This window comes from Elgaria multicarinata, chromosome 1 (assembly GCF_023053635.1).
Source record: "Elgaria multicarinata webbii isolate HBS135686 ecotype San Diego chromosome 1, rElgMul1.1.pri, whole genome shotgun sequence".
NCBI classification, from domain to species: Eukaryota; Metazoa; Chordata; class Lepidosauria; order Squamata; family Anguidae; genus Elgaria; species Elgaria multicarinata.
The window spans coordinates 99,893,567-100,024,374 of NC_086171.1; the positions used below are offsets into that span (position 1 = coordinate 99,893,567).

The following is a 130,808-nucleotide window of genomic DNA, read 5'->3' on the forward strand; positions in this document are numbered from 1 at the left end:
ACAACAAACCATGCTGGCTCTGCTGAGGGAGAAACCAAAACTAGTGCTCAGAAAAGTTTCTGTGCTACAGGCCTCTTCAAACAGAAAGGAACAACGAGTTCAGGAAGCAAAACCATGCGCAAAAACATTTGGGGCACAAAAGTACCCAAGAACTAGGACTGCTATCAAGTCCATTTGTACTTCAGTTGTTGCAATAAGAAGAGAACTCTTGAGGCGGGCATGGAGTTATTTGAATTATGGAAATTCAAATCAATGTCTTATAGATTTAAGACTATTTCACCATCAAATTTGTCAGGTTTCTTTAGTTAGTTAAATACCCTACACAAATTGCTATTTGTTCAGAAATAGAGTGTTCACAATATACTCTGTTTGTCTGTAATGTGACAACTGTATATCTTTTTCTTAAGCCAAAACTTGCATTAGGTTGAAGAATTGCATGCATGGAGGAGAGCTGCGTGCATATTCATCTGAATCTAGAAGAAATTACAAAAGTATTACTGAAGTACATGTAACTGATGTTAATTGTTCCCATTGTGTGAATGGGGGTAGGGAATTAAACTTAAATTTAACATGTCTTTCATATCTTTGTACAATAACAGTGATGTACAATACAGTTTCCCTGTGTTGGGTGCAAACAGCATTTACTTAAGTAATATCCAGTTGTTTTTCTTCTCGATTCAGGTAGCGTATGAAAATTATAAACAAAAGGTATCCCTGGTGAGAAACTCAATATATTAACTGACTTTAAATGTTCTCTCTCTAAGGGCTGCTTCTACAAGTCCGAACAATCAGTCCAATAAAATGAATGCCATTGTCTACCAGAAGCAGTTTCAGTCGGCAGCTGTGAGAATGACCCAACCGTTTCCTCCTCAGTTCGCACCCCAGGTGGGCAGCAATAGGCTTTCTGCCGACAGGCTGGGATTTGTCATGTGTAATTGTTCCAGATCAAGACCCCTAAATGCGGGAATCTCAGTTATTTGATTAAATGTGCTTTCCGTAAATGTAAATCTATTTCATGTAAGCAAACTGGTATCTGGATGAAAATAATTTGCTTTCAATAACGTCTGTGCTCCTGAAGTTGAGGAATTGGACAGGCTTCTCCGCACAGCTCTCGCTACAATTGAGTGTTAAACATTTGAAAGGGAAAATAGTGTATGAGAGAAGGGTCCCAGTGTGCGCCTCAGGTCTCCAACTGACATTTAGGGCACAATGCACCAGGAATGTCTCCTGTCCAGGCGTCACTGGAAAGACTGGGATTTGTGCAAAGGGACAAAGGACACAGCCTCCACTTATTTCATTGAGGCTTGCACAGAAATTCCTAGTGAATTGTGTGCCCTTAGCCTCTTACCTGAAATGCAGCTATGAAACAATATTCCAAAATGACTATATATTTTTAAATCAGTACCCTTTAAAAGGGACAGTACTTCAAAAGCTCAATTGCTATAAAGCACCTCATAGGGAGAGGTCTATACTTTTGACTCTGGAATATTGCACATCATATTTGAGAGTGCTAGATTTTATTTGGAAGCAGTTCCTGCATCTTGATATATTTGAGGATACCCTTCCCTCACCCGGCCCATTTTGGTCTTTGATGTGCTAAGGCAATTTTTAAACATAGTTCACATCTTAGGATTTTTCCCCCTAGAGTTCCCCAAACATGACCATAACAGGAAAAATGCACCCACTACTTGGCAGTGATTGATAGAAGAGGCATGCTCCCTTCAGAGAAGCCACCATGTGATCAGGTTGGCAACTTGCTAACGGCTAAATGTCTCTCTTTTTGTTGTTGTTGTTTTTTCCCCCACATAGATCCTCTCTCAGCCTAACCTGGTCCCTTCATTGGTAAGAGCCCCACATACTAACACCTTCCCAGCGCCTGTTCAGAGGCCGCCAATGGCACTGGCTAGTCAGATGCCACCTCAGATGACCACAGGCCTTTTGAGCCACCCTCGTATGCCACATGTGGCCAGGGGTCCTTGTGGATCACTCTCTGGAGTCAGAGGCAATCAGGCCCAGGCTGCGATGAAGGCTGAACAAGACATGAAGGTTAGTATTTTTGGATGGCCATGCTGTGTTAACCACAGTTCAGTCTTAACAGCTCACAAGGCAAGATACTACTCTTTGCTTAAGATGCAGACGTCCCTTTCTGCAATGGCCAAATAGGAACTCAAATTCAAATTTTGCATCACAGATAGCTCCTGTAGTAGTAGTTAAGCATTAAAAGAAAGCAGGAACCCAATGAACTGCTATGCTTCCAGTACTTTGAAAAATTCACCTGCATATATTGGATGCAGTCCACTACCTGGGGATTACACTCATTCTCTATAACTTTATCTTTTTTTAATCATACAAAACTCTTAAATAACTAGAATCACCCATGCATAGCTGTATTTCACTGCATGACATCATTGAAAAGCACTTGGAGACCCTTCTGGATGAAAGAAGACACTCTTCCCCTTAGGTTAGAGTTGTGATGTGAAGTCTGTTGGGGATACCATAAGGTCAAAGGAAATCTGAAATCTCGAAGACCAATTGAATGTTAGCTAGGGTAGAACGTCCTTAAGATTTCCTATTCTTTTCACTCTCAAAAGAAAGTGTTTCCCTGAAACTAAGACCTGTACTTTTTGATGGTGGGTCTTGTATTTTGTTTTGTTTTTCTTTGATGTATAAATGTGTGTTTGTGTGTGTTTAGTCAACACAATAGCCAGCACTTCTATTAAATGGGTTCTGTTATTTGTCAAAGTCATTGTTGGAGGTCTTTACAGGGGGGGGAGGGCAGGGTAGAAGGAACGCATATACAATTTATGCCTCACCTTTCCACAAAGAAAATTGCTCAAGGGTGCTAACAGTAATAAGAATCAATTAAATAAAAATTTAGGGTGATATCCAACAGGCAATTGCCCGGTCCCATCAATTCCATTCTGCAAGCTAGACTGCAAGTGCAATAGAGATTTAGCACTTCTCGGAGCAAGCAGAAACGCTTGTTTCTGGAATAAGGCAGGTCAGCAGAGCGTCAAGTCCCATTCATTTCAGTGGGTCTACTCTAAGCAGGACTAACATTGGATATAATCCTTAGTTAAAACAAATACATTAAAAAAAACCAATTACAATATATTTAATTTTGGAACATTTGTATGCTGAACTTCAGTTTACCAAACTCCCAGGGGATAGATTAAATGTCAAATACAAATAAAATGCAGTATTCAATCAGCAGAAGCAACAAAAACAGCAGACTAACAAAATGAAGTTGTTTGAGGGTGAAACAGCTCTCAAGTAACTGTATAATAGACCATGGGTTATTTCCACTGCTCTTCAATGTATAGAGAGATAATTTAGCATGTTTATCTAAAGCTATGTTATGTCATGTTAATGTTTCATATTGTATAAATAACTGAAGAGTTTTCTTATCGTCAAAAGTAGTTGAACTGAAATGTTTGGTTAGGGGGGAAATCAGTAAATTGAAGAGTGTGTTTTATGTTACAATTGAAATTATTATCGGAATACTTGGAAATATTTCAAAGTGTGGCATGCACTTCTCTTACATTGTGTAGATTTTATGGGAGGAAAATGAAAGCACTGAAATCTGTTAAGATACTGCTGGAGCAATGCTGCGTGCCCTGACAGGGTGACTGAGGGGGAGCAATAAGTTGCAGTGGAGGCGGGCTCCCGCTCTGTGGCCGCGTTCGCATGTCAAGTTAAGCCACCCTGCGAATAAACAACACAGCCCATGGTGTGGGGGCCCTACAGATTATCGGACTCGCCGTGACTTGTTCTCCCCACTTTCCCACTCAGCCGTCTAGCTGTTCTTGGCAGCAGAACCTAACTTGTCTCTCCTTCCCGCTGCTCCGATCATTTCGTTTGCCACAGTCTTTTTTAAAAAATAAAATAAAATTGGAGCCTCAAAAATGAGCAATTGTCAGTCCAGTATTTAGAAGCGACAGAATCACATTACCAAGGGGGTGGGGGGAGATATTGTGTGTCCCCCACCTCCTTTTGGTGCACCTACCTTTGCTGCTTTCCCACACTTTTCAGTGTTTTTCAATTGACAACTTGGCAATTGGTCCCTGGCAATTTTCATATATATTACCTACTACATTTCACTGCTCCTTTTGACGACTGAAATATACACGGGAATTTACCAGGCAAGATTACACATATGGGCCTTCCATAAGATCGCACTTGCAAAAGATCAACCCCCACCCCTCCAAAATGGCAAACACATCCGTGCAATTTTCTGGGACCGTTTTTTTTAAAAAGGTGTTAGAGATAGTCACTCCAAGGCGCTGCTTGGGCATTTGTGGAGATGGCTATAACAAGCCACCCTGCAGGAGCCAGTGTGCGTTTGGACGACGCGACAACCCAGCATGGCTAGTTACCCATGATGGTTGTCATGTCACGTGAATCCAGTCAGTGGGTGGAGAACGAGGGCCACAGGCAATCCTACAACAAAACATGAGTTATTTGAGGCTTGTTCAAACAAGCCCTGCTGTCTTCGTTTAGAAGGCATGACAAACGTGGCACACACCCCACCAGGGGTTGAATATTCAAAATGGCTGCCCGCATACATCACAACCCACCATGGTTTAAATAAGACATTGTGGGCTGTGGTGATCACGCAAACAGGTCTACATCTTAATGTATTCAAAAATCAAATTCTTCTCTCCTTTATAGGATTGTTTAGAGCAGTGGTTCTCAACCTTCCTAATGCCGCGACCCTTTAATACAGTTCCTCATGTTGTGGTGACCCCCAACCATAAAATTATTTTCGTTCTTCTCTACATGATCCATTGTCATGGGATGGTTTGCTAATGAAAATAATACATAACAATAGCTTTAATAATACAAAAGATGATACATGACATAGTTCAGTCAATACAGTTTCCTAAACCATCGGAAATATGTGTTTTCCGATGGTCTTAGGCGACCCCTGTGAAAGGGTCATTCGACCCCCAAAGGGGTCCCGACCCACAGGTTGAGAACCGCTGGTTTAGAGGGTCTGATTGTGCAGAATTATTTATGGAGTTTATGTGCCCTCAACACAAGTAGAAAAACAGGGTGAGACAGTGGCTGACATTGTCTTGTTAATATAGTTGAGGGAAATGTAGAGTTGCACTAAGGCCTCAGTAGGCCTGGTGTGTATGTCTTGTGTATTAATGGTAGTTGCTACTGGTTCTCAGTGATGTTCAGCATTGTGTCCCAGCTACATGAATCTTCTTGAACTCCCAAGCAGAGCTGCTTTAGCTTCTGTGCAAAGCTTCTGTGCTAGGTAGAGAATATGCAGAAACCTATTGTGAGACTAATTCACAGAAACATTAACAATTGCTTATTCTCAACCATCCAGTTCAGTGGAAGGATTTAAGACAAGTTTTCTCTTGGCAAGCCCTATTGGTATCGTAACAAATTCTCGCAGGTCTGACTGGTAGTATCCAGGGTGGGTAATGTCTTCTGCTGCTATAGCATGTGGTTCGACTGTCTTGCTTGAGTTATTTGATGCTGCTTGATCTGGAGCTGGGGTTCAGACTAGATGGTATTCTGGCCCCAGTATTACTTCTAGTGGGATCTAGATCTAAAGGAATTCAGAATACCAAGCATCATAATGAACAATTTTGCCTGGCATTCAGGTAACTATGTACATTAAGGGAGAAATTCCAAGGTGTATAAGTTACTATAACATGTAGCACAATATTCCATTTTGGAGAATCTTGACTGGGGCTCTTTAAAAGTGTGAGCACAGGATAATTAGCTTTTATTTCTGGCCTGTGCTGTGTTTAAAACCTCTTTCTTTTTTTATTAAGGCAAAGCAAAGAGCAGAAGTCCTTCAGTCCACACAGAGATTCTTCTCTGAGCAGCAACAGAACAAACCACCTGGAAGCAAAATACAGAAAGTGGGTGACAATGGGAATAAAACCCCTGAGGCAATGGCAGACTCCTCCTCAGGAGCATGTCAGGACAAAGTGGAGGAGAAGCAGTGTGCTGCTGCAGCTACAACAGCACCCAAGCCTGTTAGAACTGGACCAATCAAACCTCAGGCCATCAAGACAGAAGAAACAAAATCATAAGTGCTGTGCCCATTTATGCCAATATGGGGAGTAAAATGACAGCAGCACAGGCCTGTAGCCCAAAGGGCAAGGCGTGTTCCTCCAAGGCTATGAGTGGCCTAAAGAGACGCAGACGTGAACGGCTACAGGCTCGAAAGGTCCAGGGATCTTGGAGCTTGTAGCTTCCATGCCACCGCATGAATGAGCGTGATCTTTCTGAATAGAAGCACCTCTCTGCTTTCCAAGGATGCAAAATGAAAAATAATGCTTCTGAGGCATCTTATTTGCCGAAGGTAAACACTCTCCTGTTTGTTTGCTGCTGTTTCGTTTGGGGAAGAGAGGCAGATGGGAGAAGGCCATGCTGGACAGAACTGTCTTTGGTTTTATGTTGCTCAGCGGCCTAAGAGAATGTTGGTCCTTAACAACGAACCCAGAAAATTTAAGACAATTGGCGAGTCACAGAGCAGTTTAATCACACATACATGCACACACCCCATTTTGTTCCGTAGATGTTCTGTGTCAGACGTCCCTAAAAGGCAGGGTGTGACTGCTGCTATGGTTTCTTATAGTGCTGAATTCAGCCGGAAAAATACCTTAATTTGACCCCTATAACACCAGAAATGCAAAATTCAAGACGCTCCCCTTCGGAGTTGCATTGCCAGTCACATTGAGCTGTAGCTCAGTAGGGCTTAGGGGGAAAGAAGTCTTTGGTCTTCAAACGGTTTTCAGCTTATGTCTGTATAGAACAACAAGCACTTGACCTTGTGCCTCAAGAGAGCATCCTCTGAAATGGCGCATTCTTATATCAGCTGCATCGCACCTCCTTCCTGCTCACTGTGTGCTGGGAAATAGAATCAAGTCAAATAATGCCTTCTTAATTGTATCCTTCTAGTAGTATAGCTGTAGGAGAGTACTGTATGATAACTTCTGTGAATGTAAAATACCCCATACCTGCTTAGGATATGTAGTTGTGATTGTGCTATAGCAGAGCTGTTTTAATGACGTTACTCTAGACTTTTCAGGCAACAGTTGGAAGATAATAAGAGCACCACATGCCACATCAGTTTCCTTTACTTCCTCTTTCCTTCCCCAACACTCTTCTGGAACAAGGAATGAACTAAAAGTCTAATATGTATAATTTTGTTCAAACGACCACAGAAGCTGGAAAGGTCTGTTGCTGCTATTGATGCCTAGTGAAATGCTATTGGTTCTTTTTTATATAAATATTATAATTTGAATTTTTTGGAAACTTAGCTGTGATGTCAGCTTTGGGGAAAAGATATCCACTTGTACTGTGAGTTGGCATTGTACAGAAATTAACAGCCATATTGGTCTAGAAATGTTTAAACTTTTTTTTCATTTGTACAGGGGTAACGCACTGTATTAAATATGTAAGGTCTTATTTACATGGGTTTGATTACAGAAACTAATAAAATATTCTCTACATAAAACACTTGGGAATGTCATACTTTGTTACCTAACTAAATTCAGATCCCATTGTAACCAGGTACACCCCTGTAGCTTTGGAAAACTACCTCTAGGAAGGGCAAGGAAGGACACAGTTGATCTGGTGTTGCTCTGTATGTCAAAAAGGACATAGTGTCAAACTAGAAACCTCAAAAGGGGGCAAACTCCTCCATGGAACCACTGTGGGTGACTATGCCAGGCCCCAAAAGTAATTTAATACTGCAGGCATGCTATCTTAATGGTGAAACGGAGGATGAAATGAGAGAGGCATCCAAAAGGGAAAGTATATTCCAGTCGTGACAGAGAGCTAAAGTGAATGCCCTAAATGACTGTGCCATAGAACCAACAGAGGGCAGGTGACCATGGAATAATCGTGGTGCCCAAGAACTAATGCAAGATGTGAGTATTGAGCTGACTGGAAACAATGACCACTGCTGTGAAATTTAATTTCATGTACGTGGGAAATTGCCAAGGAGTAAGTTGAAAAGGAAAGTCAAGCGGGTCAAGTCTTCAGAGTGCTTTGGAGTTACTCAAAACTACAGTGGTAGAAGCTCCACCTGAATGTATACTACAGGTCAGGAAAAGTGCCACCAAGTCCAAGAGGCCACCAGCACGGTTAACGAGCACTGTCAAGGGAACAGTGAGAAGACTTCATGCAGAAAATGGCAATGTTGTCCAAAGAGAGCAAAAAGGAACAGTAAGTTGCACAAAGGAGATGCAAAGAGATAAGAGATGCAAATTTTGAGTTATCACTAATAAAATTAGTGTTAACTCTACTTTCTTGTCTTCTTTTTTGTCTCTGCAAACCTTGAATTTTGTCTTCTTTCCTTTTCCAGTTTTTCTGTTCTGTGCTTTAAAAAAATAAAAAGCAAGGGAACTTTTGTTTTTCCTTCACTTGGCTTTTTCTTCTTTTGACACAAGATGGCTCCAACAAACAAGTAAAGCTGCACATCTGGAAAGGAAAAAAGAAAAGTCAGTGACGCCATTAAAGTTGCATGGACCCAAACTGCTGCGCGTAAAGCAGCTTCTCCACTTGAATCAGAAGAGTTGTGGGTTGCTGCTGCTTCAGGTCTTGAGGGTTCTATCCAGAGGGTCTGTTTCATCTAGGCAAACGCAAACACATACGTCGATAGTGGCAGACACACACACACACCCAAGAACCAGAACATGCAGGATTGTGTGTCCTCTCTCCTGTTCCTGCCTCACTTGAGACCAATTCAGACGTCAACCTAGAGGTCTTCGCCAGGGCACATAAGCAATTCTTCCTACAGTGGGAACAGACCATGTTTTACCCATCTGTTTCCTGCTGGCCAAGAACCAACCAAACCTCTTAGAAGTGATGCCTTGTTTCCAGAGCTGAAGCTACCTAACCATGAGCCCACTTTTCCTTCATCTTTTGGAAAAACTGGTTAAAGCTAAATGGAATGCCCCCACCCCCTCCAAAGAAGGAAGGCCTACAACCTGGCACAAAGGCATTCTTTACCACAGAGGGTTATGAAAGAACTTGAGGTGCTTTTGGTTGATGCTGCTGTGGCCTTACTCTTGGGAGCCATGAATCCAAAGGACAGGGCACCCCTCTTAAGGAATCTAGTGAAAAGTACACCAAAGCAGCATTAAGGCTCACGAGGCCACTGCTTTGGGCTTCCTCCGTGGCATCCTTTTTCCACTAGGGTTTCCCTTCTTTGGGTAGAGGACATTATTAACAATGAGTTGGATAGTTTCACCCTACTGTATAAGCCTTAAAGCTTTTATCTTGCATGCCATGATTTACGCAGTGGCGAGATGTTCACTCTGGTTAAAACACTGCAATGTGAATGCTTATTACTAACACTGCTCCCTTTGTAGGGCCCCACCTCTTTGGAAAAGAGCTCTTAAGGATATTGTAGTGGAAACTAAAAAAAAAGTCTATGCCCACTTCTAAAAAAGATGAAGGGACTATGTGCAAGAGCATTTTCAGACCAGGGCGGGGGGGGGGGGGGAATCATGTTTCCCTACCAACATTTTGCCTCCTGCTTCTGTCTCACAACAGGGACGAGCGGCTTCCTCTTCCTTCACACAGGGAAATGTGGTAGGGCCCCTTCTTCCTTTGATACCTTCAGGTCTCCATTCAACCCTTCATTTTGGACTTATGTTCTCAAAGCCTCTCTGGTCTTAAATCAGATTCAATCCTCTACTCATGGCAGAGCAGGTCCCTCCCAATCCTTAAAGATCCCTCACCAACAGTTCTGACTCTCTTCCTGCACATGCAGGAGGAAAGCTGGAATGCTTCCTTCACACGTGGAAGCATACAGCACCAGACACCTGGACTCTAGCACTATTGAACATGGATATTTTCTGGAGTTTCACTCCACTCCCAGAAGCAGGTTTCTTCCTTCCCCTTCTTCCAGGTTTGTCCAGAAGCACTAGATAATGCCTCCAGTAATAGTTCATCTCCAAGGGACAGAAGCCATGGAACCTGTCCCTCCTCTTGTCTGTGCAAACATCAAGGAGGCTTTACACCAGGAGGGTTTCCCTATCCTCAGTAGACCTCATGGAAGCATACCTCCATGTCCCTATAACAGTACAGCACTTCCAAGGGCATAATACATTTAGCTCCAGACAGAATTTCCAAACTTGTCAGGTAGCAATGGTCCTCCTTCAAACACACTCCGCAGACTGTGTTGAGCAAAGTGTTTGATGGAGAGATAACTTACTCGAAACTCCCAACTGTGGTGACTGACTTTGAGATGCCAGAGATCGTGGATGGGAGGGTCCTGGCAATGAGCCCCCCATCCCTCTAGGCTGGCACCTGTTGACACAATTATGCAACATGGCTCTTGAATGAGTGTGACCTTTAATATGTTTTGCGGTGCTTTCCTCCAAAGCAGGGATATTCTGACTGACGGAGCTATGGTGATGTGGCGCCTGTGAATGGTTGGTTTGAAATGGAAGGAAGAGCTACTGAAGGGGTCCAGAGTATAATCTGGCCCATGGCAGGGTCCCTAGGCAAGAAATCTTGAGATCCAAAAGCTTGTGCTGGAAACAAAAGGTCTGCTGAGTGTGTTTGAAGGAGGAACATTGCTACCTGACAAGTTTGGAAATTCTGTCTGGAGCTAAACATATTATGCCCTTGAAAGTGCCTAGAACTGCTCCCAAGTGAATTAAGGATCAGAAGGGATCAAGGTGTCTCTTTTTGAATTTGATTAAGAACATGTGGTCCTGGAGACAGGACAGCGTAATCTGCCGATCCGATCGTCTTTGTCAGTAATGGGGACCTCAGAATGAGGTCATCCAGATAATGGTAGGTTTGAATGGTTTTGAGTTGGAAATTTGCTACCACTGCCAGCATGAGCTTGGAGAAGACTCTAGGTGCTGATGCCGGACTGAAGGGCATTGTCCTGTATTGGTATTGGTACCCCATGCAAGCGACGTGAAGAGATCTCCTGTGCTGGTCAATCTTGAATGGTGCTATGAAACCCTCTGTGTAATTGTGCAATTTCACTGTACTACAGCACCATCTAGTGATTCTATAATGAAACATATAGAAAAGCAGAGAAAGAAAGAAAAAAACACAGAAAAAAGCATGTGCAAGAGCATTTTCAGAAGGGGGGATCATGTTTCCCTACCGAAACTTTGCCTCCCACTTCTGTCTCACAACAGGGACGAGCAGCTTCCTCTTTCTTCGCACAGGGAAGAAAGATGAAGCAAGGAGGGACCACGTGGCCCATTCAGTGGGCGTTTTTGTAGCACAGCTTCTCCTGCACACAGCAGGAAATTGCGCCAATTATTGTCAGCCAAGAAGAGATGGTTTTTCCAGGTCGTATTTCGTAGCAGAAAAAAGACACAGAAGGAGGATCCTGCGTTGTCAAAATCACCTGCGAAGATCAGCCAGTCACGTGTGTTCAATAGAATAAAATGCTCATCTGAAAAAGCTCTAAAGGAGCTTATCATAATCCCGTAAAGAATATGAAAGCAGAATTATTATTATTTATTTATTTATTTATATAGCACCATCAATGCCTCAGTAAAGCCTCAATAAAGGTGTGGGATGAAAGCCTCATGTAGAAATGCCCGAAAGGACAAAAACAGCACTTTGAATTGAGATCACGGACATGTTGCAGCCCAGGGTGGTTAGCAAAGCCCATAAAGCAATCATAACAATCAATCCCAGTTCACATCTTAGCGAATGGAGGATGACCTCGGTCTACTGAGATTTGGCTGGTTGGCATCTGTGGGCTGCTGCTGAGAGCCCTGAGCACTTGAGGGGGGGCACCACGAATCCCTGAACCTTCCATTGTGATTATGGGATATCTCATGCCAAAGGTCAGAGGGGTTCCTGGAGGAGGAAGTGGATGGTCATGCTCTCGTGCTCCCTTGGGCAAGGGAGAATGGCTGCTCCACCCACCCCACCCGCTGCGCCAGACTGTTTCTCAGGCAATTCTGTATTTCCTAGTGGAAGTCTCAGTGACGATGGAGGGAGCTCACCGGGGGTGTGGGGGGAGTAGAGAGCAAATCTGCACTGAGGCACAAAGCTTACTTGGTGACCTTGGGCTAACTGACCTCACAGAGTTGCTGTAAGGATAAAAGGGCACCACCCCATGCTCTCTGGAGGAAGGACAGGACAGGACCAGAACGAGCGGCACAAGAAATGGGACAAAATAGTGGCCTTAGATCTCTAGAATGTAAGGTGCAGGGCCATGGTGCAAATATTGTCCTGGGCTCCTTGCGAGGAAGTGTGGGATAAAGATATAAATAAATGGAATGTAATAGATCCCCGGTGCAGCTGCAGGGTGGGGAGCCCAGGTAGGCAAAAATGATCCTTGAACCTCCGCAGTTGCTCTTCCCTATTTTAGACTACAGCTCCCAGCATTCCTGGCCATTGACCACGCTGGCTGGGGCTAAGGGGAGTTGAAGTCCAAAATATCTGGAGGGCACCAGGTTGGGAAAGTCTGCTGTAAGGTAAGAGAACATGAAGGCTGACAAGAAACAAACCAGAATAGAGTTTCTCAATACATTGAAAATGTAAGACTAATATTCTAGTCAATCATGACAACCTGGACTGAATTAATCTGCAGTTATGCAAGAGCACCGTAAAGCAGTGGAGGCTGGTGCCTCTGACTTCAGTGGGGCTGTGAATCCATTCTGGGTTTCTGTCAGAACCAACCGGAACTCTAAAGGAGCTCTCCAAGCTGCTGAACCTATTTTGGGGATAGGGGCCAGTGGCCTCCACTGCTGTAAGATCTTAGGGAGGATCAAGGAATGGAGTTATGACAAACACTACATGGGACTACGTTTGCATGCATGCCCCCCTTTATTGCAAGAAGAGGTGGGGGCTGTTGTTCTCCTGTAGAAGTTCTCCAGTGAGCAGTTCAGGAGTTCATCTGTCCAGTAATGTTGCTCAAGCATGCAAAGCAACTGGTCCAAAGGAGCAGGATGAAGAAAGCCAAGCTCACATGATGAGACACAAAGGGAATATGAAATGATGAGACCAAGCCAGGGATCTGATGCAGCAACTGTCTGTTAATTTATGATGCTAAGAGAGGCTGTCTAAGTTCTCCACATATATTCTAGTACCCAGAGAAGGCCAAATAGCTATCTGGGATGGAGGGTGTGGGGGTCCGGTCAATTTGGGCTAGTTGTTCCACATGTGGTGGAGAACCTTGTTCCCTGGTATGCACCGCAACAAGAACTGGTGGCACATTATTAGAAAATCTGTGACCACCTTCATGTCGCAAATAGCTTAAGGAAACCGGTGATGAATAAATTGCATAGTGCATTGGCCCAGTAGGAACACAATATCCATGTTGGCTTTTGAGGTCCTGGCCCCTTGTATCAAGAGCATAAACAGTGCAGTCCCCAGGTGTTGGCTGGTGCTCAGCTAGATCAATTGCCTCTTGCATAGGGTCTCTGGAGAGGGCAGTCCAGCTGCCTAAAACAGGCTGTGTACCACTCCCATTCATCCGAGCGGAGACCCACCACGGGTGAGAATGAATACACCTTTCGAGGCAGATGGCATCCTGGCTCCTTCGGGCATGGGCTGGAGAGCTCTGGCTAAGAAGGCTGGGGTATAGGCTCTGATCATGGGTGGAAAAGGCCCGGTTCCCCGAGAAGCACTGCATGAAGTTCTGGCCAAGATGGCACGGCAGCCCATGGTGAAATCGTGCAGAGTGACAGGCACACCTGCAGGGCTGTCCCCCTGGGGACACATTCCGGACGCCACTGGGGAAAGCAGGAGAGGTATCTGAAAAGGGGGGACTCAATGGAGGCGTGCAAATACATCTCACATCCATCCCTCTGTGCTCCAGGGTGGCAGGTCATAGTCCACTGGTGGCTGGCCTGTAGGGGGGAAATGGGAGTCATTCAAATAGACGGAGCTCAGGCTTTGCCAAAACACATACGCTATTGGGGTTTGGCCAATGCCAGGGCCCCCTTCCCAGTGTGACAAACTAACAAGACAGAAACTAGCTTTCCAATAGATTTTTAGGGTGCAGCATGCTCTATAGTCATGATTTCATTTTGCACTTGCAACAGCTCTGTAAATATTATTTCTATTTGACAGATTGAGTACTAGTTAAAAATTTGGCCAGGCTGACCTGAGAATTGAGCCCCAGTTTCATCAGCCCAAGCCCATGATCCTGTCCTCCCGTATGCCACACCGCAGCGCACGAGTCCACAAATGCATTAATTGCATGTAATTCTTCACTGTCTGGGTGGCCCTGCTCCCAGATACTGTATTCTTGCACTGCAACCATTATTTCAGTGGGACTTTGACAGGGCATTTCTAATAGGTTGTGCCCATGGCTCTGACTGCCATTATGACACACTCTCCGGAGGACCCAAAAAGCACCCTTTCCCCTCCTGCACTCCAATTGGGGCCTTAAAAGCCTCGATTGGAGGAGAAAGCATGCCATTCCTAGCCCTGATTGGAGCATGGGGGTGAGGTATGATATGCCTCCAGGAACCACATCATTCCCCCTGCTATGGTAATAGCGGCCTTAAAGGGGAAAGCGTGTCATTCCAGGACAATATAGAAAATTACAGAAAATCCCTCCTGGACAGCGCAAAAACTAGGACAAATCTGGGAAAATCCTGGTAGTTGGTCACCCTAGGTTGCCATCTAGGCTGCAGTACTAGCCTGACTGAACATTATCTTCTGACTCTATAACCCAATCCTGGTTCAGCAAGATATATAAAGCCCTAGCTCCACAATTTGCTTCTCAATTCACGCAATGTATCTTGAGTGTGAGAGCCTTGCTTACTCTCCTGTTCCCTTTCTCTGCCTGCAACCTCCATCTTACCCAACTGTGGTCCTTTCACCCTAGCATTGGCTCACCTTCTACTGTACTCCTGAATCTGGACCTCTGATCCTCCTCTGCCTCCTCTGGAACCCAATCTCCTGCCCACTTAAATCTTCCTTCCCTGCCTTTGGTACCTCAGATCCTGTTCTGCCTTCTCTGGAACTTGACCCTGCCTGATTTGGACCCTGCCCCATCTCTGTCCCCCTCCCCCAGACTAATGACCAGCTTGGAGGCGACCATGTGAGACTAGAAAACTTTTGTATTTTAATTAGTGCATCATATTCCCTGAAAACAATCCATAAATTTATTTATTTCCTCCTGCATTTTTCTATAGTGTGCACAAGGCCCCAATAATTATGTGTCAGAAGAGGCCATTTTATGTTGAACCTCCAATATGGGGAACAACTATGTAAGGAGGAGAGGTTATGGTTAAAACATGTGACGGTACCATTAAGGGCACCACCCTTACCCAACTGAGGAGGTCAGGCCCAGAGAAATGGGCAACTTCTTTTGGTTGCTTCTGACATTATAATTTGAAGGTAGACCTGTGTAATGCTGTTGCCTTCCAGCCCTGCCTGTGGGCTTCCTAGAAGCAACTGGTTGGCTTCTATGGAAGACAGGATGATAGTAGACCTGTGAACTGATCCATTTGGGCTCTTCTTAAGTCCTTAACACGTTTTGCTTGTACACAGAAAAAGGTAAAGTGTGGACGTAAAATATGTATTTGCAAATACAGGTACTCTTGTCAGACAGCACATTTTGGGCACAGCTCTTTAGCAAGTGTCTCAAACCATATTTTGTGCCAGGTAATGTGTGAACGTGTCTTTAGGGAAGCTAGGAACAACATCACTTTGTCTACAGATCTGAACAACGTTCTCGTTACGGTTTAAAACTTCTTTCAGAGACAACAGAAAACCCCCAGTAACAAACCCTTCAAAAGAAACTCACTGCACAGTGTCAAAACTCTGCCCCCAGTGGACTGTGGAACTTGGTGGTTGCTTCTTTGCATTCCAAGATGCTTCTCAGTTGGTTTTTCCCTGATGCTTTTATTCACACACGCACCAGAAGACTCCGAGGCTTTCGCGGGGATTGGCAAAGAATGTTAGTGCCCCCTGGAGCCAGTCCGTCACATCACTATAGTCTGGTTGTTTAACTCCATTAACCTCAATTGCGATGCTTCAGAGATAGATCTAGCTTGATGCACACCCTGGTCAATCAGGTGTCAATATTGTCATCAGTGGTTTATTCTGATTGGCTAAGTAGGAGTCTTTGATGATGTCACACTTGTGTACCAAGTCCTCACAGTGTTTATGGAGGAGTTGCCATATGAATCCCATCAGAACAAGAGTATATGAATTGTATTCTCTTGCTCTGGCCACGCTAGGTCTGCTACAGGTATGGAAGGTAAGCTTGCCAAGTCTCCTAAGCACAGCTGGATTCTGAGATGCAGGGGCAGAGCTTGGAGCTCAGAATCCTGGAGGCACCTGGCAGATCAGAATGGAGTTTGATGAATGGGGTGGGACAGAGCAAATGGTAAAAGCTTCCACCAAGCCAAGCAGCTTCCCTTGAGAGATGGGGGGAGGGGCAGAAAGAAAAAAATGGGAAGGGGGGGAGAGAGAGAGAGAGAGAGAGAGAGAGAGAGAAGGGTGGCCCCCACCCGTCACCCGCATGCCCTCCCTGGCAGATTACCCCTCATGGGAATATGACCTGTAAAGGAAACCACACTCAGCCAAACCGGCTGCCCACTGGATTTTGCACAGATCCTGGAATAAAGCACACAGCTCTCAAATTGAAAGGGTTAAGCCCAATCCTTTATTGAAAATAGGAAGGGTAAGAGGCAAGCATTTACATCAGATTAGCTACTAAAATGGATACATAAACCCCGAACCCCACACCAGCAAACTAAAACATTTGTTACAGAATATACTTCCCCGCAGCCAAGTGTCCTTCAGCTCAGGCACTGGCCTCAGATTTGGTAGACTTTTTAAGGCCCCTGCTATTCTACTCCTCCCCCTCCCTCCAGATGGGCCAATTTCTCTTTCACAGTTGCAAATTGCCCTCAAGGTCACTTCTCTCGCCTCAATGGAGCCAGGAGATGGCTTCCTGCCTACAGCCAGGTGGAGAGATAAGCGGTACTTCTGCATTTCTATAACAGACAATGGACAAGAATAAATGACTAAAAACAGTAATTCTGAGTACACTTAACCCTTTCCTTACATGACCCTCAACAAAGAACAGGCACCTTGTGGCAGGGACTTTCATGTCTTCTTGAATTCTGTAAAGCTCTATAGAACTTCATGCTGGAAGGTCAAATCCAGCCCACCTGGGGTCCTATGCCACCCCTCCAGGTTTTCCCAGATCATGGCCATGGCCCCTTCTCCCTGGCCCCGCCCCCTTTCCCTCGACTGCTGATCATTGGGTGGCTTGCCAGCTCTCGTGTGTCTCCAAAGACTTACTTTCTGACAGTAAGGGGACATACTAAAACAAATGACAGTACTTGCCCATAGGGAGACATAGGACAGTACTTGGCCATAGAGAGGTTTAAGCTAAAATATGCTGGCATGTTTGGTATTTTGGCCCTGGCCCCTTTTGCCCCCTCCCCCCACCCCGCTGGAATGCAGCCCCCGAGGGCATCTCCAGGATTGAATTTGTCCCTCGGGTAGAGAGAGAGTGAACATCCCTGCTCTATGCGATGCGAAGGCACATTGATTCAGTGGCCCCAATGTGTGGAGTGGCAGAGTGTGAAAAGATGGCTCCCAATGACAGATGGCAGCGAGGAGAGGCAAGTGGGCTATGAGACGGGTTTACCAAACCAGATTGTTGTTGGATTTTGAAAACTCCTTTTACTGGCAAGGTTGAGGTTTTGTGTATTTTTCATAAGAGCATATTCATTTTTATGTACTTTTTGTTAATGTTGCAATCTCAAAGTTGATTTTAATCTTTAATGGCACCAAGAGATTCTTTTCCCCATCTATGCACTTATTCCCCTGCTGTTCTAAATTTTTTGGTTTTGTTTTGGAAGCTGCCATATGCAGTTAGTCAGTCAGAGTTGACATCAGGTTTGTGAGAAAAGGCAACGCCTTCTGCTTATAGGAAGGATACAACAAAGGACCAATTTGTACATAACACTAAGCTACCATAGGTTAAATAACTGCTGGGTTCCAGAGCATGCAGCAGCCACCATTTTGAATATGCAAGCCACTGGGTGCAGGTGTGTGTCGTGGCTTGTTGTGTCATGTGATCCAAGGCAGCATGGGTTATTTGAGGGATAAACAACCCTCAGATAACCCTAGAATAACTGATATTAAAAATGGTGGCTGACTGGCACACACTGTGGAGCCCCGAAGGTTATTTACCCCACAATGGCGTAGTGATAGGGGTGAACTGAGTCACTGAGGTGCAGCGAAAGTGTGCATTGAAACTGAGTCTAAAAAGCAAGGTGGAAGGTGCTCCCTCTGGGATCTTGCAAGATCCAACTCTGGACATTACCTTAATAAGGAAGAGATTTATTATTTTGCCTACTCTAGTTCTACCTTTAGAATGATTTATAGAATTTAGGGATACATCTATGGCAAACTTTATTTGTAGTTTGCTCAGTTGCTGTGAGAGTAAATACTTTTCTGAGTTATGTTTTTGGTCATTGATATTTTCAGCACAGTGTAGAGCCAGTGTCTAAAGTGTTGGGCTGGGAGTTGGGAGATCCAGGTTCTAGTCCTCACTGGGTGACTCTGGGCCAGTCACAGACTCTCAGCCTAACCCACCTCACAAGTCTTTTGGGGGACAAGAACTAGGGAAGGGGCAACGGGTCACTGGGAACTCATTAAGTCCTAAAAAAAATAATGAAGCTAAATAGCCACTTAGTCAGAATTTTCCAGGTTTGAGCCCCACCCCCCACCCCTTAGCGAAGTGCCCATGGTGCCCACCCCCACCCTGCACCTTTATTTACTGGTGGTGGGCAGTGGCAACAATGTCGTGATGTTATGATCTGCACAGAGCAACTGGGTCTGCAAGCTGCCCACCATTTCAATTACCCCCACTGCCATTGAAACAGCATCACTTCAGGGGGATGGTGGGAAATTAATAGAGTGTTGTTGCTAGAAGTCCACCATTTTCATTTCTGTCTCAGAGTGATGCTACACTGCTGCCATGACAAGTAATTAAAATGGCAAGTGGCTTGCAGACCCTGCCTCCTGATATAGGGGACTGAGGATGCCAGCAGTAGCCCTGTCAAGATGCTGGGGCCCAGTGGCTACCCAAGGATGTCAGAGGCTGATCCCAGCCCTGCCCTCTGGTGATGGTACATGTTGCATAACTATAGTGAATGAATAGGTGGGTGGGTATAGGTGGGTGGGTAGGGGTGTTCTCCTTGCTGAGGTGTAATAACTTGAGATCTCAACCTGCCCAGCCTTTCCCTCACCAGGCAGAAGCAGGAATAGACCTTCTGCCTTACCATAAACCCAGCTGCTGCCTTGGCTGGCTTCTTCTGTTCCCCAAGCTTGCAGTATCTCCAGCAATTCAGATGCTTTTTCCTAGGCTCCTCTTTGCTGCCGATGGTGCTATGATGTTTCTCTGCAGGAAACATGGTGCAAAGGAGACCACTACACCAGTAACGCTGCTTGGTGGGGGTTTATTAATGTCCACACAGACGGTTTCCGCAAGCACATTTGCAGAAAATGTCAAGGCTGTTCGAACTTTACCAGCTATACCAGTCAAGCAATTTTAGCATCTAATAATACTTAGAATTAGTTTTTGAGTGTCAAAAGCACATCATATGTGTTATTTTGTTGTAATCCTTGCTGTTACCTTGAATGGTAGGTAGTCTTATTATTCCTGTATCATAGATGTGGACTGAGTTATAATAGCTTCCCTAAGGCTATCTTGTGAGTCTGTAGCAGAAGTGAGGTTGAAGCTGGAAACTTCTGGCTCATGCTCTGAGCCACTGTCCTACACCAGCTCTTTCTAAAGATGGGCGCATTACAGTGAAGCTGGGGTCTTTGGAATAAAAGGCATCTGTTTTATTAAAAGGCAGGGGGTTGGACTTGATGGCCTTTTAGGCCCCTTCCAACTCTACTATTCTATGATTCTATGGTCTGGTGCTTTGATGTTTTGGTTGGAGCAAAGAGAGGCCATTAAAACACGGCACATCTGGTAATCCTCAGCATAATTACATGGATGTTTTAGAACGCATGAGGAGAGGCCAATGCTTTCGCCATCACTTTCCACTACTGAGTCAAGGCAATGGTGCTTGATGTTGAGCCAGGAACTTTGTTGACAAGTTGTTAAATGCTGTGTAACCGAGAAGGGGGTATGGCATGAATGGAGCTGCTTTCTGAGCTGGGGACGCAGTGCAGAATTCTGCCTTGAGAATTCTTGGGTTTGAGCGACTGCTTGCTGGGTCTCACAATTGGACGTCAGACCCAGCAGCGTGTGGAGCCTTCCTTCTTTGCCAACATGGTGCCTTCAACCCCCTTCAAAGCAAGTGCTTCATACTGGTCAAGTGGGGGTGGGGGGGGAAGAGAAAGAGGAGTGCAAGGGAGATGAGCCCAGACAGCATATTTGGAGAGGGCTACTGTTCCATAGGGTCATTGCTTAGTTTGCTGGCCATTTTTGCACTGCTGGCAGGAACAGTAAAATTGCTCATGACGGGCAATATCTCCCCTTTCTACACCTGGGGCAGATCTCTTACTTTATCCTTTGGGGAATCTGGTTCAGAATCCATATTGAAAGTCTGTAGGCTGGGTCGCTTATTTGTAACGTTTTGTATATGCTAAATGCTATAGAAATAATAAGAGGTGATTAACTTATTTCTGACAAACTCTACTTTCCTGGACCCCTATTTATCTTGGTCCTGAGATAAATAGGGTCCTGGAATCCAATGGAAGTAGGGAGGAGGCCACTTGGGAGGAGTTTGAGTGGGGAAGCAGCTGCTGGGAAAGGGTTAAGCAGCCCTTTCCCCCTCTACAAAGTGGCCCCTTGCCAGAGAGCTTTCCAAGAAGAAGAAGCCATCACCCACCAGGCTATTGTGACAAGTCCTGCAATGTAATATGTAGTTTGTCTCTATGGTAATGCCCATCATTGGGCATTTATGTAATGAATGCACCATCTTCAAGTACAAGTAACAGAGAAGATGAATTCAGCAAGTAAATGACCAAGTAAATGACCAGCCCTGAATCCTCCACTCAGGCTAAGAAGAGATCTCCACAAGCAATGGATTCAGAAGGTGAACCCAGCTGAACTTGTAAAAGAGTCATTCTGATGGTTGCATTCCTTCATGGTTCCATTTACCATTAGCAAAGACGGTAGTATACGGAGGCAAGTTACCATTTGAAACAAATGGCACTGGATGCCATTAAGGGCAGTAGAGTGGGAAACAGAGAGATGGGGTACAATCCATGGGACGTTCTCCTGCACAATCTCCATTGAAATCAATAGGAATTGGGCAAAAGCAATAGGAACTCCATAGTAGTGATCTCTACACTATTCCCCTTTACTTTCAATGGAACTTGCTCAGAAGAACGTCTGTGTGGCTTGCGCCCAATGTTGTCAATTAGGAGGAAAAGGTCAGCCATAGGGATGTTCTGGTCCAGGCCTTGGGTTAGCTCTACTGGCCTGTCATATCTTCCCACTACCAGCTTCTCCAAGCAAATCACATCTTGGAAAGCTTAATATCATAGGCAACCATGTTGAAATTGTCCCAAGCCAAGAGTTTTCTCTCTGTGGGGTTGTAGTCTACCATGCTGCTGTATCTGTAGCGGTTCTCAAAGCGGATGTTCAGCGGTGCACTGGTGCCTGTTCTAGTGTGGTAGGTGAAATTTACTGTGGCCTCAGGGGATGAGTAGCTGCTGATGGTGTACAAAGAGCCACAGATCATAAAGGAGTTGGCCACTGACTGCTTGCGGATGTTGGTTCCCCATGTCTGCTCAATCTCTAGGGTTTCTGGATCCAATTTGGAAAGCACAATAGCCCCCTTGGCATTCTCAGTGCTGTAGATCACCCACAGCCCCATCTCATCAACTGCAAGGTCAATGTCTGTATATCCACCCCATGAGTAGGGGAACTGCCCATGGTAGCCAGCATTGGGTAGCTCCTTTTGGACTGTAATGACTTCAGCGTTCAGGTCATATTTCACCAGAACTCTAGACTTGCGCCTCTGAAAATAGAGTGAACCCTGATAAACAACAGCTCCAGTGCTCTCCATGGACCTGGGCAACACATGCACTTTAGAAGGGTAGCCTTTCGTGAACTGGTCTGTATTATCATACTCAAAGACTTGGCGGACGTCTGTGCCAACGGTGTCAACTCTCCAAGTTGTCTCCTGGGTGTATGGAGGCACAGGTTGTGGGTCCCTCATCCATACACCATACTTGCCAGCAATGGTCTCTGCCCTGCGTAAGGTCACTGGTTCACCAACCCACAGCAGCGATCCACAGCCTGTGTCAGGAAATAAGCAAGCCGGTTATTCTGTCCAGTTGCAGAAAATGAACTTGGGGAAGAGAGTGTCTTTGGGGGGTGCCCATCCTACAGCACGGACAAAACTGGGTGTAACTATCCAGTATTCTAAGTATACTCAAAAGAACATATGTGAAATGTTCAGTAGCATCAGGGTTGTTGCTGAAATATGATTCTACTGAGTGAGAAGGAAGGGGAAAGGGAAAGAACCTATTCTAAGAAGGAAGGGGAAGAATGGAAGGACCAGGCTGGATCTGGTGGTAAGTGAAGGAAACCCTTAAGCAAGTTGACCAAAGGGGGACACTTGGGCCCTTCCCTCACTGCCTTTTCCCCACCAACTGCAAGGGCTGATCTGGCATATGGTCAGACCTCTCTTTCCTTGAGGTCTGATCTCAGCAGGCGATGAAACATGGAAGCCTTTCATAGGTGGCTGGGCCTGCTCTTCAGGTAACCCTGGGAACACTCACAAAGCCGTCTACCCTCTGGACTTGCATGGAGCAGGCTGTGTTGCTGGCCTCATTTTAACAGACCTTTTGAAGGCAAAACACATAATTTTTTGAATGAGTGTTCATTTAACACTCATTAAACGTGCCCCTGCAGAGTCTGAGGTGGTGCAAAGGGTCGCTGTCAGACCAAATGATGTATTTGGGTGTGTCCTCACTGCTGTCTTAATCTTGTGACAAGATGGTCCATTAAACTGACAAAAGAGAAGGAAATATTCTGTCCCATCATTATTCCGTTAATCTAGGCAGAATTCTGTGGGATCAATTCCTGCAGAAGGTGGATTTCTGTTCTGATTGACTACCACCTGCTTGGGATGTTGGTGGTCATTCATCTGGCCTAGCTGGCATTTCTGAAAGGGCAGGCTCACAAAGCAAAGGGGACTATCCTTCCACCTTTGGACAGAAATGAAATGAAAGCCAGGCTGAGGTGAGAGGGAGATTATTCCAGGCAATGTTAACTTAGCAGGGTAAGTAAGGAAAAAGTTATCTAACCAGTGTGCTAGAAAGAAGCAGGAACTCAATATAGCTTTGTACCTGACACTTCTGCTTCTGCACTAGGGCGGCTGGGGGAGGGGCTTGCCTGGAAGAGATGGGGTGCAGGAATCTCCATCAGTTCTGATTTGAGCTCTTGGTAGTCCACATTTTCTGTGACCCACGTAGAAACTGCAGAGGGAAGAAGGGACGGAAATAAAACATGTTGAAGGCCAGAAATATGGTGCCTGAAAGGTCAGAAATAGTGGTGAGCATTTATGGAACACTTTAGAATGTTCAAAGCACTTCGCATGATCAAAACAAGTCATGGTGGCTTATTTAAACTGTGGTGTGTGGCAGTTATGATTGTAATAATCACTACTCAGGCCCAACTTGTTATGCTATCCAAACCTGAGCAACATTACTTGTTGGAACAACCCTCCAATAACCAATGAGTAATTGTAGGTTTGTCAGAGGGTTCTTTCTCCCTCCATTCATGCCATGCCACCCAGGTTCGGATAACAAGCTGTGCCCAGGCGATTACTATTAAAATTGTGCCCAGCTTTCACTGTGCTTTAAGCCACAGTGGCTTATTTTGATGGTTGTTTTGATGGTTGTTTTGAATAACGGCCGGAAGGCAATGGCAAACCACCCCGCTATAAGGCCTGCCAAGAAAATGTCAACAAAAGCTGGCGTCCCTCCAAGAGTCAGCAATGACTCAGTGCTTGCACGAGAGGTTCCTTTCCTTTCCCTTTGAACCCGCCCAGCTCACACACCACCAAGATACCTGCTTGTTGCTCTCCTAACAAACCAGAATTATAAGCCAGGCTTAAAATTCTGGTTTGTTGGGAAAGCAAAGGATCTTGGTGGTGTGTGAGCTGGGCTGGCATATGATTCTGGCTTGTTAGAAGAGAGGAACAAGCCAGAATGCTAAACAAACAATGGACAGAGGCTTCCTAGTTTGTTTAACTACTTCCATTGCCTGGAGGAGCAAAGTAGCAGCAACCAAGCATCAGCGTGCTTTCCTGTTCTCAACCAGCATCAGCATTCTCAGCAATTCTGGCATGCCATGGTGTGCAGGCTGGCCGATTATTTCTGGAATCCTTACAACAGTTCTGTAAAGGTAGGCCTGTATTATGACCTGCACGTCACAGATGGGGAGAACAGAAACTCCCCCAAGTAAGAAAAACAAAAACAAAATTCCCCCCCCAAACCCCACCCCCACAACATCCTCCCTGTAAAGAGAAAGCTCCCTCCCAGTACCTTTTTCCTTTTGTGTCATGACTTTTAGACTAAGCCTGCAGAAAGTAAGGAACTGTCTTATTTCTCATCAATGCAAGCCACTTAGGAAGACATTTCAGTTGAAGAGCGGAGTAAGAATGCTTTAAATATCAAACACACAAACTGTCCTGGAAATGGCAATCAACCCAGCCAGGCCCTTCTCCCTTTCAGTCAAGTGGTCTTGTTCTGCCATCAAAGAATTGATCAGGATACAAACGCTGTTCACCCGGCAACCCCGCATGGATGGTTGCTCCAGTTTTCCAGTTTGGCAGCTGACGTGCCCCCAAAGCAGAGTGATGCTCTTGCACTGCTGCCAAGGCATCACGCTCCAAAAATACACCAGATCCCAACTTCGGTATTCCATTACCCCCTATTTTTGCCCTCTGGTAAGAGGGTGATAATGCGATGGCTTAAAAAAGGCCATCCCTGGAGCCAGTGGGTCTGTATTCAGCAAGCAAGACGGCCTTGGTTCAGATTCCTTATGTTCAGTCATTGCCGCTGACCCTAATGCTGGGCAAACATAGCTTAATGGGACACAGGCTTTTCTAGATATATAAAAAGAAAACCCAGCATGGGCGGGGCTTTGCCCTTGCTAGCAGCACAACAAGCTGCACTTGCCAGCAGCCTTTTAAGGATGCCTTCTGCTGGGGCCCACTTCTGCTCCATTCATGAGATGCATTGACATTCTTGCAATCTGGCCCGCTGAATAAAATGCTGACAAGGGGTAGGAAAAGGATCGATGCAGGGGAAGTAGAGAAGAATCCCTTCACGTCCTGGGTATTCCCTTCCCTGGCCCCCCGCATTTTGTACATCGGAAATGGCCAGATGCCCTCATTGCTGCAGAGCAGCAACCCACGACCGGATGCCCTCCAGATGTGTGGGGCTCCAGCATGCCCAGGGAGCTGCTCACGGAGCTGGAAAGAGGCAATTCACAGGAGAGGGTTTGAAGCAGCTACCCTCCGAGGAAAGAAAGGTCAGAGGATGGGTGGCTTTTCAGGGTAGAAAAAAGGATGACTAAAGGAGGGGCATGATAGAAGAATGTACATGTTTTAATCTTGTAAACTGCCTTGAGTTCCAATACTGGGGAAAAGGTGAGATTCATCATCATCAAATGATCAGCAATGTGGAGAGAAGGGTTAGAGATCAAATACTGTTAGTTTTACCCTACCCTGTGCCTGTTTGGTGCATTCTCTTCCCCTCCTTATTGTTTTATTATGATTTTATTAGAATGTAAGCCTATGCGGCAGGGTCTTGCTATTTTATTGTTTTACTCTGTACAGCACCATGTACATTGATGGCGCTATATAAATAAATAAATAAATAAATAAATAATAATAATAAAATTTCTTCTCCCTCTCTCATAATATGTGAATTGCCTGAAACAGACTTCTAGTAATGAATTTCTTATTATGTGAACCTGTGCCATGAGAGCAAGTAAATGAATAGCTTAAAAAAAACAACCCACCAACGTAAATTCTTGGAGGATAAATCTCTTAGCAAGAATTTGCTGTGGTGGCTAAATACAAAATACTCTGAACAGCAGGCGCTGGCACTGTTTCCCCACGTTCAAGCCTACCTTTACAGCTCCAAGGACCAGAAACATGCTCCCTCTTGACTCTTTCTTGAATGTGAGACTCTCAGGAAGTGCCCCTTACCCAAGGACCTGCTTGCCTGCCACTGCCATCACTTTTGGAGCCTCTTCTGCCTCCAAAGAGAGAATAGGACAACATCCTGATCCCGGGGGGAGGGTGTGAAAAAGAGGACTTACAAGAGAGCCCCTAACAAAAGCGCTTTAGGTCCAAACACCCCATTCGCTAGCGGGTTTCTAAGGATGCCACTTCTTATCTGGATGCCCTCTAATATTACCTTCTGGAGATCCTTGGCGGGTGTCCCTGCTGGGTGCCTCTCCAGCCTGGGGGTGTTGGCTTGCTCTCAGCTGAGCCACCTCCTGAAGGCTGTCCTCCAGCCTCTTGGCCAGCTCATTCTTCTCTTCCTCCAGCCACTTCTTGTCTTCCTCTAAAGCAGACTTGTCTTGGAGGAGGTTGCCGATGGTGGATTCCAGCCGGCTGACCTGAGTGTCCCTCTTGGCTTGTTCCCTCTTGAGGCTCTCCACTTCCCACTGGAGCAGCCCCACCATGGAAAGAGAGGGGCTCCTTGCCGCATGGCTTCCTTGCAGCTGGTTGACCAGGTTCTCCAGGAGGCTCAGCCTTGCTCTGGCAGACTCCAGTTCCAGGCGCTGGGCGTTGCTCGCCTGCTGGAGACCCTGGATCGCTGTCATGGCTTCTCCTGGGTCAGCACAGCTGGCCTCAGTCCCACTGGGGACGGAGAAGGAATAAATGCACCTGCCGCCCTGGTCATTGGCTTTGTGGAGATGGACAGTGCTGCCCAAAGTTCCCCACACCACCCAGGAGGAAAGCAGCCAAGCCTTCAGCACCTCCATGACTGCCCTGCTGCTGTCCTGGTCCCTTTAAACCCACCCGGGCTTCCTGAGGAGCACAGCCGGCGAGTGGCAGTCACGGCTCTCTCTGAAGCCGAGCTCTGAGACCTCAACTTTATAGGCTGGGAGTCAGTCAGGGAGGTGCAGAAGAGGGTCGCTTTGCCAGAAGCAGCAGCAGCAGCACAGAACAACAGGAATCTTCCTGAGCTTTTTGGCCTCTCTTAAAGGGATAGCATTCAATTGATACGAATAGGATGTTGAACCCAGGCTCCATTCTTGGGATCTGTATCCTCAGTTTACACAGCTTCCTTGACAGGCGTGCGAGATAGGGTGTGTGACAAACATGGGCAGGGAGGGAGGGGAATTCTGAGGACCAAATACTTGTACGCAGTTCGCCACGTAGAACCAGCGCTGATGGTGGCCAAGCAATGCCTGAGCAGCACGAACGGGCCCTGGTGTGGAAATAACCACGGTGTCCGCAGTTGCACCTCAAACAGATTAGCAAGCATGAAAGAAAACCAGAAAGGAATCTTATATTAACAGGCTATTTACACAAAAGTTGAGAGCAAATATATGTCAAAGGCACCTGATTTTTAAGTGTCTAAACCAACCTAACAGAAATATAAAATACAGTGGAGGCTGGTGGCTCAGATGTCAATGGGGCAGTGAATCCACTCTGCTTTACAGAGCTCCACCACACCTACTTTTCCCCCTGCTTTGAGCCCACGGTTTCCCCCTCCGTTTCCTTAGCGAGTCTAGTGCTGGGCGCTTTCACGTCGGTGTGTTGTTGTGCTATTTCTACTGTGCTGGTAAAATCTCCTGCCCCACCCCCTACATTCTCCTCCCCCCTGCAATTAATTTTAAATATATATATTAATATATATAAAATATTTATATATTTTTATTTCTGCGCAAATACAATAATACGGCAGCCTGAAATTGCACAATTACAGTAAAACAACACACTATGCTTTCCCCTAAGAACATATTATACAATATAAATGAAGAGAAAGTATTGCAATTAGTTTTGGGGGAAGTTTGTGGTCAATGTTGGCATGGCAACGGAAGCGGACATTGTTCTGTTCAGGAAACCTAGACATGCCTACTCAGGAGTAAGAACCATAGCATTGAATGGGGCAGCCTCGCTCACCTTCTCTCTGGAGTGTTTGGGCGCCCTCTCTCCTTCCCCCTTCACAGTTGAGCAGTTGAGTGGAGAACCACCCTGCCCTCCTCTTTTGTCAGTGAGACCGCCCTTCGACACACACGCCCCCAACAAAAAACGGGATGGTCCGATATAGTGCAAGAACAGCAATACACGGGACGGAGGGATGGCGTTATTTCACATGGAGGGGGGGGAAATGGACTTTCCCCGCTCCAAAATAAGACGGAAAAGGGAGGGGAAGAGGCGAGATGAGCGCAGCACAGGAACGATGTCCTGTGAGGACCGCGCTGCAAAAACCCATAGCAGGCATGGCGAGAGTGCGATAAATCGCTGCTGTGATGGAGCTCTCAGTCAGCAGCAGCCAGAACTCTAAAGGAGCTCTCCAAGGTGAGTCTGCTGCCATCAGCCTCCACTGATAAAATGCCCTATAATCTAAGCAGAAAAGAAATGGGTTGGAGAAACCTGAGATACATTTTAAGAACTTGTCAAGAGCCTCGATGGATCAGGCCAAGGGTTCATCTAGGCAAGCAGCCTGTTTCCACGTGTGGCCAGCCAAAGGCCTCTGGGGAGACCCCAAGCAAGGCAGAGTTGTCTTTTCCTGGCTCTTGGGCTTTCACGGGTGGGCTGCCTCTGAAGATCGCATTTCTACTGTCGACAGATCTAACCTCCGTGAATGTGTCTAACCCTTTTTCTGATGGGCTGGAAGGGAGAATTCTGGCAATAGGGGCAATGTTCCTTTGTATATTTCATTCCCTTCATGCATCCCTGCTCCCAAAGACAGGAGGGTGGACCCAGGACTTGGACTTCTGTGGATTTGGGGCAGTTCTGTTCCCCTCCCCGCTCCACACACACACTGCACAGCTTACCCCATTCAGCAGGGTCTCCTGACTGTCTATGTAACATTTTCAGGGGGTCAGAGAAGCGGCCATGGGAAAGAGGGGGCCACGGCAGTTGATCCGATGTAAATCTGGATCCTATCCAAGAGATACTTGCCATTTGATTAGCCCTTGTGGAGCATGCAAGCTTGTGTGTTGCCTATTGTGCCGGCAGAATGGAAAGGTAGCATTGAGCTCCTCCCCACAAGCGATTTATTGCATGCTCGTGATTGGTCACTCATGGAAGTTTGAAAGTCCTTTTCATGGGAGCCCCATCGGGAGCATCTGGATTAAAATAAATGGGGCAAGGAATAAAAAGAACGTGATAATCGAAGTCTACTACCGACCACCCAATCAAGGAGAAGACAAGGACGAAACTTTTGAGAAACAAATTGCCAGTGTTTCAAGGAAGTGTGATGTAGTAATGATGGGGGACTTCAATTACCCTGATATCTGTTGGGAGACCATTACTGCCAAAAGCGTCCCTTCCAAGAAATTCCTGACATGTGTGGGTGATAACTTTCTCCTGCAGAAAGTGGAGGAAGGAACTAGAGGATCAGCAATCCTTGACTTGATATTGACCAATAGGGATGACTTAGTGGATAAAGTGCCAGTTACGGGAACTCTGGGAGAAAGTGACCACGTCATACTTGAATTCTTGATTATGAAGGAGACAAAAGTTGAGTGTAGCCATACACGTACCCTGGATTTTAGGAAAGCTGATTTTAATAAACTCAGAACTATAATAAGTAAGGTCCCGTGGCAAGTGAGCCTAATGAGAAAAGGAGTGCAGGATGGGTGGGAGTATTTTAAAAAAGGAAATGTTAAAGACAGTTACAAACAATTCCAACAAGGAGAAAACCGAAGAAACCAACTGGGCATGTTTAGCCTGGAAAAGAGAAGATTGAGGGGAGACATGAGAGCACCCTTCAAATACTTAAAAGGTTGTCACACAGAGGAGGGCCAGGATCTCTTCTCGATCCTCCCAGAGTGCAGGATATGGAATAACGGGCTCAAGTTAAAGGAAGCCAGATTCCAGCTGGACATCAGGAAAAACTTCCTGACTGTTAGAGCAGTACTACAATGGAACCAGTTACCTAGGGAGGTTGTGGGCTCTCCCACACTAGAGGCATTCAAGAGGCAGCTGGACAACCATCTGTCAGGGATGCTTTAGGGTGGATTCCTGCATTGAGCAGGGGGTTGGACTCGATGGCCTTGTAGGCCCCTTCCAACTCTACTATTCTATCATCAACCTCCAATGCCTCTCCCACCGCTTTCAAGCTAGAATCTGTCATTTTATAAAACCCTGAAAATGCTGTAATAAATTGAAATCACAAATAAAACAGTGCCATCTGATGGTGGTATAATTTATTATTTATTTATTTATTACATTTTTATACCGCCCAATAGCCGAAGCTCTCTGGGCGGTTCACAAATGGAAAAATATGGGGAGGAACTGCCCAAAACAGGGGGGAGCTCATGTATTGTGCATATCGTTAAACCCATGAAGACTCTGGAAGACAAAACCCTGGTAAGGATGCAGGATTTTTGCTAAATGTGGAAAAGTCATAAGTCTCAACTATTGTATATCAAGAACTAGGCTATTTATTTATTTTTATTTAAAATATTTCTTGGCCGCCTTTCAGGGCAGAATCCCTGCCAAGGTGGCTTACAGCAATAAAATACATTAAACCAGTTAAAATATCAAAAGGTTACCTAGTTATAGAAATATTTTTAGCAGTTCAGACATAGGGAATACAATGCAAACTGATGGATGCTGTCAGGTTCTTGCTGTCACGCTTCCGCCTCATGTGAATTTGGGAACTTCTCTACTGCCATTAAAAGAGAGATACCCTCTGCTTCAGCCACACGCCCATTAAGTACAATATGGAGATGATTAATGCCTGCCCACTTTGAGGAGTATTATAAGGATTTCTGAGAGAATACTCTGAAGTGCTCATCATTACAGTTGTTCTGACGGCTTTTATCTGCTGTTTCTGTTGCTTTTTTAAATTATTTGTTAGCAACCCTGAATCATATTTTTTATGCTTATACCTTACCCTTCCTCCAAGGAGCTCAGGGTGGCGACCTGGTTTCCCAACCCATTTTCTCCTCACAACAACCCTGTAAGGTGGGCTAGGCTGAGATATAGTGACAGTCCAAGGTCACCAATGATCTGCATGATTCAGAGTCCTGGTCTAGCATTCATCTAACCAAACCACTGCATTGGCAACTGCAGGAAGAAGGGATATAAACATGCACACATACGTATAAATGCTAAATACTATTATTTCACTGCAAACAAGTGGAAAGGTGGCCCCAGGATGTTGTTCAATGCCTAATCACTAGGGTCCCAGTCCAGCATATGGGTCAAGCAGCTGATATGAAAATCAGCCCACAGTGTCACTACTCTACATGCCTGGTCACCTAACTCTGGGGCCTGCATGGCATCCTCTACCCAGTGGAAGCAATTTAAGACATTAAATTCAAGCTCAGACCCTCTTTCGTGTAAGCAGCTTGGAATGCCAGGCATTTCCCTGGAAATCACATCCACCCGGAAGGCAGAGAGCGCAGGGGGGCTCTGACCCACTAACCTATTGGTGACAGTCTTGCCCTTGTCTAGAACATCCACAATATGCTCCCAGATGGCTCCCTAGTCAGTTATTGTTCATTACAAGAGGCTATGTATATAATTATCTACATAACACTCATAGAATCATAGAATAGCAGAGTTGGAAGGGGCCTACAAGGCCATCGAGTCCAACTCCCTGCTCAATGCAGGAATCCACCCTAAAGCATCCCTGACAGATGGTTGTCCAGCTGCCTCTTGAAGGCCTCTAGTGTGGGAGAGCCCATAACCTCCCTAGGTAACTGGTTCCATTGTCGTACTGCTCTAACAGTCAGGAAGTTTTTCCTGATGTAAAGCCAGAATCTGGCTTCCTGTAACTTGACCCGGTTATTCCATGTCCTGGACTCTGGGATGATCGAGAAGAGATCCTGGCCTTCCTCTGTATGACAACCTTTCAAGTATTTGAAGAGTGCTCTCATGTCTCACCTCAATCTTCTCTTCTCCAGGCTAAACATGCCCAGTTCTTTCAGTCTCTCTTAATAGGGCTTTGTTTCTAGACCCCTGATCATCCTGGTTGCCCTCCTCTGAACACGCTCCAGCTTGTCTGCGTCCTTCTTGAATTGTGGGGCCCAGAACTGGATGCAATACTCTAGATGAGGCCTAACAAGGGCCGAATAGAGAGGAGCCAGTACCTCACATGATTTGGAAGCTACACTTCTATTAATGCAGCCCAAAATAGCATTTGCCTTTCTTGCAGCCATATTGCACTTATTCCCCTGCTGTTCTAAATTTTTTGGTTTTGTTTTGGAAGCTGCCATATGCAGTTAGTCAGTCAGAGTTGACATCAGGTTTGTGAGAAAAGGCAACGCCTTCTGCTTATAGGAAGGATACAACAAAGGACCAATTTGTACATAACACTAAGCTACCATAGGTTAAATAACTGCTGGGTTCCAGAGCATGCAGCAGCCACCATTTTGAATATGCAAGCCACTGGGTGCAGGTGTGTGTCGTGGCTTGTTGTGTCATGTGTTCCAAGGCAGCATGGGTTATTTGAGGGATAAACAACCCTCAGATAACCCTAGAATAACTGATATTAAAAATGGTGGCTGGCTGGCACACACTGTGGAGCCCCGAAGGTTATTTACCCCACAATGGCGTAGTGATAGGGGTGAACTGAGTCACTGAGGTGCAGCGAAAGTGTGCATTGAAACTGAGTCTAAAAAGCAAGGTGGAAGGTGCTCCCTCTGGGATCTTGCAAGATCCAACTCTGGACATTACCTTAATAAGGAAGAGATTTATTATTTTGCCTACTCTAGTTCTACCTTTAGAATGATTTGTAGAATTTAGGGATACATCTATGGCAAACTTTATTTGTAGTTTGCTCAGTTGCTGTGAGAGTAAATACTTTTCTGAGTTATGTTTTTGGTCATTGATATTTTCAGCGCAGTGTAGAGCCAGTGTCTTAAGTGTTGGGCTGGGAGTTGGGAGATCCAGGTTCTAGTCCTCACTGGGTGACTCTGGGCCAGTCACAGACTCTCAGCCTAACCCACCTCACAAGTCTTTTGGGGGACAAGAACTAGGGAAGGGGCAACGGGTCACTGGGAACTCATTAAGTCCTAAAAAAAATAATGAAGCTAAATAGCCACTTAGTCAGAATTTTCCAGGTTTGAGCCCCACCCCCCACCCCTTAGCGAAGTGCCCATGGTGCCCACCCCCACCCTGCACCTTTATTTACTGGTGGTGGGCAGTGGCAACAATGTCGTGATGTTATGATCTGCACAGAGCAACTGGGTCTGCAAGCTGCCCACCATTTCAATTACCCCCACTGCCATTGAAACAGCATCACTTCAGGGGGATGGTGGGAAATTAATAGAGTGTTGTTGCTAGAAGTCCACCATTTTCATTTCTGTCTCAGAGTGATGCTACACTGCTGCCATGACAAGTAATTAAAATGGCAAGTGGCTTGCAGACCCTGCCTCCTGATATAGGGGACTGAGGATGCCAGCAGTAGCCCTGTCAAGATGCTGGGGCCCAGTGGCTACCAGGGACTTGTGTGAGTATGGCTATACATTTACTGTTATAGCCCTACCGATGCCTCCATTAGTGTTTGTGTTAAGTTTAAGAAACTTGCGTAGTCATTAAAATTGTGTGTGTGGCTATCTCAAGACTAAACAGAGGAAGACTATCTGTGAGCAATTACCTTGAGATAGAAGCTGTACTGGGAACCTTGCCAGGATTCTCTAAGATATCATGGTGTTAATGATATGAATATACCAAAGATCCTTGAGGCTGGGTTAGCCTAATCACAGCTGTATGTAATATAGATTAAAAAAAACTGTGTATATATGTATATGTGTATAGCTTTTGTCACTCTGCACAATGACACGGAACTGTAAAGAAGTCTGAAGCTAATAAACTTACTCTGCTAAGTAAGAGCTGCATTGTGAGCTGTGTTTCTGAGCACAAACAGAATTCCCAAGGAAAGGTTCTGGCCCCAACAGTTTGTGCTATTAGACCCCTAACAAATTGGTGGCTTCATTATTTCTCCTCCTCCTCCTAAACTGGCAATTAACCTCTAATTACCTCTGGCCAACATAAGGCACTGCCAAGGCCAGTGGAAAGAATGTCCAGGTGCCACCTTCTGCACTGCCCCTGCTGCAGTTGCCAGGTTCCCTGAAGCTCTGCCCCAAGGTGCAGGAGGGCAGAGCCTGGGAGCTGAGATGGAAGGCCCGGCTGAGGGATCAGGCATGGAGCCAGGCTGAATGGAAGCAAGGCCTAATGATGCCCACAGAGGACAGAGGGTGGCTCCTAGTAGGTCAGGGGACAGAGCCTGGCTGTGCCTGGTGCCTTGGGGAGGAGTCCAGGGATGGATGTGGTAGAGCCATAGATCCCAAGCCAAGCAGAAATAGCCTGCCTCCCAGCTCATGATATTTTCCCTTCCTCCCCTGTTCTCTACCTCCCCTCTTCAACACCAATTCAGCACCTCTAATCTCTGTGTCAGATGAGAAATCTGAAAGAGGTGCTCAAAAGGAAGCATTTTGGGAAATGCCAGGGTGCAAGCTGTACTGCAAGCTGGGTGAATTGTTGTCAAATTAAACTGGTTTCATTGTTATGACTTCTCCCTCCCCTGCCAAGGAAGCCTGGAAGTGGGAGTTCTGCAAAAGAAGAAAAGATTTGGGCCAGAGAATTCTCAGTAGCCTAAGGTATTGTAGGAGGAGGGCTTTGTGATGCCGGTTACACCATATTACAGAGCAGCCCACAAGATACACATATCTTGATCACTGGACTAATTTAGATTGGTGAAGAACTATGAAAGTAGGAAAGGAAAGGAACCTCTCATGCAAGCACTTGAGTCGTTGCTGACTCCTAGAGGGACACCTGCTTTCGCTGACGTTTTCTTGGCAGACTTTGTAGCGGGGTGGTTTGCCATTGCCTTCCCCAGTCGCAGTTACCTTCCCTCCAGCTAGCTGGGTACTCATTTTACCGACCTTGGGAGGATGAAAGGCTGAGTCGACCCGAGCCGTCTGCCTGAGAACCAGCTTCCGCTGGGATCGAACTCAGGCCGTGGGGAGAATTTCGGCTGCAGTAACTGCCGCTTACCACTCTGCGCCACACGAGGCTGTGGCGTAGAGTAAGTAGAGCTGATATAATATCCACAAACATTCAAACTTTGACAGAAGAACCTATTTCTTCAAATTTTGAATGGAAAATTCCAAATTAAAAATATGAAATCATCATTCTAATACAGAATCTGACATTTATCCCACCTTTCAGTCCCCAAAAGTTGGTCTCCCAAGCTGGCTATAGTGTAAGATCTTTTTGTGACCTTTTTGAGATCTTTTTGTGAACCGCCCAGGGAGCTTCGATTATAGGGCAGTATAAAATGCAATAAATAAATAAATAAGATTTACAAAATAAATTTTAAAATATATATAAGCACCAACTACAGAGTAATAGAACCAAGCCAATTCAAAAGAGAGAAGGAAGCCACCCAGAGTGCTTTGATTATTGGGTGGTATAAAAATGCAATAAATAAATGAATAAATTTCAATTACTGAAAGCAGGGGGGGGGACGACATTATGCCAGTAATCTCCCTAGAAAAGATGTGCCTAGCAACTTTGCCACTAATTATTAAAGAACAGTTGCAATCATTCTGGCCCCATTAAACCTCTCCTGACCAAACTCTAATGTTACAATACCATTGAACATCTACCTGAATCAAATACTCTCAAATGCTAAATGCCATTAAATGCTAGCTACCAAATACTGTCAAGTAACTATTAAATATCAAAATTTAAAACAAAGTATCATATGATGCCATTTACTTATAACAAATCTTTGACAAATATTCAAGCACTTGATTTTTTGAGAATATCTGGAAAATATTCAATGCTGGTGTTTGCACAGAAGAATTTGGAAAAACTTTGGTTCATTTCAGCTGTTTAGAATCTAACAGGTGATTCTCAGTTGACTAACTTAAAAGATACAGAATGAAGCTAACAAAATGAAGGCTATGGTCACATTGCACCAGTGCAGCAAACATGGAAGTCTGAATTCAGATATAATGACCTAGAAGGACAAGATTCATATCCAGAGCTGTGAGTATTTCACAATTCCACACACAAATGCAGAAAACCTACATAATGTGGTTCTGAGCACAGAATCCAGCTTTAACTGAGAAGCTTACTTGCTGTTGAGTCACTTTAGGGGGTAAGCAGGGGAGCTTGATGACATCATGGAAGGGGAGGAGCTTCAAGGAAGGGCCCCGTCCTCCTCCAGCCTGCTGGCTCGGACAATGGCAGGGGCCAGAAATAAGTTGCAACTGACATACATAGAGCTGTAAAGGATGCAGAAAAGGGCAACCAAAATGGGATGGATCAGTTTCCCTATAAGTAGGGTGACCCTATGAAAAGGAGGACAGGACTCCTGTATCTTTAAACAGTTGCACAGAAAAGGGAATTTCATCAGGTGTCATTTGTAAGCATGCAGCACCTGGTGAAATTCCCTCTTCACAAGTTAAAACTGCAAGAACCCTGCCCTCTTTTGTAGAATGACCAGATACAAAAGAAAGCAGGGCTTCTGCAACTTTAACTATTGTGGAATTTCACCAGGTGCTGCATACATACAAGTGACCCCTGCTGAAATTCCCTTTTCTATGCAATTGTTAAAGATACAGGAGTCCTGTCCTCCTTTTCATATGGCCACCCTACTCTAAGGAAAGACTAAGGCATTTAGAATATTTTTGATATAAAAAAGGGCTACAAGGGAGTGTTAATGGTTTATAAAAATTTTGAATGGTTTGGAGAAAGTGGAGAGACTAGAACTCAGGATTACCAAAGAAATTGATTGTCAGTAGATTCATGACAGAGGAAAGTGCCTCTTCACACAGCACATAGCTAGGCTTTGGAATTCCGGCAACATATGGTGAGGATCACTGATTTAGATACCTTTAAAAGGGGATTGGACAAATTTAAAGACGACAGGTCTAAACACTGATCAGTTATGGGAGGTGAATTGCATATTCCATTTCAGAGGCAGATTGCGTCTCAATACCAGATACCGTGGCAGTCAAACAGGAAGGATGAACTGTTGCTTTGGCCTCCAGGCTGTATGTTTCCCATAGGAATTTGGCTGGCCCTGTTGAGAACAGGATGTTGTACTAGGTGAGTTCTTGATCTGATCCAGCACACCACTTATGTCTGCTGAATAAAACATTCACCTTTTAAATGCCTTTTTATGTTACTGGTCCTAAAGAAATTCCTTCCCATCTTCCAGGCACTTGCAGCTTTTCCTTAAAGAATTTGTTGAGCATTTGAGCTTTAACCTATCTTAGGGGAAAGGGTGAGAAGGATACCACCTGAGTAGATCGTGGCTTCAATACTGTGCTGGGCAGTATAAAGCACAGGCCCAGGAGATGCACTGACTACTGCAAGCCAGAAAGAACTTGGGTCCACTCTCTACTCAGCCTTTACACCAGGCAGCCTTTTGTAAACGGATTTAAAAGGAAGGTTAAACGTATCCGCAAAAGCCAAGCAGTAGCAGTAGCCACCCACAGTACAGGTATTGCTGTACTACAGTAGCCACCCACAGTGCAGGTGTTGCTGGACACTTCCACTTCAGACTGCAAGTGGAGAATTGATCATCTGCAAGTGGAGAATTGATCATATTCTGTTTCCTGACTTGGAGCTGAGCAGAAGCAGGGAAGAGCAGCTGGCCCAGCTCAAGTAGAAGCTAGAAAAGTAAGCCAGTACCCAGAGAGCGAGCCAACAGGAAGAGCAAACAGGAGTTTGACAGGGGGAGTTCGGCAGGGGAGGTCAAGGGGGAGGCCTCTAAGAAGAAAAAACAAACAAATAGGGGGGGAAACAAAGAAAAACATAAAGAGAAACACCCCCCCACACACAAAACCACCAAAAAAAAACCCCAACCAAAAAAATCTTATCTTCCCTTAAGACATACTCATATAGTTGTGTACCTTCAGAGAGGACAGGACAAAGCAAAGGCAATTCCACTATAATCAGAATGGAAAAAACAAAGCAGAAATAGACAATATGGATGGAAAGGAGCCCCTAGAGGTAGTGACCTGCAAAGGGTGTGCAATGTTCGTGTTTCTGCCTGAGCTCAACATGGCGTATACCCGCAACGAGTGCAAGCTGGTGGCACTTTTGGAAGAAAAAGTGAGAGGACTTGAGCGGCGAGTGTCCACCCTCCAAAGAATAAGAGAAGACGAGGAGTTCTTAGACCAAACGGTGGAACTGCAACAGCAACAAGAAGCACACGAGATTGAAGAGCAACAGCCAGCTGAAGCAGAAGTGTAGTAAGCTGAGGGGAGGAAAGCCAATGAAGAGGAAACTCTCTGGAAAAGAGTGACAGTTAGGAGCAGAAGAACTAGAAGGCATTCTGCACCGGTGGAACCATTAGAGTTAAGCAACTGCTTTCAGCTTCTGGAAGATGAGTCTGAAGGACAGTTTGCAGAGGAGGAAGTACAGGAGACACCGTGCAACAATGAACAAGAGGCAGAAGGTAGGTCAACCAAGAAGAAGAGAAGAGTAGTCGTTGTGGGAGACTCCCTGCTGCATGGGATTGAAACCCAAGTATGTCGTGAAGACCCATGGACTTGCCAGGTGTGCTGTCTCCCTGGAGCACAGATTAGAGATGTGACTGAAGGGTTACCGAAACTCATAAAGTCCACAGACACATACCCCTTTCTTCTCATCCATGTGGAACAAATGATGTCGCCAAGCAGAGCTACAAAGAAATCATTTCAGACTATGAAGCTCTGGGAAGGAAACTGAAGAACTTTGGGGCCCAGGTAGTTTTCTCATCCATCCTCCCGGTTCTTGGAAGAGGATTAGAAAGGGAAAGAAAAATACTCCGGATGAACGACTGGCTACGAAGGTGGTGCCTGTGAAGGACTGGGAAAGTTATAAAATGTATTAGGTCCTAGAATATAGTTGTTCCCGAAGTAATTTGTGTTTTTTTTTTGCAGGTAATAAACCTTGTCTTCCTGTTAGGCAGTAAACCATAGTGGTGATAGATAGAGGAAAGATTAACTTGATATGTTTATGGGAGGAATCTGGCCAGCTTGTTTATGGGGTAAACCGGCGCCAGGACCCAGCTTTTGGTATGTGGGAAAGTGGGAGTTAAACTTACAGAGGTCAGGCTGAGGCTTCACACCTGGAGGTTATCTCCTGCCTGGGCTAATTGGGCTTTGTGTGAGAAGAAAGAACCGACTCCCTCATTAGGAGACAAATAGATAAAAGCTGATAGGATTAAGCTGGGGGTTCGTCTTTAGCCCCGAGGCTATGGATGTCTACGGTTGCCCGGTTAGGGAACTGGGAGAGCGTTAGGAAGCCGTACTTTGGCTGTGAGCTGGTTTCTCTAAAGGCAAGTTGGTCGGTTTGACCAGGGAAGGGAAATTTAGTGGACTGACTGTCGGTTCTTGTATGAATGGATTTATGGGTGGTTTTGCCTGACTTGTATTTGTTTTATCCATTCCCTACCCCCATTCCCTCTTATGTTCTGTTTTATGTACCTGTCTATAGCTGCTACTGACCAAGTGCCTATTTAATAGCTGTCTTTTTATAAATAAACCTTTTATCTTGGTTACTTCGGGTGTTGGTGTGTTTTATTCCAAGGAAGTACTGGTTCTTTGGGCGGGAGCAGTAGGGGAAAAGACCCTGGGGAAGGACTGATTAACTCAGACTTCCATTACAGTGCCGACATGAGAGTTTTGGATTATGGGACCACGGGCTACGCTACTTGGAACATGGACTGCTGGCAAGGGATGGGTTGCGCCTCACAAGCGCTGGAAAGAATGTGTTCGGCCACAGCATGAAGAACTTGATCAGGAGGGCTTTAAACTGAATCTTACGGGGGCGGGAGATGTAAACCTCGAGGCAACAATGGATGAAGGCCAAGGCACCACAGTACAGAGAACAGCTCCAATAGTGCCCCAAAATAGTGTCTGCAACAATGTAGGAACAAAGCCAGACTATAAAACACATGGTCTTTGATGTCTATATACTAATGCCCAGAGCATGGGAAACAAACAGAATGAACTTGAACTCTTATTACATGAAGGCAAATACGACTTGATAGGTATAACTGAAACTTGGTGGGATGACTTCCATGACTGGAATATAGCAATTGAAGGATATAACTACTTCAATGTGGCTACTAGGAGGAGGGCTTTCTCCGCTGTGGCACCCCGGTTGTGGAACGAGCTCCCCAGAGAGGTCCGCCTGGCGCCTACACTGTACTGCTTTCGTCGCCAGCTGAAGACCTTTTTATTCACTCAGTATTTTAACACTTAATTTTAACTTAAATTTAAATTTTACTGTTTTAACTCTGTATTTTAATCTTATATCAACTTTGCTGTGTGGTTTTATCCTGGTTGCGCTTTTTATATTGTATTTCATAATTGTGTTTTAACCTGTTGGGTGTTTTACTGTGGTTTTAATTTTTGTGAACCGCCCAGAGAGCTTCGGCTATTGGGCGGTATAAAAATGTAATAAATAAATAAATAAATAAATAAATATAACTTGTTCAAAAAGAACAGAAGAAACAGAAAGGGAGGTGGAGTTGCACTATATGTTAAAAATACCTATCCCTGCACAGAAATACAGGCGGATCAGACTGGGAGCCCCATCGAGAGCACCTGGATTAAAATAAATGGGGCAAGGAATAAAAAGAACATGATAATCGGAGTCTACTACTGACCACCCAATCAAGGAGAAGACGAGGATGAAACTTTTGAGAAACAAATTGCCAGTGTTTCAAGGAAGTGTGATGTACTAGTGATGGGGGACTTCAATTACCCTGATATCTGTTGGGAGACCAATACTGCCAAAAGCGGCCCTTCCAAGAAATTCCTGACATGTGTGGGTGATAACTTTCTCCTACAGAAAGTGGGGGAAGGAACTAGAGGATCGGCAATCCTTGACTTGATATTGACCAATAGGGATGACTTAGTGAATAAAGTGGCAGTTACGGGACAGACAGGTGGCGCAGAAATGCCGAAATGACGTCAGGAAGGCTAAAGCTCAGAATGAGCTGAGATTAGTGAGGGATGCTAAAAGCAATAAAAAGGCTTTCTTCAGATATGTGAGTAGTAAAAGACAGAGGAAAGAAATGGTGGTTCAACTGCTTAATGAGGATGGCAAATTGATAACAGATGACAAAGGAAAGGCTGAAGTGCTCAATTCCTACTTTGCCTCAGTCTTCTCCCAAAAGCGGGTCTATGACCCCCCTGGAAAAAGTGAAGCAGAAGTTGAGGGAGCGGGATTACAGTTTGAGATTGATAAACAAATGGTCAAAGAACACCTAATTTCCTTCAATGAGTTCAAATCTCCAGGGCCCGATGAACTGCATCCTAGAGTAATGAAGGAGCTAGTGGAAGAACTCTCAGAACCTTTGTCTATTATCTTTGCAAAATCATGGAAGACGGGTGAGGTGCCGGACGACTGGAGGAGGGCTAACGTTGTCCCTATCTTCAAAAAGGGCAAAAAGGAGGAACCTGGGAACTACAGACCAGTCAGCCTGACATCCATCCCTGGGAAAATTCTGGAGTAGATTATAAAGAAGTCAATCTGTAAACACCTTGAAATCAATGCGGTGATCACTAGAAGCCAACATGGATTCGTCAAGAACAAGTCCTGTCAGACAAATTTGATCTCATTTTTTGATAAGGTAACCTCCCTTGTGGACCGTGGGTATGCTGTGGACGTCATATATCTTGACTTCAGCAAAGCATTTGACAAAGTGCCCCATGATATTCTGATTAACAAACTAGCTAAAAGTGGGCTAGATGGAACAACTATTAGGTGGATTCACAGTTGGCTACAGAATCGGACTCAAAGAATACTTATCAATGGAACCTTCTCAAACTGGGGAGAGGCAACGAGTGGGGTACCGCAGGGATCAGTCCTGGGCCCAGTGCTCTTCAACATTTTTATTAATGATTTGGACGAGGAGGTGCAGGGAATGCTGATCAAATTTGGAGATGACACAAAATTGGGTGGGATAGCTAATACCCTGGAAGACAGAAACAAACTTCAAAGTGATCTTCATAGGCTGGAGTGCTGGGCTGAAAACAACAGGATGAAATTTAATAGGGATAAATGTCAAGTTCTACATTTAGGAAATAGAAACCAAAGGCACAGTTACAAGATGGGGGATACTTGGCTCAGCAATACTAGATTGTAAGCCTATGCGGCAGGGTCTTGCTATTTACTGTTTTACTCTGTACAGCACCATGTACATTGATGGTGCTATATAAATAAATAATAATAATAATAATAATAATACAAACGAGAAGGATCTTGGAATTGTTGTAGATCACAAGCTGAATATGAGCCAACAGTGCGATATGGCTGCAAGAAAGGCAAATGCTATTTGGGGCTGCATTAATAGAAGTATAGCTTCCAAATCACGTGAGGTACTGGTTCCTCTCTATTCAGCCCTGGTTAGGCCTCATCTAGAGTATTGCGTCCAGTTCTGGGCTCCACAATTCAAGAAGGACGCAGACAAGCTGGAGCGTGTTCAGAGGAGGGCAACCAGGATGATCGGGGGTCTGGAAACAAAGCCCTATGAAGAGAGACTGAAAGAACTGGGCATGTTTAGCCTGGAGAAGAGAAGATGGAGGGGAGACATGATAGCAGTCTTCAAATACTTAAAAGGTTGTCACACAGAGGAGGGCCAGGATCTCTTCTCAATCCTCCCAGAGTTTAGGACACGTAATAATGGGCTCAAGTTAAAGGAAGCCAGATTCCAGCTGGACATCAGGAAAAACTTCCTGAGTGTTAGAGCAGTACGACAATGGAATCAGTTACCTAGGCAGGTTGTGGGCTCTCCCACACTAGAGGCCTTCAAGAGGCAGCTGGAGAAGCATCTGTCAGGGCTGCTTTAGGGTGGATTCCTGCATTGAGCAGGGGGTTGGACTTGATGGCCTTGTAGGCCCCTTCCAACTCTGCTATTCTATGGTTCTATGATTCTATGATCAGATTGTCGGCTAGCCTTCTTCCTGACGTGTTTTGTCTCCATGCTGGGTTGCACAAAAGCACTCTGGACTGAGTGAAGCAGGGAGATGCCATGCAAGAAAAAGCCAGGAATGGGGAGGTTATAAGGTGGTTGTTTTTTGATGAGAGATTATCATACCAAAATTTTAGTGGTCGACAAAGAAAAGGGAAGACTTTAGAGATGCCGAAGAAATGTCAGGATTTGGCACATATAGGTGGCGAAGAAAGAGAGACATATTTGTAACGTCAAGTTTGCAAGCCTCTGATGTTCTTTCGGATAGTGACCAAAATCTTTCTAAATGTGGAATGATTAGAAGTTGTTTCTTTGCTACGTACAGCCTCAGCAGAAATACTGAGAAAGAGAAACAGGACTATATGGAAAGCCAGAGAGCACGGATATCAAAGAAATAGGTTTAGCAAGTTATCAAAATATAGAATTGTCAGACAGGACAATAGACCATTCAAAGGAAGAGGCTTAATTGTGTAATTGCACTGCCTCAATCGCAGAATTTTGTGGGGGATCTAGATGACAGTATTCAGTTTGCACCCCTCCCCTGCTTTCCAGTTGCTTTCTGGTAAGGAAATTACCAGAAAATCAGTTGAAGAAGAAAAGACAAATAGCTGCACAATGTGACAGATGCCCTGCCTGGAAACACCCTAAGTTAAGAGAGGAACCGGGACTAAGAGCTACAGAGAACAGTAGGGACAAATCGCCAAAGCATCATAGAAACAGAAGGACAGTATTGTGGAAACTAATGTAGAAAGATGGCAATGATACTATCCGAGTCAGCAGATGGTCCACAGGAGGTTTGCCTGGCAAGGCAGCTGTTCAATTGGGCAGATGAACACCACTGGGAACTCTGAGAGCAGTTTCGGTAGAACGGAATGAGTGAGAACCAAGATTAGAATGTCAAGGAGGGACTTTGAAAATAATACAAGGAAAACATGAGGAACACATTTGGCCTAAGGAGTCCAAAGAGAAGGGTAGGCAGCTTGAATGAAAGGGCAGGGTCAAGGGAAGATTATAATGTGTTGCTTTTGAAAGGTGGGGGAAATTGGGGCATGTCTGGGACCTGAAGACAATTGAGTGAAAAGTTGAGAGTGAGTAGAATGGGGCCATATCCTCTAACTAGTTCAGCCCAACCCCTTGCATTCTAAGCAAACGCTAAGCCAAAGGCCTGTGCTTTCTTAGGTTAAAGCCATCCAGAACAGGGAGAATTTGCAGATTGAGAAAGTAGGACTATTCCAAACACTAGCATGCAAACCATCCTTGCTGCATTGTCATGAGAATAGTTCACTATACAAGAATCTTCTTCTGCAACTTGAAACACCATTTAGTGCCCTTAGAACTATACTGGTTCCACAGATGAAGAAAAACAAGGCAATTTACAAACTGCCCAGTTCCTACATAAAAAGCCACAATACCTTTATTGGTGGTGGTGGTGGACACAAGCCTTCAAGTTAAACTGTTCAGGACTGCATTTCTGCTTTACTTACACATGAAGACAGACTAAACTTTGGGAAGATATTTTTATTCTTGCCTTCTAGTATTATTTTGCTGCCTTGCATTGTGTCAGGAATAGTTAAGGTATTGTAGCTGAGCTAAGATTTAATTAGAAGCAGTCTGGAAGGCTTTTGGGCCCGTTTAGCCTCTGGAATGTTAAAATCTGTGTGAATTGATCTCTGTCAGCGTTCTCAGAGCACAGATGGAGGAGTGCCCTTACTCCCCTATGCCACCTGTTTGTCTCGGCCCTGGGCAAGAAATTGTCTGTGAGAAATCGATAAAGGCGGAGGTTACTCATGTTGAAGCGTCATCTTGGTGGGCTGAGCAGTGCCACCTTGTTTGGACAGGGGCATTGCTGAAAGGCCAAAGCCCCTGTCTGTCAAGTGGTCTGGAAGAGGCCTATGCCTCCCTTTTTAAGCTGGAGCAAAGCAGAGGAGCCTTTGCTAGGAACATCTCTGCTGCATTTCCCAGAAAAGCCTCCGTTTGGATCCATCACCATTTGGGACTTTGAAAGCACTCTGCACATGGATTGGATTTTGGATTACCAAGAACTTGCCATGAAAAGTACTGTGAGACTTTTCATAGACTTGAACTCACATTTGCTGTGGGTGTTTTTGTTTGTGGTCAACTCAGTGTAGCAGCAGACTGGGATTGATTATGATTGTTGGACTTTTCCTCTGGTGGCGAGGAGTTCCCAGTGCTAAAGCAGAAGCATGGGACTCCTTGTGCCTGAGGTTTTACCTTCCCCGTGATCTTGTTTAGGCCTTGACCATGTTCCCTTGAGTTACCAATGAATGTTCCACAGTTGGATTAGCTCCCTTGGGGTGGTTTGTTGAGCCTTTCAAGAATTTCTCCCTGTGATTGCCTGACGGATCGTATCAGCAGTCTTTCCCCTCCCTTCTCCGGGTTTAGAGTGGTTTATGGAACCATGGAGATGGCAACAAGGATTCCAAGTTGCTGCTGTAGTGATTAACTTTTGACTGTTTTTGGAATTTCTTGGAGACTATAGCTCTGACCATCAGCTATACAATTTCTCAAGTGTGTAACTATTAAGCTTTTGCTGTGGGATTTCCAGCGATAAAGAAGTCTCACTGATTTGGGTGTCCCATGTCAGTTTGCCAGAATGTGTGCTTGCTTGAGAGGCCAGGAGACGGAACAAGGTCAAAGCTTAAACAAGATCGCAGGGAAGGTAAAACCTCAGGCACAAGGAGTCCAGTGCTCCTGCCTTAGCACTGGCAACTCCCTGCCACCTGAATTGGCAGAAGGAAAGTCCAACAGCTATAATTAATCCTAGTCTGCTGGTACACTGAGCTGAACACAAACAAAAACACATACACACAATCCACAGCAAACATGGGTTCAAGTCTATGAAAAGCCTCAAAGAGGGCGGCACTGCTCAGCCCGCCAAGATGGTACTTCAATGTGAGTGACGCTTACCCTTTCTCGGTTTTTAACAATTTTATTATTTTCTACCCCCAAAAAAAGGAGAAAAAAAGACAAGCGAAAAAAGAAAACATTACCTAACAACACATATTATTTATTTATTTATTTTATTTATTTATTACATTTTTATACCGCCCAATAGCCGAAGCTCTCTACATACTTAACTAACAATATAATACACTACCTCTAATAAAAACACATATCAGGCCATATTCCATTTGAGGCAATCTTCATGTCAGACATAAAGGCTGTCAATTACTTCACTTTAGCCAGCCCAGTCTGATGGAAAGGCCACAGATTATATATAAATCGTTCAATTTCTCACAGACAGATTCTTGCCCAAGGCAGAGACAAACAGGTGGCATAGGGGGGTAAGGACACTCCTCCGTCTGTGCTGAGAACATTGACAGAGATCTATTCACACAGATTTTAACATTCCAGAGTCTGAACAGGCCCAAAAGCCTTCCAGACTTCTAATTAAATCTTAACTGAACTACAAGACCTCAACTATTCCTGACACAAATGTGTGATTAATCGATTTTACTGTGCTTTCATAGTCTTATTCTTATTGTATTTTTAACATACCATACACTGCTTTGTGTGGGGTGGATGGGGCTTTAAATGCATGATGCATCCTTCTATAGTGTGGTGGTGTTCGTTAGCTTGTAACCTGTCTTTATTTATGATTACTTTGGCATGAATGGCTCGTGGCAAACACAAAGAGAAAAACCTAATGTTAATTCTTCTGTATATTGGCAAAATACACAGATTTGGGAAGGTTCTGCAGATGGGGCAATAAGGAACAGAGAGTGGAAGCTCAATTCTTGGAAGTCTCAAAGTTGTTGCTGAGGGCTTTTGTGAGAACTCAGACCAGATGTAGGTTTTGCAACAAAGAGAGGAAAACTATATGGAACCACCACACATATTATCCTGAATACGCACTTATGACTATTTAGCATTTTTAACTAACATTTAGATAGTTTAGCAGACTGAGACTTTTAACAGAAAAGCCTTGAATGTTCCTTTTTCATGTTTGGAATGTGGGCAGTCTGAGCATATTAATTTGCTTGTTCTAAATTATTTGGCAGCAGAACCACTGAACTGTTTCGGTTGCAGTCGCACGAGCTACGTGCAGTCTTCTCCCATATGGGCCAAAGTTGGCAAATCTTGAATTATCTTCATTCAAACAAGTATTTCCTCTACCTCAATAATTTACTAAGAGCTATGTAGTTGCAGTCAAAAATAGGTTTTTACTGGAATGCTTTTATGCCACATTCATAAACAATAATACCGAGAACATGAAGCTTCTGGATCCCTTAAGAAGTACAGAAAATCTGCTTGCAAAACCAGGTTTTTAAAACATGAGAAAGTGACATTCTTGCAATTATTCCATTGAATAGAAGAGTTTTTAAAACAATGATATAGACTATACACTTCTTCCCTTCCCTATTTTTCCTCCGCTGACTTGTCAACAGTAGTAGGAAATTGTTTAAATTATAAATAACATCATTACCAATTAGCAATATATATATACTTTTTTAAAAAGGAAAGAAATACTGGCAAGTATCGGCTCCAAAGTGGTATTTGTTCAAGACAGCAACAATGAGGTTTTGGACTTGACGTTGACACTGGAATGGATTCTTGGCGGAAAGTGGTTTGCCAGGTCCTCTGAATGATCTCATTAGAACTGAGCACTTGCCTCCCAAGGAGTAAAAAACCCCATATACTTCAGAGCTATATATACACATTGTATTCCACTGAAATTGATTTGCTGCTGTCCTGAAGCCAGGTCCACAATGATCTCCATCAGCAAGTCAAGTATGGTATTTGAGGATAATAGGAACTGCAAAAGATGGAAAAGAGGCATCTTTAAAGCACATTGTGAGGAACCCATCAATCAACTAGCTCGGGCCCTGCATACTTAAGAATCCTGTCTCCTCCAGTCATACAGCACCAAGACCAACCCAGAACACGCTTCTAAGCATGTCATTTGTGCATCACCATTAAGCAACATAAAGAGTAGAGCTACCAAATGTGGAGCACCATTGGGAAAATGTTTAGTGGGAAAGAGAAGTATTGTGGTGTGGCAATATTTAAAGTAGGGGTGAGAAACTTGAAGACCTCCAGATGTTGCTGAAATCTAACTCTAATTCCAAACACGGTCAACAGTCAGAAATGATGGGAGTTGTAGTCCCGCAATATCTGGAGGACAATAGGTTCCCCATTGCTGGATGTGTGTTTTTTAGCTTTTCTCTTTTTTTATCGTGAATTTAACAAAACAGAACAAAAATAAATTGTGAAAAACAAAAGCAAAGAAACATTACATATATAGGAATATTATCATTTTTTTCATCACATACATTCATAATTTTTTTTAAAGAGAGTTATGCATAAGTTTCAAAGAAAGCAGACCAAATATCCACTCAAGTAGTGTCTATATAACACACATTCAAATGTTGATAGTGTTGTCCTCAGTTCATTGCATAATGGGAGGTAAGCAATTATCCTTCTAATGTGATAGTGTTTTAGCTGTCATCAGGGCTCTGAAAATCCATTTGCGCTGACCCTGTGTTAACTTTCAAGAAGTCGGTAGGTAGTTTAGGAGGACATACACATTGTTCCATACTACAGATTCTTTGAAAGTTTTTACTATAGAGTGGGCCTTAATTTTTTTTAAAAAAGAATATTATCCATATCCTTGAATGGAAAAACACTAACTACTTTAGCCAATAATCTAGAGCCTATATCAGGGTGAGGGGAATTTATTTCCCATCAAAACAGCTTTAATGAACATCCTGTTGGCCTCCAACTCCTTCCAGTTCTCAACTCAAAGCAGATGAGATTTTCCACTAATATTGTCTCTTCAATCATCCCAGTTTCAAGAGTAGTTGGCTTGTATTCCAACTCACACCCTTAATGTACATGCGAGTAGAAAACACAGCTCTCCCTTGGGAGAGGAGAGAAGCAAGAGAAATATAGATCTTTTAGAAAAGCTATGCTTCCATTACACAGCACTAATGGATTTGGCTACTGGAATGTCATGAATAGGAAAGATCCCTAATTTTGAGAAAACACCCCAATGTCAAATCGGGATCTTTAATGCCACGTGTTTAAGGCTGGAGATATAACCCTGTTCAGAGAGCTTATGCAAGTCTGGCAGTTCAAGTGATCACATTTGAGCCTGTGGGCTCAACCCTGCCAAGAAAACAAACCCAGTTTCTAATACACAAAATAATCTGCAGTCTAAAACGAATACAGCACAACTAAAACAGGAAGCATAGAGGAGAAATAATAACAGCCTAAAACAAATCATGGATATCTGTGTTCTGCAGTATTGTTTCCCCTTCCTTCACAGCATTCACCAATGTTACTTTCAGACATGCATATACTAACCCCGTCGCTCACTCAGCTAACTCTTTCAATCCTGTTGCCAGATGAAAACAGTGAGAGGGAAAGGGTGGCATTGGATGTAAAGTACGTAGGGCTATATAAAAATAAAAAAGCTTTGCATATTTGGCCAGTTCTGCATAATTTTGGCTGCAATCCTATACATGCCTCTCTAGGACTAACCTCAAACTGAGAAGACAGAGGGCCACATTCCAAGTCCTCACAAGTTTTAGATTCACAAAACACAGTCATCCCACCCCCTTCCTGTCCCTGTGGCCAAGCTATTCTCCTCCCATGAATAAGTATTTAGCTCTTAACAACTGGGTTCGCACAATCGCAGAGGATAAATAAGCTACAGTGGCTTATTTTTCCTTCTTGTGTGTGCTCATCACAAGCTGCCTAATTTGCATAATTACCCTTGCTAAGCACAGTTTGTCATGATGTCCAAACCCAGCAAGGATAGCTGGCTGGAGTGGTTTACAAACCACCCTGAATAAACCACCCCAGCCATCAAAGAGAACCTGGGCCTGGCAGGGCTAATTATGCAGCTCACAACCAGCATGTGCACTGAGGGAAAATAACCCACCATAGCGTCTTTCTGTTCATAATCATGCAAACCCATCCAATGTCGCAACAACTCCATTCTAAGTTGTCCTATAGGTTGCATACAGCTGTTGCCCTCTCTTGTGACAAAAGCTGGTTTTGACCTATAAAGCCTTACACGGCTTGGGACCACAATACCTGACAGAACACCTCTCCCGACGTGAATATACCCGGTCACTACGTTCAACATCTAAGGTCCTTCTCCGGGTGCCTACTCCAAGAGAAGCTCGGAGTGTGGCAACGAGGGACAGGGCCTTTTCGGTGGTGGCCCCCAGACTATGGAACGATCTTCCTGATGAGGCTCGCCTGGCACCAACACTGCTATCTTTCCGGTGCCAGGTTAAGACTTTCCTCTTTGCCCAGGCATATAGCAGCACATCTTAATCACCCACATGTTTAGTTTTTTAACGGTTTTTAATGCTTTGTGTGTGTATATTCTGTGTTTTAGAATTTTAAATTTTATATACTGGTTTTGATCTCAATTTTAGAATTTCTGTAAACTGCCCAGAGAGCGCTGGCTATGGAGGCGGTATATAAGTGTAATAAATAAATAAATAATTCTTGAATTAAGTACATGCTTAAATCAATGCTTCTTAAAAGTATTTATCTTTGACTAGATTGAACCCATTTGTCCTTTCTAATTCATTTGTAATTCCTATCTAAAAGCTATTGCATATCCACAATCTTCTAGTATTTACGGGTTTATAATCAGCCAAAGGGGATTTTGTTGGAAAAACCCTAAGTTTAAAATTCAACAACAGAATCAGCCATTAGCCAAAGCAGAAAAACCTGAAGGAGTGCATGGATTCTCTTTTAAGGCTGCAAATCAAGGTTACAACGTGCCACTTCATAGGAGGATTTCCAACACCAAACTTCAGGAAGTAGCAGCTTTTGCAAGAGGTACTCACCAATAATCACTAGCAGGACAACAACAACAACCAGAGCTACAATTGCTTTCATCTGCAGATGGAAACACAAAGCAAAGGGGGGTATTATTTCCCATCAGCATACACCTTAATCCAGCTTCAACAGTAAAACTCATAATAACGGTGCATACTTGCAGAATCAGTCAAATAATTCAAAATGTCTCCATTGTGTCATCAATCCACTTTTTTTAAAAAAAAAGGGTAACATTAGACTCTGTAGGTCTGTTCAGACATGCTAAGCCATGGTTAGGCTGTCAACCTGTTTGCAGCAAATGGTTAGTGAGCATGTTTAAACCATGGTTATGTAGTGACCATGGTTAGGAATGGTTCACATGACACACTAAGCCATGTTAACAGGACATGTTAAGCCGTGTTTAGCTTAGTAAATTTACAATGATCTTTCTCAACGTACATTAAATTGGAGAAGTAGTCTTAAACTAATAATGGAAACATTAATGAAGAATGAAATTCCTTATGCATGGGGTTACCCGGTTTTTTTTAAGATTTACATATGGGAGGAGGGAACACAGAGTAACCTCATTGGATCAAGGTAAAGATTTGCTGAAGAGGCTGGGTCTGGATGGGGAAGCAGATGGGGCTGGAGTGGGTGGGGGAGGGAATGAGGCTGGGACATCTGGAGAGTAAGAGAATTGTTAATTATGTTTGGAGATAATTGCAAATAAAAATGCTAATATAGAAACCTGCCGGCCAGGTACAGCACTGCCTCCCCCCTCCCCCTTTAAAGTAGATGGCTGGAGTACTAGACTCACGGGGATATGGGGGGGGGATTAGAGTGGGGGGGTGGGGAGGGGGGGAAGGTAGGGGAGGAGGGATTGGGGTAGGAGGGTGGGGGTTTTATGTATGGAGTTTGTGTTTTTATGTAAGCAAGTTTGAACTGCTGAGCACAAGGGATCGGAAGAGATTTCAAAAGGGTGATTATGGATAAAAAGATAAAGGTATCAACACTCAATGTTAAAGGTTTAGGGGCAGTCGTGAAAAGGAAGAGAATAGAACAAATGCTTAATAAAGAGGGATCAGATATTATAATGATCCAAGAGACACACCAAGGCTCCGAGAATTCGAATATGATAAAATTAAAGTGGCTAGCCTATTATGAAAAGTCATTAGGGACATCAAAAAAAAATGGAGTGGCCACTTTGATTTCAAAAAAAAGTGGGTTTACATTAGAAGAGGTAAAAAAGGATGATAAGGGTAGATATCTTATGTTAAAAGGTAAAATTGAGGGAAAGGTATATACTTTGATTAATGTTTATGCCCCAAATGAGAGGCATAGAGAGTTTTTTATAAAGTTGTTTAAAGAAATAGAAGAATTTAAGGAGGGGTATGTTATATTAGCTGGGGATTTTAATATGGTTATGGATAATAAAAGAGACAGGTCAAATCCCACTAATGTTGAAAAGAGAAACAATATGACTATATTGAATAAATTAATAAAAGAAAATGATTATTTAGATTCGTGGCGCTTACTTAACGGGAATAGGCCTGGATTCTCATATTTTCCCCCAGTTCATCATACATACTCCAGGATAGATCATATATTTGTTTCAAAAGACTTTGCAACGAGGATTTGTAAAATGGAAATGGGGGTAATAAAAGTAACTGATCATGCCTTGTTAAGTTTAGAATTTACAGTTAAGAAAGATTATAAAGAGGCATATAGATGGAAGTTGAACACAAAGATATTGAAATACAATAAAATAGTAGATAAAATTCGGAAGGAACTGTCGGAGTCATGGGAAATTAATGAAAAAGGAGGAACAGCTGGGTCAGTCATTTGGGACACCATGAAGGCTGTAGCAAGAGGAATCTGTATTAGAGAAACATGTAGTTTAAAAAGACAACAACGTGCAGAACAGGAAAAGTTAGAGATAGAAATTAAAAACTTGGAGGAAAGATATTGGCGAAGTAAAGATAAATATAAATTAGTGGAAATACAAGCTAAGAAGAAACAATTAGAAAATTTAAATATAGAAGAGATTCAAAAGAATTTAATGTATATGAAAAGGGAATATTTTGAAAATAGTGATAAGAACTCGAGGTTGCTTGCCAAGCTCACACAAAAAGAAAAAGGGAGGAATGGGATAGAAACGTTGAAAGATAGCCGAGGGAATTATTGTCATGCAATGAAAGCTAAAATAAAAATTTTTCAGGAATTTTATCAGGAATTGTACAAGGGTAAAGAAATTCAACAAGAAAAGGTGGAGGAGTATATTGGAAGGTTTATAAAGAAGGAAATAAAATCAGAATATGAGTTAATGGAGTCAGTAATAACTCAAAGAGAAGTTGAAGAGGTTATTGATAAGTTAAAAGTGGGTAAATCACCAGGAGCAGATGGTTTGGGTCCAGAATATTATAAGGTCTTCAAAGATTGTCTAGTTCCAAAATTAATGGAACTTTATAATAGGATATTATCAGGAGAGAAGATACCTGAATCATGGGAACATTCAGTGATAATTCTGATCCCAAAACCAGATAAAGATTTGACTAATCCCGATTCTTATAGACCTATTTCTTTAATAAATCAGGATGCTAAAATTTTTACATCTATTATGGCCAAACGATTAAATAAATTCTTGGCAGAATATATAGGAGCAGATCAATGTGGGTTTGTGGTAGGAAGACATATGCATAATTTAGTGGGTAGAGTTTTAAATGTAATAAATGTAATAAAAAAAGCAAATATTAAGGCAGGTATTATGGCATTAGATATTTTTAAAGCTTTTGATTGTGTGAGCTGGCAGGCACTAAAGAGTATTATAGATAAATTGGGATTTGGAAATAAATTTAAAAATGTAATAGAACAGCTATATTCCCAAAATACGGCGGTAGTGGTGGTAAATGACGGACTTACTGAAAAGATACGACTAGCCAGAGGAACAAGACAAGGATGTCCACTCTCGCCGGTCCTTTTTGTAATGGTTATGGAAGTTTTGGCGAAGGCACTAAGGGAGGATAAAGAATTAGAAGGAATTGGAGAGGTAAGGGAAATAAAGCTAAACATGTTTGCGGATGATACTTTATTGACCATTAAGAATCCATTAAGAAAATTAGAAAGAATTAAATATCAGTTGAGGGAATTTGAGGAAATTACAGGGTTAAAAATAAATTGGTCTAAATCAGAGATGATGTTGTTTAACTATACTAAGAGGGAAGAAAAGGATTGGGAAGTTAAGGGAATGGAATTGAAAGTTAAGAACGAGATTAAATATTTGGGAATTAAAATTACAAAAAATCTAGAGAATTTAGAAAGGGAAAATTTAACGAGGTTAAAGAAGGAGGTATTAGAGAAATTGGAAAAATACAAAAGATTAAATTTATCTTGGTTTGGGAGAATAGCTTTGATAAAAATGAAGATATTAGCTAAAATTAATTTTGTATTTAGGATGTTACCAATAAAAATATCAGAAACCGAGATAAAAAGTTGGCAAAATATTAATAAATATTGTAATGGAGAAAAGAGAGCAAGAGTGAATAAAAATAATTGGTACCTAAGCCAAAAAAAGGGGGGAATGGGTCTCCCAAACATAAAATTATACTACATAGCAAATAGATTAAGACATGTTGTAGAAGCAATTATGGGAGTAGGAGATTTATATTGGATGGAAGAAAAAATTATAAGTAAGGTAGAGATGAATCTGGAGAATGTTTTTTTTAAAGATGGAGGAAGAAAGTGGGTTGGAAGTATAGATAATCCACTCCTGAGGACTCAATGGGAAATTTGGAGTAAATTTAAAGGGAAGCTGCTTCCGAGCAACTCTCCCTTAGCACCGATAATAATGTTAAAGAATTTCCCAGAGGATCTAAAGGGTAGATTATGTAAAATATTAAAAGAGAAAAATAAAATAAAATTAAAGGATTGGGTAAGAGATATTAAAACAAGAGAAGATATGGAAAATTTGTTAAAGGAGAAGAAGCTATCTTGGCTAGAATATGGTCAATTAGAGCAATGGAATAAAAAGTGGATTAAAGATAATAGAATGTGCAGAAAGATGACGAGGTTTGAAGAATTAGTAGTAAGTAAGGAGAAAGGAAAAGGAAGTAGTATAGTTTCAAAAGGATTAATGAGTGAAATATATAAAATATTGTTAGAGAAGGAGTTTAGAGAGAATACAGAGAAAATGATTTGGGAATCAGATTTGAAGATACAAATAGGGCGACAGAGCTGGGAGGGACTATGGAAACAAAGAGTGTTGAGAAGTTTATCAGTAAGAATAAAGGAGAATTATTTTAAAATTTTATGGAGGTGGTACCTAACCCCGGTTAGATTGAATAAGATAAGTGATCAACATTCAGCAAATTGTTGGAGAGGATGTGGGGAAAAAGGAACGTATTTACATATGTGGTGGCAATGCAAATATGTACAAAGATTATGGAAGATGGTGTTTTCAGAAATTGAAGAAATAGTGGGAATAAAAATAGAACAAACACCAAAAATAGCATTGCTGTCACTATTTGAAGATATAAAGTGTGGAAAAGGAACTATAGAGCTGATATCGAGTTTGTTGGTTGCAGCACGATTGATGATAGCTAGGAACTGGAAGATCCAAGGGGAATATTCTATTGAGGAATGGTATAAAGTAGTATGGGACATAGCCATTAATGATAAACTGACATGTAATATTAAGTGGAGAAAAGGCGTAACTAAAATAAATGAGTTCGAAGGAATCTGGAAACAGTTCCTAGTGTTCGTGTTTACTAAGGGAAGTGGGAAACCACCAGCAGAAGAAATGATTAGATTTTGGACTCAAGAATGATCCCGAGGTGGGGGGTGCACATTTATGTTAAGAATGAAGATGTTGTAGTGTGATAAGGCATATGTAATAGTTTTTGATATTTGTACTCAACAATTATTCAATATGTATGCAGCAGATATTTGATGTATTTTTTTTTCTTATTGTGTTAGTTTCAGTTATATTTTGGAAATGTTTATCTATGTTTATATAGTGTTGAAAATGAATAAAAATTAAAAAAAAAAAAAAAAAAGCCGTGTTTAGCTTAACCACCATGGCTTAGTGTGTTGTCTGAACAGGGCCTGAAGCAGAGTTGTCATTTAAATCCTCAATCAGCTCCTCATGAAACTCACTGGAAACTTTCTATACATAATACAACATGATGTTGTAGTGTTTAGCTACAGGATGAGTCTTTAGGATGTGCATGTACATGCTCGAACATGTACATACAAGAATTTGCAAGGATTTAATTACCTTGCAAAAAGCAGACACTGGCCTCCTGTGGCAAATTATAGACATGAAGTAGGGGTGTGATCCGCTCCAATTAGGAGCGTAGAAGCAGTAGCGGATTGGCCTGCTCCGCCTTACCCAGAGGCGGAGTAGGAGCGGACCGCGGACCCCTAGAAGCAAGGCGAAGAGAAGCGGCCATTTTTCGGAGCTCCTAGTTCAGGCGGAGCGCTCCGGTCGCCATCTTAAAAACATTTCGCCATAGGATTGCATTGCGGCAAATAATCGCGGATAACTACGTTCTTTTTGAAGCTATCGTTCTGGAAATTCTTGTGCTCAGAGAGTCGTGGATGGGGGTCATTTTGAGACCACTCTCACCTCTCTGCGTCGTGCGGTTCGCGTGCTATATTTTTTTGAAAATTGGGTCAACTGCGCGGCTCAAACGGCGTTTTCGGCTTTTCGCCCATAGGATTGCATTGAGGGAAAGAATCGGGGATAACTGGGGGGGGGGTGTTTAAGCTATCGTTCTGAAAATTCTTGTGCACAGAGAGTCGTGGATGGGGGTCATTTTGAGACTACTCTCAACTTTCTGCGTCCTAGGGTTCTTGTGCAATATTTTTTAAAAAATCGGGGTTTGGGTTGTTGTTGTTGTTTTTGGAAGCGATGACAGGCACATTCAACTCCCAATCCTGATGAGAATTGATCTCCTCAGAAAGCATCATCCTCCAATCCCAGCGTTGGAGGGGGGGACTAAGGCAGACCCACCCTGAGAACTTTCTGTTTTGTGTCTCTTTGTGGGTTGGCGTTCGTGGAGGGAACACTTAGTTAGTTAGTGCTCCTGCTTTGGACTTTGGAGATAGATTAGGATAGATTTAGTTTGGCGCGTGTGTGTGTGTTTGTTTGCTTCTTTCTGACTTATAGCTTAGTTTGCCCTGTGTTTTTCCCTTTATTTGATTTAATATAAACTTTATTTTTAAATTTTGGAGTGTGTGTTTGGTGGGTTGGGTTGGTTGCCCCCCCCCGACTGTTCTGCTTTTGTGAAAGCTTTCTTTTGAAAGCATACACACACTTCTTGCCCCATTTCCCTACATTTATTAGTAATATTCTTAAACATATTTTATTATATTCTTTTACATAGTCTTAGTAGTATATTAGTATATTCTCATACATATTATTAGTAGTATTCATATTTTATTCTTCTTATACATATTAGTAGTAGTGTTTGGTTGGTTCTTTTCCCCCCTCCCCTCTCTTAAATCCTGATTGTGTTTCCTTCTATCTTCTATATACAAAAAAATACCAAAAAATACCAAAAAAAAAAAATTCTCTTTTTCTTCTCTGTGTAACTTGGACTGAGTGTGCTGCTTTTGTGAAGTGCAACAGGCAGCCACAGATTGAGCATTTTGGGGAAAGCATACACACACTTCTTGTCCCATTTCCCTACATTTATTAGTAATATTCTTAAACATATTATTATATTCTTTTAGATATTCTTAGTAGTATATATATTAGTATATTCTCATACATATATTAGTAGTATAATATTTTATTCTTTTTATACAGCATACACACTTCTTGTCCCATTTCCCTACATTTAAACATATATTCTTCTTATACATATTCTTAGTAGTACCTTATACATATTATTAGTAGTATTAATATTTTATTAGTCATCATGAAAAGAGGGAGCAGGCATGCTGAAAGCAGCAAGGCTCAGGCTGGCACCAGTAAGCAGGCTGCCTCTCCTCCTGTGAAAATCAAACGGGCAACTCCTTGGCTGACTGCTCCAAAACAGAAGCAGGACAAGCAGCAGGCAGAGCCACTCTCTTCTGCAACTTGTGCCCGGCGTTCTCTTTTTGAGGGTGGGAATGGGAAAAGTGCCCCTTTACAAGAGGCAGGTGGCATTAGAGGAGGAGGAGTATCCCCAACTCCTTCATTCTCCTTTCAGCCCACGAGCCCGCTGATGGACCTAGACGAGGTCCTCAGCACAGTGGAGGGGGAGGAGGAGGAGGCAGTGGGCCTCCAGGATGTGGGGGCTGAGGAGGAGGAGCAGCAGCAGCAGGCCGAGGCTCTCTCCCCAGTCTCATCCCACACCCCTGTTTCTGTGGCAACACCAGAGAGCTCAGGCGGGCAATTGGTGGTGTCACCACGGAAACGAAAGACAAGCATCGTGTGGGACCACTTTGAGTTGGGAGCGGATCCCCGCTTTGCTGTCTGTCGCCACTGCAAACTCAGCCTAAGCAGGGGTTCATTGACAGGGCATTATGGAACCAGCAGCATGAAGATGCATCTTAAGAGGCAGCACCAGTCGGTATGGGGAAAGAGGCGGGCAAGGCGACTGGTTCCAGGGGAAAGCCGAAGGCTGCTGCTGCTGCTGCTGCTGCTGCTGCTGGCACTTCCACTCTCAGCTCTCCATCTCCCATCCCCACAAGGGTTAGGCAGGCAACCCTGCCGGAAATGGGGTGGGGGAAGTATGGAACCACAAGATGGCGTTTTCCAACGCCCTCCCAGATCACCACGTCAATCGGTGAGATGGTGGCGTTGGACGACCAGCCATTCAGCCTCGTCGACAACGCAGGCTTCAAGAGGCTGATGGCGCTTGTGGTGCCATACTATAAGCTGCCGTGTCGCACCACCCTGAGCAGGCGGGTGGTGCCTTCCCTGTACCGTTCCTGCAGGGAGTTAGTGCTGGGTCGTCTGTGCCAGGCAGAGGCACGGATGGTGCACTTCACCTCGGACATTTGGTCCAGCGAGGGCGGAGTGCACGCTTACCTGTCCCTGACGGCACACTGGTGGGCAGCTGTGGGGCAGGAAGGATCCAGCACTACAGGGACTGGCAAAGAGGGCTACTGCTGGGCCCTCCTCCACACGCAAGTGATGGACCAGTCCCACACGGCAGCGGAGATTACGGAGGCCATGAACCGCATGGTGGATGGGTGGCTAGCTGGGCAGAAGGTCACCCGCGGTTACATGGTCACGGACGGGGGAGCCAACATGGTGAAGGCGGTGCGCGACGGCGGATTCGAGGGCGTCCGCTGCATCGCGCACGTCTTGAACCTGGTGGTGAGGGATGGCCTTGGGATGGGCAGCACCAAGCCCAACCTCGGTCCCCTGTCCGGGATCCGTAACCTCCTGGAGAGCTGCAGAAAGGTGGCAGGCCATTTCCACCACAGCGTCAAGGGCAGTCGCTTGCTGCGGGAGAAGCAGGAGGAGTTGAATCTCCCGCAGCACAGGCTAGTGCAGGATGTGGTGACACGCTGGAACTCCACCTACCTGATGCTGGAGCGGATTGTGGAGCAACAGCGTGCCATCCACGACTTGTTCAGGGTCAGGGACATGGGCGTCCACCACATGGGCAAGCAGCAGTGGGACGCCATGTCCCAGCTGGTGGCGGTCCTCAAGCCGTTCCTGAACGCCACCGAGACCCTGAGCAAAAGCTCTGCCCTCCTCAGCCAGGTGATCCCTGTATGCAGGCATCTCCAGAAACAGATGGGCGACTTTCTGGAGTACAGGGATCCCGTCACCGGCAGGCGCTTCGAGCCCGAGGTCCGCGAAGCGGTGACTAGGCTGAGGGACGGCCTGACGCGGAGGCTGGAGCCCATCCAAACCGACAGGGTCCACATGTTGGCAGCCATGTGCGACCCTCGTGTGAAGGATGGGCTTTGTGGGCCAAATAGCAGGCAGCACTGGGTGGAAACGCTGGTGGGCGAAGTGCGGGCGGCATGGGCCAAGAGGGTGGGGCAGAGTGAGGCAGAGGAGCAGGCCACCCCTCCCCGCAGCGTCAGCACCAGCAGCCCCAGCAGCAGCCTCACCTGCATCCCTCCCAGCAGCAGCACAGGCCAGGGGTATTGGGCAGAGGCTCTGCACGCCGTGGTTGGGCAGAGACCCTCCCCAGCCACCGGCCAGGATGACGCTGCAACCACCGTGCAGCGTTACCTGTCAGAGCCCATGGAGGACTGCTCCATGGACCCCCTGGCCTACTGGTCATCCCGCTTTCAGATTTGGCCGGACCTGTCGCGGGTGGCCATGGATCGACTCAGCTGCCCACCCACCAGTGTTCCAAGCGAGAGGGTGTTCTCTATGGCGGGCGACATAGTGACCCCTCACCGCTCTCGCTTGGAGCCGGACTTGGTGGAGCAGCTGGTCTTTCTGAAGGACAATCTACCCCTGCTGGGATACCCCACCCTCAAGCCCTCGTGGGAGTGACAGGCAGGCTCCCCTCCCTTTAATTCCACCCCTCCTTTGGTTGGCAGGCACACTACAGTTCAGGCAGGCAGGTTTTTTCTTTTTATTATTATTTTTATTATATTTTTCTTCTTCTTCTTCTTCTTCTTCTTCTTATTATTATTATTATTATTTAGTGGCTGTGTTACAGTTCACAACATCAACTCTGAATCATTACATTCGTCTCTGTAGGCACTAGGCAGAGTTTGTCACCGTGCGTGTGTGTGACTGACTGTGAGGGCAAAGCACCGCACTTCAGCTCATTTCATTTCTGTGGCGTCCGGTACAGCTTAGTCAACTCATCCGGATAGTTTTCCACCCAGTTCCAAAAGACTCCATGATTGACTGCACGTGTTTAGGTGAGGTGCAAGCAGGGGGCAAGGCAATGCCTGGCACCACCACCACTAGCCAGGCTGCCTCTCTCCAGCAGTCCACGGGTCGCCCTTTGGAGTGCCCTTGGCTTGGAGTGGAAGACGTACTCCCTGATCCAGAAGTATGGTTTTGAGAAGCAAGCTGTCACTTGAACTCATGAGCCTCTGTGCAAAAGCTGTCATTGTGTGTGTGGTTGTGAGTGTTACTGCAGCTGCCTGTCTCGCTGCGAAAATGAAACAGGCGAGTCCTCGCCTTTGAGAAGCAACCTTTCACTTGAACTCATGGAAGTCATTGACTTCAGCACAGCCACTACGTAGAGGCTGTGGTCCTCCAGGATCTGGGTGACTCGATCAGTGTGCTGATTTTGAGAAGCAACCTTTCACTGAAACTCATTCACTTCCCCAATTGAGGGTGAGGGAGGTTAAACTCCAGCAGTCCACGGGTCGCCCTTTGGAAAGCTCAGGGATCAAGTGGACTACTCGACCAGTCTGCTGATTTTGAGAGGCAACTTTTCACTTCAACTCATGGACTTCCCCAATTGAGGGAGGTACTCCAGCAGTCCACCGATCTCCCGTAGCACAGCCATTTAGTGCGTATGGACAGTTTAAGTTTCCTGAGAAGTGAGCTCTCACTTCGACTCATGACAGCCATTGACTTCACCACAGCCACTTTGTGTGGGATGCTGTGGTCCTCCAGGATGTGGGTGAGGATTAGTCGCAGAAGCTGGTCCAGCTTCTCTCCCTGGTCTCGTCCCACCCCTCTTCCGCTGTAACGCCCTCTTTGAGAAGCAAGCTGTCACTGAAACTCATGAAAGCCATAGACTTCCGAAGCAACCTTTCACTTCAACTCATTGACTTCCCCTTTGAGAAAAAGCTAAGCTCCAGTAATGCACCGTTTGTCCGTGGGACAGCTCTCTTACGAGAAGCTGCACTGCATATGCAGCAGTGCCATGGCTTTGAGAAGCCGAGACCCATCCCAGCCACCGGGAACTGGAGGAAAACTCCAGCTGTCCATGGGTCGCCCTTTGGATAGCTCGGGGATCAAATGGAGTACTTGATCTGTGTGCTGATTTTGAGAAGCAACCTTTCACTGAAACTCATTCACTTCCCCTATGTGCGGGAGGTACTCCAGCAGTCCACCGATCGCCCATAGCACAGCCACTAGCAAAGCCACTACAGTGGATGCTCTCTTCTCTCTCTCTCCTCAGTCTCATCCAACCCCTCTTCCTCTTCCCCTTCTGCTGTAACCCCTCTTTGAGAAGCAAGCTTTCACTTAAACTCATCATTCACTTCCCCAATTGAGGGAGGTAAAGGCCAGCAGTCCACGGGTCGCCCTTTGGAGGGCTCAGCAGCAACGTTAATCCTCCAAGCATGCACACAAATCTTCCATACTCAAAGTAACTGCTTCAATAACTAGTAGCTCCTTTTTGCCCGCCCGCCTGCCCGGAAGCCGTCCTTGTGAGGTAGCTGGATCTGCTGGGACTCAGTCCCCCAGAGATCTATGGCATACCTGTGCAAGGTACCAGCTCCTTTGTGCCTGCCTGCCTGCCCGCCTGCCCGGGAGCCGTCCTTGTGAGGTAGCTGGATCTGCTGGGACTCACTCCCCCAGAGATCTATGGCATACCTGTGCAAGGTACCAGCTCCTTTGTGCCTGCCTGCCTGCCTGCCTGCCCATGCCCGCCTGCCCGGGAGCCGTCCTTGTGAGGTAGCTGGATCTGCTGGGACTCAGTCCCCCAGAGATCTATGGCATACCTGTGCAAGGTACCAGCTCCTTTGTGCCTGCCTGCCTGCCTGCCTGCCCATGCCCGCCTGCCCGGAAGCTGTCCTTGTGAGGTAACTGGATCTGCTGGGACTCACTCCCCCAGAGATCTATGGCATACCTGTGCAAGGTACCAGCTCCTTTGGGCCTGCCTGCCTGCCCATGCCCGCCTGCCCGGGAGCCGTCCTTGTGAGGTAGCTGGATCTGCTGGGACTCACTCCCCCAGAGATCTATGGCATACCTGTGCAAGGTACCAGCTCCTTTGGGCCCACCGGCCCTAGCCTGCCTCCCTGCCTGCCTGCCCATGCCCGCCTGCCCGTCACTCCCCAATTGAGGGAGGTTAACTCCAGCAGTCCACGGGCCGCCCTTTGGAGAGCTCAGGGATCAGATGCACTATTCGTGATCCAGTCTGGTGATTTTTTGAGAAGCAAGCTGTCACTTCAACTCATGGACTTCCCCAATTGCGGCTGGTACTCCAACAGTCCACCGAACTCCCATAGCACAGCCACTTAGTGCATAGGGACAGTTTAAGTTTCCTGAGAAGTGAGCTCTCACTTCGACTCATGACAGCCATTGACTTCACCACAGCCACTTCGTGTTGGATGCTGTGTTCCTCCAGGATGTGTGTGAGGAGGATTAGTCGCAGCAGCTGGTCGAGCTTCTCTCCCCAGTCTCATATGGAGCAATTAAAGGTATCTGAGAAGTGAGCTCTTACTTCAACTTCAAGTTCAGACACTTGAGCACAGCCCCTACGGTTGAGGCGCAGCTGGCCGTGCCTCTCTCCCCAACCACTGTCTGCATAGGGACAGTTTAAGTTTCCTCCTGAGAAGTGAGCTTTCACTTCGACTCATGACAGCCATTGACTTCACTACAGCCACTTCGTCTTAAAGCTCAGTCATTGGATGCTCTCTCTACCCAGTCTCATACGGAGCAATTAAAGGTATCTGAGAAGTGAGCTCTCACTTCAACTTCAAGTTCAGACACTTGAGCACAGCCCCTACGGTTGCGGCGCAGCTGGCCGTGCCTCTCTCCCCAACCACTGTCTGCATAGGGACAGTTTAAGTTTCCTCCTGAGAAGTGAGCTTTCACTTCGACTCATGACAGCCACTGACTTCACCACTTAGCTGTTCCTCATGTTGTCCTTTCCCTGAAGTGGAGTTCGTAGCAGCAGCTGGTCGAGCGTCTCTCCCCAGTCTTGCAATTAAAGGTACCTGAGAAGTGAGCTCTCACTTCAACTCGTCTTGTAGTGCGCCCGCCAAGTTGAGCACAGCCACTACAGTGGAGGCGCCTGCCCGCCTGCCTGGGAGCCGTCCTTGTGAGGTAGCTGGATCTGCTGGGACTGACTCCCCCGCAGATCTATGGCTTACTTGTGCAAGGTACCAGCTTTTCTGGGCCCGCCAACCCATGCCTGCCTGCCTGTCTGCCCGCCTCCCCCGGGGTGCTGCTGTGGTGGGGCATCTGCCAGGACTGACTCCTCGCCTGCTCTGCCCGCCTGGTGCCTGGGAGATGGGCTTTGCGGTTCGTGCCCAGCACCCTCCGGCACGCTTGCTCCCAGTCGTCCTCCTCTGTGCCCCTCAAGGCGTAACTGCTGGCTTAGAAAGAAACAACCAGCCATCTTTGCCTCACTTGCTCCTTGTGCCCGCTTACGGGTTGGTTTGCTATGCGTTAGTGCTCAAGTCATCCTTGCGGCACTACAATGCATGCTGCCTGCCTGCTTTCCCTCCCTTCTCCCCTTCCCGCCTTGCAGGGATGGTGGATGTGTCTTGCTTTGACTCAGGGGAGAAGTCCTTCCTGTGCTCACTTAGACTTTATAAAGTTCAATAATCCCTTTTTCAAATGTGCAAGAAGATTTAGGGTTATCTCGTGGCATGTTGGGATTTCCTTGGAACTGGCCCCATTGAGCTGTCTGCAATTGCAACTTTAAATCCCTGACATACTGGAGTGCCCGATTTTCAAAAATTCCCCAAAAATCAGGGGATGATGGGATTGCCTTGAAACTTGGTATCCATGGGGACACATGGGTAAGCTGTCATGGGACCAAAGGATAGGTTTCTAACGTGCAAATTGACATAGTTGTAGAATGGGACTTGATTTGGGGTGAGTTAAAAAGTTTAAACCGCGCCAAAAATCAGGGGATGATGGGATTGCCTTGAGTCTGGGCGTCCCTGTGGACACATGGATAAGCTGTCCTGGTACCGAGTTTGAGGTTTCTAACATGCAAATTGACGGAGCTATCCCAAGGGGTCTGAATGGGGTGCCCGATTTTCAAAAATTCGCCAAAAATCAGGGGATGATGGGATTGGCTTGAAACTTGGCGTCCATGTGGACACGTGGATAAGCTATCATGGTGCCGACTTTGAGGTTTCTAACATGCAAATTGACGTAGTTGTAGAATGGGACAATTTGGGGTGAGTTAAGCCGCGCCAAAAATCAGGGGATGATGGGACTGCCTTGAGTCTGGGCGTCCATGTGGACACATGGATAAGCTGCCCTGGTGCCGAGTTTGAGGTTTCTAACATGCAAATTGACGGAGCTATCCCAAGGGGTCTGAATGGGGTGCCCGATTTTCAAAAATTCGCCAAAAATCAGGGATGATGGGATTGCCTTGAAACTTGGCGTGCGTGTGTATACGCCCATGAGGTGTCATGGTGCCAAACGTGAGGTTTCTAACTTGAACTGAAAAAAAGTTGTTTACTTTTTTAGCTTTCAATGCAACCCTATGGGGGGGAAAAACGGAGCTCTGATCCGGATCCGGAGCTCCGAGCGGAGCGGAGCGGAAATGGACGGAGCGGGGGCGGGGCGGCCCGATCCAAAAAATGGCGGATCTGGAAGTGAAGCGGAGCGGGGGGTCCGTGCATACCCCTAATATGAAGCCTATTCCTTCATCTTCTGCCCAAATGAATTTTCCAAGCTTGCTATACTAGTTTCCCATTTGGGTCTGAAACATTTGTTCTTTAATGCCCTGTTAATGATGGAAATCTGCTGGAACAGCATGTTGACCTGGCATTTATCACTGAGACATCAGCAGTGGGGTTTATCCAACACACACGTGTCTGTCAGGTTATTCAATGATACAGCAGCATAGATAGGGCTTCTGTTGCCCTGCCTGAGCTGACAAAAGTGGTCTCAGGAGTGGCACTGGAAGCTTATTGTCCTGGGCGACTTCAACGTCCACATAGAGGCCAACTTGCCAGGTGTGGTTCAGGATTTCATGCCTGCCATGACAACCATGGCCTGTCCCAATTGGTAACATGTGGCAGGGCATGTACTTGACCTGGTGTTTTGTTTTGGACAAAGAAGGTGATCTAAGAGTGGAGAGTAGAAGTATTTTCTTTGTCATGGACAGATCACTTCCTGGTTAGGTTCAGACTTTTGACAACCTCTAAACTGAGGACATATCAACATGGTCCATCCTCAAGAGGCTGATGGATAAATTCCTGAAGGCTCTGCGGGATTTTCCAGCCAAATGGCTGGTGATTCTTCCCGTGCCTTGGTTAAGTTGTGGAATACCAGGGTGACCGATGCATACAGTCACTCCTAAGCACCCTCTCCTCCCTGGCAAAGGCTCCCTGGTTTACTAGGATGCTGCAAAGCAAATGGGAAGACGGCTAGAGTAACCATGGAAGAAGACTTGTAATGAGTATGATTGAATTCAGCTTAGAGCCTCTCTCAGCACAGAGAAAGGGACTCTCCTAGCAGGGGGAAGAGCAGCCACACTTTCCTGTGTTGGCAGAATTCCTGGTTTTGTATGGCATGCAGCAAGCCCCATGTTGGAGTGGGGAGGAGCACAAATGACTCTGTGACCACATCCCTGCTGTTGTCTGCAATCTCAGATCAGAGAGAACAGTGTGGATTCCCACCAGGAAATCCAGCCCTGCCCCTGGATTGGAGAGCCTGGCAGCCTGGTCTAGAGCCTTCTCTATGGTTGTACCCACCTTGCAGAATGGTCTACCAGATCCTAACACTGTGCTGGTGTGGCATTACGTTAAAAAAAAAAACACCCACCCATGACTACTTAAGAAAGCATTTGGCTAAAGGGATTTAAAAGCCCTTGGGTAGGTGGTTTTGTTTGTCTTTTGCCTCTTATGAACTTGATGTTCTTACAAACTATTATTGTTGTTGTTGTTGTTGTTTATTAGTTTGGGTTTAAGACTTTTAAAAATAAGACTGATTTTGTCCATTGGGCCCTCGGTTTCCTCTCAGGGAAATAGGTGGAATATAAGCCTTTAAAAGTAAGATAAAATAAAATAAAAATGAAACAAAATGTCATTTTATTCTTAATTGTGGAGTGTGGGAATAAGCGCAGAACTTTAGGAATCAATGAAATGAATCATACTCTGGGGCCTCACCTTGCATCCTCGCCACCACATTTGTCGTCTGAGCTGTTTTGATCGGTTGCTGAAAGCTGTTGCATTGTCTGATAAGCTCTCTGTACCAGATAAAGAGAGAACACAAACTTAACATGTTGCAATATAAGTGAGGATATGAAGAAGCTGTCTTCCTCATTCTGATATTTTTTTCCTTTTTCCCCCTTTTTTTTAAAGAAAAAGCCAATCATCAAGTGTTCTTGAAGAGGTATAGTGAATTCCATGTGATAAGTTTCTTTAAGAAGGAACATTAGGGACACAGCCAAATCATATGTTTAACAAATTGAATTAGTTTTGTAACTATATTCGGAACTTATGAGGCAAGATTGTCTTTTGTTCCAACCAGGTGATAAAGGGAGCAGTAAATATTAAGGTGGCAGAAATACTAAACACAGGTTCTCTAGGATGTAGTAACGCAACTGCTAAGGGACAAGCCACAAAACAACGTTTCCCAAACTTGGGGCTTTCAGGCTGTCGGAGAGGGAGTGCAGGTGATTGTTAGAAAGAACGGGTGCCTGAGTTTGCTTGCTCCTTCCTTCCTTCTCCATCCCGTTTTCTACCTGTGTTGTGTCTTTTCGACTGCAAGCCTGAGAGCAGGGATTTTTTTTTATTGATTTGTAAGCTACTGTGAGAGCCTTTTCTCTGAAGAGCAGGATAAAAACACTTTGAATCAATAAACACACTCTCAGAAGCAAATAGACTATATCTCTGTCATGACGAAGCAGATGCAGTGCTTACCTGGGTACTCCAACACACACACTCATACCGCACCACCATGCATACTCAGGAACCCAGGCATGCAATGGGGAAGCCCCACAGATAAGAATGAGTGATGAGATAAAATTGGACAGGGGAGGGCCCCCTGAGACCCTTGGCCTCGTCTCACACAGGTGGCAAGGAGGGAGGAGAAAACGCCATCAGCCTGCACGTGGGAGCGCTCTTTCATCACCAGCACACAGTTCTCTTTTAGTTTTGGAGATTTGAGAGAAAGAGAGAAACAGGGACGGGGATAGAGGGTGGGTGGGCGCTTGGGGCTGCAAAAAGCTGGCATGCAACTCCAAGGAGTTTACCCCTGGGGGAATGTGGTTGCTCATTCCTGCTTTAGGAGAACGGCAGCAGCAGGCAAGGGAACACCATTCAAATGTCATGGTACAAACATGTCGAAGAACTGGGGCAAGGTAGGGTTAAAGCCTTAGAGCCAATCCATCCTATCAAGAAAATCAAAGATAGTCACTTTTTAAAGGGCAAGAATGACAAAAATGTTTGAGGAATTTAAGTCATCAGCTTACGGTTAACATTTAAACCACACATTGGGCCAGTTCAGATGTGAATGAGCTTCTGGCTCAAGCACTCCCCACCCCCGCCATCCATCAAATGTAACAGACAACCATGGTTAGTTTAAAAGCAGAAGCAAACATTTCTGATTTCCTCCTCATGGCCATGGGGAACGTATGAAGCTGGGTTTCATTCACATATGCTAAGTCATAGTTTAACATTACATCCAAAAAGGCCCGCTGCATTTATAGTTAAGAGGTATTATTGGGGCTATATGTAACCCAGATGTAATGATAGGAATATAATAATGCAGGCTAAGGAAAATTGATATAATTGCCTATTTTATACAATGCATTCTTCTAGGATCCGAGGACTTGGAAATATTTTTGGGAAAATGTTTTTGTGCATGCAGGGCATGAAAAACATTTTAAATACCTAGGTACCAGAACCAAATGTTAGAGGAGTCAGTTTCAGGTTTAAGTTCCAGTCCAGTGAATACATAGGTGATTATATGCCCAGGGTTTTCCCAGCCCTGCACATAGAGGAGGGCTGGGAAACACCGTGGATGTCGTTCTCCCTGGGACTCTGTTTCAAGGCTGCAAGAGAGAAAAAGGGCAAGAGAAAAGCACCACTAGTCATTCCTACCTGACTTATCCTGCAAGTCATCCAGACGCTCTCCCCTTTCTATCACCTTGGTGATGTTTTCTTGCATGACATCAATAACTTCATCAACCTGATTTTGGACACTGGATGAAACAAATACAATCCTGAATCATATGACCCAAGAACTTATCATTAATGTTAGCAAATGCTATTAGCTATGGGCTCCCGATTTAAGGTCGCAGGTTTACATTAAATATTTTGAGTGTGCATAGGCTTCGAAATTCTTCGCAATCTTGTTCATAACGGCTTGTGAAGGAGACAACTTAATTTAGTTTTTCAAAGACAGAACTGGGTTATGTGATGAAATGGTATTATAGGTTATTGTTTATATGTGTGTACTTAAATGTTTGGTTCAGGGTTGGATTTGCTGTGGCAAATTCTTTTCTTTTTCAGGAAATGGTAAGTAAGTGGGAAGCAGAGTTTGAATGGTGAGCAGTGTGAATCGTGTCGTCTGATTGGTTGGTTGATTTGAAAAAGAGTGAGAGGAAGAGAGGGCGAGAGAGCAGGGGAGGGGAGTGAAGTGACAGTTTGGCAGTTAGAGAGTCAGTCAGGGTTGGGAGTTAGTGAGGGTAGGAGTAAGTTGGGTTTCGTAGAGGCTTGCATCAAGATAGGATTAGGAAAGTGGGGTTATAGGATTTGGAGGTGGTTAGTATTCCCTGGGAGGTTGAGGGAGGTAGATTTATGTGTACAATTTAGAACAAACTTTTTTTTTTAAAAAAAAATTGAATTTTATAACACATACAATAATCACACTACATCAACTTAATATACCACAATAATGAAATTAAAAAAGAACTTATTGAAATAATATAATACAGTCTCATGCCCACCCCACCCGGGACCCTTATTCTCCTTTCCAAAATTGTAATGTATCCTGCGATGGTTTACTCCCTTTCCCTTTTTCGAATACAAAATTAACAAATGGATTCCAAACCTCATCAAAGTCATTTCGCTTCAGTAATCCTCTCTTAACTTTAATACTACTCGTGAGTCTGTCATTAATAGCTATATTCCAGACTTCTTTATACCCTTCTTCTATTCTTCTATTTAGAACAAACTTACCAAGTCTTTTAAAATCTTTTACTTATGAATAAACTTCATTCTTATTTTGTTATATCAACCACATCTCCTCAGTCATCTGCATTATTCCAGTTAGACACTGCATAGGCACAATCACACACAAATAGTACCTTAAAAGAAGGGTTATTGTTCCCTCATTCTTTTAGAGGGTAAAGACTAGGGTGGTGGCAGCAAAGAGAGATTGAAGCAGACGTCACAGAGGCTGGTTACTTGCCCAAGGCCACTCAGTTAGTCATGGCTAAAGCAGGACTTGAACTGAAGGCTGCAGTACACTACACTGGCTAAAACTGTCCCTTGCCGTAACCATTCCACCTGGTCATGATGTGACTTAATTCTGTATCCATAAGAAAGGACATGGCAACTGAATATTCTTATTTTCCTCCCTGTTCTTTTTTCCTTTATAGTATAATGGCTCCAATTGAAAATCATCATTAGTATGAAATATAAGGCTCCTTTAGGCAGAAATGCTGTATATAAATATAACAAATATACACTGAGCATTGACAGTTAGTTAATGTTCTTAGACGTTCTAGTAATCAATGGCCCACTTCTCTTCCCACTGAGATGGGTGAAACAGTATCTGAGCTGCAACACTTCAGTCATGATTGAATGGTCTTCCATTAGCTTTCACCCCAATATGCTAGGTTTCCATGCACAGAAAATTGTTAAATCTTTTTTTAAAAAAATTAATGATTGTTAGTTATTTACGTAATATAGGGATATTGTAATACCTGATGATACATAACAGCACCAAATAATGCTTACTGTTAATCTCCCTTCTCTAGCTCTTATCATGTTAGTCAGTTTAACCATAGGGGCCACATGACAAATCCTGAGACACCAATTATTAACTGAAGAGGTGGGTTAATCTTCTTCCAACTGAAACTGATGGCCATTTGAGCCTCTGCTAATAAGTGAATCACCATTTCAATATCCTTACAAGCAATTAGCCCCCCCCCCACAAGATACCAAAAAAGAACTACTAATGGGTCCTTAGGGAGTACATATCCCAAAATTAAACTGACATCTTCCAACATTAAGAAACAACATCTTAAAATCATTTAAGTAAAAAAAAAGGTTTTAAAAACCCTGATACGGTATAGCTGAGTTTACCAGTACACTGAGAACTAGGTCACGAGACTAGCATTCCCACTGGCTTTAATTCAGTGGAAGCCAACTTCCAGATTGAGACACCCCACTTCCTGCATACCAGTTTACCCCTCACCTGCAGCAGTGCTTAGAAAAGACAAAGGAAGTGACTGCACACCCTAGTAATTAAGCTTCATAATTAGGACTGTTCATTCATTCCTAATGCCCCTAATTACATGAAGTTGTTGTGGCAATTAGGGTGCCACATCTGTTCTTGGCAGTCTTGGGGAGAGACTCAGGGATGGGGTGGGAATGCAAGCTAAACCAGAGGATAGGGCTGGGGCATAGTTGCCAGATGTCAATCAGGACAGTGCGCCTATAGATGTGACCATGGAAGTAAGACCCTTCCTTTTTCTGTCAGCATCACTATGGGCAAAGGCAGACGTTTGTATGCAAGAAGTCACTGTGCATTTTGAAATATACTGAGTAGTACAGGCAATCCTGATTCTGCTGCCCTTGTTACACTAGTATCCTCTGAAGCACACAGCAGCACACAGTGAAGCACACTCTGAAGTTTATGTGTGCTTTCTAGGCGGTCTCCCATCCAAGAAGCTTCCATGCTCAGACCTTTTTAGCTTCAGTAGTAGACTGTTTCAGACTGTTCTCTTGGGCTTCACCTTAGAGGGCAGGAGTATGGAAATGGGTCCCAAGGACAACGGAAACACCAGCCTCCAGAAGTTGGGGAGCTCTTGGGCCTCCAGGACTTGGGAAGAACACTGAGCCCAGGGATCAACCTCTGCTGCCTCTCTAGCTGGACATCCAAGTCTAAGGAAGGTTGCAAATAGATTCTACACGTTGCATTTACATTCACACACCTTTTCAGTAATTTCTACCTCAGCTTGAGAACACCACATTACTTTAAAATATCATTAAAATTACTTTTGCTTTCCAAAAGGAAGCATTTTTACAGGGAATCAGTAACTGTCTTACTTCTTCGATTCTAAGACACACTTTTTTCCCCATCTAAACATCTCTAAAAAAGGGGTGCGCCTTAGAATCGTGGGTGTGTCTTAGGGTTTTTTTTCCTATTGGTGGTACTGAAATTAGTGTGCATCTTACAATCGATGGCATCTTACAATCGAAGAAATACGGTATTTCATTTTACTCCTGGCTCCATCTGCGGCCAGTTTCCAAGCAATTTCAAACAAGAATGCAAGTAAAAACAAAAACAAAAGCCCAGAGAATCTTGTGACTGTTCACCCCATCCTGACCTCTCTCCCTCTTGAGATCCATGTCTCCAAAGTACTTGGAGGCAATCATCTCAGACAAGCAAACACTGGCAGGGAGGTCACTGAACACTTAAATTTAATAGCTGCTTCCTATACACTAGCACGTTGCCTTGATAATACACCATATTCCTCCTCCCTTACATCCCAACAGCTTTCAAGCCTGGAACTAGCTGTAGAAAGGAATGCTGCTTGTCCAGGTCTATGTCACAATGCTTGCCTCTGTGCCACGTAGGAGCATGACAAACAGGGAGCTTGTAAAATGCCAGATTATGATTCAAAGGGATGCCCCCAGCCTTAAATCCAGAGCCTCAGGAAGCTTGCAATTTCCTCACCCACTGCCCTGGCTCAGTGGACAATTCCAAGAAAGAATGTAGCCTTAAGGCATACCCCCCCACACCAAAAAAAGCTAAAAGAACACCCGGTTCCTACCTTCACATTGTCCCAGTGCTCAAATTGCAACCATTGCTGGAAAAATGGAATTCTTTCTCAAGGTTGTGGGCCACAACCATTTGTTGTGCTACCAGGTGTTGTGAATTTTGCCTTTAGTCAGATTCTGTTCTACCCAAGTCCCTCTTTGCAGGCAGATTGAGTGCCTCCCCTCTTGCACACACCGTTTAGCCAGGGAGAATGAAGAAGGCCAGCCACTCTATTTCCTTTGCAGCAAGGGTGCCTCTCCACACTCCTATCCAGCCTATACCTACTAGGGACTGAACATGCCTTTGAATGGAGGACTATTCCACAAATGCTGGTGTGGTGGAGTCGTTCTTTGAACAGATCCTCCAAGAAGGACAGCCTGTAAACAGCAGTTGACATTTAAAGCACCAGAACAGATCCATATAAGTCAAGACAGGCGCATAGCTTTCATTCAGGTGAAAGAGGAAAGAAATGCACATGGTATTTCAGTACAGCAGCTAACAATAAGGTTTCAGTGGGACTGACAGAAAGCCAGGTCAAAAGTGCATAGGCTTCCCTCATACTAATAAAATCACAGGACAACTGCTGTGATGATGCACCTCCAAAGTTACAGTCCCAAAAGATGACACAAATCACCCCATATGGATTATCTGTTTCTTCAGGAACAATGATATTGTACCAGGAAGTGGGGAATATACATGGTGACCATTGGTTTTAAGCAAATAAATGGCTCCAAGTAACGAAGGAGGCTGATAGCCTCACTCTACAAAAGGAACTCTTGGCAAAAGGATCTCAGCAAAGCACTTAGTACAAATTACTCCTGAAGAAGGCCTCCAAGTTGTTTTGACTTCTTCCCTATTGTTTTGGTTCAGTTGATGATTACTAGCCAAGTCTTAATTACTTTCAATTTGTTCTGCTGCTTTGAACCTATTAATTGTTGCTTTCCAAAAGGTCCCATGTATCTGTAGGGTGCCAAGATCTTATGCACAATAATGGCAGAGGGAGCATTTAGCCCAGAGAAGAAAAATGTTTAAATAGCACTCACTTTTTACTAGTCTAAAGTTCATCTTGTTGAGAACAGGAACAGCTCTCTCTCTCATATGCCTTGGAAACCACATACTAATAGATTCAACACAGATGCTGCAAAAACTTAACTGAAACTATAGCAGTATTGTACATACTGGAAATCAAGGCAAGAAAATATCGATTTCAAATGTAACACAATGTACTTACTGCCTGATTTTGTCATTCTTGGGTCCAAACCTTGGACCTGATGGCCCTCTCCTGGAAAGAGATAACAGAAACTATAGGAGGTCATTCAATCAAACTTAGGGAGTTGGTACTCATCTACTTAAATGGATGAATGGCAAACCACATGACTGATTTACAGACGTACTTCTGGAGCCTGAGATATTGCACAACATACATTGGTGGCTCATGTGGGCTGGGAGGAACGGCGCACGCTGAGACTGCAGAAAGGGGCTAACAGGGTGAGTCTTCAAACTTATACTAAAATGTTCATAGCAGCTGCTGCTGGCAGACCCCTGCAAATTGTGCAGCACTCCACCTACTTTTAGAGATGGTCCTAATACTGAATCATGTTAAATGGCCAAGACTAATGCTAACAAGCCACTAGAGATCTAAGACTCAACACCAGGGACTGGAAGATCAAGCAATAGCAACCCACCCCAAAAGAAAAGGTTGCTCAGCCAGCCCTGCTCCAGTTTTGGAGATACTTACAAAAAAAAGTCCTCCTCTTCATCTGAATCTTCCTCTAGGAGATTTCTCTACAAACAAAGAAGATTGATACAGCTCAACAACAAATGAATGCCTCCCTTGTCCATTTTCAAAGCCGTAAGAAGGAAGCTACAGCTTTTTGAAATGCATATTGCTTATTACAACCAGCCCGCTAGTACTTATTTAAGCTCTCTGGAGTGGGGAATCTTTCTTGGACTTCAGAGAAGATCAGCACAACTCTACTACCAGGTATCACCTCCTCCTGTTTCTGCCTACCATACACCATAAAACATTTTAAAAACTCATCTAAAATGCTGCAACCTAGAAACCAAGTTGATATTCTGAACCCTAATCCTTTGAAAATCAATACAATGGGTCCTACTTTCCCTAGCCAATACCACATAAATAGGCTGTGTGCTTTTTCTGTAAAACATCATAATTACGTCATTTGATCACTACTGAAATACGTCATATTTTTTTCCAATTACTGGGTGCACAGAAATAAACAGTTATACCAACAGATTACATAAAACATAGGAAACCCATTTCACACTGCATGTTTTGCTACGGACAGATAGATACCTATTGTGTGTTTCTGGCATTAATTAAATTAATCTGGATTTGAAAGCATTTTACTAGAGAAAGAAATGTCCAAACTTTGTTCTAGCTAAGTTGGAATGGAGAAGTGTGAATCTTCACAAGAGTAACTGAAGATTCTTTAGACAAGCAATTTGTACCTAGTAATGCCATCAAGACACAACATTTCCCTGTATTTAAGGTAAGTCTTACATACATCCCCATCATAATAAGCTACACAAACAGCTACAGGAAATTAATTCACTAAAAATTAACTGGTAACGATGTAAGAGTAGCTGTGCTAGATCAGCCCAAAGTCCTATCTGGCCTAGCATTATGTTTGCACAGTGGCCAACCAGATGCTCATAACTCTTAAAAATTACATTGAAAAGTCAAGAAAATTAAGAGTGCAAATCCCAAGCACTCTTATGCTGAGGATTAAGGAGGTGTCTGACTAGCATTTATACAACCAAACTTCCTTTATTAAATGGAATTTAGAAAGGATACAAGGTCCTGGCTTTGACTTCTACTTTATGATCCTTTCTACTATGCAAGATTCAGTATAAAATCTAAAAAAATAATAATCAATGTTTATGATCCTTCACGTTTCTAATTGGTTTTGATAATGTTTCAACTGAATTCTCATGCCGGTATTTTTTTAAAATGAAAATTGTCAACTGTCAACAGCCCCCTCAAGATATTCAATGAAATTATTCAAAATGCATCCAAGTGGAGTCTTCTATGGTTTGTGGACTGATTTTTAGAATGTATCATTTTGCCTTTTCAGTTTCAATGGACAGTCATTTCTATGTGAAACGATTGCTAGACAAAGTCTGACTATATCTAGGATTGACATTTATTTATTTATTTATTTATTGCATTTTTATACCGCCCAATAGCCGAAGCTCTCTGGGAGGTTCACAGACATGCTGGTTAAATGGCAAGTTAAATGTCGGGTGACTGTCTACCCTTCGATCGCCTGGACAAATATTCCATGAAGCTGATGCTTGAAGTAGGCCAGCTACCTACTTCATACAACTTCTAATTGTGATACAGAAACTATGGGGCCTACCTGGCCCACTCATCGTCCTCCAGCACCACCCCTGCCCAAATACTTCCAGTTTGCCCTGGGACTGAAGGAAGCCACGCATTGACGCAATACCTGTGCCAAAGGGCTACTGTCAGGTTGCCTCCCCCAAAAGAACACTACAGCAAGGAGAAGGGCAGCCTGGCCCCAAGCACTGGCCAGAGAAGCAGCAGCAGGGAGCCTACTCTCCCCACATCCCCACCAAAAAGTACGCTCTGCACCAATTAAAGTTGCCCTGTGACTGTAGAACGGAAGAGAAACATACTCTTGCCTCATGCACTGGCCCGAGGGCTTGCACGTATGGATGTTTTGTTTCCTCTATTATCACAATCTGTTGTAAACCACCTTAAGGGTCATGTAATCAAAACTCAGGATATAAGCCTTCAAAATAAAGAAATGATTGATATATTCTGGAATATATTTATGAACCAAGTCTAAAGCTTCATAGACAATTGTGTGATGGAGCCTGTATATCTTATTATTATTATTATTATTATTATTATTATTATTATTTATATAGCACCATCAATGTACATGGTGCTGTACAGAGTAAAACAGTAAATAGCAAGACCCTGCCGCATAGGCTTACAATCTAATAAAATCATAGTAAAACAATGAGGGGAAGAGAATGCAAATATACCAGGCACCTTTTAGAACAGAGATAGGCAAGTTGGTGCCCTCCAGATGTTTTGGACTACTACTCCCATAATCCCTGACCATTGGTCATGCTGGCAGAAGCTTATGTGGTTTGTAGTCCAAAACATCTGGAGGGCACAAGGTAGACTATTCCTGCTTTACAGAGACTAGCCTGTCTGTTTCACTAGATCCTGTTTTTCTCTTGAAAAGCTGAGAGCAATTTATGTTTCAATTTCATGCAACCTCCTGGGGATCCAGGTACTAACTAGGTCAAGATCTGACTCATTTAAACAACTTCATATTTATTTATTTATTTAAAACATTTATATCCCGCCCTCTATCATTATGACCTCATACCATTCTCTGGAGCTTAAAGCAATTATGCTCTGAATGAAATAGGTGACTCATAGAGGTCCTTCTACTTCCATAGCTCCACAGCCTGGAGAGCAAATTTATGCACTTACCCTCTCACTTTTCACTGACCCTGTAACGTCATCATCGTTGAGGTGGCGTTTGAATTTTGGAGGCATATTTTCATTCAAGTGTTGCTTTCACTTGTCCAATATGAGGAAGGACAGAGAATCCCACTGCCAAGGAGGAGAGAGAGGGGGGGTGGGGGAGGAAATTACTAATACTTTAGTTGGGGTTCAGTTCTTAGTCCAACCATAATGACTTACACATTTGTCACAGTGATGCCTGCATAAAATTCCTCATATAATTTGGTATATGGAAAAGAATATGAATCGTGAGAATTTCCATTACCTTATAAAGTAGCATCCTATCATCCTTTTATAATAGCGAATGTACCTAGCTTTGCATGTGTTATAACAGCACTTATTCTGATACAGTGAAGCCTTCAAGCAAAGTTATGCAGTTGTCCGAGTTGGACACATTATGCCCACGCCATTTGAGTTAAGCCATTGCTGCTGGCAACCCTAGGCAGCCCCTGCCATAGTGTACCCCTATAGTCCCCTGAGGGGTCTGTATGCTCCATCCCCCTCACGGGGGCTGCCTCACAACAGGGGAAGGGGTCAGTAATCAAACTGCATTTTGCAAAGTTATGCACTGGTTAGGGAAGTCTGCCACTTTGAATGAAGATGATACTGCAGGCTTCCGACACACATTAAAATTAATCAATGTAGGAGCATACCCCTTAGTATGCATGCCAAGTTTCACTGTCTAGGTTTCACAATTTCATTATAGGTAAGATTTAAGCCTGCTACACCAAGAATAATCAAGACAGGTAATTTCTTTTAAGACTGAGCTTTTAAATTCTCTTCTGGACAGATTATGAGTATCAGTGTGCTTGGGTTTTTGTTTTGTTTTTTTTAAAAAATCCTCCTCACTCTTTAAAGCCTTCCATGTATGTGCAAGAAGTTTTTAACAAAAGACAAAGATTTTAATCATTGTTATCCATACTGGTCATTTGACTGGAAGAGAAAAGGTTTAAAAGGGCTTTTAAATATTCTCTCCCATCCCACAAGATAGATAATTTGCAGAAATTCTTTTTTAATCAGTGAGACTTTTGAAAGTGTGGCAAGAAAGAAAATCCAAGATTCCATTCACTATTTCAAAAAGCTAAAATACAAAGTTGTTTTGATACAACTCTAGTTTTGGGGTTGTTTTTTTTTTTTAAAAAAAAAAACAACTTCTATACATTGCAAAATTCAAAACTTTAATTAATGCAATCAGAGCGCTGGTGATGGATCAGACCAAGGGTCCCAGTAGCCCAGTATTCGGTTTTCAACCATTACCACTAAGATGCTTCCAGGAATCCCTCATGAAAGCAACAGCCCTTCCCACTGTCATCCTACCTGCATCCTCTCAAATAACAGATATGTCTGTCTTCCAACATAATAACCATGTAAATAAACATGTTTTTAAAAAGACTCCTAACATAAAAGCCTCATAGACCAGGACTACTTTGTGCTGACACCCAGGTACTTTAAGGAATAGGATCAGTGAACTGGTTGTACTGGAAGCCTATATATATATAAATAAACCTCAGTGCCTCATTCAGAAGACACCTTAAACCACGGCTTTAACCATGGTGAATAAGGCTTTTCGCCTTTTTCACTGTGGTTAAAGCCATGGTTTAAGGTGTTTTCTGAATGGGGCCAGTATTTCTGAAAATAAAAAGATACTTGGAAGTTCATAATTTTCAAATGTCTTTATAGAAGTATCTGATATCTTACTGAAAGTATATTACTGCGAGCACTGCTGACCTGCATTGGGCATGCACAGTGACTTTAGGCCAAATCCAATGTCTTATGTCATAAACCTACCTTCCTCTGCCTTCCATTCCCATCAGAAGCTGGATTAATATGCATTTTAGAATCCTTGTACACAGCCCTAGCATCCTTCCAGGAAAAGGAGCATTTAGAGCAGTCCAAAGACACCAGAACATTACAGAAACAGATTAATCTTGACAAAGGCAACTAAAGCCACACAGCAAACATGTTAATGAAACCCAAAAATCTATGGCTGCTTCAAGACCGAGGGCTCCTAGTGCTACCAATCAAAACATACCGTACATCTATTCTATGCTTCCTGCCTTGATGGGTCTTTCGTAGAAAGAATAACGATAGAATAAGCATTGTGAACATTTAGGAGGGTTAGAATTCCATGAATCAGGCACAGTTGTTGCACTATAAAAACATCACCTGGTAGCACCCAACTGAACCTACACTGCCTCAACATCCAAGATCTTCCTCTGGGTGCCTACTCGGAGGGAAGCTGAGAGGATGGCAACAAGAGAAAGGGCCTTTTCTGTGGTGGCCCCCCAATTGTGGAACAATCTCCCTGATGAAGCCCGCCTGGCGTCGACATTGTTATCTTTTCAGTGCTGGGTCAAGACTTTTCTCTTCTCCCAGGCATTTAGCAATATGTAATTAGCCTGGGTTTGTTTTCGTATGTTTTTGTGATTTAAAATTTTTGTATATTGTTTTTAAGTGTTTTTATCCTCCCAGATTAAACCACCCAGAGAGCCTCGGCTATGGGGCAGTATACAAATGTAATAAATAATAAGAATAACTGGAGGACTGCTAAACATCCACTCTTCTACATGCCTATCTCATCATATGACCCACACCTCCTCCCTTCCCTATTCCCCAACTTTCCCAAATGTTTTCCACAAGAAGTCCCATTCCTGCTCCTTCTCACTCCCCATAATTGGTTCCTTGGCAGTCCCTTCTGTTTCCCCTCCCCCCACCCCGTTCCTCCAGAAAGTGTCCCTCCCACAGCCAACGTGAGGACCTCCCAACCACCTTCTCCGCAAGCCAGTCGCCAGTCGCCAGGGAGTCTATCTCCCCAAATAACTCCTTAGTTCGGAAACTTCAACTAGTTCAAAATATGGCAGCCAGGTTGGTCACCGGTACATCTAGGGGTGAGCATATTACCCCAACATTAAAATCGCTCCACTGGCTGCCGATTAGTTTCCGGGCAAAGTACCAAGTGTTGGTCATTACCTTTAAAGCCCTAAATGGTTTGGGTCCAGGTTACCTGAGGGATCGCCTTCTCCCATACAGTCCGCCCCGCACACTCAGGTCCTCTTGGGAGAACTTACTTCAGTCAGCCAAGACTAGGCTGACATCAGTTTCCCAGAGGACCTTTTCTTCTGTTGCCCCCAGTTCATGGAATAGCCTGCCAGAGGAGATTCGTAATATTAACTCCCTCTGTGATTTTAAGGCAGCTTTGAAGACTAGCCTTTTCCAGCAGGCCTACCCAGATCAATGTAAAATCAAGAATTTTAAAGATGTGTTGATTCCTACACTAATGTTGTTCCCCGCCTCGATCCAAAGGGAGAGGCGGGTAAAAAATAAATATATAATCATTTTCTTAACTAATCTCCAATAGGAGGGTGGTTTTGTTTTTGCACCTTAAAATTAGATAAAAACAATTTATCGAAGGAGCATTCAGCTTCAGTAGGCGACACTTTACTTCACCAGCTGCTAGACTGGAGCTGCTCCTCAAATTCTCCCCTCCCCGCATGGTCCATCTTCTCACGTACACGCCTACCCATACACCCAGCCCTCCTCCCTCCTCCCTCTCTCCCATAGCCCACCCCCTCTCCCAAGCTCTTCCGATCCCTCCGCCTCCCTCCCTAGAGGTCCCTGCCCCCCATCCCCTGCCTTCGTTTCACCCCCCACCCCAGGAGCCTCGACCCTCTCCCCACAAAGCTACTCAGCATCACCCACCCACCCAGCCGTCCATCCTGCCTGCCTCCTCACCCACCGAATTCCAGGGCCTCCCCGCGCCTCTGCCGCCCTCCCCGACCCCCGACCGGCCCTCCGTAACGCCCCTCCGCCCCTCACCTGCTTCCCCTTCAGGGCCGGCACGGAAATGGCCGGTGCTCGGAGGGGGAGGGGGAGGGGGGAGTCAGCTGCTGTTCCATCGATTAACTCGGCGCTCTCGGCAGGGGCGGAGCCAAGCGCCGAGCGTATCGATGGAAACTACCCGTAGCAGCCGCAGTACGTCAATCTAGGCCCTGCCGGCTGCTGCACTTGCCAATCCGGCTCCTCTTGGGCAGGGAAAGGGGCGGGGCGGGGCCTGGCTTGGCGCGTGGGCCTTCTGGGCAACTCAGAGCCCCGCATCATGTGAGGGTGGTGCGCAGAGAGCGGGCCACTTCCGCCCGCCTTTGGCTCTGGCACGCCCGCCATGGATGCGGTTCCACCCCTCCACAGCTGCAGCCCGACTGGCTGACCTCTGGAGGACCAACCACCCTTCACTGGGAAATGTCCCCCATTGTTGTTTAATTTTCAGCCTGCTCTGTCAAGGTACCAAAGAGCACAAATGGCACTGAATCCAATGGTGAACATAAACATTCAAAGCCCTAAAATGTTTGGGGCCAGGTTATTTGAAGGAACACCTCCTCCCATATGTACCTGCCCAGACCTTAAGATCATCCACAGGGGTCCTTCTCCGTGAGCCCCTGCCAAAGGAAGTGAGGCAGGTGGCTACCAGAAGGAGGGCCTTCTCCGCTGTGGCACCTTGGCTGTGGAATGAGCTCCCCAGAGAGGTCCGCCTGGCCCCTACACTGCACTCCTTTTGTCGCCAGCTGAAGACCTTTTTATTCTCTCAGTATTTTAACACTTAATTTTAACTTCAATTTAAATTTTACTATTCTAATTCTGTATTTTAATCTCATACCAATTTCTGCTGCATGGTTTTATCCTGGTTGTGCTTTTTATACTGTATTTTGTATTTGTGGGAGTTATAGGATATTTTGGATTCCTGGATCTGAGGCCGGAGACAGTGCTCCAACCATGGAGCCAGGAAACTGAGCTCCCTGCGCTGTCCCCTGCTGCCTCACAACCAGCATGGAAGGAAACACACCAGCTGCTTCTACAAGATCACAAATGCGAGCCCATAGAGGGTTGAAAGGGGGCTTGTCAGTGGGGGAGGAGTGGAAAAGACTGGAGACTGAGGGATCTGAGTTATCCCCAGCCTCTGTCCCTCCTTCTCCCTGAAGCTTCCACTAGATGGGTGGGCTAAGGCTGACTAGTTAAAATGCAGAGCAGGAGGCATCACCTGCTTCCTGCTCTGCATTGGATGCTCATTTGGAGGACCCAGGACTCGCTTAGGAGGACCCAGGATGGATTCAAGTAGGATTACGCCCTAAATAACTCAACCAACCGAACAGGTTCCTAGAGTAATTAGAAGTATAGACAATACATTTTAGAAGAATTTCTGTTGACTTTTCTACTGAACTTTGATTTTTCACAAGGGAAAGAGGGCTTCAAATTAGCTACTACCCACAAACATCTTTGCAGTAAGTACATCAATGAATAGCATCAAATCAGTGTTTAGTTTCCTGCAATATGAACAGTTAGATATCTATTCTCGCATGCTCATTCCTGTATACTCCTCTGGTGTAAATCTTCCAGTGAATTTCTTGATCCATCAACATATATCAGACATGCTGCCTATTTTAAGTATGGCAAGGATTGTCACATATGTCTTTAAAGAAAGTAGCTTTATTGGACATGATCTGTGCAGACAGGAAAATGTTGATCTGATTCAATTATAGTTTTCTGTTCAACATCCATAATTTTCCATAGATCCAGTCAGGCTAACTGGATGTGACCTCCGTTGAGTTATTCTGTTGAATAAAATAGGTAGACAGCTCCTTCAAGGCTTTGTAACGATGAGAGATTGAGTTCTTCACAGATTTGGGCAATTCAGCATACCTAGGAAAGATAGGAAGCTGTTAACAGCACCAAGAGAAGCTGGGAGAAGCCACTAATTCTGTAACAGCTGTTACGCTATTATTAAACTTGCACCCCATTTCCCAGCCTAAACATAGACTCCTGAAATAGGAAGGCTTCTGCTGGTTATCCTGTACTTCCCATAGTTGATTTTTGGAATGGGGTGCATCTGTGTTACTGCTATCAAAGTGTTGGAGTTGATTTTTGGAATGGGGTGCATCTGTGTCACTGCTATCAAAGTGTTGTAATTACCACTGGGGGGGGGGTCCTGAAGAAACAAACATTTCCACAAACACTTAAGGGCAAAATTAGCATTTCCCTGGAACAGAAATTACACCTTCTTTAGAATTGCACCGTACAAACTAGGCTGTATATCCTTACTATTGTGACTGTTCAAAATAATGAGAAGGCAAGCAGCTGCTTACGTCTGATCATAACCCTCTGGCTGGAAGCATGGATCCCATCCAAAGTCTCTGGGCCCTCTCGGATCAACTATAAGTCCCTATAAGTCAATACATAAGGCAAGATAGTTTTTTCAATGTTGGATCAAGATTAGCTATGTGGAAGTAAGGCTCTGACTGTTGAGGATGTGTTTGCTATTCCAGAGAAAGATCAAAAAAGCAAGAGGAGGCTGCAGGAAAACAAGAATTGCTGGATGCCTTTTCCGATCAATCCACTGTTCACCTACTCTCTTCTTTAGTAGTTAATTGTGCCTGCTCCTCCCACTCTAGGAAAAAATGCTGCTAAAACTGTCAAGAAATACTTTTGTAAGCCGCCGTGAGAGCCTTTTTTGGCTGAATGGCGGCATAAAAATCCTTAAATAAATAAATAATAAATAAATAAATAAAAGTTGATATGAAAAAGGCAGCCAGTAGCTCTTGCCTCTCTCTATATTTGCCTAATATCCCCTCTAGCTTTTACTCTGGTTTCTGGGGAAGCATCAGGATTGTCAACATTCAGAGCTTTGCTTACATTGGTGTAATGAACATAACATGTAGCCAGGCTCTCAGCAGATTACAAGGGTGGGAGGGGCCAGACCCAATCACTGACTCAAGGCAGGGTCTTTTGCTCATCAGCCTTCAACAGATGAACCTACATAATTCAAAACAGAGTATGCCAAGAGGAAGAGAGCAGACACAGAGAGGCAAGTAAGGTACAAGCGGAGCAGGTAGTGCTAAATCATTCAAGCAAGTGAGCTAAGTGACATGTGGCAGAAAGGCATGGAAAAACAGCCCTTAGAACAGCCGTCCCCAGCCTGGGCCCCTCCAGATTTGCTGGACTATAACTCCCTTAATCTAAAGCCAGTGGGCATGCTGGCTGGGGATGATAGGAGTTGTAGTCCAGTATATCTGGAGGGTGCTAGGCTGGAGAAGGCGGCCCTAGAATGAGGAACTAGAATTAATTAGAGTAGTTTCCTCGAGTCTACCAAAACCACTGCATGGCTTAGCAGCCTCAAAATACTGCTCTGCACAAATCTTGTGCAGTACAGAAAGAAAGTCCGTTGAGCTGATGTGACCAATTTCAGTAAGACTTATTTCCAAGCAAGTTCGCTTAGTATTAATATCTTCTGGACCTGCTATGCCAGCATCCTTGGGTGCATTGGACAGGCCTTCAATTTGCCTCCACCATTACTTTCTTCCTCGCCCCCCCAAAAACTCAATTTCCTTTATTATTTTGACCTCTGACTCCAAAGGGTGCAGATGCTGTTTTCATTCCCAGCCCATCAGAAAGAGGGGGAAAACCACAGCTTTGCTTGCTAAGAAACTATGCTAAACTCCACTCTCCCATCCAGGCAAAAAGGTTCACCCAGAATGAAAATGGCAGCTGCATGCTGGGAGCTATTGTAGATAGCGGCTAAGAGATTGCGCTGGAAACCAGAAACTCCCAAGTGCAATTTTCACATCTGCCATGAACTCACAGGGTAGCTTTAGGCAAGCTATGAAGCCTCCGTTACCTCCATCTGCACAGGAGGATAATAATGCTGGTCTACCTTACAGCACTGTTGAAAGAATTACTGAGATAACGTCTATGAAGCACTTTGAACTCCCTTCACATGCTATATCAATGCTAACTGTTACTGCTGTTATGCTGAAGACAAGGAGCAGCAGGAGCAATGCAACTTATTGAGCTGGCTGCTCACAGCCTCCTGCAGGGGAAGAGCCCGAGGCAAGAACCTGTTTTGTCCAGCATGGGCGATCTGCTGCTCCATCATTTACCCACTGCAGATACACCAGAACCTCTCATACTCACATGGGTCTGGCCTTTGAAGAGCTTCACTGGGTCTTCTGGATTTCCGGTGCTGAAGGCAAAGGTACAGAGAGCATATGCAGACTTATCTTCAAATCCAGCTAATAGTTTGTACAGACCTAAGCCACAGGAAAAGGGATGTCATACAATTTCTTCTGGAGAAAATGTGTTGAATAAGCCAATATTTATGCAGAAACCAAGAAGGAATTACAGACAATTTGGAACCTAAGCAGGTGTCCCACACATCAGTCAAACAACAACACATGACTATAGGGGATCACTTCTGCAGGGACCCTGCACTTAGTGCTTTGACATTCCATCCATTCCATCTCCATCCCAGCATGCACTGCTGCCTTCGGGCCAGAGGAGATGTTTCTGACTTTTTTTATTGACTTAATTTAAACAAAATGTATAGATAGAAAATAATGGCTAAATCAGAACTAAGATACATGTCCAAACAGGAAAGTACGGCCATTTCTGTCAAACTGGTGCCTTAGCAATGGATCAGAAACACATCTAAAAGTCACAAGCCTTTCTATTATTCTACTGAAAAATTCAAACCAGAAATAGAAGGGCAGAGGAACAGCCCAGGCAGTCCCTGCTAAGGTAGACTAAGTACAGATTGATAACTGGGGGAGGGGAGGGGTGGTGGCTGGTAACATTGAAGCTATTGGAACTCTGCACCATGGCAAAGTTGTCAGGGGAGAAAAAAGGGATAGGAATAAGGCAAAATGCAGAGTTGATAACCAGGTATGGAATTCATGGCAGAGCCAGAACTGCAAGGGAAGTGTGCTTGCTTGCTAACAGGAAGCCTAAGCAGATCATTAAACACTACAGAAACAGGAGGGCAGACTGGGAGAAGAGAGGCCTAATCACACCAGCAAGTAGTATGGAATGACAATGACTGAATTACCTTCTGGTTTTAGCTTCTCCAGGAACCATTTTCTGAAACAGAAAGTCAAGTACAAATCATTTTCTTCATTACCATAAGCAGAACAAAAATATTCAAATAGTATTTAATAAGCTGGAAAACCTAAATAATTTGTTAAATAATGAAATAGCAATTGTCAATTATTTATTTAATCCATGTACAGGTTACCTTTCAGAGCAACATTTCCAGAGCACTGTATAGTTTAAAGTAAGATGGAAGAAAACACAATCCCAAATGTAGGAGCCCTAAAATCAGTAAAATCCAGCAAAGGCTTTACAAAACATATTGAAATGTCTGTGCAAATCTAAAAAACTCTTCACCAAGCACCAAAGCAACACCAGAGTTGGTGCTAGGAGAGCTTCATTTGGAAGGGCATTCCAGATAAGAGGGGCCATGACAGAGAAAGCCTCCTCTCTCTTCCATCTAAACTCAGATGGCAGAGTGCTCAGACGAAGACCTCCAATGATTAACAAAAGGCTCAAGAAGGAAAAGGTCATTCAGGGCTTTATAGGTACTGAGCAGCAAAATTAATTCCACCCAGAAACAGACTGTTAATAAACGTATTTAAGCACTGGTGTGTTTAGGCACCACATCCCTGTAGCTAGTCCTGTTAGTAGCTAATTTTGTACTCACTGATGTTTCTAGGAAAACTGCAGAGGCAGCCCCCATGTACAATGCATTGTAGCAGCCCAACTGAGAGCCGACCGTGCTCTTGAATAAACTCAATCTGCCAAGTTCTCCTGCACCATTGACATGAACGGGAGTTGGACAACTACACCCTTGCACTCTCCATTGCTCGCATTCATTTCAAAGAAAAGGCTCAGGAAACCAATCTTGTGGATTGTGCAAAACAGACCAGTGACCTGGAGTATGAGCAAGCACAGTCAAAGAGGTTAGAAGCACTGCCTACCTTGGCTAATCAGTTTGTTTTGATTTAATGTGCCTTTCCCCTCACTAAGCTGGGCTACTAATTTGTGATCCACGTTTGGTCTAAATCTGAGTGATGGCCTTCTAATAGTCCTTGAACTGAATTTAAACCTAAGTAATGGACTTTGCAAATTCTTCCCCAGCAAAACTAATACCGTATTTCTTCAATTCTAAGACACACTTTTCCCCCCATATAAACATCTCTAAAAACGGGGTGTGTCTTAGAATCGCGGGTGTGTCTTAGAGAGCTTCGGCTATTGGGCGGTATAAAAATGTAATAAATAAATAAATTAAATAAATAAATAAAAATTCCTGTTGGTGGTACTGAAATTAGTGTGCGTCTTACAATCGATGGCGTCTTACAATCGAAGAAACACGGTAATAATTGCATGTGGGGTTTTTTTTGCTTAAGCTGTTCTCTGCCTTACTAGATTTCCAGACAACCCAAACAAAAGTTGAGCCAGAGGTCTGCTTAACAGAAATAGTTTATAAACAGAATCCAAAGCTAATTCTGGACAGAGTGTCACCACAGAACACTCAGGAAACTCTCAGCCATCCCTGGCAATCTTAGGACCAAGTCATGACCTGGTAGCAGCCATTCCATCAGGCTACAGCAAAGGACAGAAGGAAATTAAGGCCACTCCATTGGCTGAGAGACCAGCAGGTTTGGGCTCCTATTCTTGAATTGTTTCTGTTCCAGCTCATGAATACAAGAACTTTGTAACTAAGCATTAATGCCTGATTTTGCTTATATCCTCCTCCCTCTCAATCCATTTTCCTTTTATGTTGTGTTGAGGGCAAGGATTGTTTTATTAATGATGTTTGTAAGGTACTCTGAGAGCCTTTTCCAGCTGAAATAAAAGTTATTCAAATAAATAACAACATAAATCTAAGGACGTTCTACAGTCAAGTCTGAATTCTCGTGCCCTCTAGTTCACTTTTTCTTGACTCTAGAAAAAGTAAGACTACTTAATTTCGGCATTGTAAATTCACCATGGGTGATCCTCCAAGAGAATCCTGTGTTAATAAATTGTTTGAAAGTATCTTTGCCTAATAAAAGTTGATAAATGTCATGCCAAATCAAGTCATTGAAGACCACTTGTTCTGGTGTAAACACTCCTTGGAGAAAACAACTTGTAACTTTGTCTAAAAGATGCAAAGGAGAGCACTCTAGGTCAGAATGGCTAGTGAGGACTCTGGTGAAGTTTGCCCTTCAGTGTACCATCAGTTTCTAAAGACATCTGGATTGTTTTGTTAACTATTCTTAGAACCATGCAGGCACTTCTGATAAAAAAGTATATGTTGTTGAGTTGTTTTAATATATTTACAAGTATTCCAATTTTAAAAAAATCCAATTCAAGCTTTGAATATGACATTTAAACCACATTACCAGTGCAATCTTGCTCAGAAGAAAGCTCTATTAATGCTGTTCACATCACGCATTTAACAGTGAAGCTACAGCACATGAAAGATTTGTGCAGCTGCCATTTTGAGTAGGCAATCCCGGTGTCATATGAACCTGGTGAGCGTAGGTTAGGCAAGGGTTAAACAACTCTCGCATAACCCATAGTCTGTTTTAGGCTTATATGAGGGTTGTTTAACCGTCACATAATACCTGCTTGCCAGGTTTGCACGACAGAACAACCCCTAAGCAGGGGATAAATATATATTTGGCCGCCCGTAACCACAGTGGCTCATTATGGGTTAAATAACCCATGATAAGCTGCAGCATATTGTCTGAAATCAGTCTATGTTTGGTATAGGATTGCAATTCACCATTGGGGGAAAAGCCTGAGATATTTATACAGAACATAAAACTAGCATAGTGTATTTTTAGTTCTATTTACTAAACAAACATTCTAAATCAGATTCCAATTGATTTAGGCCAGTGGAAAGCATTTTTATTCAATTTCCTTCAGAAAAGTTAACATCTATGCTAAGCATCATAGATGGGTATGGTCAGAGGACAGGGCTGGTTAAGATATATATAAAGGGGTGGTCATCAACAAACCTGCTAAAAGAAAGTGCCAGCACCACATACATCCCTGTGAGTCCTGGCTCCAATACACCACTGTTCACATGACTATTATTATTATTATTATTATTATTATTATTATTATTTATATAGCACCATCAATGTACATGGTGCTGTACAGAGTAAAACAGTAAATAGCAAGACTCTGCCGCATAGGCTTACATTCTAATAAAATCATAGTAAAACAATAAGGAGGGTAAGAGAATGAAAACAGGCACAGGGTAGGGTAAGCAGGCACAGGGTAGGGTAAAACTAACAGTATAAAGTCTGCACAACATCAAGTGAATGTTCCTTCATACATCCTCCTCCTCCTAAATCCCTACACATAGAAAATTAGCATGGCAGGAAGAGGGCTAGAATATTTATTGATTGATTGATTGATTAATTACATTTCTATACTGCCCAATAGCCGGAGCTCTCTGTGTGATTCACAAAAATTAAAAATATTCAAAGTATAAAACAACAGTATAAAACCATAATATAAAATACAATATAAAGAGAATAGAACCCTTTCCCCCACTATCTAGTTCCTTATGTTGCGGAAGCTTTTGTACAGAGGGGCATTCATTTATTTGAACCTGTCTCCCCACGTGCCTTTGAATAAAGACAAATTATACAGGATACAAAGTAGCAACATACACTATAAGCCTAGAAGATGTTCCATACTTAAAATTATCATACACTTTCCTTGTATATTGCATGTGAGCAACACAATTTTTTCTGTCCTTTCCCCCTCCTTATACCCAGATCTTGAAATACCACAGCAGTAAAAGTTAAAAGAACTGCACCCACAGTTCAAAGAACCCTATTAAATACCTGATAACTGATCTTTTTTTCAGTTATCAGTTATACTCAGAACAAATACCTTGACTCCTACTTACATATACGGCCCCGGGAGTCCTCCAAGAGCTGTGAAACACAAACAGGTGTCTTCTACTATAACTGGTCCCTGAACCTGTCAAAGAGAATACAGTGAAGAAAATAGAGGCAAAACAGAGATGAAAATCTACTAAATTAGTTTACAGATTTTTTCCTAAGTACTGTAAAGAGTTTTGCATCCAGAAAATTTTGACCTTTTAAATAGATAAGTCAATAGTTTGGCTTAGGGCACATTCCTATGCATGTTTAGACAGAAAAAAAATACTACAACTCCCAGCATTCCAAAGGCAGCATAGTTGGCTGGGAACTCTAGGGTCTGGGAACGCTAGGAGTTGTGGGGCTTTTTTCTGTCTAAACATGCATAGGATTACATGCTTAAAGTCATCCTGAGCTGAAGAGAGGTCAACCATCTTGAGTATAGCAAAAATGTATGCAGATGGAAATTTCACATTAACCCTGAGAACTGGCCACAGTACTTTTTGTAAGCGAACGGAACTTTTGTATTCTCTTTTGCCAATCTTCATCCACTGTAAAAAAAAAAACACAAAAAACCCACAGAACATACACACATAAAGCATTAAAAACCATTAAAAAAACCTAAACATGTGGGTGATTAAGATGTGCTGCCATATGCCTGGGCAAAGAGGAATGTCTTAACCTGGCACCGGAAAGATAGCAGCGTTGGCGCCAGGTGAGCCTCATCAGGGAGATCATTCCACAGTCTGGGGGCCACCACCGAAAAGGCCCTGTCCCTCGTTGCCACACTCTGAGCGTCTCTCGGAGTAGGCACCCAGAGGAGGACCTTAGAAGTTGAACGTAGTGACCGGGTATATTCACATACTGCAAAATTCTAACTCCATATGCACACTGTCAGAAAATGAAAGATATCTTCAGGGGGTAACAAAAGCACTAACTGAGGATTTCAATTCAATGGCCACAATGCAGCAAGCCATCTTCAGTGCATGTAATGGTGATTTTGACAGACTTTCCTAACCTGCAGTGGAGGAGTTTAAAAATTCTCTTTCAATTTGGTGTGGGGCAAAGCTACATGTAGGGAAATTCAGTCAGAATCACTTTTCTGTGTACAGATGTGTACACAAGTGCTAATGCTAAGGATTATTTTAAAAGGAACAGAAAATAAAACACAAAGCATTGTGATTGTTCTTTTTTTTTAACACAAAGAAAAAGTTAATTGCAGAATTCTTTGCCACAAGATGCTGTGAATTCCACTAGCTCAACCGGTGTTTTTTAATCAACTAATGAAGAACAGGTCTGTTGGTGGGTACTAACCATGTCAGCCCAAAAGAAACCTCCATACTCCAGAATGATAACTTATTACTAAATGCTGAAGACAAGCACCAAGGGATTGAAGAAAACCAGATCCTAGCTAGCTTATATACTTCCCATTAAGGTGGCTATGTTCAGTAGACAAACCCCGAATTATAACAGTCACTAATCTGAGAGGAAAACATTGTATCAAACACAGATTTGCCTCTGTATAATGTGTGAAATAGTTCCTCAAATGCAAGAAGTTTTTTTTAATGATTTCTAAATCTCTTCTGATTTTAAATTCCATATTATTGTCTAAGAAAGTTTTAGAAGCCAAGAGAAGAAAACAGAACCTGCTTAGCTGCTTCCTGGCACTTCTGGATAGAAATGTCATCGGGTTCCCCTTGGTACTCAGGCACTGCAAAATGCAAAGGCTGAGGATTAGCATGTAACAGTGGCATCGAAACTGCACACATTGAAGTACAGAAACAGAAACTCACGGTCTACTTTTTTTGCAACCAGTCTGTATGGAAAGGAGTCACCTAGGATCTGAATCACCTGCAAAACGAAGAAAGACGGTCAGATATGAAGTTCATCGAATTGCCCAAGTGTGATGCAATAACCATCAGTACTTTATTTTTTGTAATTGGTGATCAAATGTTTTTCTATATGTATTCAGGGGGGTGCGCGTCCGCAGAGTACGGAAAATGGCCAACCTTGCCTGCAGGGTCCCTACTAAGTGCTATGGGACCACCAAGATCAGGGCTAGTGCCAGACTATTTTGCGCCCTAGGCAAGGCGAACTACTTGCACCCACACACCCCAAATTGCAAGGAAGTCCGAATGTGTGTGCTGAGTTGAATGCTGGGACTGGCTCACTTCGATTTGGGACCAAGCCGTCTGGAATTCCCCGGGACTTACTTCCGTGCGAACGCAACCCGCTATGCAGCCTGGCGCCCCAATCCCCTCCGCACGTTTACTCTGGGGAATAAGGCTTCTGAGTAAGGAGGCATAGGCGGATCGGGCCGCACTGGTGCCTCCCGGTGCAACGCTTTCTGGGATGCAAGTCCCGTTGATCCATGCGCGCAAGATCAGGAAGCAGGAGAGTTTGCCTTGCAAGGAGTCCACAAGTCCCTAGCTTTTCTGGGAGAAGGGAGAGGGAGTCCCACTTGCCCGCCTGCCTGAACATTGCGGCCTGTTTGAGGAGAGAGGCGAGGTGACCCGGTACCCTTTCCTCGGGCTTGGGCCAGGGTTGAGCTGGCCACGTGCTTTTTCTTCTTCTGGCAGCAGCGGCCTCCCGGCTCTGGGAGGGTGGCTTCCGGGCGGCTAGAACAGCTCTGGGAGGGCGGCTTCCAGGCAGAAGTCCGAACGTGGAGCCCCCACCCCACCCCACCCCACCCCACCCCAGTGTCCCTGGCTTCGCTTCGGCTGGGCACCACCTCGTCCGCCCAGGCCCAGCTGAATCCTCAGGCTGGGCCGGCCGGCTCACAGCCAACAACACGTGTGAGTTCTGCTCAGCACCCGGCGCCCCTCTTAGCTTGGCGCTGTAGGCGGCCGCCTGAGTGGCCTCTATGATAGCACCGGCCCTGACCAAGATCACTATGAGAAGGAATGAAAGTATTCTTAAAAAGTGTGGATTAACTTATTCTGAACCTAGTGGGCAAGATCTCTCATAAATTCTACTCAGAGTAGACCCATTGACATGAATAGGACTTAGGTGGGTAATGACTTAAGTCCCCTGCATTTCACTGGGTCTTCTCCAAGTAGGGCTTATGTGGGGGTTTGTCTAATGACAGCGGCCCTACCACCTTCGTTGGGAAGGGTACGGAAGCTGGCAGGGCCCAATCCCTTTCCTTCTCCCCACCTCCTCCAGCTTTTTAGCGTTGCCGGTGACAAACACCACGCTTCTCCCAGCTACGGATGCCATCGCGGTCTTGGCGCATGCGCAATTTCTTAGCCAATGACACCCGAGGCAACTAGCCTCCTCCCACCCCAGTGAGCCAATGAGAAGAGCCGGCGGGCGCCCAGTGACCCGCTACTCACAGCCACGCCACGGAGCCCATTGGAGGTATGAGGTAAAGGCGTAGGTATAATCAGCCAATGAGTTTCGAGGCTAGAGGAAGGGGAGGGGCGACAACCGAGGGTCGAAAGTGCGGGAGGATGAAGGCACTTCCGGCGCGTTTTCCTCTCGCGCGAACCTGGACTTCCGGCCCCTGTGGCCGTTGCTATGGAGGGGCTCCGGTTGCTGCCGAGGCGCGCGCGGGACTTCGCCTCAGCCGACTACTGGGAGCGCTTCTTTCGGGGCCGAGGCGAGCGGGCCTTTGAGTGGTACGGAGAGTGGAAAGCGCTCCGGACGCCCCTGGGGCGGTATCTGCGCCCGCGGGACTCGGTGAGACAGGATAAGCTGGGGGGCTTCGGGGTATTATTATTATTGTTGTTGTTGTTATTTATTGCATTTTTATACCCCCCAGTAGCCGAAGCTCCCTAGGCGGTTCACAAAAACTAAAACAATTCAAAGTGTAAAACAAACAGTATAAAAACATGATATAAAATACACATTAAAACGGGTTAAAACATACCATACATGATGAAAACATCCTAAAATTCCACTGGATAGGGCTGCTGGAATAGATCAGTCTTTATTGCTTTTTTAAATTCTAAAAGACTGTCAAGTTGACGAATCTCCTCCGGCAGGCCATTCCACAGTCTGGGAGCAGCAGAAGAGAAGGTCCTCTGGGTAACAGTTGTTATTTTATTATTAGTTATTATATTTATTTGTATCCCACCTTTTGGCCAATGCTGGGCCTCAAGGCGGCCTTACAAAGTTTAAAACATACATGGGGGTGGGGGGAGGAAACATAAACGTTTAAAATACACAACAAAATTATAAGACATTAACATAGATGGAGGGCCAGATTATTCTCCAAAGGCCTGCCGGAACAAAAAAGTTTACTAACGTCCTCTTCAATCCTACAGGCTGCTAAAGATTGGACTAGTGAAATGCACTTCATGCGAGGCAGTCCTTGAGACAGGTTGGGAAGTTGCAGCTAGTGTTGGCGGCGGCGGCTGGATCGCTCCGTGAAGCTTCCTACGGTGCTCGTCGGACTCTTATTTATTTATTTATTTATTACATTTTTATACCACCCAATAGCCGAAGCTCTCTGGGCGGTTCAAAAAATTAATACCATTAAAAACATAATAAAACATCCAACAATCTAAAAAGCCAAATACAAAATACAATATAAAAAGCACAACCAGGGTAAAAACACACAGCAGAAATTGATATAGGATTAAAATACAGAATTAAAACAGCAAAGTTTAAATTTAGGTGTTAAAATACTGAGAAAATAAAAAGGTCTTCAGCTGGCGACAAAAAGAATCCAGTGTAGGCGCCAGGTGAACCTCTCTGGGGAGCTCGTTCCACAGCCAGGGTGCCACAGCAGAGAAGGCCGTCCTCCTAGTAGCCACCTTGTGCTGAAAGCTGTGCGCTGGTTGCCATTTAGCCACCGGCCATGGCCAATGTGTTACTGCCGGCTTATAAAGCCCTAAACTGCTCCATTCCAGGTGATCTGAGGGACTGCCTTCTCCTCTATCAGCCGTCCCGGTCTTTACGTTCTGACGGGGAGGGATTGCCGACCATACTGAAGATCATTTGGTCGTGATGCGGAACAGGGCTTTCTCATTTGTGGTGCCCACCATGTCGCGTGATCTAAATAAATTACATCACTCCACATGGTGATTGATTGATATCGGGCAGGCTTCTAACATGGAGTGCTTCTGCTGACAACTGAACACACAACTTGTTTGGCCAGGCATTCCCTGGACCACTATTATTGTCAGCTACCCATAGTTACTCTAGTTGAGATTTTGTTGTTGTTTTTTACTATATTTTTTCATGGTTTTACATTATAAAATGCTTTGGAATTTATTTTTAGTGAAAAGCAATACAGAACATGAATAAATTAAAAGTGGATATGCAATATCTATTTAGAAGTATCTTCACTGAGGCCAATGGGACTTATAACTAAGTAAGCACTGCCCAAGCCAGTTTTCAATTTGCAGCTAGCCTTTTTACACCAAGCTGCATTAAAATTATTATCCCTTGTCTGCAGTCTGAAGCGGTACAATCTGTTTTACCACTTAATTTTCACTTCATTCTACTACATATGTAGACTGGACATGAGAGAGATGCCAGAGACCCATCCCCTCCATCCCACGTAATAGCTTGTAGTTTAAACATGTGGGTTTTACTTGGGGCAGGTGAAGGGCTGACACTAAATATTTTGATACCTGAGGTGTAAATCCAAATCTCCTTCCTTTCCCGCAAATTAAAATGAGGCATTATCCTCCATGACTTTTATGCTCCTAGGTCGCTCTTGTCCATTTCAAAGGCCTTTGTGTAGAATAACTTCCTGGTGGACTGTGTACAAGCTGCTTGAGATCTATCTAACAGCCAGCTTTGTTTTAGGGGATTTTGTTTAGGAGGGGAGATGATACGTAGCAATGGTAGTTCTGATTGATACCTCTTCTCTTGCTCTGTCTTCTGAGCAGATGCTGGAATATTATGCATGAATCTTCTGGAAATGTCTGTGTTAAGCAACCACTCTGGTTTGCTCACAATGTATGTGACATTCTTTATGTGCTTTCCTGCTAGATCCTTGTTGTTGGCTGTGGCAACTCAGAACTGAGTGAGCAGATTTATGATGAGGGGTATCATGATATCATCAATGTGGACATTAGTGAGGTGGTTGTCAAGCAGATGCAGGAACGCAGTGCTCACCTGAGACCCAAGATGACTTACATGGTCATGGATGTACTGCAGATGGATTTTCCTGATGGGCGCTTCCAGGTTGTGCTGGACAAAGGCACTCTCGATGCCCTCCTGACTGATGGGGAAGAGACCGCTTTGAACAGAGCAGAAAGAATGTTTGCTGAAATTGGCCGTGTCCTGCAGTTCGGGGGCCGTTACCTGTGTGTCTCCTTGGCCCAAGCACATGTATTGAAAGCAGCTGTGGAATATTTCTCCAGGGAAGGCTGGATGGTTCGAATACACCAAGTCTCTGGCAATGAAGCAGGCACTTCAGAGGGAGAATTTGCCCTGCCTATTTTTGTATATGTTATGACAAAGACCAGGCAAGTCTCAGTCTCAGCTTTATGCATCCTGGAACTGTGTGCTGAAGCACAGGACAAGCCTGTCCGGTTCAAGAGCACTGAGCATCTGATTGAGGCAGTGAAAGAAAGGCAACAGTACTCTCTATTACGGAGTCAGCTTGATAAGAACCCCGGTACAGGAAGCATCTCTTTGGATCTCTGCAGTAAGGACACCGGCCAAGCCCGCTACACTTTACATGTAGTGCACAACCTGGCTGTGAAAATGTCTCGTGACAATCAATTTGCCATCTTCATAAGTGAGTTTATATTCTCCTTGGCTGGCCCAGATTGCAGAGCTCAAATTAAATCCAAATCTTAGACATGGCTAATAATGTCTCAGAAGTGGAGACTTCTTCAAATCTACTGAAAAGCAATATCTTATAGGATAGCAATAGCAGAGTTCAGTTTATCTGTTCAGACCATTATTTTTGCTTTTTGGTGAATTGGCAAGTCTTAGCTAGTGAATTGTGCCTCTGGTTCCCCCCCCCCCAATCCTCTGTGGTATGCATTCACTTTCTTTCTTCCAAAAGAAAGCATCAGCAATCCTGAATAGTCGCTCAAACAGATTGAAGAAGAGGGCATTGAAAATAATAAATAAGAACATGCTTTTCCCCCCTAAATACTCCAAATATCAACTTTCCTTGCTCCTCAAACATTGGGTGGAGAGGAGTTGTCAAAGTATTATTGCCACTTGCTTTTACAAATTCTAAATACTTTCATTTCTCTTATTAAGATGAAGGAGAAATATCAGCTACCTAGACGTTTAAATTGAGATTTAACCCCAATGGGATAGTCTGAGATGAAGTGGTCTATTCTTTTAACATTCCTGACTAGAAGTGGGGTGCATAGCCCAAATAAGGTGTTGGAGAGGGCTTATCTTGTTCAAATACAACAGCCCTAGTTTCTTCACTCTCCATATTTGCAATGTTGCTTCTATCCAGTACCACAGGGCAGAGAAACTGAGTGGCTCTTTGGGACAGAGGAGGGACAGAAGCAATTGGCTGCAAGTGCAGGATTCTGGCGCCTGGTAACTGTGGCCTTGCACAGAGATCAGTGTTATGAAGGAATGGAAGCCATCCAGGCAGAACTTTCAGAGAAGGTGATGGAGCTAGCCCCACCTGGTCTCCCAGCCCAGCAGCAGGTAAATTGATCTTGCTCTGTATCCTTGCTCTGCCCTACAGAGCAGAACACTACAGCTCTTCTTACTCTTCAGTTCATCTTCCAGTTCACGTTTTTCAAATTGGGTAAGGGTTCAGGTGTAGCGTTTGTGCTGTAAAAGGGATATCTTTGCTTGTTTGCATAATTCGCTACTTAAATAATTGGGATCCCCTCCCCACAGGCCTTCAGAAAAGAAAACTCTATTACACTTAGTGCCTTGGGAAAGGCTTTCACTGACTGTCCTCATTATTTATTTATTTATTTATTTATTATTAAGAATATTTACTGCTCCCCATTGAAAAATTTCAGAGTGGTGTACAAGATAAAATGAAAATAAAAACAGAATAAAACACTTAAAACAAATTTTAAAAGAAGCAAATACAGAGACTCAAGGCTGCATATTAAGGAAAGGCTTCCTGGAATAAAGATGTTTCCAGGAGGCACCGAAAGGAGTACAAGGTTGGAGCCTTCCTGACCTCCAGAGGCAGGGAATTCCATAGGAGGGGAGCCACCACGCTGAAGGCTCTTCCCCTGGTGGATTCCAATTCGAGGATGGATCTATGGCAAAGAGCACCTTTTATCAGCTTAGGTTGATATACCAACTACGCCCTTATCTGGACAGAGATAGCCTAGCTACAGTTATCCATGCTCTGATAACCTCTCGCTTGGATTACTGCAATGTGTTATCATAGAATCATAGAATCATAGAATAGCAGAGTTGGAAGGGGCCTACAAGGCCATCGAGTCCAACCCCCTGCTCAATGCAGGAATCCACCCTAAAGCATCCCTGACAGATGGTTGTCCAGCTGCCTCTTGAATGCCTCTAGTGTGGGAGAGCCCACAACCTCCCTAGGTAGCTGATTCCACTGTCGCACTGCTCTAACAGTCAGGAAGTTTTTCCTGATGTCCAGCCGGAATCTGGCTTCCTTTAACTTGAGCCCGTTATTCCGTGTCCTGCACTCTGGGAGAATCGAGAAGAGATCCTGGCCCTCCTCTGTGTGACAACCTTTTAAGTATTTGAAGACTGCTATCATGTCTCCCCTCAATCTTCTCTTCTCCAGGCTAAACATGCCCAGTTCTTTCAGTCTCTCTTCATAGGGCTTTGTTTCTAGACCTCTGATCATCCTCGTTGCCCTCTTCTGAACACGCTCCAGCTTGTCTGCGTCCTTCTTGAATTGTGGAGCCCAGAACTGGACGCAGTACTCTAGATGAGGCCTAACCAGGGCCGAATAGAGAGGAACCAGTACCTCACGTGATTTGGAAGCTATACTTCTATTAATGCAGCCCAAAATAGCATTTGCCTTTCTTGCAGCCATATCGCACTGTTGGCTCATATTCAGCTTGTGATCTACAACAATTCCAAGATCTTTCTCATTTGTAGTATTGCTGAGCCAAGTGTCCCCCATCTTGTAACTGTGCATTTGGTTTCTATTCCCTAAATGTAGAACTTGGCATTTATCCCTATTAAATTTCATTCTGTTGTTTTCAGCCCAGCACTCCAGCCTATCAAGATCACTTTGAAGTTTGTTTCTGTCTTCCAGGGTATTAGCTATCCCACCCAATTTGGTGTCATCTGCAAATTTGATCAGCGTTCCCTGCACCTCCTCGTCCAAATCATTAATAAAAATGTTGAAGAGCACTGGGCCCAGGACTGAGCCCTGCGGCACCCCACTCGTTGCCTCTCCCCAGTTTGAGAAGGTTCCATTGATAAGTACTCTTTGAGTCCGATTCTGTAGCCAACTGTGGATCCACCTAATAGTTGTTCCATCTAGCCCACTTTTAGCTAGTTTGTTAATCAGAATGTCATGTGGTACTTTGTCAAAAGCTTTGCTGAAGTCAAGATATATGACATCCACAGCATTCCCACAGTCCACAAAGGAGGTTATCCTATCAAAAAATGAGATCAAATTAGTCTGACAGGATTTGTTCCTGACAAATCCATGTTGGCTTCTAGTAATCACTGCATTGATTTCAAGGTGTTTACAGATTGACTTCTTTATAATCTGCTCCAGAATTTTCCCAGGGATGGATGTCAGGCTGACTGGTCTGTAGTTCCCAGGTTCCTCCTTTTTGCCCTTTTTGAAGATAGGGACAACGTTAGCCCTCCTCCAGTCATCCGGCACCTCACCCGTCTTCCATGATTTTGCAAAGATAATAGACAAAGGTTCTGAGAGTTCTTCCGCTAGCTCCTTCATTACTCTTGGATGCAGTTCATCGGGCCCTGGGGATTTGAACTCATTCAAGGAAATTAGGTGTGGGGCTGCCTTTGAAAACGGTCCGGAAGCTTCAGCTGGTACAAAATAGGGCAGCCCGTTTACGGAGGGCTTTCTCTGCCGTGGCACCCCAGTTGTGGAATGACCTCACCAGAGAGGTCCGCCTGGCGCCTACACTGTACTCCTTTCTTCGCCAGCTGAAGACCTTTTTATTCACTCAGTATTTTAACACTTAATTTTAACTTAAATTTAAATTTTACTGTTTTAACTCTGTATTTTAATCTTATAATCAACTTTGATGTGTGGTTTTATTCTGGTTGCGCTTTTTATACTTTCTTTCGTAATTGTGTTTTTAACCTGTTGGATGTTTTTTGTGGTTTTAATTTTTGTGAACCGCCCAGAGAGCTTCGGCTATTGGGCGGTATAAAAATGTAATAAATAAACAAATATAAATAAATCTATGTGGAACCACCAGGAGCAGGCCCTCGGATGACCTCAGTGACCCGGCAGTTTGGTAGGGGAGAAGGTGTGCTCTCAGGTATCCTGGTCCCAAGTTGTTTAGGGCTTTGTGTTGTTGTTTATTCGTTCAGTCGTTTCCGACTCTTCGTGACTTCATGGACCAGCCCACGCCAGAGCTTTCTGTCAGCCGTTGCCACCCCTAGCTCCCCCAAGGTCAAGCCTGTCACCTCCAGAATATCATCCATCCATCTTGCCCTTGGTCGGCCCCTCTTCCTTTTGCCTTCCATTTTCCCTAGCATCAGCCTCTTCTCCAGGGTATCCTGTCTTCTCATTATGTGGCCAAAGTACTTCAGTTTTGCCTTTAATACCATTCCCTCAAGTGAGCAGTCTGGCTTTATTTCCTGGAGTATGGACTGGTTTGATCTTCTTGCAGTCCAAGGCACTCTCAGAATTTTCCTCCAACACCACAGTTCAAAAGCATCTATCTTCCTTCGCTCAGCTTTCCTTATGGTCCAGCTTTCGCAGCCATAGGTTACTACGGGGAATACCATTGCTTTAACTATGCGGACCTTTGTTGTCAGTGTGGTGTCTCTGCTCTTAACTATTTCATCAAGATTTGTCATTGCTCTCCTCCCAAGAAGTAAACGTCTTCTGATTTCCTGGCTGCAGTCAGCATCTGCAGTAATCTTTGCGCCCAGAAATACAAAGTCTGTCACTGCCTCCACATTTTCTCCCTCTATTTGCCAGTTGTCAATCAAGCTGGTTGCCATAATCTTGGTTTTTTTGAGGTTTAACTGCAACCCAGATTTTGCACTTTCTTCTTTCACCTTTGTCATAAGGCTCCTCAGCTCCTCTTCGCTTTCAGCCATCAAAGTGGTGTCATCTGCATATCTGAGATTGTTAATGTTTCTTCCTGCGATTTTAACTCCAGCCTTGGATTCGTCAAGCCCAGCACGTCGCATGATGTGTTCTGCATACAAGTTGAATAGGTAAGGTGAGAGTATACAGCCCTGCCGTACTCCTTTCCCAATCTTAAACCAGTCCGTTGTTCCGTGGTCTGTTCTTACCGTTGCTACTTGTTCGTTATACAGATTCCTCAGGAGGCAGACAAGATGACTTGGTATCCCCATACCACCAAGAACTTGTCACAGTTTGTTATGATCCACACAGTCAAAGGCTTTAGAATAGTCAATAAAACAGAAATAGATGTTTTTCTGGAACTCCCTGGCTTTCTCCATTATCCATCGGATATTGGCAATTTGGTCTCTAGTTCCTCTGCCTTTTCTAAACCCAGCTTGTACATCTGGCAATTCTCGCTCCATGAATTGCTGGAGTCTACCTTGCAGGATCTTGAGCATTACCTTGCTGGCATGTGAAATAAGTGCCACTGTCCGATAGTTGGAACATTCTTTAGTGTTTCCCTTTTTTGGTATGGGGATATATGTTGATTTTTTTCCAGTCTGATGGCCATTCTTGTGTTTTCCAAATTTGTTGGCATATGGCATGCATCACCTTGACAGCATCATCTTGCAATATTTTAAACAGTTCAGCTGGGATACCGTCGTCTCCTGCTGCCTTGTTATTAGCAATGCTTCTTAAGGCCCATTCAACCTCACTCTTCAGGATGTCTGGCTCTAACTCACTGACCACACCATCTGAGCTATCCCCGATATTATTATCCTTCCTATACAGATCTTCCGTATATTCTTGCCACCTTTTCTTGATCTCTTCTGTTTCTGTTAGGTCCTTGCCATCTTTGTTTTTGATCATACCCATTTTTGCCTGGAATTTACCTCCAATGTTTCTAATTTTCTGGAAGAGGTCTCTTGTCCTTCCTATTCTATTGTCTTCTTCCACTTCCACACATTACTTGTTTAAAAATAATTTCTTATCTCTTCTGGCTAACCTCTGGAATTTTGCATTTAATTGGGCATATCTCCCCCTATCACTGTTGCCTTTTTCTTTCCTTCTTTCTTGGGCTACTTCCAGTGTCTCAGCAGACAGCCATCTTGCCTTCTTGGTTTTCTTTTTCTTTGGGACGTTTTTTGTTGCTACCTCTTGGACAATGTTGCGAACTTCTGTCCATAGTTCTTCCGGGACCCTATCTACTAAATCTAGTCCCTTAAATCTATTCTTCACTTCCACTGCATATTCATTAGGAATATTAGTGAGCTCATATCTAACTGATCTGTGGGTCTTTCCTATTCTCTTTAGTTTGGTTCTAAATTGTGCAATAAGAAGTTCGTGATCTGAACTACAGTCAGCTCCAGGTCTTGTTTTTACTGTCTGTATAGATGTCTGCCACCTTTGGCTGCAAAGGATGTAGTCAATCTGATTTCGGTGAAGTCCATGTATAAAGCCGTCTTTTCGGTTGTTGGAAGAGAGTGTTTGTTATGCACAGTGAGTTGTCCTGGCAGAATTCTATCAGCCTATGTCCCGCTTCATTTTGTTCTCCTAGACCATGCTTACCTGTAATTCCAGATGTCATTTGACTGCCCACCTTAGCGTTCCAGTCTCCTGTAACGAAAATAACATCTCTTTTTGGTGTGTTATCCAGTAGGTACTGCAGATCCTCATAGAACCGATCTATTTCTGCTTCAGCATCTGTGGTTGGGGCATATATTTGGATCACTGTGATGTTAAATAGCTTACCCTGAATTCGAATTGAGATCATTCTGTCATTTTTTGGATTGTATCCAAGCACTGCTTTAGCTACTTTATTATTAATTATGAAGGCTACTCCATTTCTTCTGTGATCTTCTTGTCCACAGTAGTAGATCTGGTGCTGATCTGATGTGAAGTGGCCCATTCCAGTCCATTTCAGTTCACTGACACCCAATATATCTATATTTAATCTTGACATCTCACCAATAACCACATCCAATTTGCCCTGGCTCACAGATCTTACATTCCAGGTTCCTATGGTGTGTTGATCTTTAGAACATCGGATTCGTCGTTCACCACCAGCACCGTCGGCCGCTAGCCATCCTTTCGGCTTTGAGCTAGCTGCGTCATCACATCTGGGGCTACTTGAACTTATCCTCTGTTCCTCCCCAGTAGCATTTTGACCATCTTCCGACCTGGGGGTCCCATCTTCCGATGGTATACCAACATATCTCTGGTTGTACTGATCCATTTAGTTTTCATGGCAAGAATACTGGGGTGGGTTGCCATTACCTTCCCCAGGGATCGTATTTAGTCTGACCTCTCTACCATGACCTTCCCGTCTTGGGTGTCCCTTCACGGTTTAGCTCATGGCATCCTTGAGGTGCTCAAGCTCCAGCACCACGACAAGGTAACGATCTCCTTTGCTGGAGTTAGGGCTTTGTACACAAGGGCTTTGTACACAAGTACAAAGTATAATGCAGGAAATGGTGGCATGGGGGCTTCCTTGGTCACCACATCTGGGTGGGAGAAGGGCAGCAACAATGTGATGAGTTTTTAGCTTGGCTACCACAGCCAGTCAAAAATCATAGAACTCTACCAAAGGTTCTCTTGAGTTTCAGCCTGTTTAGTCACTAATTGCCATGGATAGGCCTTTTCAAGCAACATGTAATAAATGTGCTTTAGCAAGGTCAGGTTGTTTCAGAATCCTTGGAGTAAAATTGGCATTGCCTCTTGTTTACAGGGGGCTTTTAGTTCAGTGGTAGTGATCTTTGCATGCAAAAGACATCTGGTTCTGTTCCTGCCGTCTTGGATAGCAGGGTTGGGAGAATCCTAACCTAAGATCCAGGAGACCAGATTCTAGTTCAAGAGGTCAGAGTAGATACTAGGCTAGATGGACCAGTAGTCTCTCATTATAAGGTAATTTCATGCTTTGGTATTCTTAGTGTGCCTGTTTCCATGATTTTTGCTGGTGCTGGCTGGGACGGTGGCTACTTCAGATTGCCTTCGCCTGCAGGTGCCCTTTCTGTCCGTGGGTGGAGACATTGGGATCCGCACCATCCAGCATCGTGATATGAGCCCCCTTAGCGGGGAGTATGTTATTGAGGATGTGAAAGGAGAGGATGCCTGCTATTTCCGCCGCCTTATCTTCCTCAGCAACAAGAACGTGGTGCAGTCAGAAGCAAGGCTTTCATCCAGGGCATCGCACAAAGGTGAAACAAGAGGTGTGGCCAAGCTGAAGTGAGGGTGATGGACAAGGGAAAGTGAGGCTTCACCAGGGAACTCTAGGCCACCATCCTGTAGAATGAGGGCTGCCAGCGGGAGCAAGGAACTGAAATACAGGAAATTGGTGAATGTGGAAATCTGCACAGGTTGAAGTTATGGCAAATACAGGCACAATCATGTCTTTCCAGAATCTGGGGGAATCTTTACAGAACCTTCAGACAACCATCTACAATGCACTGCGTTTTGGAAAAGAAAACCCTTTTTTCCTTATCTGAATCCCTGTTTGCCCCTCCAGCCTCTTACATTTGATAGAGGGTTCATAGTAGATTGTTGTAACCAAAGCTATCAGAACTGGCTCTAGTGGGAAGAAGGGAAATAATTTGTGGAGAGAGCTTGGAGCATGCAGGGATGTAGGGGATGAACGTTGATACGAAGGATAAATCTGAGGTGTGGGTGTGGGGGGGAAGAGAAGCAAACTGGCTATTCAGAGTAGTTGTCTCATGTCCCAAGTGACTCCTTCCCCCACTTCTACATGGTAATATGTTTGCCCATTGGACAGGGAATAAGAAGCACAAGAAAAAGAAGAAAGCAGCCTCCAGTGACCATGTTGAGCCCACTGCTATACAAGGCAGTCAGTGTATTGACAAAAGCTATCTATGTTGTGCTCACCACAGAGCCATGGTTGCAGGACTGTGCCTGCTGAAAAATCCTGAATGCCTCCCAGGTACGTAGCAAGATCTAATTCATTTCCATTCTAGTCAAACTCTTTTAGCTTATCCGGTTCCACAGCTAGAATGTAGACCTGATCAAAAAGCCTGAGAGAATCCTGGTGCTTCTCCAAAGCCAGATATCTGCCATGGCTAGTAACTCTAATAATGTCAATTTTTCTTCCCCCCCCCCCATGTACACTAGTGATTACTAAAACTCAAGTCCTGTGGAACCTTAAAAGATTCCTAAAGTGTGGTGTATGTTTTCATCAGCTAGAGAGTCCACTTGGGCAGATCAGCAGGTATACATGAGTAAGGTGCGCTTTTTAAAATGATGGGGCAATGGGCAGGAGTAAGTATTGCATCCCTGCAAAGTCCATAAAGGGTACACAAGAGCTGGCCTTGTTTGCAGGTACAAATAAATGCTGTCCCTCTTGAGGAGGCTGTTCAGAATGGAGGAGCTTTGTGGATTCTGTGGCAGGTCCATGCAGATGCTATGCTCCTGCCTGCATTTTCCAGGAGGTTGTTATTATCTGTGGCATCCTCAAGACCATGTTGCTAATCTTTTCAAATGCTATTCAAAATTGGTTGATATGTAAGTCTGTGGAGTGGCTTGGCTGGTGTGTCTATGTCATGGCTGCCCTTACAACGAGAAGTAGGTTGCCTCCAAGGGGATTTTTTGGGATTACACAGGACAAAGATGTAGTGTATGCAGCAGGGATAATAGTTTGCTGCACAGAGTTCTCTGTGTATCATAGAATCATAGAATAGCAGAGTTGGAAGGGGCCTACAAGGCCATCGAGTCCAACCCCCTGCTCAATGCAGGAATCCACCCTAAAGCATCCCTGACAGATGGTTGTCCAGCTGCCTCTTGGCTTGTTCCATCTTCCTACCTGGCTGTGGCCTCCCTGTAGGGCAGGATTGGGAAACACATTGGGGGGGGGGCTGTATGTGCCTCCTGCCATGATTAAAATTTGGCCATTTTAGCCAGAGTTCTGCCACTTGATTTTTTTGGCTGCCACTAAATTCAGTGGTACAGCAGCAGGGGGTGGGGATGCCCTCTAGAGTTGCCCATCCCTGCTGTTGGGTGCTTTTTGTGGGGGGTCAGAATGAATAAGTTACCAGATTGGGTGGCATCTTGTCCTGCATGCCTCTGATTCAGTTGGATTTCTTCCTTCCCACAGTTGCATTTGAGGGGAGTGTTCTGGCATTCGTCCTTGGCAGTTGGTGTTCTCAAAATCTTTATACCGGGGAGTCTTTGCTAAGGGTACAGCCAGCTGGTTGCATCCAGCACTTCCTTGCCCTTTATTGCTCCTGGCAATCAGTTTAACTACAACCCCAGAATACCAGACTATAGAGCAGTGGATACTTAGTTTCTTTGCAGACTCAAAAGGTCCATTGAATTGGGGTTCCTGTTGACATTTTAATCAGAGACAACTGGGATTCATATCTGTCATCATCTGCACCACCACCACCACCTCCTGAACACAACTCTCATTCAGTTGGCAGTTGTAATAGAACCATACGAAATTGGGGGTGGGGGGTGCATGTGTACTGAGGTTTGGGACGCACTGAGGCGGGTGAGAGGAAAGCATCACATGCCGCACTTCCTGTTGGCAGGTGTATCCTTTCACTTATGCCTGTTTTCATACCTTCTCTGTGTGCTGATTGCAGAGGCCCTGATCCGTGTGCTGGTGATTGGCCTGGGTGGTGGCAGCCTGCCCCTCTTCATCCATGACTACTTCTTGCAGTGCTGTATTGATGTGGTGGAAGTTGACCCAGCCATGCTGGATGTGGCTACACGCTGGTTTGGCTTTTCGACAGAAGACAGGCTCAAAGTTCACATCGCGGATGGCTTAGTCTATGTTGCTAGCCATGCAGCAGAAGGTAATTACTTCTCAAGCCCATCCTTACTGAAGCCAAGCCTTGGTGGAGGTTGCACCTCGGATGTTGGGGAAAAAAGGCCTTGGGGTGCCATAGAAACCTGCATCCTCAGATTCTTGTGTGAATCTCTGCTGCTCTTTTTTAATTGCTTAGAACAATGGGAGGAGTGAGTGAGTGAGCTAGAAGATGATTCAAGCATGAAAATGTGCAAGGGGAAAGGAATAAGAAGCTCTTTGCTTTCATGCAGCCTCAGCAGCAACAAGTCTGTAAAAACGATTGTAGAAATATATGTAGTTTTGCTCTATGATGCCATGAAACCGATGGCAAAGCAGAAAATTTCTCTCTTTTTTTGCAGGCAGTGCAAAGGCATCATCTCTTTCTTTTTTCATATTGTAGATGTCAAAAGGCCCTATTTAAATGTAGAACCTTGAGAACCACTCTTAGTACAAGATTGTAGTGCTCCAAAACATACTTTTTTAGGTGGGGCATTTCCCCAACTTGCATGGCAGTTATAAAAAGAAGCCCTGATGTTTGTTATGTTATTCAAACTTAACAGAATTCATGGTGATGGCTACTGTCTTGTGTAGTTAAGAATAAAAGGGGGTCTATTAATTACTTGTGCACCATGGTTTCTCTTTGTTTAGAGGTAGCTCACCTCTGAATACCATGGTTTGAGAATGAGGAATGTGGATGGCTGCCTTCGTCCCCTGCTTTGTGAGTGGACTGCTGGCCACTGTTGGAAACAAGGTGCTGGACTTACTGGACCCTTGCTTGGATCCAGCAAATAAATTCCAATGTCCTTAGGTATGATGATTGCAGGTATATTTTAGAACACAGGTTGTCATCAAACAGAATTGGGCAGTAAATTCATATGGAGAAGAGACAGAGTTGGAGGAGCTGAATACTTCTCCTGTCCATCATTTTCCTCCGGTCTCAGCCAGGCTCCCAAGCCAGAAAGAAAAATGGCTTGTAAAGGGGGTATGGGTGGGGAGATGGAGAAAGAATAATCGAAAGAGACATGGGGTAAGTGGAGCAGAACGCTAGCCAACCTTATCACCCCTGGTTCATTATCCCAGATACTGGAACACCTCTGGCATTGGAATTAGGTTGTAGGGAGATCTTGGGAGCAGGCCATGGGGAGATGAGAAGGAGGGTTGAACTCATTTCCCCAATCTTTTAATCTTAATATCCTCTGCTTTTTAAGTGACTTGGGCCAGTCATATGAGCAACAAATTTGTATGCCCCAGTCTCATATGGTTTAGCCCTTAGTCTTCCTTCCTGTTGATAACTGAATTAATGCTTCTTGCCACTGGAGGGTGGTTTTGGTCAGAAGATCTCCTATTTCCAGTGAGCCATGAATTGGAGGTAGTAACCTCACTTTTAAAAGTCTGTAAAAACAAACTTAATTCCTTGTTGTTTATTGTGCTCAGTTTGATAGGGCAGCCTTTCTTGCTGCAAACGTTTAGCAGCGTGGTATGCTAATATTCACTGCTAGAATTGGGGCATTTCTTCTGGATGGAGAGGCTACATGATAGGCACAAATATCAGTGCAGACACAAGAAGGAAAAAATTAATAGTCTTGCTTCTACAAGATCAAGTTCTTCTCAAATACCTGATTGAGATTTGCTGCCTCTGTGTGGGACAATATAAAGTAGATATGCTGTTTGCCTAAACTTTTATTGGTAACACACAGGATGGTGTGGCTACACTGGGCTATCTTGGGTTGACATCAGAACATATATTCATACTGCTTCATCCCATTTCTGTTGATCTCATAAGAACACACTTCTGTTTTTCTTCCCCCTCTCCCAGCTTCCTCTTCCTATGATGCCATCATGTTTGATGTGGACAGCAAGGATTCTGCCTTGGGAATGAGCTGCCCACCTCCAGCCTTCGTGGAGAAGTCCTTTCTTCAGAAAGTGAGGTGCCTTCTGAAAACCGAAGGTCAGGGTGTGATGATCCGCTTTGTTCTTCCTTTATTTCTTTTCTATAATTAAAGGATCCCAACTCAGGGGTCAGTCAATAGAATGCTGCTCACTGGCTCTATGACTCACTGACCCTTTTACTGGCCTCACAGCCACCAGCCCAACACTCTCTATGCACCTTTGTCTTTCACCGCTGCCACCATAGAACACTGTACCTTACCTCAGGTACTTCAAGAATCCAATCCAGTTTATAACAGAAGGAGTTTATTTAATAAGTAAGGTTATGCAGTTTACAAAGTTTGTGGTTTCATTTGTCATATACGTGTTTGCTTCAGAACAATTTCAGATGTAACCTTGCCTACTCTACCCACTAATCTACACTATCTCCTCCCATTCACTTTCTGTCCCCGTCCCCCCCAAAAATAATAAAACATGTTGATCCTACACTCTTTTTGCCCTCTCACAGACAAACCCAGACTCTACTCTGAATCTCTGGCACACACACACACACACACACACACACACCTGCTCTGTGTTAACTCCTCCCTCTCCCTGCTAACTGCCAATCCAAACCTTTGAACCACCAGCCAGTCAGCAAACTTCACATTCATCCACCGCTTCCCCTCCCAACAGCATTAACCACTTACCAACCGAAGTCCAAATAGCACTTGCAACCTAAAATAGCAAGAATTATTAAGGCATTGCAAATACTTACAATATATAATTGGCAGTAAACAGTAAAACATCACAGAGGCCCCATCTGTCTTATGTGCCTGTAGGACAAGGAGCTGCTTTCACTGAGGCTTCAGTTCTTTGCTTACTGGTGCTTTTGATTAGGGTATAACTGACATGAATGGTTCCAAGAATATATAAATATTTGGAACTGCAAAGCAGCTTTTTCCCCTAGCCCTCATGATTTTAGAAACAAGCAGAGAAAGGTGAGGGTAGTTGCTTGTAAAAGGTTCTTGTGGCTGCAGCAGGTCATAGAGCGGTTTTCAGTGGAAGGTGCCTGTTAAGTAATCCCCCAGACTTTGTGACTATTAATAAACCAAGCTGCTTATGTTTCTTATCTGCAGGCATTTTTATTCTCAATTTGGTGTGCCGAGACTCCCAGCTTCGAGATTCTGTCTTGGCTACTCTAAGAGAGACTTTCCCTTTGCTTTATGTCCGGAGGATTGAAGGTGAGGTAAACGAGATCCTTTTCTGCCAGCAGCAGACCAGACACAAGTTACCTCCTATGGAGCTTCAACAGACAGCTCAGATTCTGGAGAAAGCGCTGCGTCAGCCTGGTCAAGCATGGGACAGCACTTACGTCTTGGCGGATGTGCTGGAAGCAGTGAGACTGGTATGAGGAAGGAGTTGTGCTGTTCCATATAGTATATGGTCTTGTGGAGAGAAACAGCAGCAGTCATCTGTGGTCTGAGAATAATGCTCCCCATCAGTTGCGCATTCTCATCTCCTGCTCTGTGAAGTGATGGGCCTTCTATTCAAAGTGTTAGATGGATAGGAAATTCCTAGACTGTCCTAAAGCTGTGCAAGACTCCCTTCTCTCAGGAGACAGATGTTGAGAGGATGCTACCGGTAAAGGATGCTCCAAAGCAACTCCACGCTCTGGGCTTGCCTGGAAACTGCAGTGACAATCCAGGCTCTGTCATTCAATGCAGTCATTGATTGCATCTCTAACTCCAGCTGTAAGCAAAGAATGTGCCTGTGTTTAAAATAAAATAGTTTCTTCTGCTTTGTATTGTGTGATATCGGGTTATGTAGTGTAAAACAGTTTAGGATTTCTCCTAAAAAATTTAAAATACGCAAGCAATAACCTATGAGGTAGGACATTATACATTTCTATGAAATAGAAACAATTATTGAGAGATTCTCTTCAGGAATGTGTAAGGGGTTATGTGTATACAAAGAAGTTTGCTTTTTGTTCAAATAGCAACCTCTTCCATCACACTCAAACCCACTTTTAACACTCCTGGATTAAGTGTCTTTCAGAAAAAAGAGAAAACCTAAGGCTGTACATTTTAGTTCTCCCTTCTGACTCATCACTATCTAGGCACTGTGTCTTGGCTGCTGCCAGGTCTCCTGTGACATGACCCGTTGTGTAATTCCTACAGCAAGGGTTGTTGTTGTGAAACACACTCCCGAAAGTTGCCAAGGACATACCAGAAAGCTCAGTGTTAGGTACTCTGCCAATTTTCTTGTTTTTGTACTTTATTATGAAGACGCAGATTTTATTTTGTGTGTGCCACCTGAACTATAAAGCTACTTTCAGCTAAGTTAAACAGTTCTTCATAGGTGCCAGGTAAGGCAGTTGTCACATCTGATTAGTACATCCTCTTAGTTACAGGCAGGATCAAAGTGATAGGATAGCAATGGGTGGCGACTGTTCAGCTTTCCACAACAGCTCTCTCTAGATATCGGGCAAGGGTTTAAAGCTTGTAGTTAAACTTGCCAGAAAAAAAATGAAAATTACTTCATTTCAAACCTCTTGCCCTTCCCTTAGTTCTGAGGGATTTTGAATAAGGAAGTACCTTCCAGTAAAAAAAGCAGAACTTCTACATGGCATTACAGTTCTTTCCTCAAGGGTGGGAAAAGCTGAAAAGCTTTCTCTTCTTTCCCTCCTTCCCTGTGGCAGGGAATAAGCCAGCCTATTCTAACTGACTTGGGAAGGAGCTGGCTGAGAAAGCGACGAGCTGGCCTTGCTTCCATGTCTCTTCTGCAGCCACACGATGGCATCCAGCTGGTCTATTAGGTTCAAGATTGGATTATAGCAAAAGCCAGATGGCAGCACTCAAGCATATCAGTTTACCGTGAACAAAACTCAGAGGGGTGGCAACACCAAGCCTCCCTCCTTTGCTGTGCGAACTGCATACTTGCTGCCTTCTATGAGATATCCAACAACTATAGCTTATGACTGGGTGTGCTGACACTGGCTGTGTTCAGACAACATGATAATCAATAGTGGGTTAATAATTAGCTTGACAGTTGTTTATCTAGGGAGTACTCCTTACACAAGTTGATAATCAACCAGGTGTGGATTAGGATGACTGGGTTCAGATAACCCAGATAACCAATGGTGGTTTAAGTAGTCAATGGTAGGTTATTTCACCTACCGTGGGCTATCGTGTTGCGTGGTGGGAGTTTTTAACCAACAGTTGGTTATTTGGCAAAAATAACGCTGTGCAGAGTTGGCTATTTGATCCTAATCCACACCATGGTTTATTATGTTGTGTGGGGAATACCCCCTAGATAAACAACTGTCAAGTTGCTTATTACTCCACTGTTGACTATTGTGTTGTCTGAAAGCAGCATAGTGTAATTTCTACTTGTAGAAAAACAAGTTGAATATTCTTTTAAAAACCTAACATGGATATAAATCCTCAAGTTTTTTGTGCATTCACTCTAGTTCAAATTTTTCTTTTGGCATATTTGACATGGGTAAAGATATATTTGCTACATAATTGAATAGAACTGGAAGGATTTCGTAATGGGAAATACTAGAAATACAAATGTTTCTTTTGTTGAAAATGCCTTTGGCCAGCATCCTGCCCATTTCATTGATAAAATTCACTCAGCTTCTCCCTCCAAGGAATGGGTGTTGTGCTGTTCCACCCAAGGCTGTGAGATCACTGTTTTAGGTCACTCTGAAGAACTTTTGCTGTATCTCATCACATGCTTTAATGTAATGAGCTGTGTGTTTTTTCTTTCAATGTGGTAATATTAGCAATGGGTGTGAGCTTAATGTTCATGCTGAAGTTTCCAAACTGCTGCATAGCCAACACTTTTGGCCTTCCATATCTGCAGAATTCGGTAGCAGCAGCTGGTTTTTTATTCCTGAAATTTTCAGTTTTTTATTCAGGTAAACAATGTTACTAGTCCTCCTTGCTGGTTGTTTAAAACCATGCAAGTAGCGACTACAAAATGTTCCAAACTTGGGTGTTCTGTACACCTTGCATGGTTATCTATGCTCTTGTAACCTCCAAGTTAAACCAGTGTAATACAGTGGGCCGGTAAAAGCAACCTCTGGGGAGGTGGTTCATTAGGTCCCCTACCTACGAAAGGAAAGGACTAGCTCTGAATTTCGCTCAGGAATGGACTGGGACTACTGGAGCTGTTTAAGTGCTGGCAAGATGTGATCCCAGTACCTAGTCTAAGCAGTCTAGCAGCTTTATTTTGAACTAACTGCAATTTCCCAAGAGTCCAAAGACAGACTCGCACATCATGATGCAGCCCATCATGGTTTATTTCCACTTATTTTTGTGAACCACCCAGAGAGCTTTGGCTATTGGGTGGTATAAAAATGTAATAAATAAATAAATGGTGGACTGCAGTGCATGCCAGGAACTATTCTGCATATTCAAGGCCTGGCTGCAGCTTGTTGTGTTGTGCGAACCCAGGTGGTGGGGATTGTGCAAGAGTTAAATGATGTTTTCATAACCCAACAGCAGACAATGTTATTGTCTAAGATTCTTCAAGCTCATCCTATCTCAAGATGCAAGCTGGTTCATTTGCATCAGACAGTGTGGAGTCTATTATGATCCCTAGAAAAAAATGGGATTTGATCTTTCTACTATCATAATAACTCGCCACCTGGTATTGCAGTCCATAAAGCTGCAGGTTGGAGCTCCCAGGAGTATGCGAAAGGCCCTAGAATACCCCTGACTGGCCTAGGGATGTGGTGCTGTGCTTCACAAAATACACAATTAAGGAAGCCATCTTGAAGCAACTCAGGGAACAGCAGGGAATTTATAATGAGGCAAATCGTGATTTTTCAGGAGTGTGCTGGAGTTAGTCAGATAAAGTATACACTTCCAAATTACAAGAAGCCAAAATTAATTACAGATGGGGGCTTCTGATTTGCTTAATAGTACATCACAAAGATTAAATAGACTGCTGAATCGCACAAGGGACATTATGGCACAACTGAACCATAACGAGAGATTCGTCAACTTACCAGTCTTCCAGAATTTAAGAAAGCCATAAAGACTGATCTCTTCTGGCAGGCCTACCCAGTTGAATTTTAAGATGCCTTTTTAAAAAAAATAATGTACTGCTTTTAATAATGTATTAGTTTTAAATGTTTTAATTAGTTATATGTATTTTATGGTGTTTCCATTTGTGTTGTACCCCACCTTGATCCAGAGGGAGAGGCGGGTAACAAAAATTATTATTATTATTATTATTATTATTATTATTATTATTATTATTATTATTATCCTGATTGTGGATAATAACCCCACAGAGCCAGGCAGGGCAGTGGATAGAGTATTGCCCCATTGCACAAACCTCAGGACGAAAGGTACGACTGATCACGGCTGATTACAGTGTCACGGCAGCACACACTGCATCCACCTTTCTGAAACAACTTGAGTCATGTTGGAAGCCCAACATTTAAATGGTGCTCTTTATACTTTTAAGTTGAATATACTATTATGCCCCTGTAAACTCAGAAAGCATTATAAATGGTGAGAGGGAAGTGGTTGTTTACTGCTATGTCCCTTTAGTTAAGTCAGCTAACGCCCTTGGATTTCTCTCTGGAGAAACTCCAAGGAAGCTGAATATTTTCACTCCTTAATAAATGTTAATGGTCCTAGTCACAGTCCTCCCTGCCTAGGGAACTCAAAAGTGAAGCAATTATGTTCAAAGGCACTGAGTTTCATATACTAACTGCAGAACTTCTGAAGTATAATGGGTGGCCTCAAGGCATATATGGTGAATGTAATTGGGCTGCATAATCCTGTCTTTAATGTCATAAAAAAGTCAGACCTGATATTGTTTTCCTACAAGAAATTCACCACAAGAGATGTTTGCTTAAAAACTCATGGTTTGGTTCACATTTTACAGAAGGGTTGCTATTATATTAACAACCTCTTTGGATTTCAAAGAGCAGGATATCTACAGAGATGCCAATGGAAGTTTTATTTTTGACAAAGGCTGAACAGGGAATCTGATATATGCTCGTAATTCAGGACAGCTACAGTTTCAAAGGAAAACCTTAAATAGACTGCATCTATTTAAAAGAGGTAAAATATTTTTAGGTGAAGAATTGGTATGCAACAAAAATGTAGGTAAGGCACTTATCTCAAAAGCATAAGGTAACAGATCATCTTTCAGAATCTCTTTAAAGAACATGCCCTAGTGGATGCCCAGAGGCAAGCTAACCCAAGAATGAAGGATTTCACACATTATTCACAGTTACAAGGGCAATATTGGTTATATTTTCATAACTGTGCAGTGGACACCTGCTATATTGAGAGCAAATGTAAGGATAATAGAGGTCTCAGACCATGGAATAATGCTAGCTTGCATGCAAACCTTAAATAATCAGCCCTGCATTTAAACCAGGGGGGAATCTACACATCGTTGTGAAGGCGCTTCAGGGCGCCTTTTTAAAGTACGTACCTAAATGAGTCGCCTCTTTCTTTACTGCTTCATGCGCCTTTTCTTTCATTTCGTTTCATCCGAGCAGTTCACACTTCTGTCCCTTCCGTCCCAAGTGGGCATTTCTTGGGGGCTGGCTTTGGGGGATGCTTGTGATGTTCTCCCTTGCTCCCCCCCCTTTTTAAAATTCCTCACATCCCAGAATTCCATGTTTGGGTCGTTGTGATCTTTGTGGAGAAGATGGAGTCCATGGATAGCCAAACGGAGTTAGTCTGCACCATGGCTGTTTCGATCAATGTACTTCTATGTGCTCTTCGAGCACTGTCTGTGCTCGAGGATGAGAACCAGCATCGCTGGTCGCAACTCCGAAAAATCATCAAAATGCACCGCAGATGAAGGATGCTGTTCTTGCAGCAGCTTGAGCAGGACAGCAACTTTTTGGTGTTAGGCACCGAGTTCATTCGTCTCCCTGCTTTTTTCAGTCGCTACTGGGTCTGTCCCAGTAGCAAGGACTGGTGGGAGAATTTAGTTTTAAACGTCTGGAATGATGAAAGGTGGATCGAGAGCTTCAGGATGAGTCGAGCCACGCTGTTTGAAATCGTTGCTGAGCTGACTCCAGCACTCCAGAGGAACCAGATGGCCATGAGGGAGCCACTTTCTGTCGCTAAGCATGTTGCCATTGGAATTTGGAAGCTGGCTAACCCTGGGTTCTATAAAAATGCAGCAGAGCAGTTTGGGGTTGGCTGCTCGACAGTTGGCGAAGTCTTCGTTGAAGTCTGCTTGGCAATGGAGCTAGTTCTTCGTCGCACAGTCTATCTTGGCGATTATCGAAAGGTAATTTTTTTTCTTCTAAGCTAAATTGGATGCACACGTGAAAATGACGTTTCATTTTCCTCAGTCGTTTCCTCTTTTGCCTTTCCCATTTTAATTTTTTTTTTAATAGTTAATATGGATGCGCATATGTGCATATTCGTTTAATATGCTGTTTACAGAACGGCGGCTAGTATGCGTATAGTCTATAGCCAACCCATGAATCCAGCGGGAAAAGAAGCATCCATTTTTACTCTTCACCTTTCCCACCAGTGAGGAGGGGGCAGGGGGGAGGGGGGACGTTTCCATTTTACTCAGTGGTTCCCTCTTTTGCGTTTCCCATTTGTAATTTTTTTTTAATAGTTAATACCGATGCACAAATGTTCATATCTGTTTAATATGCTGTTTACAGAGCGGCGGCCCCAAGTTGCCGGTACACATGCGCATGTGAGACGAACTTCTATGTGTTTCAATGTAAACATTCCTGTTGGTTTAAACATTGTCTTTCACTTTTTAATACAGGTAATGGATGGCTTTGCAGCTTTGGGATTTCGGGGAGCCTGCGGAGCCACAGATGGAATGCATTTGGAAATTGTTTGTCCCATTAGGCAAGGCAACGATTACATAAATTGGAAAAACTATTATTCAATGATTCTGCAGGGGACTACAGACCACACTGGCCGTTTCACCCATATTGAGGTGGGGTGGAGTGGCAGGAACCACGATGCCCATGTATTCAGAAATTCATCCCTCTTTGAGGCAATGGATGCAGGAGTTTTTTGCCCCTCCAATGAGGTCTGGAGAATTGGGGACGTTGAAGTGCCGCCTTTCATAGTCGCTGATGGGGCTTATCCGTTGCGCAAATGGCTTATGAAGCCCTATGGGGAAAACCTTGACCCTCCGAAAGCACACTTCAATTACTGCCTTAGCCGTGCCCGGAACGTTGTTGAATGTGCCTTTGGGAGGCTGAAGAGCAGATGGAGGTGCCTCACTGGTCGGCTGGAAGTGGCGGAGGTCGTTAAAATTAAAGTGTACTGTAATTGCAATGTTGTTGCTGTATATTCCTTCACGTCCTTTCATATTGAATAAAATCCTTTGGTATTGGCAGCTGTACTTCCGTTTTACATTAATATCGGTGCGCATGTCCGATTATGTGCAATTACTTCAACGGGTATGTAGGGGGCAGAATTCAGGAAGCAAACCACTTCCTCTAATATACCTCGTGGAGAACCACAAAATGGCCCCCAGAAGAGTTGCCTATTGGCAAATCGATGAAGTCGAGTTGCTGTTGGAGGAACTCAGCAAATCTGGCCATGCAGAGCACCTAATGCGCAGCTCAAATCTGTGCACAATATTTATTTTTTAAAAAGCCGCGAGGACTCTGACCTCTGAGGGATACCCGCGGAGCGCTATACAAGCCTGCACCAAGTTTAAGGCCATCAAGGCTAAATTTTATGAGGCCATGGAGAGACACCAAGGGCCACCCCCAAGGCATCAAAGACCCCCGCATTTCGATGCTTTCTATAGGCTGTGGCGGGAGGCAGGGGAGCCCAGCTGGTTTGAAAGGAGACCTGCTAGTAAGTTTCTATTGTTAAGGGATATATAGCCATTCTGCTTTTTAAATACTTCCAGATTAATTCATTATACTAGTTAGATTGAATACAATGTATGCATTGCAGTTTAGTTATGTTATATTAACATTTCAGTCATTTCTAAGAACTTGACTGTATCTGCAGCTGTTACAGCAAAAGAAAAACAAACAATAGCGTTTAATAAGGCAGTTTGTACTGCTATAATTACATACTTTTTGAATTACATTACATAAAAATTAAAACAATACTAAATGAATCTCCACTGTAAGTTTTTATTATTAATAATAATATGGAAATACATATTGAACTTTTAAGTTCTGTGTTTCCAAAGCACTTTTAATAATAAATTTCAGTTTTTTAATCATTACATTAATGTAATTGAATTAATTATAATGAAAAATTATTTCTATTTTAAAGACTATGCATTACCTGTCTAGTGGTAATCAATACAAATTTTAATAGTCCTGCACTAATACATAGTTTTACTTTGTATAATTTTCCAGACATGCAGCCAGCTCGGGGAAGAAGAGGTGGTCAGCAACAGGGAGATGACCCAGCTGAGGAAAGTGATCACCCTCCTGGACAAATCTCACCGCCACATCCTGATGATGCAGGTATATCATAGAATCATAGAATCATAGAATAGCAGAGTTGGAAGGGGCCTACAAGGCCATCGAGTCCAACCCCCTGCTCAATGCAGGAATCCACCCTAAAGCATCCCTGACAGATGGTTGTCCAGCTGCCTCTTGAATGCCTCTAGTGTGGGAGAGCCCACAACCTCCCTAGGTAGCTGATTCCACTGTCGCACTGCTCTAACAGTCAGGAAGTTTTTCCTGATGTCCAGCCGGAATCTGGCTTCCTTTAACTTGAGCCCGTTATTCCGTGTCCTGCACTCTGGGAGAATCGAGAAGAGATCCTGGCCCTCCTCTGTGTGACAACCTTTTAAGTATTTGAAGAGTGCTATCATGTCTCCCCTCAATCTTCTCTTCTCCAGGCTAAACATGCCCAGTTCTTTCAGTCTCTCTTCATAGGGCTTTGTTTCTAGACCTCTGATCATCCTCGTTGCCCTCTTCTGAACACGCTCCAGCTTGTCTGCGTCCTTCTTGAATTGTGGAGCCCAGAACTGGACGCAATACTCTAGATGAGGCCTAACCAGGGCCGAATAGAGAGGAACCAGTACCTCACGTGAATATCACTGATTTCATTCAATTACAGAATACTTAAACATAACAAGAGAATGGCTGGTGCTCACTTGATTTCATTGCTAAAAGTACATTATTCCCCTTTCAGCAGAACAGTGTGCATCAACCCAGCGTCCAGCAGCTGACCAGTCTGCTGAAGGGCCTGGGACATCAGCCGGTCAAACTAATCCGGAAGTGCTGCAGGCTGTCCTTCATTTGGAGGCCTCCTTTCACCGAACCAGTAAATATGGTTTTAAATTAAGTAATTAATATAGTAAAAATTGGGATTAGCTATTTTTCTGCATTGACTACTAATGTTTATACTCTATTCTTAGTGCGTCGCTTGGAAAGGCGTGTTACCATATTAGAAGAGGAAATGCAGGAGGTTCGCCGCACACTACGAATAGAAAAGGCTGGACCATCAGGAGCATCACACAAATGAATTTTGGTTTTTAAAAAAATGGTTCCCTGTAATTATGTACATTTATTTAAAAATAGCACTTCATGTTTAAAAATGTTTTATTCCTTGAAAGAAAAGAAAATACTTTTGAAAAAAAACCACAACGTTGTTTGTTCCTTCTTTACAGTGTAACTATTGTAAATCTAGTTTTGGATAATTTTTACATAGTAAGATTTACAGTTCTGTCTTCTAGCCATTAAAACAATCAATTTAAACTTTGAAAAAATAAATTTGAAACTACAACAACCCTTTAACCAAAGCAGAAAACAACTACATAAACAGTAAACAAGTTTTATGTTATTTGCTCACTAATTTCAGAGTTATGGTGAAAACACTAACGGACGTTTAATCAGCCGTCTGGGACGTACATCATCTGCTACACCTCTTTTTGGAGTAGATGTAACAGATGAGGAGTAACTAGGAATATTTTCATCATTGTCAATAATCTCAACATCAAGATTTTGAGTAGCAGATTGAATCTCAGCAATTTCTGCTTCCTGAATATTCCTCTGTCTCAGCATGCTGTTGGCATCAGGAATTTTATCAACAAGGCGTTCCAAGATAGATGCGTGATGGGCTATGGAGTGTATCAGCATCTTCCTGTCCCATTTATATTCCTCATCTGATGTCACTGACTTCCGTAAAAAATCATTTTAAAAAGTTGCATCTTCTTGCATCATTGCTCTTGTTTTTGCACTTTCTGTTGAAGAATGCTGCATTAAACGTTGAGCAATATCATTAGCAGAACGTCTGGTTTTGCAATTTCTAATCATTGCCAGCCTTGTGGCAGGCGACAAAGTGGCCTGTGTATTTGGAATCCCTGGGTCTGATAAGAAAAGAAATAATTGAAGTTATTGTTTGTTGGCATTATCATGACTTATAACATTGTTTCGAGAATATTCAAAATTACTCTAAAAGGTTCATGTAAAGGTATCTAGCAAGTGCTTTTTCAGCATATTCAACAATTACTGTATATTTATATTAAATGCTGCACCATAATTACTAATGGATGGTATAATTTTAGATTTACCACTTTCAGGGTGCTGGCATGCTTGCTGTTGTGCATCAGCCGCAGTGCTGCTGGTTGATGCTGTTTCTGTGAATATAAGTGGAAAAAGATGAACTCAGCTTCTCTTTCCATAGTTTACATTGTCAAAATGGTCCATGTTTTTAAATTGAGAAATATAAAAAGTTACACTATTAATATATAGCGTTAGTAATTTTTTTAAAAACACACTTATAAAAATTAACAAGATTAATAAATATCATTATTGCATTGGCAAACATATGATTACTCGCAGCCAATGCTACCCAGGGCATAACAGGTTGAAAACCCAAAACATTGTCAGCCCATCTTTAACATATGCAAACCTTGATCCACAGTAATCGGTGCTTGCTCTTGATCTGTCAATGTTGAGCTAATATTTGGATCCGAATCCATGCTGACCTGTTCTTCTGTGAGTAGTAAAAAAAAACAATACTTAACACACTTCTCCTTTTGTTAAGGGAGAAATATACGAATAAAAATAACATTACTCACCATTGTAAAGGTCCTCAGTATTCACTGTTTCAAGAGGGACATGATCTTCTTCCTGTGAGGAGCCATAACTCATGTTCGAGGAACGTCCAGATGAGCTGCTGCTGCCTGATGACGCCACGGTCCTTGTAATTTCTAAACTTGATACTGCATGCTTCGGTCTAATTGTAGCATCACTCCCGAGAATGCTGTGTAGCTGTGAGAAGTAGGGACAGGTGGTTGCATTGTTACCTGACTTTGCATTGTGCATGATCACTCTATGATAGTCAAGTCTTATAGCTTTGCTTTTCCTCCTGCACTCTACAGCTGTTCGGTTGTGCCCCCTCCTTTGTAGTTCCTGTGCTATCACTTCAAATGAATCAATGTTGCGATGGGTTGCCCTCAGTTGCTCCTGATTTTTTTCTTCCCCCCATACGTCAAGCAAATCCAGAATTTCTGGGTGACGCCATGAGGTGCCTCGCCCCTTACTGCCACTTGCCATTCTCAGATCTAGGGATTACGAAGAATAAAAATATTTATAATATTATTAATTAAGTAATATATCTCTTGCTGAAACTCGTTAATTCCTTGATTTGGTTATAATGTTAGGTCAATGATAACTTAGCAGAATTGCTAACAGAATGTAGTTTTTTTAATATGTCATCAAAAATAACACCACACTCACTTTTAAAAGTATTGTATTTGGAATAACTCTCCTCATACAACCGTTACCTGAAATATGAAGAACAATTACAACCATAAGGGAAATGCAAGGGAGGTTGTAGGGAGAGGAGTGGGGGTGGGTGGGAGACTATACAAAATAGGTAAAGTCCTGAACTGAAATATCAGTTCTAAGAGATACATGTAAACTTCAGCAGCCAAAAAGGAACACTGTGATTTAAAGAAAAAGGAAATTGACCAGTGAAGAAAAGACTCCTATTTAGACCACATGGCTGATAAAGGGTAATGTTAGGAGGGGTGGGGTGGGCTGGGAAAGGTGTGTGTGTGTGTATGACGGAAGTATCAGTTCTTACTTTAAGAAATAAAATTGAAAATGAACGCAGTGTACACAAGCTGTTCTACTTAGAAGAAAGGCATGCAAAAGCTTTATAAGCAAGCATTACATTCCACATTAGAGTTAAATAACTTATGCCATGAGGCAGAGGGAAGAATACATTAAAAAGAGAACATGAATTCATCAGCAGACATAAAAACATCGAAATTAAAGGGTAATCTAAGGAGGGGTGGGGTGGGTTTATGTGTGGAGGGGAGAAACTTAACATTATTTACATTCCAACATCCAGACATAAAAACATCAGCATTTTCTTCTAAAGAAAAAAGTTAATGAGAACACAGCTCCCCTCTCCTCGAGGGTGGGAAAGGTGAAGAGTAAACCGATCAAGGCAAAAGAGGAAAGGACTGTGGAAAATGGAAACGTCCCCCCAGCCCCCTCCGCGCTGGCGGGAAAGGTGGAGAGTAAAAATGGAAGCTGTTCTTGCCAGATTTGAGGTTTGTCTATAGACTTGAAAGCACAATAGCCGCCGCTCTGCAAAGAGCATATGAACCCTAACCGAACAAGAACTTATGCGCATCGCTATTAAGAGCTAAAAAAATATAATAAATGGAAAAGCCAACAGAGGAAAGCTACGAGGAAAATGGAACCAACCTCACCTGTCCTCGCTGGCGGGAAAGGTGACGATTAAAGATGGAGTCTGCATTTTGTGGGGGATTTGGGGCTTGGCTATAGGCTTTAAGCACAATAGCCGCCGTTCTGTAAACAGCAGATTAAACAAATATGCACATATGCGCATCCATATTAACTATTAAAAAAAATTACAAATGGGAAAGGCAAAAGACTGACCGACTGAGTAAAATGGAAACGTCCCCCCTCCCCTGTCCTAGCTGGCGGGAAAGGTGAGCAGGAAAAATGGATGCTTCTTTTCCCGCCGGATTCGTGGGTTGGCTATAGACTATACGCACACTAGCCGCTGTTCTGTAAACAGCATATTAAATGAATATGCACATATGCGCATCACTAATAACTATTAAAAAAAAATTAAAAATGGGAACGGCAAAAGACGAAAGCAATGAGGAAAATGGAAACGACCTCACCTGTCCTCGCACGCGGGAAAGGTGATGATTAAAGATGGATGCTGCTGTTTGGACCGGAAATGGTATCGGAAGTCGAAAGGCAACAAAATAAGTCTGGGCGGAGCGGGGCGGGGAAGAAAGAGCGACTAATTGTTACACACGTTGGAAGAAGGGACGCCTTAAATTGACTTAAGGCGGACTAAATAACAGCGCCCAAAATCTGGGAAAATGCGCTTTGAAAGTACGCCTGTGTGTCTCCATGAGCTTCGGGGCGCACTCCAGACGCAAGCAAGCGCCTTCGCAACGAAGTGTAGATTCCCTCCAGGAGTCCCATCTTACTACTAAGAAAGTGCATATTAAACAAAATTTCCAAAGAGAAAACCCAATACTTTACTCTCAACTTGACAGAAAATCTATCATAAGCCACTATATGTGACTCAATGAAAGCTGTAATCAGGAGAGTTTGCATAAATGAGCTGACAGCAGTCAAAAAACTCAAACATTGGAAAAAAAAATTAGGGAAGCCTATAGTAGTGCTTGAAAGAGAACATAAGAGGCAGTAATAAAACTTGAGAGTCAATACAGAAAGGAAGCGAGTTAGAAGCAATGGATACAATAGCAATGCTACCCTATTTCTTCAATTCTAAGATGCACTTTTTTCCCCATATAAACATCTCTAAAAATGGGGTGCGTCTTAGAATCGCGGGTGTGTCTTAGGTTTTTTTTCCTGTTGGTACTGAAGTTAGTGTGCATCTTACAATCGATGGCAAACATCTTACAATCGATTTAAAACAAAAATACTGTGAATTTGGCAACAAGAACTCAACATTATTAGCACAAAGGCTGAAAAAGAATAAGGGGGAAAAACACAGCCATCAGTGGAAGATAGGTGATATGGGGCAAAAATAAACAGGCAATTCTCTTCCTTTTATGTTGAGCCTTTCAGGCACGGCCATAGATTCATACCATCAGGGCCTGCTCCAGTTGGAAACCTCATGGTATCTTACTGGATCGGCTCTGTGAGATGGGAGTAGGAAGCACTGTGTTACAGTGGTTCCACTCCTACTTGGAGGGCCGATTCCAGAGAGTGGTATTGGGGAATTCCTGTTCCACCCCATGGCTATTAAGCTATGGGGTGCCACAGGGTTCTATTCTATCCCCCATTCTGTTCAGCTATATGAAGCTGCTGGGTGAGATCATTAGGGGGGTGTCATCAGTATGCTGATGATACTCAGCTCTACTTGTTCTTGTCATCAGAGACAGCTGGGGCAGTGAAGGTGTTGGACCAGTGCCTGAAGACTGTAATGGGCTAGATGAGGGCTAATAAACTGAAGTTGAATCCTGATAAGACTGAAGCTCTGTAGACTGGTGGTTCCTAAGTGCAGGAATTGGATAAGCAACCTGCCCTGGATGGGGTTGCACTCGCTCTGAAGGAGCAGGTGCATAGCTTGGGAGTACTCCTAGATTCATCCTTGTCATTAGAGGCCCAGGTGGACTCTGTGGCCTGGAGTACTTGGGGTCAGCTTCAGCTGATCCACCAGCTACAGCCTTTTCTGGACAGGATAACCTAGCCACAGTAGCGCCCACGCTCATAACTTGCCAATTAGACTACTGCAATGCATTCTACATGGGGCTGCCCTTAAAGATGACTTGGAAGTTGCAGGTAGTGCAAAATGCAGCAGCTAGACTGTTGACTGGAACATCTCACTGGTTGCATATACACTTCTGGCTGGACTTCAAGGTGTTGGTAATAACGTTTAAAGCCCTAAACAGCTTGGGACCTTGATACTTGAGGGAGCACTTCTCCCTATATATACCTACCTGAGACTTGAGATCAGTTAGAGGAGCCCTCCTCCATGTCCCTCCAATGCGAGGCATGTGGTGGGACATGGGAGAGGGCTTTCTCTGTTGTGGCACCCCATCTTTGGAATGCCCTCCCCTTGGGGGCCCAACTGGCACAGGCACTGGCTTCATTTCAGTGCCAAGTTAAGGCATGGCTTTTTAACAAAGCCTTTGATGGCTAAATTCACCAAGCCTGTACATAGTTTTAATTGGGTTAATTAGTTTTACTGTGTTTAAATTCTATACTGTTTTTAGCTTATTAATGCTTTAATTTGTTTTTAGCTGTGTATATTTATTGTTTTATATTGTTTGTATGATGTTACCTGTACGCCTTCCTGAGATCATTGTGATATAGGGTGGGATACAAATGTTTAAATAAATAAATAAATCTGGCAGGGTGGGAGGAATGGCGGAGGTGATCTCCACCTCCCTGTCCTCTGAACTCCTGTATTTTCGCTAGAGAAGTCTTCCAGCCCATCTAGCAGAGGCACTTTGGAGGGTCAAGATAACTCATATCCTGGCATTTCCAGTACCCTCCCCTCTCCACCCACCCTCTCCTAAGGCTCTGAGATTACTTTTCTGACCTTGGAGAGGCAGCTGCCACAGTTCTCTCTATGCCCCCTTCCAAGGTTGGAGCACCGTCTCTGGCCCCAGAGGAGTTTTATGAGCCATCCTATCATTCCTGGGATGTTCTCCCAGAGCCCATAGGACTGCTCTTTAAGTGGGGCACAAAAATTAGGAAACATTAGGAGCAACTAGTTACATTTATGACAAATCCGGCAATCAAAGAAAAAGCAACTACAGAGTTCACTGGCTTTGAAAAAATGGGTAAGAGCTATACACAAGACTCTTTGCTATATAAAATGCTGATCATTAATGACAATGCAAACCATCAAGGTTCTAACTGATCTGGAGAAAAAAAAACTGGTAATAACCTTATCAACAGAACAATGGGAAGTGACATGGGGAAGAAAGCCATTTAGATCAATCTCAGCACCAATTAGAGAGGGCTCTGTAAAGCTAATACATCAATGATACATAACCTCCAACCCCTAACTGTAAGAGCTTCATCCCATGTACCTGTTTGCCTCGAATTATCCCCTAATCACACCCCTGGCGGCAGCGCTTCTAAGATCCTTTGCAAAGAGTTTAAGGGGGGGGGGAATGTAAAAAAAAATCATTAAAAAAATCAACAGATGACCCAATCCAATTCAAATTTGGTATGCTTAAAGCTCTCCTTAATATTTATTACTGTGCCAATTTTGAAGTCTTTATCTTTAAAGCTTATGCAGATGTAAGCATTTGTTTAATTCATATCTAATCCTGCTCCTGTGCCCCAGTGGCCACTCGGAAAACACGCTTGGAAACTAGTAGCAAAATAGGGCGGGTATTTCCCCCTTATAGCACAATTAGAGCAGGATGCATGGGAGTACTTCACAGTCAAAGCAGATTATAAACTGGAAAACTTCGGAAAGGGAGTAAACCGTCGCAGGATACATTTCAATTTTGGAAAGGAGAATAAGGGTCCCGGGTGGGTGGGTTCATGAGACAGAATTATATTATTTCAATAAGTTCTTTTTTAATTTCATTATTATGGCATGTTAAGTTGATGTAGCATGATTATTGTATGTGTTATAAAACCTAAATAATAAAAATATTATATAAAAAAATAAACTGGAAAACTTCAGAGTACTTCACAATAAAAGCAGATTATAAACTGGAAAATTTTGGAGTCCTTTGCATGCAATTCACAGTGATTGCACAGTACAGCGCTGGTGTGATAAAGCTCTAACTCTAACAGGACTCACACATTCTCTTATGTTGGAGAGATTGTGAAGCAATAGGTACACACCTACATATGTGGTAGAATTTTTTTCTGGGGAGAAATAGAATAAGAATTGAGCAGAATCATGGATCAAAGAATCATCTTGAACTCTCAGCTAGCACTGCCTAATCTATTTATAGGAGATCACTGCGCACTAATATATAAGGACTTAATTATTCATTTATTGGTAGCTACAAGACTCGTAAATGCCCCCAAATGGAAGGCACCTGATAATCCAACAATTAACTATTAGTATTAGTGGGTATGGGAAATTGCACTACCGGAAACGTTGACCAGGAAGGTCAGATTCTTCAGAGGGCAAAGACTTATTTGAAGAGGATTGGTTCATTTCATATATAAATCAATGAGACCCACCCTCAATATACAACTCATCATGGAAAGGACTGTTCCATTATCTATTACCACCATATGGTGGACACTGATTAAGGGTATAAAAATAAATAAATGAAAAAGTCCCAACCACTATAACATCTTTGTAACATGCCCTAGTTTCTATATTGAACCAAGTTTTGTGTAACTGCTGACCTAATGTTATATGTTAACTATGACTGTGTTTTCGTGGTTACTGTTGGTGGAACAATAAAATGTTGTTTTTTAAAGAGTAGCTAGAAGCATGAGCAAAAAATATGGAGTGGATTAATAGCAGGAGGGGTTATAGATGGGATGAAAATGAAGAGGGGAGTTTCATACTTCAGAAATTAGAAATTGGGTAGCTGTAGTACAGAATGCAGTCCATGTCAGCGGTGGTCATAGAGATCTTCAGAATTGCAGATTTTGGTAACGGTCCAAATAACTGATATACTTGGGCTCAGACCTGCCTGAATACCCATATTGCTTACACAGAGTCTCCTCCCAGATGTTTTTGAGGCTTCAGATGTTTACTAAGTGGGTAGAAGGAGGTATTGTGAACATGTTCAGTTTGAGCCTTTTTTTATTGGCATAGCTTCACATATTCCAGGGCTGAGCCCTGACATTCATAATGTTCTGGAAAATCTTCACGTATCTGACTCAGATCTTTCCTTCAGAAAGGTCAGTATCTGGTGGTGCAATCTCTTCTCTGTGTATGTGGAGAAAGCCTCAATCCAAGCAATAAAGGATGTGAATACTTTTGCTTAGCAGCAAAGCTGACAGAGACAGTTCTGTGGTATCCATAACAAAAAAGGTCTCATGGATTGAGAAATCATGGTGAAATTTATGAGACTGAGACTTCTTTTCAACCTTTAAAATGAATCACTGACCACAACTTTATGTTGCAGCTCCTTGTGAACAAACGATAAGCTCTTCAACTGGTTGGGGGTTGGTGGGGAGGCAGAGAGGGCTCACTAATGTTCCTTTATATATATAATTTTTATTTTTCTAAACTTCCAAACAATACAAACAATACAGTATAAAACACTACCCCATAATACATAATAATACATACTAAACAAATTAATAAACATATATTTTAACTTAATTCCATTTAATATAATCATTGATTAACATTAACATGCTCCCCCAACCCCGGGATCTTATTCTGATTTCCAAAATCTCATTAATTCCTCTGGAGGTGTTTTCCCTCTCCCCTTTAATAATACAAAGTCTAAAAACTGTTTCCATATTACTTCAAAATTGTTCGTTTTTATCATTCCTCTTCTGACTCTCATGTTACATGTTAATTTACCATTAATAGCAATATCCCATATTTCTTTGTACCAATCTTCTATATGATAAACCCCTTGAACCTTCCAGTTCCTGGATATCATTAATCTTGCAGATGTTAACAAATTCGTTATCAATTCTTTTATCTCTTGATTACAATTCAATTCTCCTTACACTGATAACAATGTCACAGTTGGTGTCTCTTCTATCTCCATTCCTATATTTTTTTTAATTTCATTAAACACCATTTTCCATAATTTTTGTACAAATTCACATTCCCACCACATGTGTAAATATGATCATTTCTCTTGACAACCTCTCCAACATAATGCTGAGTTCGTCTTATTTATCATATTTAATTTCACTGGGGTTAGGTACCACCTCTAGACAAGCTTGTAATAATTTTCTTTTATCCTCACGGACATGTTTCTCAACACTCGTTTCCATATCCCTTTCCAACTCTGTTGCCCCTTCAAATCAATTTCCCATACCATCTTACCTATGCTTTCTGTCTCTCCCTTTTCCACTAATATACTATATATTTCACTCATTAAAGCTTTTATTGGTTTATTTTCTCTTTTCTCATTTTCTTTTTTTAAAATCAACTCCTCATACTTAGTAATTCCTCTACACTCTCCATTATCTTTTAACCATTTCTTTGTCCATTGTTCTAATTGAATACAATTTAACCATGATATATTTTCCTCTTTTGATCTCTCCTTTATTTCTTCCCTAGTTTTCATCCTTTCTAACCAGTCTCTTAACTTCAATACCAAATGTTTCTTTTTCTAAAGCCCACATTGATTTAGCTCTTTCTGTCTCAACCTATCACGGAAGCTAATAAAATAATATTTACACAAAACAATTGCAATGAATTAATATAAACATGTAGGAAATAGAAGAATCCTATACAAATACCAGGGATCTAGTCTGAAACATATGATCAATAATAAAGGGGAAAGTACCTTTGCACACGTGCTGAACACTTTTCTGACAACAGTATGTAGTTATCTGGTATAAAGGTTTCTGGTTCTAGGGTGTTGGGTCTCAATGATACCTGGATTGTGGTTTTTTGTTAAGCACTGGATAGGCTATTACTGAATGTGCTCTTATAGATACATGAACAAACTTGCACAACTTCTCAAGATTAAACCTTTTGACTTTGGCAATAGGACGTCTGGCAGAAAGAACTAATGGCTTTCACACATACTGGCTTCTTCAACAACAGGGAAATTTATTAACCATAAGCAAGAATTTAAAATGTACACTTATTAATCAGGGAAAGTAACTTGATAGAATGTTTATGGATCAATACAAGCAAAATATACTCAAACATACACAAAACCCTCAGCGGATGCAGTGAGAAATTAGCTTATTTCTCCTGGCAGCTGAATCTGAGTGCTCCAGTGCTTAAATCTAGGCACTAGATGTGCATGAACAGGCCAGGCTGATCAGATATGGGCTTCAATGCAGGGTGACCATATGGCCGGATTTGGCCGGGTTTTTGATGGCAAATCCAGGAGGGGGAGGGGAAATCCGAATTTTTTTCAAAGAGCAGCTCTAATGGGAATTAACAAAAATGCTTATAACTCCGTCATTTTTTAAGATAAAGACATGAAACTTGGCACAATGGTAGCTCTTAGGAAGGGCTTTAGTCATACCAAATTTGAAACAGATCCGTTTATCCATTGATTTTTTTAGGATTTTTTTAAAAATTGAGGTTTTAAAATTATTATTTTTAAAATCGTCATTTTTAAAGATAAAGAAATGAAATTTTTCACCATGAAAGGATTTAGGTAGAGCTTTAGCCACACCAAATTTGAAACAGATCCGTTCATCCATTGATTTTTTAGGAATTTTTAAAAAATTGATGTTTTAAACTTATTATTTTTAAAATTGTCATTTTTAAAGTTAAAGAGATGAAACTTTGTATCATGATAGGATTTAGGTAGAGCTTTAGCCACACCAAATTTGAAACAGATCCGTTAATCCATTAATTTTTTAGGATTTTTTTTAAAAATGAGGTTTTAAAATTATTATTTTTTAAACTGTCATTTTTAAAGATAAAGAGCTGAAAGTTGGCACCATGATAGCCTTTAGGTAGAGCTTTAGCCATACCAAATTTGAAACAGATCTGGGGCCAGTAGCAAACCCTGTTAACAACAACAGCAGCTTGCAATGAGTGAAGATACAGTCAGAAAAGATATTTGAGGGAAGGGGAGAATGTAACACACAGAGTATAGCAAAAGCTTCAAAGTACAGCAAAACCTACAAAAGTAGGAGTGAGTGAAGTTAATTTCAGATACATTGAATCTCTCACTTGTTCTTTAATTCCATGATTTTAACATTAAGATGTTATGTAGAACAGAATTGTCTTAAATGGGTGCTGTAAAATCAGACATGTGACCAAGGCTATGTTCGGGTGGGCACGCCCCCTTGGTACTGGACACGCCCCCTTGGGGGTGACCATGTTGTCCTCCTTTTTGGTTTCCAAAATATGGTCACCCTACTTCAATGAAGTGGTCAAAGATGTGGGGATTAAGTAAATTGGAGTCCCTATAACTCTTGGGAAAGAAAAAAAAGTTCTGGATTTGTAAAAGTGGGGAGGAAAGGAAGGAGTTCAGGAGGTTTGTTCTACCTAGGAGCATGATCACAGTAAAAAAAAAAAGGG

The 130,808-nt window shown here is 43.7% G+C and overlaps 5 protein-coding genes across 20 annotated transcripts in view; 2 read left to right on the forward strand and 3 right to left on the reverse strand.

The window, feature by feature from the left end:
* PRRC2C (proline rich coiled-coil 2C) overlaps nucleotides 1-7,477 on the forward strand; it is a 94,133-nt gene extending 86,656 nt beyond the window's left edge. For 7 of the 11 annotated variants that reach the window (XM_063133548.1, XM_063133585.1, XM_063133557.1 and 4 more), the window contains 3 exons: nucleotides 765-885; nucleotides 1,810-2,046; nucleotides 5,796-7,477. In XM_063133548.1, coding sequence (XP_062989618.1) covers nucleotides 765-885; nucleotides 1,810-2,046; nucleotides 5,796-6,059 — 622 coding nt within the window. In that variant the 3' untranslated portion in view covers nucleotides 6,060-7,477. Of the gene's footprint in view, nucleotides 1-764; nucleotides 886-1,645; nucleotides 1,746-1,809; nucleotides 2,047-3,551; nucleotides 3,572-5,795 lie in introns of those variants that run through there. The other 4 variants (XM_063133611.1, XM_063133620.1, XM_063133639.1 and 1 more) reach the window with 3 other exon arrangements.
* Nucleotides 7,478-21,075: 13,598 nt separating this feature from the next.
* On the reverse strand, nucleotides 21,076-27,024 carry MYOC (myocilin). The gene is made up of 3 exons (XM_063116964.1): nucleotides 26,353-27,024; nucleotides 23,269-23,397; nucleotides 21,076-22,213 (listed from the first exon to the last, which is right to left on the reverse strand). Exons 1-3 carry the CDS (start codon nucleotides 26,924-26,926, stop codon nucleotides 21,429-21,431), a joined length of 1,488 nt encoding a protein of 495 aa, XP_062973034.1. The 5' UTR covers nucleotides 26,927-27,024; the 3' UTR covers nucleotides 21,076-21,428.
* A 20,199-nt stretch (nucleotides 27,025-47,223) lies between these two features.
* Nucleotides 47,224-81,057, reverse strand: VAMP4 (vesicle associated membrane protein 4). 4 transcript variants are annotated; one of them, XM_063116977.1, is made up of 8 exons: nucleotides 80,987-81,057; nucleotides 77,139-77,264; nucleotides 74,379-74,425; nucleotides 73,872-73,922; nucleotides 68,749-68,849; nucleotides 66,811-66,890; nucleotides 50,892-50,943; nucleotides 47,224-47,836 (listed from the first exon to the last, which is right to left on the reverse strand). In XM_063116977.1, exons 2-8 carry the CDS (start codon nucleotides 77,202-77,204, stop codon nucleotides 47,808-47,810), a joined length of 426 nt encoding a protein of 141 aa, XP_062973047.1. In that variant the 5' UTR covers nucleotides 77,205-77,264; nucleotides 80,987-81,057; the 3' UTR covers nucleotides 47,224-47,807. The 4 variants fall into 4 exon arrangements, with proteins under 4 accessions (XP_062973047.1, XP_062973056.1, XP_062973073.1 ...); XM_063116986.1 differs by having other exon boundaries at nucleotides 77,139-77,261; nucleotides 80,988-81,053; XM_063117003.1 differs by lacking the exon at nucleotides 80,987-81,057 and adding an exon at nucleotides 80,176-80,235 and having other exon boundaries at nucleotides 77,139-77,261.
* A 1,572-nt stretch (nucleotides 81,058-82,629) lies between these two features.
* Nucleotides 82,630-93,129, reverse strand: ITPA (inosine triphosphatase). The gene is made up of 8 exons (XM_063117017.1): nucleotides 93,032-93,129; nucleotides 91,669-91,726; nucleotides 91,522-91,586; nucleotides 89,902-89,975; nucleotides 86,041-86,072; nucleotides 85,131-85,246; nucleotides 83,306-83,382; nucleotides 82,630-82,862 (listed from the first exon to the last, which is right to left on the reverse strand). The coding sequence occupies exons 1-8, from the start codon at nucleotides 93,092-93,094 to the stop codon at nucleotides 82,745-82,747; spliced, it is 603 nt and encodes a 200-aa protein (XP_062973087.1). The 5' UTR covers nucleotides 93,095-93,129; the 3' UTR covers nucleotides 82,630-82,744.
* A 205-nt stretch (nucleotides 93,130-93,334) lies between these two features.
* Nucleotides 93,335-110,512, forward strand: METTL13 (methyltransferase 13, eEF1A N-terminus and K55). Of its 3 annotated transcripts, none has more exons than XR_010025805.1 (8): nucleotides 93,335-93,556; nucleotides 95,822-96,575; nucleotides 97,260-97,459; nucleotides 104,050-104,245; nucleotides 104,818-104,982; nucleotides 106,640-106,852; nucleotides 107,003-107,111; nucleotides 108,662-108,739. XR_010025805.1 is itself a non-coding variant. In XM_063133760.1 (8 exons), the coding sequence occupies exons 1-8, from the start codon at nucleotides 93,395-93,397 to the stop codon at nucleotides 110,123-110,125; spliced, it is 2,097 nt and encodes a 698-aa protein (XP_062989830.1). In that variant the 5' UTR covers nucleotides 93,338-93,394; the 3' UTR covers nucleotides 110,126-110,512. The 3 variants fall into 3 exon arrangements, 2 of the variants coding, with proteins under 2 accessions (XP_062989830.1, XP_062989840.1); XM_063133760.1 differs by lacking the exon at nucleotides 107,003-107,111 and adding an exon at nucleotides 109,851-110,512 and having other exon boundaries at nucleotides 93,338-93,556; nucleotides 108,662-108,793; XM_063133770.1 differs by lacking the exon at nucleotides 107,003-107,111 and adding an exon at nucleotides 109,851-110,512 and having other exon boundaries at nucleotides 93,444-93,495; nucleotides 108,662-108,793.
* The last annotated feature ends 20,296 nt before the right edge of the window (nucleotides 110,513-130,808 follow it).

Coding starts and splice junctions, on each gene's coding strand:
- MYOC (XM_063116964.1), bottom strand. CDS start 26,926: ATGGAGGTGCTGAAGGCTTGGCTGCTTTCCTCCTGGGTGGTGTGGGGA. Junction 23,398..26,352: donor CCGCCAAGGATCTCCAGAAG/GTAATATTAGAG, acceptor TTCCCTCTGCAG/TTTCTACGTGGGTCACAGAA. Junction 22,214..23,268: donor TGCAGAAGCAGAAGTGTCAG/GTACAAAGCTAT, acceptor TTCCTGACACAG/GCTGTGGATCGCTGCTGTGG.
- VAMP4 (XM_063116977.1), bottom strand. CDS start 77,204: ATGCCTCCAAAATTCAAACGCCACCTCAACGATGATGACGTTACAGGG. Junction 73,923..74,378: donor GAAGAGGAGGACTTTTTTTT/GTAAGTATCTCC, acceptor ATCTCTTTCCAG/GAGAGGGCCATCAGGTCCAA. Junction 50,944..66,810: donor TGTGGTGGCGAGGATGCAAG/GTGAGGCCCCAG, acceptor TTCCATCTGCAG/ATGAAAGCAATTGTAGCTCT.
- ITPA (XM_063117017.1), bottom strand. CDS start 93,094: ATGGCATCCGTAGCTGGGAGAAGCGTGGTGTTTGTCACCGGCAACGCT. Junction 91,727..93,031: donor ACGCTAAAAAGCTGGAGGAG/GTGGGGAGAAGG, acceptor TTCGTTTTGCAG/GTGATTCAGATCCTAGGTGA. Junction 82,863..83,305: donor CCAGAGGGTTATGATCAGAC/GTAAGCAGCTGC, acceptor TATCTTTCCTAG/GTATGCTGAATTGCCCAAAT.
- METTL13 (XM_063133760.1), top strand. CDS start 93,395: ATGGAGGGGCTCCGGTTGCTGCCGAGGCGCGCGCGGGACTTCGCCTCA. Junction 104,983..106,639: donor AAATCCTGAATGCCTCCCAG/GTACGTAGCAAG, acceptor TGCTGATTGCAG/AGGCCCTGATCCGTGTGCTG. Junction 106,853..108,661: donor TGCTAGCCATGCAGCAGAAG/GTAATTACTTCT, acceptor CCCCTCTCCCAG/CTTCCTCTTCCTATGATGCC.